The sequence below is a fragment of the Cottoperca gobio genome, chromosome 17, assembly GCF_900634415.1.
Source record: "Cottoperca gobio chromosome 17, fCotGob3.1, whole genome shotgun sequence".
NCBI classification, from domain to species: Eukaryota; Metazoa; Chordata; class Actinopteri; order Perciformes; family Bovichtidae; genus Cottoperca; species Cottoperca gobio.
This window is the reverse complement of record NC_041371.1, coordinates 21,407,189-21,548,691: the sequence shown is the minus strand read 5'-3', so window position 1 is coordinate 21,548,691 and position 141,503 is coordinate 21,407,189. Positions and strand designations below refer to the sequence as shown.

At 40.6% G+C, this 141,503-nt stretch overlaps 12 protein-coding genes across 19 annotated transcripts in view; 9 read left to right on the top strand and 3 right to left on the bottom strand.

Annotated features, from left to right (window-relative positions):
* The window catches only part of LOC115023091 (mitochondrial fission factor homolog A-like), a 5,492-nt gene extending 2,074 nt beyond the window's left edge, over nt 1-3,418 (top strand). Inside the window, exons 6-7 of the mRNA XM_029454244.1 lie at nt 586-661; nt 1,261-3,418. Coding sequence (XP_029310104.1) covers nt 586-661; nt 1,261-1,392 — 208 coding nt within the window. The 3' untranslated portion in view covers nt 1,393-3,418. The remainder of the gene's footprint in view (nt 1-585; nt 662-1,260) is intronic.
* A 46-nt stretch (nt 3,419-3,464) lies between these two features.
* LOC115022616 (probable flap endonuclease 1 homolog) lies at nt 3,465-13,318 on the top strand. Its single transcript, XM_029453663.1, has 11 exons — nt 3,465-3,749; nt 4,384-4,450; nt 4,905-5,007; nt 5,184-5,238; nt 6,300-6,361; nt 6,477-6,613; nt 7,245-7,305; nt 7,420-7,551; nt 7,652-7,797; nt 7,877-8,021; nt 12,328-13,318. Exons 1-11 carry the CDS (start codon nt 3,668-3,670, stop codon nt 12,382-12,384), a joined length of 1,047 nt encoding a protein of 348 aa, XP_029309523.1. The 5' UTR covers nt 3,465-3,667; the 3' UTR covers nt 12,385-13,318.
* Nucleotides 13,319-13,500: 182 nt separating this feature from the next.
* agfg1b (ArfGAP with FG repeats 1b) lies at nt 13,501-23,080 on the top strand. 3 transcript variants are annotated; one of them, XM_029454199.1, is made up of 12 exons: nt 13,501-13,814; nt 15,336-15,429; nt 15,709-15,824; nt 16,427-16,565; nt 17,859-18,015; nt 18,201-18,308; nt 18,793-18,937; nt 19,331-19,410; nt 19,531-19,623; nt 19,834-19,992; nt 21,266-21,360; nt 21,552-23,080. In XM_029454199.1, the coding sequence occupies exons 1-12, from the start codon at nt 13,648-13,650 to the stop codon at nt 21,606-21,608; spliced, it is 1,410 nt and encodes a 469-aa protein (XP_029310059.1). In that variant the 5' UTR covers nt 13,501-13,647; the 3' UTR covers nt 21,609-23,080. The 3 variants fall into 3 exon arrangements, with proteins under 3 accessions (XP_029310059.1, XP_029310060.1, XP_029310061.1); XM_029454201.1 differs by lacking the exon at nt 13,501-13,814 and adding an exon at nt 13,870-14,018; XM_029454200.1 differs by lacking the exon at nt 18,201-18,308.
* A 455-nt stretch (nt 23,081-23,535) lies between these two features.
* fbxo36b (F-box protein 36b) lies at nt 23,536-26,902 on the top strand. Its single transcript, XM_029453899.1, has 4 exons — nt 23,536-23,634; nt 24,476-24,584; nt 25,206-25,378; nt 26,082-26,902. The coding sequence occupies exons 1-4, from the start codon at nt 23,539-23,541 to the stop codon at nt 26,586-26,588; spliced, it is 885 nt and encodes a 294-aa protein (XP_029309759.1). The 5' UTR covers nt 23,536-23,538; the 3' UTR covers nt 26,589-26,902.
* A 6,269-nt stretch (nt 26,903-33,171) lies between these two features.
* On the top strand, nt 33,172-38,918 carry grk7a (G protein-coupled receptor kinase 7a). 2 transcript variants are annotated; one of them, XM_029453762.1, is made up of 4 exons: nt 33,172-33,768; nt 35,123-35,578; nt 37,882-38,162; nt 38,579-38,918. In XM_029453762.1, the coding sequence occupies exons 1-4, from the start codon at nt 33,172-33,174 to the stop codon at nt 38,916-38,918; spliced, it is 1,674 nt and encodes a 557-aa protein (XP_029309622.1). The 2 variants fall into 2 exon arrangements, with proteins under 2 accessions (XP_029309622.1, XP_029309623.1); XM_029453763.1 differs by having other exon boundaries at nt 37,882-38,169; nt 38,592-38,918.
* A 9,190-nt stretch (nt 38,919-48,108) lies between these two features.
* Nucleotides 48,109-52,769, bottom strand: atp1b3a (ATPase Na+/K+ transporting subunit beta 3a). The gene is made up of 7 exons (XM_029453071.1): nt 52,658-52,769; nt 51,342-51,470; nt 50,951-51,049; nt 50,601-50,794; nt 50,362-50,412; nt 49,717-49,803; nt 48,109-49,628 (listed from the first exon to the last, which is right to left on the bottom strand). Exons 1-7 carry the CDS (start codon nt 52,767-52,769, stop codon nt 49,461-49,463), a joined length of 840 nt encoding a protein of 279 aa, XP_029308931.1. The 3' UTR covers nt 48,109-49,460.
* Nucleotides 52,770-55,937: 3,168 nt separating this feature from the next.
* On the bottom strand, nt 55,938-67,525 carry gk5 (glycerol kinase 5). Of its 3 annotated transcripts, none has more exons than XM_029453068.1 (17): nt 67,395-67,525; nt 65,752-66,044; nt 65,230-65,341; nt 64,559-64,634; nt 64,353-64,446; nt 63,732-63,863; nt 63,463-63,538; nt 63,099-63,160; nt 62,938-63,011; nt 62,303-62,363; nt 61,501-61,627; nt 61,189-61,293; nt 61,009-61,103; nt 60,078-60,181; nt 59,924-59,983; nt 59,170-59,303; nt 55,938-58,168 (listed from the first exon to the last, which is right to left on the bottom strand). In XM_029453068.1, exons 2-17 carry the CDS (start codon nt 65,875-65,877, stop codon nt 57,999-58,001), a joined length of 1,608 nt encoding a protein of 535 aa, XP_029308928.1. In that variant the 5' UTR covers nt 65,878-66,044; nt 67,395-67,525; the 3' UTR covers nt 55,938-57,998. The 3 variants fall into 3 exon arrangements, with proteins under 3 accessions (XP_029308928.1, XP_029308930.1, XP_029308929.1); XM_029453070.1 differs by having other exon boundaries at nt 65,230-65,323; XM_029453069.1 differs by lacking the exon at nt 67,395-67,525 and adding an exon at nt 66,356-66,460.
* Nucleotides 67,494-76,148, top strand: LOC115022164 (nucleolin-like). Of its 2 annotated transcripts, none has more exons than XM_029453067.1 (15): nt 67,494-67,651; nt 67,991-68,099; nt 68,174-68,260; nt 69,432-69,527; nt 69,605-69,706; nt 70,451-70,522; nt 70,593-70,716; nt 70,842-71,008; nt 71,268-71,397; nt 71,564-71,724; nt 72,189-72,318; nt 72,414-72,529; nt 72,682-72,808; nt 72,915-73,126; nt 75,752-76,148. In XM_029453067.1, the coding sequence occupies exons 1-15, from the start codon at nt 67,637-67,639 to the stop codon at nt 75,874-75,876; spliced, it is 1,773 nt and encodes a 590-aa protein (XP_029308927.1). In that variant the 5' UTR covers nt 67,494-67,636; the 3' UTR covers nt 75,877-76,148. The 2 variants fall into 2 exon arrangements, with proteins under 2 accessions (XP_029308927.1, XP_029308926.1); XM_029453066.1 differs by having other exon boundaries at nt 69,429-69,527.
* Nucleotides 76,149-76,538: 390 nt separating this feature from the next.
* LOC115022998 (probable cation-transporting ATPase 13A3) lies at nt 76,539-100,029 on the top strand. Of its 2 annotated transcripts, XM_029454133.1 has the most exons (33): nt 76,539-76,706; nt 79,906-79,975; nt 80,839-81,012; nt 82,046-82,219; nt 82,382-82,452; nt 83,173-83,256; nt 83,397-83,466; nt 83,549-83,683; nt 84,215-84,287; nt 84,511-84,642; nt 84,839-85,006; nt 85,182-85,339; nt 85,475-85,663; nt 88,277-88,338; nt 89,133-89,283; nt 89,565-89,687; nt 89,816-89,833; nt 90,423-90,573; nt 91,361-91,481; nt 92,202-92,326; nt 92,478-92,641; nt 93,272-93,382; nt 93,936-94,015; nt 94,155-94,197; nt 94,747-94,856; nt 95,032-95,128; nt 95,429-95,501; nt 95,611-95,788; nt 96,086-96,267; nt 96,556-96,644; nt 97,121-97,201; nt 97,444-97,539; nt 98,046-100,029. In XM_029454133.1, exons 2-33 carry the CDS (start codon nt 79,925-79,927, stop codon nt 98,226-98,228), a joined length of 3,717 nt encoding a protein of 1,238 aa, XP_029309993.1. In that variant the 5' UTR covers nt 76,539-76,706; nt 79,906-79,924; the 3' UTR covers nt 98,229-100,029. The 2 variants fall into 2 exon arrangements, with proteins under 2 accessions (XP_029309993.1, XP_029309994.1); XM_029454134.1 differs by lacking the exon at nt 97,444-97,539.
* Nucleotides 100,030-109,969: 9,940 nt separating this feature from the next.
* Nucleotides 109,970-111,952, top strand: LOC115022696 (transcription factor HES-1-B-like). The gene is made up of 4 exons (XM_029453772.1): nt 109,970-110,188; nt 110,282-110,377; nt 110,476-110,563; nt 111,259-111,952. The coding sequence occupies exons 1-4, from the start codon at nt 110,081-110,083 to the stop codon at nt 111,708-111,710; spliced, it is 744 nt and encodes a 247-aa protein (XP_029309632.1). The 5' UTR covers nt 109,970-110,080; the 3' UTR covers nt 111,711-111,952.
* An 11,202-nt stretch (nt 111,953-123,154) lies between these two features.
* LOC115022428 (carboxypeptidase N subunit 2) lies at nt 123,155-124,711 on the bottom strand. Its single transcript, XM_029453404.1, has one exon. The coding sequence runs from the start codon at nt 124,709-124,711 to the stop codon at nt 123,155-123,157; it is 1,557 nt and encodes a 518-aa protein (XP_029309264.1).
* Nucleotides 124,712-126,404: 1,693 nt separating this feature from the next.
* On the top strand, nt 126,405-129,495 carry cldn1 (claudin 1). Its single transcript, XM_029453907.1, has 4 exons — nt 126,405-126,627; nt 127,624-127,788; nt 128,024-128,108; nt 129,336-129,495. The coding sequence occupies exons 1-4, from the start codon at nt 126,405-126,407 to the stop codon at nt 129,493-129,495; spliced, it is 633 nt and encodes a 210-aa protein (XP_029309767.1).
* Nucleotides 129,496-141,503: the final 12,008 nt, after the last annotated feature.

Below are 141,503 nucleotides of genomic sequence, written 5' to 3'. Positions count from 1 at the left end.
TTTAAGATCTATTTGAGAGCGCACACACAGTCCTGACAATTGTGCTACAATGCAAACACGTGGTGGTTTGTGGGGCAGGTCCGGGTGCTGGATTTACCCGTATTCTGGTTGGATATTAAACAACATTGATAGGCTTTTGAATGTGAACATATCAGAATTGGCATATTTCAATATGTTTGGCCGAATGGTTTTGTTTGAAGTGTAACTGCAGGAGCTTACCTTGTGACGGTTCACACAGCTCGTTCTAATTTCGGACATCATGTGGATGGGCAGGTGCGCGCTGGTCGGCTTTGACTCGGTTATCTTTTGAATATAGAATATTTAGGCTAAAAATAACTCGATATGTTGCAAATAGCTCTTTATAATAGTTCTCTGTGAGCCAGAAGCGCTGTGTTAGTGGAGGTACCTGAAGTTGTCGGGGTTACGAATGTGACGCGTGTCTTTGTCATCAGCATTCTGGTGCAGCAACCTTATTTGTGTTGGGAACTGTGTTCCCATTCAGGATGGTCTCTTTAGCTGTGCAGACTCATTTTAAATATGTCCCTGTTGTAATCATTCTAAATTGAGATATTTTGAACTCCACAGGACACATCTGGAGCTGGCCCTGGATATAAACCCTGATGAGTCGGGCTTAGTGGACGCCTCCTCACTAAGACGACAGGTAATATGTCTCACACGCCTACATGACTTCCTGTGAGACTGATAAGTGATTCATATGCTTCTCCACTGCTCTGGTACATAATCTGCCTGTTGTGAAGTGAGTGAGCATTTTCTCCTATTTTTAGGTTTACAGTTTACAACTGATATGGTACAGTGAAGGCATGCTGACACATGTTTCCCCTATCAGGCTGCTCACAAAGGATGCTTGCAAAGCAGCCAGTGATGAGATACAACTGGCATTTCTAGCTACTCGGATGTAAACAAACTAAAAGAGATCCAAGTACTAATTACATCTACATTACATTTTTAAACTAATTGTATTGTTCACCTGTTGGTGCTGTAGTTTTGTGGCTTTATGTAACTTTAGATGTGTTGTTATTTCAAAACACACAATCTCATGAAAAATCAAAAGGAAGGTTCCTCGTGTCTGATGTTGATGTGGTCACTTATGTTCTGCTTTTGACATCGTATTGTATGCTTTAAACTGAAATTGAAAACCAAATAGTGGCAATCCTCTGTGTAACCGTACCCAGGCGCAGCACAAGTAGTGTTCTCACCTTTTTGTTGAAGTGAAGAATAAATGTTCTTGTGGTCCTTCAGATTGTGAAGTTGAACCGGCGTCTGCAGCTGCTGGAGGAAGAAAACAAAGAACGCTCCAAGCGAGAGGTGATCCTGTATTCTGCCACGGTGGCATTCTGGCTCATTAACACCTGGATCTGGTTCCGTCGCTAAGATTGGACAAGACTCAGTCTCCCAAAACACTGGAAGCCAAAGCAATTCCTTGTTAAAGGTGCAACCATTGAATTACAGTACGAGTCTTTACCACAGGACACTACAACTACATTAACAAATGTCCTCCACCACAATCCTTCTGCAGCTAATTCGGGATTTCACTTGCAAATTTCAAACATGGACCCTAGACAGTAAAACATAACAAAAGTTTACAAACCACTAGAGCTGGAGCTAAACCTAAAGTTAGCATATCTCACATGCAAATATTTATGTATGTATTTAATTACTGCATAAACTGGCAAACAAGAAGCCAGACAAAGCACAATGACACTACAGCTGGATGTTAGCAACTGCTTGGATGTGGTGAGCTGAGGGTAGCTATGTTGCAACCACGACCAACACTAGTTACCTTACTGGGCTAAAACTAGCTACGACAGGTTCCTGTCCGACTAATATAATGTCAACTCTGAATCAGTGTTGAGGTTTGAGTCTGAGGCTTTCTCCGCCTCAAACACTGCACTGATGTTCCCTGGTGTCAGCTGTACCCAATAGTTTGAAGCTTCATTCATTAATGTTGACATTCAAATTCTAAATCAAAACATTAAACAGACATTAAAGACAATACTTTGGACTTTGAGAATATTATTCTGATACTTTATAGACCAAACGACTAATCTGGAAAATAATTGTTAGGAGTTTCCCTAATTTGTAGAAATTGGATTCCGGTGGTGGCTGTGAAGGATTGTTTCCCAATCGTGTGATCCAAATATTTCTAATAACTCCAGCGACACAAAGGGAGGCGCCCATCAGGATTATCAGGGCGGTCAAGCAGCATAAATTACATTTATACAAGTTTCCCTTTTTTAGGGTGCCTGACTGCATCATTAAATATGGTGACAGACATTCGTTACAGCCTTGCACTTGTGCGTAGGGGAAACCAAGTGTGGTACAGATAATATACATCTGTACTATCTCTATCTCTATCTCTATCTATATCTATATCTATATATATATAGATATATATATATATACACATACATACATACATACATACATACATACATACATACATACATACATACATACATACATACATACATACATACATACATGTGGACCAAAGCAAGGAGTGCCTGGCAAAATGACAAAGCCTCACTGATGCATTATAGTTATTTTGTGCAAATACTACTGATTGCACCTTTTTAAGCTTGATATATATTTTGCACAGCCACAACAGATGTTACAAGGATGCCTAGCATCATTCATCTTTGAGAGAGTAAACTAAATGTGTAAACTGTACTTTTTTTAGCTTCAGGAGAAGAACGAGGGGGAAACAAGGATTTACTTAAGCGACAGATGTTTTGGGAACTAGTTACAGGACTAAGCCTCAGACCTGACCGGTCTGTTTGAAATTAAGGTTCATCCGTTTTGTCAAAAAATTCTCAAAGTGTCAAAGTAAGATGACTAAATCTAGAGATGCCATAACATTTTCCCTGGAGGTCCTTAGAATACTGAACCCAAAACATTTGTGTACATTACTCAAACAAGCTATTGTTGTAAATGTTGTAGTTCGTCCTGGATGTTTTTTTTGTTTCAACACAAATACTAAGGCCAGGGTACTAAGGGTACTAAGGGTATTATCTGTGCAGTGATGTTTCTCCATGCAGTTTCAGGTTGTTGTTTTTTGAGAATTTGACCACTCTTATTTTTCCACCAAGTTACCTACAAGACTAAAAGCATGGAGTATGTGGTTTCATTCATCATACAGTGTGATGTAAATCTTAGAACTACTGTCTGTATGATCGTGTGTAATAGATGGCTGTGTATATAAAATAAGTTTCAATAAAGAAATGAGTATGTATTTCATGGAGGTTTATTTATCCCATGCAATGTAGAGGCACCAACAACATGTTGTGTTCCTGTTAAGCATATTACTTCAGTTAAATATTTCACTTCCTTTGTAATATATGCATACATTCATTGTTTGTTAATATTTTTGCTGCAATAAATGATGGATGTTAATTTCCTCCAGAGCCATGTTTGTTTGTTTCTTAGCAATGCTGACCCCTAGTGCCCTGCTGTGTGCAACACGGGGAAGATGTTCCAGGGATTTTAACCGGACATCGCTGTAGTTTAAGTAAAACTCCGTCGTCTATTAGTACGACCAACGATCCTCAACAAACGGGAATTAATTTGGATCAAACTCAACCCTCACAGTTTGTCTCGTCGTCTACGGGAGTGTTGATCAAACCGCAGCAGTGGTGCTCTCTACACAATGGGCATCACCAAACTGTCCGATCTGATCCGGATGAGTGCTCCCGGTGCTGTTTCTCATAAGGACATCAGCGACTACACGGGTAATGACCTGATCCCCATCTCTTTGTTTACTAGCACGGTCAATCTTTGTCGTATCAAACGGCGATTGATAACAAAGCTAACATTAGCCTGACCTGACTAGTTAGCTTAGCTACATAGCAGTCTGCCACACAACACCTCTTAAAAGTAACATTACATCACAACATGTCCGTCGCGATATGAAATGACTGCTAATGTATATGACTGCATCAGATCAAGTCATATCTGTGTATGTAAATGTATAACACTGATAAGAGCCATTCTGCATAATGAATACTTTTACTAATTTTCCTGACAATACTTAGGTACTTTATATATTTTAGTTAATGATACAAGATCTTTTGAATACTTAAGTAATCTGACAACCATAAACCACTGCCATATAAAGTAAGTACAATGACATTGTTTGTATTGTTATTTGAATGAATATGAATACTTTCATCGGAAATATAGTGAAATAAATGTGTTAGACAGAAGTAACAGTATATCATGGAATAAGTCCTGTACTTTACTAAATACAGCAGTGAAGTCTGACCTCTTGGTAAAAGGGCATGATAACAAGACAAACCCGTTCTAACTAAATGTACATTGTAGTGTAATGTGCTGCTGATGCTGGTGCTGTGTTACATCCCACAGGGAAAGTAATCGCACTGGATACCTCCATTGTTATGAACCAGTTCCGTGCAGTGACGCCTGCACTAAGGTGAGCTCCTTAATGCTGAAATGGAGGAACAGTCTACTTTATCTGACAAGCAAATTGTATATATTGATTCTCCATTTACATCCCAGTTTATCGAGTGTCCAGAACATTAGAAATACCTGTGAGAAGCAAGGCTCTCCAATATAGTAGCTCTGCAATAACATTGCTTACTCTAAATATACTGCACTTTAGGTGTTTGTTGACTTAATTTGTACTTTTTTTAGGTTGCAATTTGTCGTGGTTTCTAGTATCTTTATCATCTCATTTGCATTTGAGGAAAAATATTAGAAACATCTTATGAAAATTTGCAATCCAACACAACACCACAAACTACAGCCATAGCGTTGACTCAACACCTCTCCGACACTCTCAGCAAAAGTTACAAATAATATGTTTAACAATGTGCAGGTTTTTAAAACATTTTTTGTGTGAAATGTCCTTTATTTCCTGTCTGTAGCCCTCTGACGGGTCTCTTCTTCCGCACGCTAACCTTCCTGGAACATGACATAAAGCCAGTCTTTGTGTTTGACGGGAAGCCTCCCGAGGAAAAGAAAGCTGTTGTAAGGGACACCTTTGTTTCTTTTCACACAACTTGATACTAAACATATCCTCCTTACATGTGTTGATTGAAGAAAATATTTAAAACAAGGAAGTGAATACAATGGACCAGCTAACAGCTGTTGTGTGATACAGATGACTCTCACAGGGCTAATCGAAACTCCTGTCTTTCCTGCAGCTTGAGAAGCGAGCTGAAACAGCTGGTTGGAGCTCCACCAACTGCACAGGCACAGGTACATCTGCACAGAGGGAGAACCACACACACACACGCACACACACACAGGTACATCTGCACAGAGTGAGAGCCACACACACACACACACACACACACACGCACACAGGTACATCTGCACAGAGTGAGAGCCACACACACACACACACACACACACGTACATCTGCACAGAGTGAGAGCCACACACACACACACACACACACATACATCTGCACAGAGTGAGAGCCACACACACACACACACACACACGTACATCTGCACAGAGTGAGAGAGACACACACACACGCACACAGGTACATCTGCACAGAGTGAGAGCCACACACACACACACACACACACACATACATACACACACACACACACACACGTACATCTGCACAAAGTGAGAACCACACACACACACACAGGTACATCTGCACTGAGTGAGACACACACACACACACACACACACACACACACAGAAAACTTAAGGCATTTACTGCATTGAAAGATTTTACAGGTGTAAAACTTTACAGTTTCCATGGAGACCCTTTGTTTGCTTGCACTTGCGCTTGTGATACCTGTTATCGTCTCACAAAGTGAAAAACCTTTAGATAGCAAAAAGAAATGGCAGAAGACAAGAAAACCAAATTTGTCTCGAACTAATCATACATTGAAGGTTAGATCTGTTGTGTAAAATCAATTGCTCATCGTTAAGCGTATCCTTTTGGTTCTCTCAGTTGCAGAACACACTTCTCAGGATGCGTTTATTTTCTGCATTTAATCACCATAAACTCGGCCATGTTCCAACGTAGATGGAAGTTTTTCCTTATTTTGGTTTCTTAGGTCTTTAGTGCAATGGTTTTACTAACTTTCAGGGATTCCTTAAGTATAAATTCAAGATAAGGAGAAATCCATAAATACTTAAGTGAACACTTTAAGGAAACCTTACGGAGTAGAAATCTTAACTCACTAGTGTTCTGTGCAGCCGGCCCCTGGTTTTGAAGTTCTTAGTTATAGAATTCATTACATTCTGGAGAAATATACACCTCAAGTGAACCTTTACTCTTGTGCTCCATGCAGCATCATCCCAGACCAGAGACTGTCTCCAGCTCCTGAAGCTTCTGGGTGTACCTGTCATCCAGGTATGACCTGCTAAACATATTTGTTCATACTTCTCTCTTTGTCGCTTCCTTTCTTCCCTCACTTAATGCATTTAAATATTTCTCTCCCTCTCTTTCACTCTGTCTTGTGCTCCAGGCTCCAGGGGATGCTGAGGCGCTGTGTGCCCGGCTGGTGAGGGAGGGGGCTGTGGACGCTGTAGCATCAGAGGACATGGACACACTGCCGTTTGGAGCCAATATTCTCATTCGCCAGCTGAACGCCAAGAGGGACAGGTGAGAACTGTGCAAATCATGTGTAGCTTAAAGGATTGTACTAGTGTTTTCTGTTCAACCCATTCCTTAGTATAATACACATTCATGCTGGCAAGTTTCCAAAGTATTCCGTAGATATTTACGCCGTTAAATGCATTTGCCTTACATGCTTTGTATGCTCAGATATATTTTTGCTAAAGTTACGCTCTTCTTCTAAAGTTTTCTGGTTCTGGTGCATTTAAGTTCTCTTCAGAACCTCTGACGTTTAAGACTTTAGAGAACAGCTATGGATTCATTGTAGCTTTTGACATAAAGTGTCTTAAGCTGCTGTCTGTGAATCCTGTTGTCAGACATCATCCTGTCATCGTGTTTTCTTCTGTTGTGGGTAGTTCCACATGTTTGTCATGTTGAGCTGCGGCTTAAAGGGATCGTTTGGATGTCTTGAAGTGGGGTTGTACGAGGTACTTATCCAGAGTCAGTGTATTAGCTGCTGTAGATGATGGTCGTCATGCCCCCATCGATGCCAAATCCATCACTTTAACTGAAGGTGGGACTGACTTCTGAACTGATCTAATCTTCTTCTTCTTCTTCTTCTTCTTCTTCTTCTTCTTCTTCTTCTTCTTCTTCTTCTTCTTCTTCTTCTTCTTCACAGTGAAGTCGTTGAATATTCTTTACCTAAGCTGTTAGAGAATCTTCAAATTAGCCACGAGGAGGTGAGACTGAAACTTTAAAGACGTCTTTGAAAGTATAGAATGTCATCATTTGTACCGCTGAAATAAAACAATAAGTCCTCTAACTTTTCTGCTTCTGTATTTTTCCTCCACCAGTTTGTCGACATGTGTATTCTGTTGGGCTGTGACTACTGTGACAAGATAGCGGGTTTGGGTCCTAAGAGAGCTCTGACTCTGATCCAGAAGCACCGTACTATTGAGAATGTGGTTTTGCATATCAACAGACAGGTACTAGCTGGACAACTAGTAGTCTTTGTTTTTCATTCTGTATGTTGCTTTACAAAAAGGTGTAAGATCTGATAAGACACTCATATCTGCTGCCCTTCAGACCCATCCTGTGCCACATTTCTGGAAGTACAAAGAAGCACGAAAGATATTCTTGGATGCATCACAAACAGTGGCTCCTGAACTCACCTGGACTGAGCCAGATGAAGAAGCCTTGGTTAGGCTCCTCTGCCACGTCAAATACGTTAAGTACGTCGCTTTCATTTCACATGCTTCTCCATCTCTTTCAAAGACAGTTATGACTATATACGTGTCCATATGTTTCTAGGGAGGACAGGGTCCGTCGTCGAATGGAGAAGTTCCGTCAGACACGAGAAAGCAAGCGGGAGGAGAGGGAAAAGGAGAGGGCAGCAGGATGTAGCAAGCAGACTCGCATGGAGGACTTCTTTAGAGTTACCAGAAAGAGGGAGCAGGTAATCATAACACAACAATCTTTTACAAAATACATTTAACATTTATGATTTAATTAACTTAAAGGAGCAGTGTGTAGTATTTAGAGGGCTCTATAAGCAGAAATGGAATAGAATATTCTAACTATGTTTTCATTGGTGTATATATATATATATATATATATAATATATATGTATATTATATATGTATATGTATATATGTATATGTATATATATATATATATGTATGTTTTATATATATATATATATATATATATATATATATAGAGAGAGAGATAGAGGTATGGATATAGAGAGATAGGGAGAGATAGAGATAGACTAGAGACGAGAGATAGAGAGAGAGATGAGGGAACGACATAGATAAGAGAGAGAGAAGAGGAGAGAGAGGAGGTAAATAGAGAGATAGGGAGGGGAGGAGAGGAGAGAGGGAGAGAGAGAGAGAGAGAGAGAGAGAGAGAGAGAGGAGAGGGAGAGAGAGAGGGAGAGAATGGAGAGCAGAGAGTGGCGGAGGGAGGATAGAGAGGGGAGAGAGAGGGAGGGAGAGAGGATGATAGAAGAGAGACGAGAGATGGAGGAGAGAGAGAGGAGAGATTAGAGAGAGATGGGAGGTAGAGAGAGAGAGAGATGATGGAGGTGGAGAGAGGGGAGAAGGGAGAGAGAGAGAGGAGGGAGGAGCGAAGAGAGGAGAGAAGCGGGGGATGGAGAGGGAGCGGAGAGAGGGAGGGAGGAGAGAGAGAAGAAGAGGAATGGAGTGGGTATACAGACAACATATGAGAGTGGTACACAGAGAGAGGATAGCGAGATAGAATTAAGGACGTATGTATGGATCCATTACCACATATATGAGAACAGAAGAGATGCGAGAGAGAAGAGGGAGTAGAAGAGAGAGAGATAGAGAGAAACGGCGAGGAGAGCAGGACAGAGGAGGTGCGAGAGAGATGAGAGAGGACCAGACAGGGAGAAGGGAGGGAAGAGAGGACCGACAGGGAGAAGAGAGAGAGAGGGACATAACAGAGAGAGAGCGAGAGAGACAGGACAGGAGAGAGAGAGACAGAACAAGAGATAGGTGAGAGAACAGATCAGAGAGACAGACAGGAGAAGTAGAGAGGAGTAGAGAGATAGAGAGAGATGAGACAGTACTGAGAGAGAGAGGAAGGAGAGGGGAGAAGAAGAGAGCGGACAGGACTAGAGAGCGCGGAGAGAGGAGAGACATAGAGTAGAGGAAGGGAGGAGAGAAGAGACCGAGAGGGAGAGAGAGAGAGAGAGAAGGAGAGAGAGAGAGAGATAGAGGAGAGAGAAAAGGAGGAGAGAGATAGAGGAGAGAGAGAGGAGAGGACAGGAGAGATGGAAGAGGGGAGGAGGAGGAGAGGAGAGAGAGAGGGAGAGGAGAGGAGGAGAGAGAGAGAGAGAGAGAGGGAGAAGGAGAGAGAAGAGAAGGAGAGGATGAGAGAAACATGAGAGGGGGACAACAGAGAGAGCGGACAGAGGACGAGGAAGAGCGAGCGATGAGAGACACGAGAGAGGACAGAGGACAGGAGAGAGAGAGGAGGTGACAGCAGAGAGAACAATATGAGTATATATATAATACAGAGATATTATATATATGGATATGGAAGATATATTGTTATTATAATATGTATATAGGTATAATAGATAGATTTATTGATTATGGTATGTATTATTACTGGTAGTGATATATAGATAGATAGTAGAGATGGGGATATAGGACAGGTAGATATATTATATAGATAGAGTAGTAGTTAGATATGTAGAGGTATATAGAGATATAGACACATAGAGGTATGAGAGATGATATATATAGATAGAGAGTGGAGATAGGGAGAATAGAGAAGAGAGGTATAGAAGAGAGATAGAGGGAGAGGGGAGTGCAGATACAGAGAGAGAGAAGAGGGAAGAGAGAGAGAGGGAGGAGGAGAGAGAGAGGAGATAGGAGATGAGCGAGCGTGGGGAGAGCTAGAGAGAAGAGAGAGAGAGAGTAGAAGGATGAGAGAGAGAGAGGAGATGGAGCAGAGAGATGGAGCGAGAGAGAGGAAGCGGGAGATAGGGGGAGAGAGAGAGGAGAGGCGAGAGAGAGAGGAAGAGAGAGAGAGATGAGGGGAGGGGGAGAGAGGAGTAGAGAGAGAGGAGGGAGGAGCTATTATATGGGATATGGAGGGTATATGATAGATATCTAATATATATATATATATTATAGACTAGATAGAATATATATATATGTGGTATATTATATATATATATATATAATGAGATGGTATGGTATATATATATATATATATATATATATGATTAGATAATATAGATATATGTATATGTATATTTATGAGATCTATACATATTATGGTGTTATATATATATATGTGGTATATGTATATATATATAGGATATATAGAGATGTGTATATATATATATGGATAAGGTATATGTTATATTGATAGATCTAGTAGATATATATTATATGGTAGATGGATATATATATAGAATATATGTTAGTATGTATATATATATATAGAGGTTGTAGTGTATAATAGATATATGTGTAGAATGAGATAGGATAGATATCTATATATAAGATATATATATTTAATATATATGTATAGATATATATATATATATATATATTAGGTCAAGGGGGGGGGAGGACAGGGGGGGGAAAGTGGGAATCTAGAGAGAGGGAGATAGAAGAGAGAGAGAGAGATAGAGAGAGAGAGATAGAGAGAGAGAGAGATGATAGAGAGAAGGATAGAGGGTAAGAGAGAGAGAGAGAGATAAGAGTAAGAGAGATGGAGTATCTCTATAGATAGAGAGATGGATAGGAATAGATAGAGGAGAGGTAGAGAGCGAGAGAGTAGTAGAGAGCAAGAAGGAGGAGCAAGATGAGAGAGAGGGAGTGAGCGAGAGAGAGAGAGGGAGTAGAGAGAGGAGAAGCGAGAGAGAGATAAGAGAGAGAGAGAGAAGAGATGTACGATATATATATTAGATATGTATATTATATATAGAGATCTTATATATTTATATATATAATAGTATATTGGATATGGGTATATAATCTATGTATATGTAGATATAATATATATGGATAATATATAGGTTATCTATATGATATATTATATATATATATATTATAATATATATAATATGTGTATATATATATATATATATATATATATATTATATATATATATATATATATATTCCACTTTTAAAATGTCTAAAAACAACTTGACCTATGTATTTTATGTTGTTGAGTTGTGTAATTACATTATCCAAATGTTTCCAACAATTTTCAACCTAGAGAAATCTGTCATTTTAATCAAGGTAACCTTGGTCGCCTGTAATGACGTCGTATCTCCTTTGCACATGCGTCAGCGTTGTGGTTCTCAGGAATTTACTTTTTATCCAGTTTTAAGCCACATTGTAAAACTGCTTTATTCAGTGTTTCTAGTTGTTTCGATTACTGTGTCCGTTTGTTCTGGCTCCTGGTAAAAACCTCCTGAACAATAAAAGAAACCTAACCGGGAGAAGCTGACTGTAATGACTGCAATGGTGGTGAAGACAACACCGTTTTAAAAAAAAGTCTTAAATTGAGTTGAAGGCATGTAATTGTTATTAAAATGCCTTAAATAAATATTAAAAAATCTGTTAAATTATCATTTTCTGACATTGCAATTTAAAATCTCAAAATAATTGGTAATGTTTAAAAATAATAATAATTTAACCGAATGCCTCTCACATTAACGTCATGCAGATCAGGATAGCGGAACCAACAACACTCATAATATAACACCGGTATTTTCCATGTGTTCCACTCTACTGTTCAATTTCCTTCAACATATGAAGTAGATCATTTAACTTTTAACTGGACCAAGAAACTCATGTTTTATTTACAATACACATTTGGGCAAAATTGTCCCAAACTCTAATTAATAGATTGTTTTCTTCAATTTTGGTTATTGTAATGTTGGTCTTAAATTACGAGTGGCATTAAAAAAAGTCTTAAATCTAATTCTTAAACTTGTCTTAAGCTATAGGAAGCTCCTATGATCCCACGCTACTTCATGACGCCACCAAACTCCGTGTTTTGTATTGTTTGGATGAGAGACCCCTAGTGGCAGAGAATTACATATTGTGCGTTTAAAAACGATTTTAAAATTACCTTTGAAATGTTTGGATCAATCATAGTTTCTACTCCAGTCAAGCGGTCAGTAATGACCTGAATAAAAATCACTATTCATCTTCTGTATTTCCAAATGTGGTGTGTTGACACACAGTTCTCTCTTTCTTCCTCCAGCCCGTGGAAGTTGCAGACTCTGTAAGCAGCAACAGAAAGAGACCAAAGTCAAAATAAGGCTGCCACAATCTCCCACTTGCTGCTTCCACCATTCCACTGTCCAAGTTTGAAGATGTTATCAACGATGTCTGCCTGTCCAGTTATCTCAAACAATTCTGAAAAAAATTAAACAGACAAATCTGTGATTCCGATCATGAATCTGTGCCAAAAGATGATTTTGTTAAACAAGCCATCATGCTATATTCCTGTGCTGATAAGAAAGCATCTAGCATCTTCAACATCCATGTCAGTGACTTAATGGTATTCCATGTCTTTTGATTTTACGTTACACTTGTACACTAATAATTGACAAACTTCAACAGTTTCAGAGGCAGCAGCTTTACATGTTGAATCGTGGTTTTTCAAAGGGAGAAGACTGCGCTTCCAAGTGCCTTCTAATCTAATCACCTGCCGAATTTAGAAGAAGCCAAAACAGGCGTCTTTCAAAACACTGACTAAGTCTTTGTCTCTGCATGGGAGGAGCACTTCCCCCCACTGACAATACAATAATCTGATCTTGTCTTAACAGCCGTGTGCGCAACAAGGCAGTTCACTGAGCAGTTCTTCAGTGTATCCAGCAGTTTCCTGCATAGCTACCAAGAGAAGTCGAGCAGGCGGTGGATGGCTAAGAAAGAGAACAGTGTGATCACTGTCAGGGAGACCTTCCCCTAAGCCAACACTGCAGACAGGGGATGTCTCATCACCAGATAGTCAATGAGCACCTGTTGTGTAAAGGGTGCCAAGACAGAGACCAAAGACTTGAATTTTAAAACATTGCAAGTGGTAACATGTGCAAAAAGAGATAGTGAGATGTTTAAATCCATATGAAGAAAAGTTTGTATTATTTTGAAAAAACGTTAAATACATTATGCACTTGATGTTTTCTATGTTTTCTATGTAATGCTGTTTGCCTTTTTATTTTTATTTTGTATTAAAATAATGTTGAAGTATATTTGTTTGCGTGATGTTCTTAAGTGTGATTGGGAAGATTTGATGGCAGAATCTTTTCTATATTTTTTTTCAATGAAATATTTCCGAGTAACTTTTAATCAAAACACAAGGCAACATTCCAAACCAACAGATGGCGCCTGTGCGTGTGAAGCCGGTCTGTCTCACACTTTTTGTTTCGCTTAGAAGAAGTAGTTTGTCAGTCGCCCAGTCTCCGGCCAGACCTCTCAGAAAGGTGTCTGCCGCGACAAGTCTCCCCTGAAGACACCCGCCCTTTCCCGGGTCCCTTGACCAAACTTCCTCCCCGGTGATACCAGCCCGTTGTTTTCAACCATGGCGACGAGTGCGAAGCGAAAGCAAGAGGAGACTCATCTGAAGATGCTCCGGGAAATGACTAGCCTGCCCGCGAATAGGAAATGCTTCGACTGCGACCAACGCGGCCCGACCTATGTCAACATGACAGTGGGCTCCTTCGTCTGTACCACCTGCTCTGGCATCTTGTGAGTTTCCTTTTGGGAAAAAGTATTGTTTTTTATTGTTTACAGTGTCCACCAGGGCAAGGACAAGACGCCGCAGTCCGTCATGGATTTGTCCGGTCCACAACTGACTCGGCGGTACCGTTAGCTCGTTAGCTAGCGTTAAAGTCAGGACAGGCACGTCGGTTCTGCCCGCGGCCGTTGGGTTGGACTTGGTGGTGTCGGCAGGTTTGTTTGTAGCTTTACTTCAGTGTGATAAGAAGTGGTGTTATGCGTACATGTAGGTAGAGTGTGAGGGTGCTTTCAGTAACTTAATGCCTGTGTGGTCAAGGTTAGCACGCCCAACGGAACTGTTCATATATACAGTCAAATGTTTGACCATCTTGTTTAAAAACAGAACGACACAGAGGAAACTATGCCACACACACACACACACACACACACACACACACACACACACACACACACACACACACACACACACACACACACACACACACACTAGATAAGAAGGAGCAGGGTGGGTCTCTCAACTTCGGAAGTAGTTGAAAGATGAAGTATGAGCTGCTGTCTGATGAAACGTATTCCTCAGCAACGTTATGAAATCATAACCAACCAGATTTATGCAATATCTTAACTGCTCACTCCCTTTAGTCCCTTTAGAGGCAGACATGTCTGCTTATCTTGGGATTGGTCAGTGGCTGTTACATGTGTTTGTCTTATTAGGGAAGGTGTTGCTGTATGTAAAATATTTGCACTTTAAGAGTGTGTGTGCGTGTGTTTGTTGTATTCTGTAATGGTATGCATGATGCTGCCATCAAAAGCCTTCATGGTGGTGATGGTTGGATGTGTTTTGGTCTGAATAGACCATAGAACCGACATCCCTTATAGCAAACACTAGCCCAGGTTTCACAATAAAAGTCATCTAGCGTTGCATTAGGCCTCTTGGTGTCCTTCGTCGCTGCTGTCTTACACAGACAGACATCTCTTTTAACTTGCTTTTAACTTACTAATACTCACACTTAATAGTAGGGTTTCTGTTTTCTGAAATATCATAATTACCTTCACTTTGATTTAATGTTTAAAACAATGAAACATGAAGAAATGTATTTGGGGCAACAGGTTATACTGACACTATAAAGATGTATTGGTGTGTTGGTTGGCTATACTAATAACAGTGATCACTCTTGGCCATTTCTAATAAGGTCATTTCTAATGCAATTAAATCAATCACATATTTCTGAATTGACTTGTGCCCTTTATTTTGATGTTGGTAATTAATGTGCAATTCCTTGAGATTGGAACCAAAACCTCAAAGTCTTAAAATGTGTTTAAGTAGCACTAAAGGCCTAACTGTGAGACTGATATTGTGTCTGTCTGTCAAATGTTCATTCTTGCACTCAGAACTCATACATGGAGATAGAAGATCTATAAATGCATCTTTGGTTGGGCTTTTTGTTTTCTCGTCTCATGTCACATGAACAGCATTGGGTTGCATCCTGCTTCTCTTGTTCTTAAGCTAACATATACCTCCTCCACCCACAGGCGAGGACTGAACCCCCCACACAGAGTGAAGTCCATCTCTATGACCACATTCACACATCAGGAAATTGAGTTCCTACAGAAACACAGCAATGAGGTATTGTGCACACTTTACAACTCGGGACTCAGCAGCATATTTCACAATGTTAAACAGTATTTTTATAGTCATTCTGGCTTTGATTAAGAAGCATCTTGGCATTTTTCTGAACCCTGCATAGTCAACTTTATTGGCATTCCTCTCTCTCCACTTTTTTCTCCCATTTCTGGTCATCCCCTCCCCCTTCCCTTTACTTTCTCTCACCTCTCTCCCGGCTTTGCCACCACCCCCACCCCAATCCCCTCCTTACTCTCCTCATTCCTCTGCCCCCCCCTGAAGGTCTGTAAACACATCTGGTTGGGCCTCTATGACGACAGGACATTAGTTGTTCCAGATTTCCGAGAACCACAGAAAGTAAAAGAGTTCCTTCAAGAAAAATATGAAAAGAAAAGATGGTAACATAAACTTATTTATTTATTTATTTGCTGTTTGTTTGTTTGATACGTTTTTAGGAAGAGTTGTTTGGATGTACGTTGTATAAATGGAGAATTGGTTAAATAAAGCAATATTTAGTATTGGGTGCATACATACAGCTTAAAATCATGTACTTGGAAAGGTAGTAAATGATAAAGTGAGTGCTTAAAAATGTAAAGTTCTGCAGGTCATTGAGTAATGCTGGCTTTTTACTATCAACTGTGATGCAAGGGAAAAGAGTGCTGACAGTTGAGTGCTGCCTCTGCAGTGATGGATTTGGTTAACCATATGTTTTAGTTTGATAGCATGCACTTTATTGTCTACGACATTCTCTGTCCATGTGTCACTTTCATCTATTACTGCATTGTTGGTGGAAAGAGAGCAACTTTTAAACACTTTGCTTTATGCAGGACGGCCTCATTTCTACTTATCTTTATCCAAATCAGCTCAATCAAATGAACAATTACCCATTTGTTGTACTCGCATAGTGATGGGATCAGTTTTAGAAATTCATCAGTTTTTTCCCTTTAAAAAAAAAGAAAAATCTCTACATTTGTGTTGGTGTTCTCCTCTGGATGCTTAGGTATGTCCCTCCAGACCAGGCACGGGCCGTAGCAAGTGTCCAGGCCTCTGTGTCTGGCTCCTCAGCCAGCAGCACTGGCAGTACCCCAGAAGTCCAACCCCTCAAGACCCTGCAGCTCAACAAGACCCCACTGCGCCAGGTAACAGAATGTACACTGAGGGGCAAATTGACAAAAGGATTGCCCGGCTTTTGCAACCACGACATCTGCGCAAATAATACAAAAATAAACCGTGGAAAGCCCCTTTCTAAATGAACAGAAAACCCACTACCACCCACTAAAATCTTGCTTTTGTCTTTAGTGGGAAAGGTCACTGTCAGAATTCATCCGCGGGACAAATGACTCTGCAGTTGTCACGGTATTTATTGTCTCCAGCTCTGATCGGCAGTGATGCAAACATGACACCCGGGTGCACACGCTCCTTTTAGCCCCTTTTCCTGTGACACGCATTGAAGTGAATATAATAAATCAAAATCAAAAGGGATTTGGACAATTATTATAATTAATTATTGTACAAAACATACAATTAACATCGTCTCCTCAAAGCCTCCACACTCCATTGACAGAAACAGTGATTTACTGATCATCGCTGAATTTGAAAGAGAGACTGAATAAGTAACAGATGAAAAACCAAGTAACCAGCGTTGTTTACTAACCCTGCGTTCCAGGGCGTCCTCGATCTTGAATGTGACACACCAAAAAAAGCCCAGAAATACATACTCGTCTAATTCTAGGACTCATTCCTGCACCACTCAATTTGCACATGTTTTAAAATGAGGTAATTTGCATATATTTGACGCAAATATGAAACCTTTCAATGCAAATGAGCCCTTATTGAAAAAACAGGATAGAGAACATGCAGTTACAGTGAAATTATTAGCCTCTTCAGACAGCTGGGGGTAACATTTCTAAGGGGTTTATAAAGCTCCTAAATACATGTCATTTTTGAAAATACATGAGGGAAAAATAAAGTTTTTATACAGCCTAGACAAATGATTTCTTCCCTCATTTCCCAAACCCTGGGCTTACATTTTCCCCTTTCCTCTGCTTTCCTCTCTTCCTTCGGGAGGTTTGTATGGAAGTGGCACTCCTGACAAGACCTCTGGCTCAAGCTGACTCGTGTCCATCTCAATTCACACGCGGCGGTCATACTTTGCCACATGGATCATTGCACTCAGACGAAAAAAAAAAGGGCAAATTGCACTCAGCTGCAGAACTTTACTTGGTGTGTTTTGCACTGTAATATCATTAGCGCAAAAGTCTTTTGAGAATCAGACCGGGCAGAGAGCGAGTGCAAATGATGCGCAATTCATGATGCTATCAGCGGCCGCAATCCATTCTTTGTGAATTTGCCCCTCAGACTCTAGTTGCCCTTGTCTTTTGGAATTTGGTTAGAGAAAAGTTTTAACTCTTATTTCTTCGGCTAATGCCCAGTCTCCGGGGCGAGGTCGTTCCCACGCTCACATCGCTGCTCAGGAGAAGAAGTTTGACTTGCTCTCTGACCTGGGAGGAGACATCTTTGCTGCTCCACCCACTCAAACGTCCAACTCTACCAACTTTGCCAACTTTGCACATTTTCCAAGCCAGTCCGGTAAGATCGCTTCTCATAAAGGCTCCAAAAGGTCCAACATTTCACTCCGACACTGGATTCAGATTAATACAGATATTATGCCGTGTGTAGCCTTTGGTTTGTCACCATCCCATGCATTGCCCTGCCATTGGTTTTTGTTTCCACATTCATTGTATGTGTTAATTTTCCCTTGTGTATGGCTGCAGCACCTCAGGGTAATTCAGACACCAACTTTGCCAACTTTGATGCATTTGGAAACACTGCAATTCCATCCCATCTGAGCACGTCACCCCCCTCAAAGTCCTTTTCATCAGGTACCCCCCTCACCACCATTGTCTTTCCCCCCCTATTCACACACTCACCCTCATCTCAGTATTTTTCTTATTAATTTCTTACCCACTGTGTCCACTGGGTGAGTCCTTTCTGTATCCAGCAATGCTCTATAGATGTTGAGAGCATGTGCATCACATCACTACTGTTGGAAACTTAATGGTAGCATATTTCTGCATTAGATTTGAAAGGTTTTTAAACAAATGCTCAGCGCAGTGAACACTTAAGACATGTTAAGCTGTCAGCGATGTTGGGAACACACCTCTACATTCTTTCGATTTCAAATGAATTTGACAAGTAGTGTGAACGGAGGCACCCAGTGTACATTTAGCCTAAAACCTGTTACAAGATATAACACTTTCACCCTAATCATTTAGCTAATCATTTTGTTCTTATTATTTGAGTGTGTAAGTGCATGCGGTACTTAAACTTTGAATATATTTTTTTCTCTCCACAATTTGTTAAAAGGGGGAGGTGTGCCAATTCCGTCGATGTCTAATGCCGTCCCCACACAGTCCCACCACGGGAGCCGCAGAGAGGATCGCTATGCTGCTCTGGCTGAGTTGGACAACGAGCTCAGCTCCTCTGTTACCTCAGGCAGCAATGTGCCAGGGTGAGAGAGAGACACACACACACACACACACACACACACAGTAATATTGTAACTTTCTACACAGGGTGCCTCTGCACTCTAATAATAATAACTTTATTTCTATAGCACCCATTAAAAAGAAAACAAACTAAGACGACATCACATAAAAGCAAGTCTATAAAAATGGGCTTTAAGAAGTGATTTAAAAGAGGTTTGATTTTGCGTCGGTGTGAGAGCATTGGTTTAATTCTGGAAATGGTTCTTACTAGAAGGAAGCAGAACTCCTTTTTACAGCTTAAAAATAAAATCTGGCAAAATGTTTACAGTATCAGTGACTCAGTTCTAGTTTAATTGATGCCTACTGCACGTGTTAAACGGATGTAAAAACATTTAAGGTTCGCATTTTCTTTACAGGAATTTATTTGGGCCAGTGCTTGGTTCATCTCCAGCCCAGAATCCACCTGTGTTACCCAGCATGCAGCCTGGCTTTGGAGGTGGTAATAGTGATTACTACTACAGTTATGCATACAGAATGAAAATACATTTTTAGAGCTGTGCAATTTTGCACGTAGCTTGAAGACTCATTTTGCCACTTCCTTGTGCATTTCATGCAGCTGTCCCATCCACAAATCCTTTCGTTGCCGCAGCCGTTGCCCCAGAGATGGCCACCAACCCTTTCCAGACCAATGGCAGAGCTCCAGCTGCAGGTGTGTGTGCACTTTTAAAGTTCAGAGTATTTGACAAGACACATTTCTTTTTATTAGACTGTGTTACTTTGATGTAACCCAGTTACATTGCCATGTAGCTTTGTACCTTTTGCCATATTATCTAGAATTTACTCCTCCTTGTGTGTGTGTCTGTGTGTTGTTGGGTGTGCGTGTGCATTCGTGTACACACATGCTGCGTGTGTCTCGTAGCCTCGTTTGGCACTGGCTCTATGAGCATGCCCGCCGGCTTTGGGAATGCATCTTCCTATTGCCTTCCGACCAGTTTCAGCGGAAACTTCCAGCAGCAATTCCCTGGCCAGGCTCCCATCCCTTACCCTCAACCTGGGGCCTACCACCCTCAGTCTAATGGTTAGTGGCCTCCCACATCCCTCTGTCCTCTCACCCCGTTCCACCTGTGCAGTACCTGTCACTGATTTAGGTCATATGCACCATTTTCCTTGGCTTGTTATCTTTATCTACACGATGGCCATCTGCATTGGGAATTGTGTTTAAGTCATGCTTCAGCAAATTCAAAGTGTGACTTGTCAGGGCAGCGACTGCACAGTGATAAAAGGCTGCATTTAGGGTACAAAGCTTTAGGTTTCTGCTCTGGACCAGAAACACAATGAACTAAAGCTTTGTTCACACCTGAATGCAAACTGACTCACTGGGCTTGGCTCTATTTCTTTCCCTCCCTTTTACTGTCTTACTTCCTTTATAATGTGTGTGTGTGTGTGTGTGTGTGTGTGTGTGTGTGTGTGTGTGTGTGTGTGTGTGTGTGTGTGTGTGTGTGTGTGTGTGTGTGTGTGTGTGTGTGTGTGTGTGTGTGTGTGTGTGTGTGAGTGAGTGAGTGAGTGATATAGCCTGACCTGTTGATATAACAGTTGCACTTAAATATTGTTACACATTGCTTAAAGGGTAACTTAGATATTTTTCAAGCTGGACCCTATTTTCCCATGTTTGTGTTTAAGATACTAATGGGGAGAACAACTACTACTGAGAGCTCTGCAGCTGTGATCCTATCAGTTCAGCAGGTCAGTGTACGTCCACTAAAAGAGCTTGTTGCGTGTTCTTGCCACTGACAGACTCAGATTGTTATTACAAGAGTCTGAAGACATTATGGAAAGAGCCCTACACAGAAATGAAACGTTTTTCTTTCACTTGATGCTCTGTCCGTTATCGTGTCTAACCAGGTCTCTCTGAAGGAGAAGTTCTGAAATCAGATAAATATTCAGACATGACATTGAAAATGTTTTAGATAAAACAGAGCGACACTTTCTGTACTCCAACACAACAACCTGACAGCACCCGCCCTCCTGTCTCCAACTGTCACTCACGTTTCCACCGTTGTCTTCCAGAAGTCACGTGACACGATAACAAACAGAGCATCAAGTGAAAGAAAAACGTTTCATTTCTGTGTAGGGCTCTTTCCATAATGTCTTCAGACTCTTGTAATAACAATCTGAGTCTGTCAGTGGCAAGAACACGCAACAAGCTCTTTTAGTGGACGTACACTGACCTGCTGAATTGCCCTGAGTGATTCCATTGCAGAAATAGGGGGAAAATAGGCCCCAGATTGAAAAATATGGAAGTTACCCTTTAACTGCTGGAGAGTGCTGACCCAACCTGTTATCACCCCCAGGCCCTGCATTCCCAGTCTACGGTCAGAACAAGCCCTCCATGACGCACTTTGGGCAGCCCATGGCTGGCCCTGGCATGTCCAATAACCCTTTCATGGTGAGCACGCATTGACTTTTGTTTCCCCAACTTTTTAGGTTAAAGAAGGAAATAAACGCAGTTTAGGAAAACAATTGTACTGGTCGATTTAACTGAAAACATTGCTCTGTATAACATTTAATTTGAACGGAAAACTGTCTCAGAATGTTTTCTGTTGGCGTTTTTAAATCTGACTCCCTCTCTTATTTCAGGCGGGAGCCCCAGCCGGGTCATTCCCTTCAGGGGGTTCAACCAACCCTTTCCTGTAGCACAACTTCCAGTCTTTGCCACCAGAGGGCAGCATGCATCACATATTCAAAGCATCATTCCGTCATGCGAGTAGTGGCAGTACATTCTTTTAAAAGACTTACGTTTTGTTTTTTGTTTTTTTTTCATAAAAAAAAAGTTTACAACACTATGAAGGAGTACAAAGGACTATATTGAAGACTAAGGAACTGTTATGGGAGAAAATGTACTGTTTGGACTATATACAATACATTATATGCTTTTTTTTATTTTTTTTATGACTGTAAGCTCTGTGCATATCATCATTTGTAATCACAATTAAGTACATGTTATGTATAACAAGGACTGAGTTAACATGGGTGAGTATACACATACCTTCTGCGGAAAAAAACTCACTACAAACTATCTCCGTAGGTAAGGGTATAGACTTTAAGATTATCAACAGGGGTCCATCCAAATCCACGATCTCTGGTTTAGAGAAACCATGATGATGCAGGTATTTCATTTTAAAAAGGGATTTCTTTTTTTTTATTTGACCATAATTGCAACTATACTGGCACTAAGGTGCAAAATGTCCTTTATTAATTTACAAGTTGCCTATAACCTAAAACAACCAAACCCACATCTTTTTAAGTTAGAGTAACATCCTAAGCAGAGGAATGGGATGCATAATTTATCCTTTCATTAATTTTGCCAATATTTGTGAAATTGTAGAGAAAGAAAAAGGTTTGGGCTTTTTTTGGTTTGAAACCAAGTGCAGCTCCTTGCATATGAGGCCAGCACAGACTTCAGATGTTTTAGCCCACCAGGTAAAGGGACAAGGAATGTCTACTAGAGCACAAACGGAGGTGAAAGATGAGAAGGGCAGGATTTAAGATGATTATTTGTATGTCCTGTTACCCAACATAATCTATAAATATTGTTAAAATAGTTAAATATACTCTTAATTAACCTCTCCTGCTCCTGATATTCACTATTTTTCATGAATATGGTAAAGACAAAAGGAAAAACTGTTAAGTAAACTTCATGTGGGTGTGACCCAAGTTGGGTTGCGTCAAAACAAGTGAAGTAGTTATTCACATGGTTGTTGGGTGACTGGTCCTCTTGACAGGGAATGACAGTTTTACCAGACCTTGCCTGAACAAAACAAATGTACAACATTTAAAAATATATATATTTATGAAATGTTAGTTATGTTTTATTCACTACACTCCCTTGACATCTGTCTTCTTTGCCTTTTGAAGAACAGGAAGAGGAGAAATATTGATCTCCCTTCAGTTTGCTTTAAATTAAGGCAGGAGAAAAGCACGGATTCATTTAGGGATTATTACATTGCTTGATCAGCCTGGGACTCTGGAGTACTAGTGTCTCAATTGTGCCACCAATGACTAACAATGAATTTGACAATGTTTTTCTTGTCTTTACAAGAATAGGTAAGTAAATGTGTACATATATAAATATATGTATAAATAAATTAAAAGATTTTTAACTACAATTTTGACTCTTTATTACTAAATCCTTAGATTATCCATCAGACCGGTGACTGAATGCAGCTCACACATACTCAGCTGTGCAGTTAATCCTACCTATGTGAAGGTTATAATAGTGATTTTATTTAGTTGAAGCTAATATCTTGTTCATTTAATATATTTCAAGGAGAGTAGGCTGATTCTTGAAACCTCTCTCAGTACAACACTAACAAAGTAAGCCTCAAAGATGAACATGAGGTTGAATAAACACCAACACTAAGCACTATAATCCTCATGGAGGTAGGCATGTTTGCATGGCTGTTGTATTAGAGTTATAGCAAACTGTAGATAAGAAACGGTAAATGTGGTTTGTGGGTGCATATATTCATTATAATCCATATTTGTGTACTTTCCATTTGGTTAAAACAACACTTACCGTCCAACTGAAAAAGCACGGTTGCCATGACAACACATACACTTCGACATGGCCTACCTGTTAGCAGAGCCGTTGTTTGAGACGTCCGGGCGAGGTCCTTCACCCAATAAGAATTTTTATTATTTTGCAATCACCAAGTCAGGTGTAAGTATTGATATTTTTGATGTATTATTACTCTGGGTACAGACTACACGTGTTTGCTCTCTAATACGCAGGGTGCGGGTTAGTAGGCTAGTCGTCATTTCTCTGGGCGTTGCTAGCATGTTGCCGTCGCATTAACGGTGACGTTAGCTAGCCAACAGAAAGTGTTTAACTCTTGTACTAAAGGAAACACTTTCAACAAAGATTTGGATAGAATAACCATGGTTACATTGAATTGGTATGACATACTTTAGGAAAGTATCTAACAGTAGGTCCTATTTCTTTGACATGTTTAGATCACAGGAAGAATCCCACTTCAAAGTCAGGATTCTTTTTTAATCATGAAAAATATGAGAATATTTTTTAACATTGCATATTTGCCTGTTTTGAGATCAAATACTTGATTGGGCTCCTTGTAGTTAATAAAATATAGCAATTTTCTTAGATTTAGTCTTAGGGCACATGTGACTACTGTTCTTTCTATTTAGGAAACAGTAGTCTCATGTGCCTAAAGACTAGTATGATAACAAAAACTCACTTTTCAGCCAAACGCTTTGACCTATTTTGAACACGTATTCAGATGTGTGCTTAGGCAAGCCCAGAGAATACTTCCAAAATAAATAAAAAATGACAGTTGCAGGCACATGGGGTAACATGAGATTTATAACCAATGAGTTCACTGTGGGGGATGTACTGTACATCCCCCACAGTCACAGTTCCCTTTTCTTTGTTATATGTAAGTAACTATATTATAGTGTCAAGGGTTAAACAAAAAAGACACTCAAGAAGGAAGCTTGTTGTTAAAATATTTAACACCAGTGATCCTTTGAATGGTCACTTCCAGGTGATATGGAGATGGTGGAAGATATCTCTGAGGACTGTAGACAGGTACTCCAAGCCTGGGGAGCTGAAGGAGTCTCACCAGGACTTCTTGGATGACAACTGGCTGCAGAGTAAGGACATTATTATTTAGGACTGGGTAGCACGTTAACCTCTCAACTGTTTGGTTTGCATTTGCATCAATTACACCTTTCCTTTCCCTGCTACGGCATGCCAACATGTCTATGAACTGTAAATTGTGAGTTTGTTTGGTTCCACATTGGTATATAGTAGGGGTTCCTAAAACATAAACTACTCACTCCAGTCAAAACTGCATGAGTACCCTAAGAAAAAAGAAGAAGCTGTTAACAGTTGGTGGTCCTCCATAGTGGCTTTGTGCCAGTAATGTCCACAGGTTTGTGTCTGTTTTGCAAAGTGATGTTGTACAGAGGATATGTATACTATTTTGCAAATTTTGCTTAAACAAATGAAATGTTTTAGATACTAATATCCAGCTCCCGTGGAGAGGTATGCACCATCAAGGCTTTATTAAGCTTAGGCTTTAATTAACCGAGAAGATTACATAAAGCATCCTTTTTTAGCATGTTCTGTCTACAGTAGACCTGTACATAAATGCATTATACAGTGCTTCAGGTATTTATCACTATATATTCAGATTGTGCCTTGTGAATATTGAATATGAGGACAAATTGAATGAATATGGCTGACAGTTAAAGTTATGGGCTTCTTCCCAGGTGAGGTCAGTATGGTTTTCGGTCGTCGAATCTTGCAGTACACCAAGGCTTTGTGCCAAGGCCATTATGATTATCTGGAGCACCTGTCTGACACCTTACTTCTGCGGATTATAAATTATCTAGAACTAGAGGATGTTGGTCAGCTTGGACGAACGTCATGCAGGTTCAGGCAGGTGAGTTTCAGAGACACACAAAGAAAGATGCCATAAGAAATATTAACTCTGTAAAGGCCCTGTCACACATATCCGACAGAAACGTATGCCGGCGCATACGGAAATTTGTCAGAGTCCAAATACGTCCAACTTTTCATCGGATCGAATACCCAGCGAATGTATAAGATATACAAAAATATAACGTATACAAAATATCTGCAACGTTTTAAATAAGTAAGTGATACGCTATCAATAGGTTTGACATACGTATAATAATTAGTTATGTATTCGTTATGTATACGTCAGCTACAACACCGCTGTGGAAAAGTTGGACGTATTTGGACTCTGACACATTTTGAGCTACTTTTCATATACGTCATGTTTCTGCCATACGGAGCTGTGTGACAGGGCCGTATGTCTGTTGTGTTGGGCGTAACGTCTGCGTCCTTCAAACGATCACAACATACCCTTCAGTTATATCAACGTATTGCCGATATTTCGTATGCGCCGACATACGTTTCTGTCATACGGATATGTGTGACAGGACCTTAATTTAAGGTTTCACCATTACACAATTTGTCTTAAATGCATCATTATAAATAATCAGTTATTATATCAAAAGTAAGTATTCTTGTTTTAATAAATTGAAAATTATGTAAATGCAAGAAAATGAGCTCTTATGTTTATTGTAATATTCTTTAATCTCATCACTTCTGCTCGTCAGCTATGTGGGTCAGAGGAGTTTTGGGAGCAGGCAGTGCAGCAGCGCTGCAACACAGTGTCAGCCGAGGTAGCATCTCTGGCGGCCGAGGTGGGCTGGCGCAGCATCTTCTTCACTAGCAAACTACAGCTGCAGAAGATGATCAGCCGCAGGAGGCTGAAGGCCAAAGAGCAACAAGAAGGACGAGTATCTGGCCCAGATACAAAGGCAGAGGAATCTCCTGATGAAAGCTCAGAGACATACCAGACATTTGATTGTGAGGAGGAATCTCACTCTTGCATTATCCCAGATCTAAGCCTTGGCACTGATTCTGGCTTTGACACCAGCTCTTGCTGTGATGTTGACCCTAAGTCTGAACCAGAGGCTGGCTCTTATTCCAGTGTGCCTGTACCTAGCCAACTGTTTGAGGACACAGGAAAACACTGTGTTGGGGAAACACCTGTGCTGAACAGTGCACTGAACAACAGCAGAGGAGACTGCAGTGCAGAGCCAGACAACACAATGAGTTAATCCTTTTGTCAAATATTGCAGATATGCCATTTAAACACATTCTCATCTTAAAAGGAGCTGTGTATTGATTATTTTAAAATATTTTATTTGTCAAATGTAAATATTTTTTTACGTTTGAAATTATTATTGAGCTGTATGTATTTACAGGATATAGTTTGTTTGTCCATTGTGCCATCACATTTTTGACCTAACAGACATTAACAACCCCAACAAAAAATACAACAGGACATTGTAGATCATTCTAATTGTTCATTGTAATATACAAGTTGTTATATACAATATTGTAAGTTTTTTAGATTTCGTATAAATGTAATATGTAATTCAGCTGTCTGGCGTGTCATTCATGAACTCATTCTGAGGGAAACCTCAGTGACTCCTTAACGATGACACTCAACTTTACTTGAGGGGACTCACACAGGGTAAGTAATGGTAAATAACTTTGTTATAATGCTAAGGAAGTAATTAATATGACACTTATTTTAAGTGGGTGGCTGAATACTTGGTCATTGGTATCTAGCAGTCTTTTCATATAACATTATCTTGACTCAGACTTATTCAGGAACTTCTTTTTATTGATGCCAGTTCATTCCTGACTTGTTCTTTTACTAGTTACTCATTCCTGAGTAACTAGTCAGGATTTTGTGTTTGTTACTATTAAGTTTGACCCTTTTACTTATACATCTTTCTATTTTAATGTTGGTTACCCAGGTCAGCGTTGTATTCTTAACACGGAGGAGCTGCTCCAGCGCCGGTGAGATTGTGATGTAATAGCAGCCGGAGGTACCAGCTACCCAAGCTCCGTCATAACTGCTTTAATACGGAGCAGTAACTCTTTGAGACAGAAAAAAAAAAAAAAAAAAAAAAAAAAAAAAAAAAAAATATATATATATATATATATATATATATATTTTAAGTTCTGCTTTTAAGTAAAAAACAAAAACAAATCTAAAATTAAGATAAACAAAATGTTCAGAACTGTTACAAAAATGTGTCTTCAAGGTGGACAAAAAGGAACATTTGATTTGTGTTAATAAAAACACACATAACTGTAGTTTCTATTTGCAAGCAGGCTATATAGGGGACAAGGTCAAATTAATCAGTTACAGTTATATCATGATCTGGATTCCGAGACAAATAAGATAATGAATGTAAGTATGATAGGATTAAGAGTGCAGTGCACACAGAACAAAAATAGTCCACCTAGGGAGAACAAGCTGCTAGTGCTAAAGGCCCTGTCACACATATCTGTATGACAGAAACGTATGATGGCGCATATGAAAACTTGTCAGAGTCCAAATACGTCCAACCTTTCATCGGATCGGAAAAGTGAACATATACAGATACGCATGTCTAACCTATTGATAGAGCATCACTTACTTATACAAAATGTATCAGACGAATACCCAACGAATGCATAACGTATATACAAATATGCCGTATACAAATTATCGGCAACACGCTGGTGTACGTTGATATAAAGTAAGGTATAAGTAGTATTCGTTAAGAGCTCACTGTGTTACACTGGGGTACGATATTGAACGCAAGACAAGAGTACATTCTGTTCTCCAGCATCAGCATGACGTGAACCAAATGGCACTTTTCCAGCTCCGTTGTCCAGACGCTCTGATACGTTTTAAATAAGTAAGTGATACGCTATCAATAGGTTTCACATACGTATAATAATTTGTTATGTATTCGTTATGTATACGTCAGCTACAACACCGCTGTGGAAAAGTTGGACGTATTTGGACTCTGACACATTTTGAGCTACTTTTCATATACGTCATATGTTTCTGCCATACGGGTCTTAATGGTCCATCCTGTGCTCAGCTCATAGTGACATCAAGAGTATCTTTCCCTCTGCCTTCATGTGTGTGTTGCTGTGCTTTATGTCGGTATGCTCTAAGGGTAAAAGCAGGATTTATTAAAGACAAAAAAACTGTCTGACTCTGACAGTTCCCCTAAAACATTATCTCAGAATTAGCAAGGTCTTTTAGGCAGCACACTGCGAGTTTGAAAGACAGTTTGAGCAGGGATTAGTCAGACATGAGTAGCAGCCACCTGTGCTAGGGCCTGCACTGCACTGTATCCCCTTAAAGGGACATTTCACCATTAATTCTGATTGTATGCAGTCTACGCTGGTGACTCTTAGAATTCTTTCAGTGTGTGTGTGTGTGTGTGTGTGTGTGTGTGTGTGTGTGTCCGCCCTATGCAAGCAGCGGAGGAGAGAATGTGAATGCGCAGTAGCCAGCAGACACTGAAACGTGCACATAAATTGGAGAAATAACATAAGTTTAATTTAATTTAATTTAAGTTTAGTTTATTTAATAGAAGAGCACATGTTCAATGTGAAAAGTGAGTTGTGAGTAAAGCATTTTATAAATCACCCCCCCCCCCAAGACCATGGCAGACACTGAACCACTGAAGCATATCTGTAAAGTTTAGGAGTTCCTCAAAGTGCTTCTTCTACCTCTGGAAAAATATCCCAGGGGGAGCAGTTTCTTCCTTTCGGCGCCCCATTAGATCAGCCCCCCAGCCCGCATGAGCAGCCACTGAACTGCTGTGGTTTGTACCCATGTGATGTCCACACAGACGACATTGCTGCTGCGCTGCTCCTGCCAGCCCTCAACAGATCCTTTTCATCGTCTACTTTTATTAAGGATCCTGTGAGTCACATGAAAAAAATAGGCGACACAAAGTTAAAACGTTTTTTAAAGTTATGTAGTTCCCAGTTTGGCTGGAATATTTGTGTTATGTCAGATCACAAATGTTGTGGCACCTTTATGTTAGTTCATGTTAGAGTTAACCTACATTAACCTACATAATGGGGCAGGCTAGTCCTCCCAAAACACATTTAGAACTATACCTCCTTTTCATTCCTATTTGGAGCCAATAAACACATCCCTTTTTTAAAACTCAAGATATGTTCCCTTCTTCAATACAGTATGATGTTAATTTGTTAAATTATGGTCCCATTTAGAGAGAGAGACCACCAACAAACTGAAATGATGATTCAGCCCATAGGCCTGGGCCAGCCCTGGAGACAATCACTACTCCTTCACCTTACATTACACACTGTGTCTGGCTCAGTTGTGAGGCAATATTTATGCAGCATAATCATTTATATATTTAGATGGCTCCAGGTTTATTTTCATATCTGTAGGAAAATGTATTGCTTATATGCATAGTAAGATATTGGTGTTGTAGTTCATGCGGTTGTCTTGTATTTACATTTATGGTTATTTAATTCCCTCTCTCTTAATGCTGATTGAGAGAGAACAGAAACTGTGAGACACATTGCAGTTGTGTAGGCACGACACCACACAGTGTTTTAGTTGGTTCTATGCACTTGTTTGGTCCTGTTTGTTGTATTCTCACCTTCTATTCCCACTGCTCTGCTGAGTATACTTTCCCTCCAACAACTCTTTTTGTGGAAAACTTGAGAGGCCATAAGAGGATGGAGACAGACCAGGTAAACACCACGTAGTAAATCAAGTGGGGAATAGGATGAGTCTGCTCTGCCCATCTTAACCTTTCTTCAGTCTTCAGTCCGGGCTAATCCTCCCAAGGTTAAAGAAGCAAAGTTAGAAAAGTAAGCACCTGTTCTCAATTTCTCAATAATTCTCTTAATCTCCCTTGTCGCCACTGTATCACTTAATACTATTTTACTTTTTACAACAGTTTGTTTAAGCCTTGTTCCACCCACAATGACAGTTACGTGGGTCAGCAGGGATCCCATAAGTGACGCGTGAGCTCTCGTTTTACCGCTCTCTGCTTTCACTGACGTGGTAAAAGACAAAATCTATGACCTCTTTTCATCTACTCAGGAGACTTATGTGCTTTACTCACACTATGATCCATTTACAACATGATTGACATTTGACATGTTTGATGTTTATGGCAGGACTCTCTAACTGGCAAGGCCCCTCTTTCTCTATAAACTTTAGAATCTCAATTGGTACACTTTGGTGAAATATTAGTAAGTAATATGTAAGTTCATTTACGATATTCTTCCTCGTTGTAGCCGGTCACTGTTTTTTTCTAACCTGTTGGGACAAATCCAACCAAAATCAAAATTTTGCTGAGGATATTGGGATCTAATTTAGTTGATTGCTGTTATTCTTTTTATTTCTTAAAACATTGACCCACTTCCAATCTGGTTGTCCCGTCTTCCCAGAATTTAAGTCAAAAGGTCTGAGTCTGGAGCTCTCTGACAGCAAGCAAAGCCCTTGATCTAGTGCTGGGCACTGAAAGCTTGAGACCATTTGAGAAAGGATTAGCTAATATAATCCAAGCTTTATCATACTGAATTAGCCTACCTCCCAATTGCTGTAGCATAGGGTTACTGCCAACAGCAACAAAGGAAGTAAAGTGCCATTTCATCATATTACATGTAAAAAGGAAGACCACCTGTGTGGTTTGAGTAAAGTGCTGTGAAATACAAATGTAATGCAATTATGTATATGTGTGTGTGTGTGTGTGTGTGTGTGTGTGTGTGTGTGTGTGTGTGTGTGTGTGTGTGTGTGCAGTCTAATACCACAATTGGTAGTGTGAAGTGTTTGCCTGAAATCTTTTGGCTCTCCTGTGTGTGTAGTATCACTGTTAGGAATCAGGTGTACTACAGAGGTCCTCGTTTTAACCTCCGTTCTGTCACATGATTGAGGTCATACTCCTCAGGCTTTTTATAAACCAGAGAGTAGAAAGAGGCTCTGATGCCACATTGACCTGATCCTCTGAGTCTCTGTGTTAACTCTTACTTTAACGCCCTACACTGTTACATGGCATTTTAAAGATGTGTACTGTAGGAAAAGGGGAAATGATCGACCTGTGGTTATTTGGGTACGCTAAGTAAATTGTTTTTTCTATTTTTCTTTTGACAATTTTGTGCTGCTGTTCAATGGCTGAAAGAAGCAGAATAACCTAATGTCATTTCATTATTTACACTTCAGCGTACACTTCCAACACAATGTTTAACACTGAATATAAGATACAATGTGAAACAACATGATACACCTGAGTGGAAAAGAGCAGGGAGTATAAAAAACAATAAATGGTCCACCACATATGGTCAGCCAATGCTTCATCTTTTTTTTTTTTTACAACATTTAAAAGTTTAATAACGTACAGCAGAGATCTTCACTTCCACATGGTGATAGCTCTAATCCACATTTGACATGTTAAATTGTGCAGTTCAATGATGGTCACATTACACATATGGCCTGACTAAATGTGCTCTTTAAATACTCAAAGTCTGAGGCATCTGTATGCATCCAAATGAGTATTTACAGTTCACTCTACAGTGGTTCATATTGCATGTACATTTTTTAAGTTATAGTTTTGGGCTTTTCATGCCTTTGTGATAGTGAAGTGCAGATCGTGAAAGGGGGAGAGACAGAAGGGGAACGACATACAGTATATGGCCGCAGGTCGGACCAGTGGCCGCTGTGGCAAGCACTCAGCCTTTATATATGGGGCGCCTGTGCTACCGGGTGAGCTACCAGGACGCCCCACATTGCATGTACATTTTGTTTGAACAGGACATAGTAATAATTGTAATAACGTTAGGGAGAATTTCTGAAATGTTCAAAGTAGTTGGGGCTTAGGAGGTAGATCAGTCGTCCTACTAATTGGAAAATCGGTGGTTGGATCCCTCCACAAGTTGAAGTGTCCTTGGGCAAGATGGCATTTTAAATGTCTGAAAAATGGAATGTGAACGTTTATCGCTTCTGATGAGCATGCGGCCGCTTGTACCAATGTGTGGGGGAATGGGTGAATGCTGTGTTGTAAAGAGCTTTGAGCGGTCGCTAAGAATAGATTTGGTTATCGTAAGGTGGTGGTCACTGATTAATGAGGTTAAATGATGAGAATGAAAGAGCAGACGGATTAGGAATAAGCTCTCTGAAGTACCGGCTCTGTTGAGACTGGGAGGAGGAAAGTGAAGAAGATGAGAATGCCATATCGTATACTCTAACTATATTGACCGTGTCAGTGAAAACATTTCATCACTATTCTGCTCAAGGCTCCAAATATAATTTTATTATCTATTCAGATGCTACAATATCATAAGCAAAGGCCCAACTACAGTGTTGCTCCAGTTTCTCAACACTCATAAGAGGACCCTCCAAAAGTTACTATGACGGTTGTTAAAGGTGTCTTGCTCTTTCCAGAACATTTTCTGCTTATTTTACTGTCTCTCACCATCAAACGCATCGTCAAAGAAGCCTTTGGACCACTTTTAGAGACTACTGAACACCACAAACAAATATAGAGGGCTACAAAGCCTCTTAGGACAGAGCCCGCTTACGATTCCCTTTCCGTGCACAGCATCCTTGAATAGTCCACACAAAGATCCTTAAGCCAAAATCCCTCCCTGGTATTTAATTCTAAATGAGTAATTACTGGGTGTGTCAGTGTGTCTTAGGTTTGCAGGTATACTTGGTGAAGGAGCTCATTTGCTCGCTGACTTTGGAGCGAACTGCAGTCTCACACAGACGCACACATTCTGAACGACGCTGAGGGTAACCGTGGGAAGCCACTGAACAACCCAGTCACTTAGGGGGAAAGACCACATACAGCCGACAAGATGTGTGACATGGGGGGACTGGATAACCTGGTGGCCAACACGGCCTACCTAAAAGCCCAGGGTGGGGATGACAAAGAGATGAAAAAGCGCCGTCGCAGCTTGGCTCTTCCCAATCCTGAACAATGTAATGCAATGCGAGTCTCCCTTGACAAGGACTTTACATCGGTTTGTGAAAAGCAGCCTATTGGCAAAAAGTTTTTTCGTGAATTCCTGGCAAATACTGCTGAATTTAAGCTTGCTGCTGATTTCCTGGATGAGCTGTATGACTGGGATCTGGCTGAAGGTGCACTAAAAGAAAAGTCACGGAAAAGCATCCTCACCAAGTATTGTAAGGCTGATTCCAAGAGTTTCCTGACCTTTCTTACCGGGGAGCCTGCTGAAAAATGCAAGTCTGTGACAGATGCCACATTTGAGGAGGTGATGAAAAGCAAAGTCCAGGACGGTGTAAGAGCATTTCTGCAAAACAAACCCTTCACAGATTACCAGGCCAGTCCATTATTTGATAAATTCCTCCAATGGAAAGAGTATGAGAAACAGCCCATCTCTGACAAATACTTCTATGAGTTCAGAACTCTTGGCAAAGGAGGCTTTGGAGAGGTGAGCATGCAAACACTTCTACGTATTATTTGATAAAAGTCTGTTGAAATATGTGTTTTGGCAAATCATTTATCTTTTAACACTGTTCTTAGTTGCAGGATTGTGTTATACATACCATGATATTCTGTGTAATATATGCAAAACAGTGAAGAAGAAAACATGCATTCAACATGTTTTGGAATTGGAGCTACAGTAGAGTACGATGTGCAGTGTCAGTGTTGTTCCATTCTTAAGCTATAGAAGTGTATTTGCTTTGAAGCATAAGAAAGGATATTGTAGGGCAAGAGATTATACCTTACATAATCATGAGGATTTACCTTGTCGCAAGGTGACCATGAAGTCATGTGACATACAGGAAAACCTCTTCAAGTTTAGAAAAATCCTGTTTATATAAAGTAACGAAGCCACAATGCAGGAAGTAGTGGTCTTGCTTTGATGGAACTAGCATAGTTCAAATACTTATCAATAACTTATTGTCTTATTGAGATCAAGATCTCTGTCTCAATTCAGACATGAAGATGACAGAAGATCATATATAAAAGTCAGCAACTAACAATATTAAATCATTCAACAGAAAATTGAATCAAGCGCGTCTGTTTTAAAAGACAAAGTGCTGTGTAAATATATAACTGAGCAGTAACTGTGCACATTGTAGGGAAATAAAACAGCGTAGTAATCATTAACAAACGTTTGGATTGATGGGAGATCAGAGGGACAGACATTAGAGGACCCAGAATCTACCCTCCAGGAACCTCAAGTCAAGCTCTTAGCAACAAGCTTGAGTATGCAACCCAGTATAAGGCACCTTAAGGAGATTAATACTATTATAGATGTGTGGAAAGCGGTTGAGACATCGAAAAATGATAATGTTTATGGTTTTTTTTTTAACAGTATATTGTTCATTAAAATGACTGTGCTACTTTAGAGCTTTCATAATGCACAATGTTTTTATTTATTTGCTGACGTAACTTACTCAGCAGTGCAATGCAGTGGATAAACCTGATCCTCTGCTTACAGGGAATGAATGATACCAGAAGTAAAGGTTGAGTTAAGGGTTGACAAGGGTCAAGCTTGGTTTGCTTCTTGAACCCATTTTATTTAAGTCCTACCAGTGATTCTATATCAGTGCTATGCGGCATTATTTGTGATAATATCATGAAATATGTGATAATTCAGTAATTATTCTAGTTTATTTAGGGAGCTGTCATTCCCACTCGCCTTTAAAACAGAGGACAAGCAGCAGTCTTCTCATCCGTTTGCGCTGCCTTTCTGTGGAACTAATTCCTCAAAAGAGAACTTGTTGGATATTGATAATAGAAACGTCCTTTTTAACAAATAATCTGTTTTTCTCCAGGTGTGCGCTGTTCAGGTGAAGAACACAGGCCAGATGTATGCCTGCAAGAAGTTGTGTAAAAGGCGACTGAAGAAAAAGGGTGGTGAGAAGATGGCCCTGTTAGAGAAGAAGATCCTAGAGAAGGTTAACAGCCTGTTTCTGGTCAACTTGGGCTACGCCTATGACACCAAGACCCACCTGTGCCTTGTCATGACCCTGATGAATGGAGGAGACCTCAGGTACCACATTTACAACATAGGCTATGATGGCAAGGGTGTGGACAAGGGCATCGAGATGAAGCGCATCATCCACTACACGGCGCAAATCACCACCGGTATTATGCATCTGCACGAAATGAATATCATATACCGTGACATGAAGCCGGAGAACGTGTTGCTGGATAGCCAAGGCCAGTGCCGACTTTCAGATTTGGGTCTGGCCATAGAGATTGTTCCAGAGAAGACTGTCACCCAGATGGTGAGTACAGACAACCGTGATATTCTGGTTGAATTCCAGTTAGGAGAATTGTATAAAAAGATGCACTAAGTACACCAAGGTGCACTCTCAAAGCCATTAGGATGCTAACATAAGAGGACCTAGCTGGATGATGTCAGCAATGGGAATCATAAGGAAATATTTTACATTATAGTAAAAGATGTCTACCCTAAACGGCCATTTCATCTATTATTCAAAGTCTTTGAAGTTGCATACATCAAAGGGCGGGCAAGGACTCTCCCTGGATTCTGTTACGTGTATCAGATCTTTAATTCAACAAGACTTTAGTGGAGTCATCTTCTGCATGAATGGAGCTTAAGACAACACACGCTCACACACAAACAGAAATAATATACAAAGAAACCACTGGTTGGTGGGATCTACAGCCCCTCCCTCTCTTTGCCCATCTGAAGTTGAGGTTGGAGCTCAAAACTGAACTCAGGCTTGGACAGGCTTGCTAGGGTTTTCACTTTAAATCCGGACAGGGATTACCGGATTTCTTAAAGATCTGTGCAATGAGTCTCTGAATCCTTTTTATAACTCTTTCGATCCTTTAGCTGTCAGATTATAGCCTGGCCATTTATAGGCCACCATTTATATAGGGGTTATGTTTTAGACCTCTGAGGTTCAACGCTTGTTAAAGTAGCAGTCGAAACATATAAGAGGGCTTCCCTCACCAACTTGGTTACAGAGATTGAGTTATTTCTGCAAAGGTGTTACCTTGACTCAGCTGCGATGCAGTTTCTTACCATGACACTTCACATCAATGAGTTCAATTTGATGTTCCACCACATCAGCTGCACAGGAGTTCTTGCTTCTCACTGAGGATCACTCCACAATGTGCAAAAGAAAGGGTTGACTTTGACAGTACATCACGATCAGATCAATCACCAAGCTTTAAAAACCAGTCAGATGTATTATACACATGGGGCATGACCAAATATTACTTCTCCCAGTTTTGTTTCATAATACCTACAATATTTTACACCTAGCCTGCACTAACCTAAGGATGACCTGAAAAAAAGATGAAGAATTTTGCAACATGGTTCCGTCAGGACTTACTTGCGGTAGCAAAGAGTAAGCTCTCGGCTCCATGAAAGTCCAGTAAGCTCATTATCCAGTACTCTGATGCTCCTCAACCAGCCAAAGTGACTGGGCTAACCTCCCACAGGCAAGGCTGGCTTTGGTCCCCTAATCTTCTTAGTGGGAATTACACAAGTCTGTCCCTGATTACATTGACAGATCCAGGTAAAAACCGAATATGTTTAGACATATTAGTTAGCAAACAAGTTGACTTAACATGGCTGCAAATAAAATCAGATTATTCTTGGTGATAATTCTGTCACCTTTGTAATCATAAGAGTTTTGCCCCTTTGACTGACCAGAGTGTTCAGATGAACAGAACATAGTTACAGAAAGCCACCAGGAAAAGTTCAAAGCAACGCAGAAGTTTAATAGATGAGGTGACATGGACTTTAAAGTGTTGCATGCAAACCTGCTTACGATTGGTCAATGGAGGTGTACTATCACGTCTTCACTAATCAGTCAGACGGGTCAGTTCTTCTTGTTTAAGTAGATCTTGAAGTACCACGTGTGTTTAGTGATCACAATCTGTCATGCAAAAAGAAAAAGAAAAGATGTAAGAACTTGTCGTGTGCTGCTCTGTCTAAGGCCAACAGTCGTCATAATGCCAACGCAGCACTTCACCTGTAACCTATGGATCTCCTATAAAAATATTTATCCATGAGAGGATTCCTCAGGACTTACTTGCAGTAGTAAAGGGTGAGCTCTAGGCTCTATGCCAGTTTGGTGTGTGTGTGTGTGTTTGTGTTCTTTAATTATACATTAGATGCATGGCTATGATCTTGCATATTTCCGGCTACAGCATCCAGAAATGGCCAGGATTTATTTAAGAGGTTGGACAACTCAGTCAATGTATAGACGCACACAACTCTTGACAGTTAGTAGGCTTAGCATTAGGATTATGGCTGTGGTGAGGTCATACAGGTAGAGGGAGGGAAGGGGAGCAGAGAGGGAAAGGTGAAAGTTACACAGAGGGACAGAAAGAGATGACGAGAGTAAAGCTTTTCGTAACCCAGGCAATTGAACTATGTAACAGTTGTCCATGGGAAGTATGAAGGAAGTCTTAAAGTTGTTCTTTACCAGTCTGTCTTTCCACAAGCCCTCTCTATCTCATAATAAACACATTGCTTTCTAACAAGTTAAAAACGTATTAAAAGGATGTACAGATGCACCTCATATTCAATATTCTCTCTCTCCTCCAGGCTGGTACTGGAGCATACATGGCCCCTGAGCTCCTGACCAAAACTCCCTACAGGACATCAGTGGACTGGTGGGCCCTGGGCTGCAGTATCTACGAGATGGTTGCTGGCTACACACCTTTCAAAGGCCCCGACAGCAAGAAGGAGAAGGTGGAGAAGGAGGAGGTACAACGCCGCATCCAAAGCGAGGAACCAAAGTGGGAGCACAAGTGCTTTGATGCTCCCACCAAGGACATCATCCAGCAGTTCCTCAAGAAGAAAATTGAGGAGCGCCTGGGCATAAAGTATGATGTTCTTTAAACTATAAGCAAGCCACCTGCTACGTGAGTGTGTGTGTGTGTGTGTGTGTGTGTGTGTGTGTGTGTGTGTGTGTGTGTGTGTGTGTGTGTGTGTGTGTGTCTGCACACAAGGGTCAATTTTTGTAATTTTATTTTTTTCAGAAATCAGTTCCACATATAATTTGGGATTTAAATGTTTGAAGTCGATGTAATGGATGTCAGGAAACTGAGATTGGAATAACCAGCTTGCTAAGAATGAACTGATTGAGTAAGGGCAACAGAAAGCTGAGAAAAGCGGTCCTGTCTAAATGCTGTCTCGACATTCGCTAGATTGTTATGAATGTGTTGTGTTGCATGAACCTGTGCAGCCACTTTGTTCTTGTTTCATTAAGTCTGAAAGTATATTTTTATCTCCTTATTAGGAACAACATGGAGGATCCAAGGAAGCACGAATGGTTCAACAAAATCAACTTCCCCCGTCTGGAGGCCGGGCTGGTGGACCCTCCATGGGTGCCCAAGCCCAACGTCGTCTACGCTAAGGACACCGACGACATCGCTGAGTTCTCTGAGATTAAGGGCATCGTGTTTGACGTCAATGACGATAAATTCTTCAAGGAGTTTAGCACAGGCGCCGTACCGATTCAGTGGCAGCAAGAGATGATTGAGACCGGACTGTTTGACGAGCTCAACGATCCCAACAGGAAAGCGGGTGCAGGAGATCCTGATGACGAGAAGAAGTCAGGCACGTGTATATTGCTGTGATGGATCACCAAAGAGTTGTGCGTCTTTGTTGAGAAAGATGTACCACCCATTTCTTTTAAGGAAGCTCAATGTTTAGAGACACACTGCTTTCCAGGCAAGGTTCGGTGAAATATGGAGGATGTGCTGACGTGTATTGAGCATCATCTCTGTGGTTCACAGCTTCTCTCGCAAATATCTAATGATGTAGACTTGCAACCACGTTGACTGCTAGGAGTACATTTTACAACCTTTTTATCAAGGACAATAGTGTTATAATAGTAAGTTAAAGGCCTTTGTGCCATAATGTTCCAATATGAAGAAACTGTCTAAATCAAAACTGTCTGAGAAACATTTTCTAACAGAGTTTGCAGTAGAATTACCTGCTGAAGCAATGCTGTTGCTTTCAACATTAAGCTTTAAACTAATTTGAACAGCCATGTAGAAATGTATTTTAGCATATTCTAGCGGCTTGTGTAAAGGTTACAGCATTTCATAGCACTCCCCCCCCCCTCTTATGTTCTTTATTGATGCCGCCATACGGTGACACTGTTACGACAGTGAAAAGTGCTTTCCAAGCACATGTGGCAGAGATAGTGCTAGTGTTTAATATTATATACGTTGTGATCCTAAACCTCATAATCAAGGATGATCACTGCATTTACATCAAGGTGGTTTTCCTTCCACACCAACATTTTAGTTTTATAAAAACTCTTTAAAGCAATTGTATGTATTGTATATAAAATGTCTATGCACAGGGAGAAAGGCAAAGATGTAAGTTATCTAAACTGTAGGATTTATTCTAAAGAAGATGATACTGAACACCTCTTCACTGAGTCGCTCTACTGTTGGTGCTATGAGGCTCAACTTAGTGAGAAATGGGGACTGTTAGCCCTGAGATGCTGGGAAAGCTGAGTGCAGGAGGGAAGTGTAGAGCAGTTGGACAACACGTTCCTGTACCAGGAATGTGCAGGTTGCCCTGTCCAGGGCCCTGGAACACTGTGACACTTCAGGGTAGAGCTGCAACGATAAGTCGATCGAAAGAAAAATAATGGCCAACTATTTTGATAATGGAGAGTTGCAGCGCTAGTTCAGGGCTCTTCTCTTAGTATGAGTGTGAATCACTCAAATTAGACGGATCCTGAAAAAGACTTGGGATCATTAAGCTGAGTAGAGACTTGGGTTAGTTTACTTGTCTCAGGGTAATTATTTGCATACGTTTTTAAATTTTCAGATCGAGAGGTGAGTTTTTACAGTTAATGTTAATAGATATAAATATATATATGATACATGTACTTGTAAATATAACATGAGAGGAATTGCAACTATAGGTATGTAAGATGTAAAGCAGAACATTCTTTGAATCCTGAATCATTTGAATAAAATAAAATATATGTCTTTTAATATGTGTGTTTTCTGTGATTAAGAGTATACATGTGTTTATCTCACTACGTTTGTTGTATCTACGTCTACCACCAGTGTCAGAGAACGTACAAAAGTGTGCCCACATGTTCTCTGTGCTTTATATAACCACAGAGAAAGAGTAGCTGAGGGCTCTGGAGTAAAACCTAAAAATACCAACTGCATTAATCCCTTTCAGGATGCTGACTACAGCCAGGCTGTCCTCGAGGCTGCCGCAAATTGGCATGTTCAACCCTTAGCTGATAAGGCGATAACCAATGTTATCCTTGCGCCTTCTTTGCTTAAATCAGCTGCAAATCCCCTCAGGTACTCAGTGTTACTGACAGTGACGGCTCTGAGCAGAAATCTGAGCTGCAGTGCTGCTGAGCTGAGAAACCTTATTTCAACACATTTTCACATTTCATGGTTTCTTTTAAAGAAAGAATCCTGTATGAATGAAATGAAAGTGCAATTCTAAAAATCAGCCAATTGCTTATTGAACGCTGAAAAGTTAAAAATGAGCCAATTTATTGTTTTTCTTTGGTAAAGCTTTAAAAAATCAGAATCAGAATCAGAAACGGGTTTATTGCCATGAATTTGCTTTGGTTTGTATTGTATTGGTAAGAAACATAAATATAACAATAATACAAACATATAATAAAAATATGAAGAAATACCATAGCAAATATGTACAAGAAATAAAAATATGAACTAGAAGAAAAATAAAATAAGAATTTGAAAGAATACACTAACACATATGTACAAGAAGCATAAATATAGAATAGAAGAAAAATACAATAAAAATATAAAATAATACTATGAAGAATATGATTTAGAAGTGGCAGTTTTGCACAGAAATGTTTAAGGACTGAGCAAAGGTTCACATTATGAACTATGAAAAGAATATGCAATGCACAGAGATATAGTCCCAAAGATGTGCGTTAATGTCGCACACATAGTAAGGTGTGAAGATATTATTGTAACGTGTAGTGTCGTAGTTCAGTTTAGTAATAATAATAATAATGAAAAAACATTTACTCATAAAACACAGATACACTATGAGAGATCTTTCCAACTCAGACTCTCAGTTCTAAGTAGTTCCAACATCTACGACGTTTCACAAATACTTTTCTTCCGCCATAAGCCCAAAAAATAGATGAAAGCATCTGTTTGGTGTTTTCTTTTGTCACTTGTGTACAGCGTTCTCACTCGAGGACAGTGAGAGTTGAAGAGACTCTGAGGTGCTGCAGCTAAACCCCGAGAGATTCTCTGACATGCAGCAGGACTCTGGTACAGAGCAGACGCACTGCTGCTGCTGCCTCCGGGCGCGGGGGGAGCTGGATAGATTGAGGTGCTGTGAAATGAAAGCAGACAGGTGTGATCAGACTTCTCTTCATACTGACCTGATGTGTTCTGACTTCTCCTGTCAAAGTAGTCTCTGTGTTGCACAGGGACAACCATTCAGTGATGAGGCTATGGTCTGTGATTCAGTGAATGACCAAATCATTTAAAGCACAACTAGACATGCAGGCGAGCGGTGCTGGGAGAAGTCAACATTACCACACTGTAGAAATAATCTGTAACAAGTCCTGCATTCACAATCTTACTTAAATATAAGTACAAAGATATACTTAAAGTACCAAAAGTATTATGCACAACGGAACAGTTCAGAATAATGTATATAATCTTAAGGGATTATAATTATTGATGCATTAATGTGTTTACTGTAGTACTGTAGCTGGTAAAGGTGGAGCTGAGTAGCATAACCTATAAAAATATATTATCATTTATTATCCATCCATCCATCCATCGTCTACCGCTTATCCGGGATCGGGTCGCGGAGGCAGCAGCTCCAGTAAGGAACCCCAATCTTCCCTTCTCCGGGCCACATCCTCCAGCTCCGACTGGGGGATCCTGAGGCGTTCCCAGGCCAGTGAGGAGATATAATCTCTCCACCGTGTCCTGGGTCTTCCCCGGGGTCTCCTCCCAGCTGGACGTGCCTGGAACACCTCCCTAGGGAGGCGCCCAGGTGGCATCCTTACTAGATGCCCGAACCACCTCAACTGGTTCCTTTCAACGTAAAGGAGCAGCGGCTCTACTCCGAGTCTCTCACGGATGGCTGAGCTTCTCACCCTATCTCTAAGGGAGACGCCAGCCACCCGTCTGAGAAAACCCATTTTCGGCCGCTTGTACCCGTGATCTCGTTCTTTCGGTCATGACTCAGCCTTCATGACCATAGGTGAGGGTAGGAACGAAGATCGACCGGTAGATTGAGAGCTTTGCCTTCTGGCTCAGCTCTCTTTTCGTCACAACGGTGCGGTAAAGTGACTGTAATACCGTCCCCGCTGCTCCGATTCTCCGGCCAATCTCTCGCTCCATTGTCCCCTCACTCGCGAACAAGACCCCGAGGTACTTGAACTCCTTCACTTGGGGTAATGGCTCATTCCCTACCCGGAGTAGGCAATCCACCGGTTTCCTGCTGAGAGCCATGGCCTCAGATTTGGAGGTGCTGATCCTCATCCCAACCGCTTCACACTCGGCTGCGAACCGATCCAGTGACTGTTGAAGGTCACAGACCGATGATGCCATAAGGACCACATCATCTGCAAAGAGCAGCGATGAGATCCTCAGGTCACCGAACTGCAACCCCTCTCCTCCACGACTACGCCTCGATATCCTATCCATGAAAATCACGAACAGGATTGGTGATAAAGCGCAGCCCTGGCGGAGGCCAACATTCACGGGAAACGAGTCCGACTTACTGCCGAGTATCCGGACACAACTCTCGCTTTGGGCGTACAGGGATTGGATGGCCCTCAAAAGTGACCCCCTCACCCCATACTCCCGCAGCACCTCCCACCCGGGGGACCCGGTCATACGCCTTCTCCAGATCCACAAAACACATGTAGACCGGATGGGCGTACTCCCAGGCCCCCTCCAGGATCTTTGCGAGAGTGAAGAGTTGGTCCGTTGTTCCACGACCAGGACGGAATCCGCATTGTTCCTCTTCAATCAGAGGTTCGACTACCGGCCGAACCCTCCTTTCCAGTACCTTGGAGTAGACTTTACCAGGGAGGCTGAGAAGTGTGATACCCCTGTAGTTGGCACACACTCTCTGGTCCCCCTTTTTAAATAAGGGAACCACCACCCCGGTCTGCCAACCCCTAGGCACTGTCCCAGACTTCCACGCAATGTTGACGAGGCGTGTCAACCAAGACAGCCCCTCAACACCCAAAGCCTTCAGCATTTCTGGACGGATCTCATCAACCCCTGCGGCTTTGCCACTGTGGAGTTGTTTGACTACCTCAGTGACTTCCATCAGGGAAATTGACGATGATCCCCCATCAGCTTCCAGCTCTGCCTCTAACCATAGAGGGCGTGTTAGTCGGATTCAGGAGTTCCTCAAAGTGCTCCTTCCACCGGCCGATAAACTTCTCAGTTGAAGTCAGCAGGGTCCCACCCTTGCTGTACACAGCTTGGATGGTTCCTCGCTTCCCCCTCCTGAGGTGCCGGATGGTTTTCCAGAAGCACCTTGGTGCCGATCGAAAGTCCTTCTCCATAGCTTCTCCGAACTTCTCCCACACCCGCTGCTTTGCCTCTGACACGGCAGAAGCTGCCGCCCTTCTAGTCCTTCGATACCCTGCAACTGTTTCCGGAGTCCTCCCGGATAACATAACCCGGAAGGACTCCTTCTTCAGTCGGACGGCTTCCCTGACCACCGGGGTCCACCACGGTGTTCGAGGGTTACCGCCCCTTGAGGCACCTAAGACCTTGAGACCACAGCTCATCACCGCAGCTTCAGCAATAGAGGTTTTGAACATCGCCCACTCAGGTTCAATGCCCCCAACCTCCACAGGGATGGCTGAAAAGCTCCGCCGGAGGTGTGAGTTAAAGATCCCCAGGACAGGGGCTTCCTCCAGACGTTCCCAGTTCACCCGCACTACCCGTTTGGGTTTACCAGGTCTGTCCAGAGTCTTCCCCCACCCCTTGATCCAACTCACCACCAGATGGTGATCAGTCGACAGCTCCGCCCCTCTCTTCACCCGAGTGTCCAAAACATGCGGCCTCATGTCAGATGATACGATTACGAAATCGATCATTGACCTTTGGCCTAGGGTGCTCTGGTACCACGTGCACTTATGAGCATCCTTATGTTCGAACATGGTGTTTGTTATGGCCATTCCATGGCTAGCACAGAAGTCCAACAACAAACGACCGTTCGGGTTTAGATCAGGGAGGCCCTTCCTCCCAATCACGCCTCTCCAGGTGTCTCCATCGTTTCCCACGTGTGCGTTGAAGTCTCCCAGCAAGACTACGGAGTCTCCTACTGGAGCCCCCTGCAGGGCTCCATTCAGGGTCTCCAAGAAGGCCGAATACTCAGAACTGCGGTTTGGGGCATAGGCACAAACAACAGTCAGAGTTTTTCCCCCCCATAACCCGAAGGCGTAGGGAGGCGACCCTCTCGTCCACCGGGATAAACTCCAACGTAGCGGCGCTCAGCCGGGGGCTAGTGAGTATCCCCACCCCGGCCCGACGCCTCACACCTTGGGCAACTCCGGAGAAGAATAGAGTCCAACCCCTATCCAGGAGTACGGTTCCAGAGCCAAGACTGTGCGTGGAGGTAAGCCCCACCAGATCCAACTGGTAGCGATCCACCTCCCGCACTAGTTCCGGCTCCTTCCCCCACAGAGAGGTGACGTTCCACGTCCCCAGAGCCAGCCTCTGCTGCCCGGGTCTGGTCCGCCGAGGTCCCTGACCATCACTGCCACCCATGTGACAGCACACCCGACCCCAGCGGTTTTTCCCATGAGTGGTGGGCCCACAGGATGGATGGATGGGAGGCACCACGTAGCTTCTTCGGGCTGTGCCCGACCGGGCTCCGTGGCAAACCCGGCCACCAGGCGCTCGCTGTCGGGCCCTCCCTCTGGGCCTGGCTCCAGACGGGGGCCGCGGGCTTCCTCCGGGCAGGGTCTCTCCTTTCCTTTCCCTTTCTTTCATGAAGTCGTTTTTGAACCATTCTTAGTCTGGCCCCTCACCTGAGACCAATTTGCCTTGGGAGACCCTACCAGGAGCACTAGGCTCCAGACAACACAGCTCTCAGGTTCATAGGGACACACAAACCTCTCCACCACGATAAGGTGATGGTTCCCAGAGATCATTTATTAATTGATTATATTTTGTATTAATAAACCAAATCTGCAAAGTAAAGTTATTAAATTAATGTAGTGGAGGAGAAGTATAATGTTACATACATGACATGGAATTACTCAAGTAAAGTACAAGTACCTCTGTATTTAGGTGCAGTACTTAAGTAAATGTCCTTAGTTACATTCCACCACTGTGGGTGAGTGGACCGGGGTCCATTCAACTGAGAACCAAAGGCTCACTGATCCCGTCCATGGGAAAAAGAACTTTTCCCCACTAAGATCCTGTCCCAGGGGCTGTCAGCTGATATTATGGAAACAAGTGAAACGTTTAATTATGTGGATTATGTAAATATTGATTCATGTAATCAGTAAAGCCTCAGTAACCTCCTCAGCGGCTCTGCTGCAGCGCCACGGTGTGCGCTCTCTGGCTCTCTCGTGTGGCTGCAGACACAGTGGCACCCGTCTGCTCTCCCTCTACTGTCAAACTACTTTTAATACACATTCTTGTGTTATGTAATTCTATTTTACATACATTCAACAATTATTTCCAGCAGTGTACAGTAACAAAGAAATGTCACTCAAATACAAGATTTTGAGGTACTTGTATTCCACTTGATATTTTCATTAGATGCTACTTCATACTTCTACTCAATAACAATATCGTGCTTTTATTTACGTACTTTCTTATTTATTATGATTACTCTAGCATTATACTCTAATTTATGATGTATACAAATGTTTACATATTTCTTATTTCTATTTTTCCATATGTATTGTTGTTATATCTTGTTGTTTTATAATGTAGTACAATGCACATATTTCTATTTTTCTTACTTATATATTTATTTTAAAATGGAGCCACTGGAACTCAACCCAATTTCCCCCCCGGGTGATCAATAAAGTATTTCTGATTCTGATTTATCACACAGCTATTACTAGGTTTTACATTCACATACATTCACATACATTCACATACATTCACATACATTCACATACATTCACATACAGAAACATACAGAAACATACATTCACATACAGAAACATACAGAAACATACATTCACATACATTCACATACATTCACATACAGAAACATACAGAAACATACATTCACATACAGAAACATACAGAAACATACATTCACATACATTCACATACATTCACATACAGAAACATACAGAAACATACATTCACATACATTCACATACATTCACATACATTCACATACATTCACATACATACAGAAACATACATTCACATACATTCACATACATTCACATACATTCACATACATACAGAAACATACAGAAACATACATTCACATACATTCACATACATTCACATACAGAAACATACATTCACATACAGAAACATATATTCACATACATTCACATACATTCACATATATTCACATACATTCACATACATACAGAAACATACATTCACATACATTCACATACATTCACATACAGAAACATACATTCACATACAGAAACATATATTCACATACATTCACATACATTCACATACATTCACATACATTCACATACATTCACATACATTCACATACAGAAACATACAGAAACATACATTCACATACATTCACATACAGAAACATACATTCACATACATTCACATACAGAAACATACATTCACATACATTCACATACAGAAACATACAGAAACATACAGAAACATACATTCACATACAGAAACATACATTCACATACATTCACATACATTCACATACAGAAACATACAGAAACATACATTCACAACAGAAACATACAGAAACATACGTACATGCATTAGAGAGGAAGTCAGTTCTGGTTTGGGCCTCGTGTCAAATTTCAGAGTTGTGAGCAGTTGGACCTTCTTCTCTAAACTTCTCACATGGTTTCATGTAAATAACAGTTTGAGGCCCAAAGAGGTAAAATAACATCTCACAAGAAAGATGAGAGAAAAAGTCCAAAAACTGGATACACATTAGTGTAGCAGATTTTTTAGTTTTCACCCCCCTTGAATCCTCGCCTGACCGCACAGATTTATCTTGTGACCCCTCTGAATGACCTCACTGTTTATAAAGGAGTGATGCATCAGTATTATTACTCTAATAATGTAATGTGTCTCTTATAAAAGCCTGCTTTAATTGGAAAGTTTACCCTGATTTAATCTGAGCCGCCTGTTTATTTTAAGGTTTTTTCATTTCTTGTTCATTATTTTATGAATTGTATCATTTGGTCTTTTATTTGATTTGTCTCTGTGGGAAGCAATTTGTTTTAGTAAGTGCTCTATAAATAAATTGTATTATTATTTTTATATATCAGACAATTAATTTGAGGTTTTCTGATATTTTATGTTTAAATATGCAAATGAGGCATTATCTTATTAAATATGTGCTCATTTGTGGAACAGAAATCTGAACATTTAATAAAGCCAGGTTCAAAACTTTGTTTAATTGTGTGACATATCCAGTTCATTACTTACAGTAAGAAAATACTTTTTTGTATTACAAGTTTTCTAAAATGTTGTGTTTAAATATCCAAATGAATCATTATGTTACGCTAACTTTTGCTGAATTTAGGAGAAAATTTACACACTCAAACAGATAAAGTTTCCTGAAATGTCAAAAGCTACAAAAAAATAAAGAAATACACAGGAGAAAATGTTTTTTCTTCAAAATCACTTTTATTCCACAATTTATATCATCAGGTCTTAAGGCACCCTGAAGAGATGTCACAAGTTGGTCTTTCAAATGCGGGTTCCTTTTAAGACTGTGTAAACATAGCTTTGAATAAGATAATTTCCTGTAAATCTTTGCTTAAATTATTTCTTTACAGTGCACAGACATTGTGTTTTGTGACAAAAATACAGTGTGAATTAAGTAAATATGGTAGATAGTATGTGTATATATATACATTGAAGAGTAATAGATTGGCAGACAATCAGATCAACAGGCTGAAGAAGAGAGAAACTAACAAACAATCTTTGAGACCCAGATAGATATACAGATCACGTAAAGATATACAGTACATAGTTACAGTGAACTTTCCTCTCCGCCTTAAAAGCAAGTTCTTTTTTACACTGTACCTTCGTGTGTGTGTGTGTGTGTGTGTTTGTGTGTGTGTGTGTCGCCTCAGCCACCATCACCACGCAGCACCCGGCGAGGTGGAGCGAGACGACTTATCGTCGAGGGCTCACCCACATGTTGGCTATTGCAGTGGAGAGGTGAGTAAACAGGAAGACGGGCAGACAGACAGACGGACATGCAGACAGACGGACAGACAGCACAAGACTGGGTCGTGGCTACGCGGGCCACAACACGAAGATCTATCTATAACTCCCTAAATATGGTAAGGATCACAATGTATTTATATGTAGAAAGGGACTTTGTAATTGGCATTTCATATACAGGGATACAGTGGCTATACTTGATTATCAAGGTACGTTTCCTATGACGTCTTTGTGATGTGATGATGTGAAATACTCTGGAGATCTTCTATTTTCTCAATTACACTATACAGCAAGATAAAAATCCTCTCAACACCAGTGACACTGCAGTCGTTCATACAGTTTGGAGAGATGAGAACAACACTCTCTTCCTGACAGCAGAAAGATCTAAAAAAAAACATTAAAAAAAAAATATATGTTGTATCAGAAATTACACAACGGCTCCAAATAGCTTGGTTGCAATGGCTATAAGTTATCTAATCACATCAATACTAAAAATAATAAAGCGAGTGAAGAATGAACAGTGCAACAGGTGAATGATGGATGGATGGGGTCAGGAGCAGAGCCTGTGTCTTTGACCTTTGAGGAGATCATGAAGGAAAGAAGGGTCAGAATGTCAGCAAAGCAACATTCAATATCTGTATCTTCTACATCAAACTGTTGGGCCACATCCCTAAATGGCGTCTTTGTGACGTATTTGAACCTTCCTTCCTTTTTGTTATTTTTATTTTTCAAACTTAAATCCTTAGCAAACGTGGGCAGCCTCTGCATCGGGTTTCTGCTTCTCCATTACTCCACCACCTTGATCCGGAAGGTGACGCGACCCAGGAACTTATCCCTCTCGTCGTTGTTGCGGAGGTCAGAGCCCTCCACCCTGCACTCCACCGGCAGCTCTTTGTTGTAGTCCTCCTTGGTGAGCAGCAGCTTCACAGCCACCAGGGGCTGCACGTAAGTCTCCTGCGTCAGCAAAGAGACAGCCGTCTGTCAATAACACATCGAGGAGACGGTGTTAGTAGCATGGATCTGACTGGGGATAAATACTTACATGGGCTTTCTTGCCATAGTAGGGGAAATACATCTTGTCAATGCGCCCCTCACTGGGGAAATACTGCATTTGAACAGGGTTTTCTTTCTGCACGGAAGAACAGGAGTTAGTCATGATGTGAACTTAACATAACATGCATCTTATTATGTTAAATTAATAGCAAATGACACGTTTTTCCAAGATCACGCGACAGGACTTGAAAAAAAGGAGAAGCAATGGCCCTGTGTTTGTTAGTGACGAGATTTAAATGAAGTAGAAAACATGACGTGTTCTGCGTTAATCTGAAAAAGTACATTTGTGGCTGGAAATGGCGCCTATTGGATTAAAAATGACTTGAGAATGGCACTAGGATGGGTTTAGAGAGGCACCTGCATAATGACTTGTTACATAATCATAAAATGTGTTAACACCTCTACTCGCCTTATCCTCATAATTTACATATTATCTTACCCTAAAGCCGTCAGTGACAGCATGCAGAAAGAAATCGGACACAAAACAAACAAAAAGAAGGAAAAAATGAAAGATCAACACAAAGAAAATATTGACACTGTTTATGGTCATCAGGGCTTTTTCTTAAATGAAAGAAATGAAAAAAACCACAGACAAGAACAACACGTAGAGTAACGTGTGGAGGACAGTGTTTACTTTTACTGTGCAGTTGATGTAGGGATCCCCACGAGGCTTCAGGCCAATGATCTAGGAAGCCAAACAAGAGAAGTTGAGTGTGTGGAACCAAAATCAGAAATTAATCGTTTATTGTGGTCAGCAGGCGAGAACATGGATGGAGATTAGAAGCTGTGGGAGGGAATAAATGGTTAGAAGACAGAAGACAAAATTGTACATTTGTACATTTTCAGTGATTTTCAACTGAGTGAAAGTGTTACCCTGTTCAATTTCAGCAGCACGCAGGGTTTCCCTTCAGAATATCCAAAGCTGGTGTCGGAGAGGCCGGAGCACAGACTCAGGAAGCCCCTCTTGAAGCGGCAAGCTTTCTTTGACATGTTTTCGGTGTCGTCCTGCAGAAAATAGTCTCCTCGGGTGCAGTCCTCGTTCTTCTCCTGCTCGGAATCATTATAGCCTGTTAGAGAGAGGGGAACGGAGACGGGATCAGGTAAATGGGATGAATAATTGGAAATGGATCCGGCTGAAGGAGAGTGGGATTTGTTTCATTGCAGGCGACTTTGGATCTGTGTTATTATTTATTTCTTGGTGGATCAGGGAGAAGTGCACTTACTTCGCAGGAAGGTGTCCAGAGTCTTGACATACTCTGCATACTTTGGCGGGTCAGATTTGTTGAATGACATATCCAGTGAATTTGGTTGAACCACCAAACCTGCAACGAAGACACAAAGTAACATAAACATAGAGTCAGACAGGAGAAACACACTCAGCCATCGTCTGCGGTTTGTCTCCAATTACAGCTGGACAGAAAGCATTCTCTGATCCAAACAAGCTCCACTGCTGAGATCGCACAGGAAGAGACAGAAACAGATCGATACAAAAAGCAGCTGTAATGCAGCCCATTATTGTGACAGCATCTCATTGGTGTGAGTATGAATAATGTATTCAGAAAGAAATGCTTCCAGTTAGTTTCTCCTCTGTGCTGTTTGTTGAGAGACACCAACCTGGAAAGGGGACGCGGTCTTGGTACTTCGGCACGTAGTCATCCAGAGTGAGCAGCATCACCCACATGGTCAGCGCGAACATGCCAGCCAAGAAACAGTAGAAGACCAGGTAGAAAAGCAGGATGAGGGCTGGAGGAAGGTAAGAGGAATAGAATAGAAAGGAGACATAATGAGGGAAAGAGACAGAGTGGGGTCATGTATAATTCACTTTGAGCTTTAACCACACACAAGATTGGACAAATCTGATTCTCCTCACATGCGGGGCTGAAGGAAATTGTCATTTGACAATCCCTTTGAGAGAAACCATTTTGGATCAAGGGGGGAAATTCTACTTGCTGCTAATAATTTAGAGGCCATTCTTCCCTTAAATCGCATAATATTTAGGGTGACGCTGCAGTACTGGAAGCCTCAATTATGCACAATGCAGAGGGGGTGGGGGTGGTGGGGTGGCGGGGTGGGGGTTGGGGTAGGAGCCACAGTTGTGGAAACATCTGACTCAAAATGGTTCACCACCATCCAGCTTGCACAGCACGGATGCCCTCTAAGTGGGACAAAAAAGAAAAAAAAGGATGGACCCCTCAGCTTCCTGCTGTACATCCCCCCTTCCTCTCATTCCTCTCCAACAGTATCCCATAATGCACCTGCCTGGTGCGTGAAAGGGAGAGAAAGAGGAGAGAGGGAATCCCATTTGACCTTGACAGGCATGCTAATGTGGGCGGCCATGCAACTGCAATAGAGCATCCCACTGCACAGCAGCACAGGGGCCCAAGCAGCCTGACGCCCGCTAGCCTATCGGAGCTGGCTGCTGGAGGGAGGGAGCTGTGTTACTACCTCACTCTGGAATCATTACATAAAACGTATGGCCTGATCAGCTATGGATACAGCCCAGGAATGCTGTAGCACACTCCTCACATGTGATTAGGTAATGAGAGGGTTTAACAGCTGTCAATCCTGATAATCCAATTAATGCAGAGGATAAATATTAATATGAAAAAATAATCTCTGCTGTTGTGATTGATTATCACCTGGTGGGTTATTGTGCAGCAGAGAGAGCCTGGTGCACACCTTTGATAGCATCATACGTCTTGGTACAGGCTTCTCCTCTACACCTTCATGTAGGCCTATGATGGCTCCTCCGCTAATCCAATATCTATATGGCATCATTTTAATTCATTAATGCACAGGAATATTGAGTAGGCTATTTAATCATGAGGCGCACATCTTTTAATGCTTTGAAAATGTGAAGATGGAGGTTATTGTTGAAGCCCCGTATTATTCGCATGAATAATGAACTGCTGTGTAACGGGGAGCCTTACCCCAGCTGCTGGCTGTACGACCCATCACCTCCCCGGTCCTCGGGTTGTAGAAGGAGTCCTTCCAGCTGGACGTCACCTCCTTGTTGACCGCTTTATCCTCGGTGCTCGCCATGGTGAGGATTTTTCTTGGTCCAAAAAAATGAGTGGTTTTTCTTCTTAAAAATGCAGGAAAAAATGGGCAGCGGGCGATGTAATGGGGAGAAGAAGCCGGCGAGGCGGCGGTGAGTGAGAGTGGGCGGTGTAGAGAGATAGAGAGGGGGAGAGCTGAAGGAGAGATGCTCTGGTGGTGGAAGAAAAAAACGAGAAGGGGAAGGTGAGGAAAGAGAGAGAGAGAGAGAGAGAGAGAGAGAAGAACAAAATCAGTGACGTCCACGCAAGCCCCGTCGTGGCAGCTGATGCAGTGCGACCAGATGGATGTACATTGGCTAATGACGGAGAGACTCACGGTGCGCACCGTTACGCGCAAACATTATAAATAGAGCGCACAGCATCTTTTTAATCATCAATTATATTATAATGGCTACACGCGTTTGAATTGGCTGGAATCTCAATTGTATATTAACAGGCTGAGGGATCCTTCAGCAAACGCAAGATAAACGCAAAGAAGAGGTGTCATCAGTGTGAAAGCACACACACACACACACACACACACACACACACACACACACACACACACACACACACACAGTATATATACACACAAACATATATACACACACATATACAGTATATATATATATATATATATATATATATATATATATATATACATACACACACACATATATATATACAGACAGTATATATATATATATTTATTTATTTATATACACACACACACACAGTACATACATGCCAGTGATCAGCACATTTGAAGCCCATGAGGAGGCTACTTGTGACTGACTGGTTGAGCATAGATATTTGGAGCATTTGCCAATCCCTGTTGCTATGGCAATTGAAACTAGAATGTGTGTGGGAGTGAGCGAGAGAGAAAGAGAGAGAGTGAGAGAGAATGACTTCTTTCATCTAGTAACATTCCAAAAATAAGATTGTTGGATTGTTATCAGGTTCTCCCAAAAAGTTGCTTCAGACTCTTCAGTTGATCCAAAATGCAGCGGCATGTGTATTGACAAGAACAAGGAAACGGGATCATATTACTCCTGTATTAGCTGCTCTGCACTGGCTCCCAGTAAAATACAGAATAGAATTCAAAATCCTTCTCCTGACTTACAAATCAATTAATGGTCAGGGTCCAGCATATCTTAAAGATCTCATAGTACCTTATAAACCAACAAGAGCATTGCGCTCCCAGACTGCAGGGTTACTTGTGGTTCCTAGAGTCTCTAAGAGTACAATGGGAGCCAGAGCCTTCAGCTATCAAGCTCCTCTCCAGTGGATCCAGCTTCCAGTTTGTGTTTGGGAGGCAGACACACTCTCCACATTTAAGTGCAGGCTAAAGACTTTCCTTTTTGATAAAGCTTATAGTTAGGGCTGGCTCAGGTTTGCCCTGGATCAGCCCCTAGTTATGCTGCTATAGGCTTAGACTGCCGGGGGACACCTCCCTGCTCTCTTCCTTCTCTTCCTCTCTCCTCCCCTCCCTCTCTCTTCCTTCTCTTCCTCTCTCCTCCCCTCCCTCTCCCCTCCTCTCCCTCTCTCTCTGTATGTATTTATATAAATGTATGTTACTAACTCACCATCCGGGGTATCATCCCCAGAGTGTCTGTCTCTCATGTGGCAGGTTGCCACTGATAAAGTTTACGTCAGGATCATGAATCGTGACAGCGCCTGCTGACCTGGTCCTGCTGGACACCGGGAAGCCTTATTGACATTTTCCTGGATTTATCCATACTTTCTATTTCTTTTTTTTCCAACACAACATAATTTCTGTCAAATGTTGTATTTGTACTATGTTGTTTATCCTGTACACACGACATCTATTGCACGTCTGTCCGTCCTGGGAGAGGAATCCCTCCTCAGTTGCTCTTCCTGAGGTTTCTTCCATGTTTCCCCCTTTAATTTTGGGGTTTCTTTTAGGAAGTTTTTCCTTGTGCGATGCGAGGGTCTAAGGACAGAGGGTGTCGTATCCTGTACAGTCTGTAAAGCACACTGAGACAAATGTATCATTTGTGATATTGGGCTATACAAATACATTTGATTTGATTTGATTTGATTTGACTGTAAACAGATGTGTCACAGTTAACAGAACATTTCCCCCCACCAAGTAAGGCAATGGTGCTATTTTGGTTCTGTCGTTTTATATCTACAATCTAATAAATGAGCTTCACAAGTATCATTTGATTCAAGTGTCTCGTGCCAATGACTGAAATAAACTGAGCTGAGAGAAGGAGTTAGATGCTCAGGCAGCAGGGCGAGAGGCTGAGACACTGTCAACAGAAGAAAAAAAGGGACAAGAGCTTAACTTCCAACCCCGACACTCCAGCGAACAATCCCAGTGTGTCACAGCGAGTGAGGGAAGAGAAGAGGGAGTTATATAATGACCCTTGATGCAGGGTTCAGCTCATATGGGGGAGGGGGACTGGAGTAGTGGTCGCATTGCATCCAGTTCCTGCTGTCAGATTGAATTTGTTGCAAGGCAGGGTCCACCACAACTCATACAATGCGGCACCAAGGCACAATACCAGCACGCACACACACACACACACACATTTTACTGATTAGTGTGAGAGCCGGCAGCACTGATTCATGGGCTAGTCCTGTCTGTCTCACTTACTCTGGCACATTTTATCTGTGAAGGCATCTCAATGCAAGCCAAGCACACTAGAAAACAACTGCCCATGTTTGGGTGAGAAAGCTGAGATTGACAGCTGGAGTAGAGGAAGTGTTTGCACGAAGGGAAGCAGGGGTGATGCAGAAAAGCTATACTTTATGTTTCTGTGCGATGTACACACAACTTCCGCTCTTCCTCTGAGGGGATGAGCGCACAATCCTCCCATTGTTTACAAAAACCCCCTTTCTGTGCACTCAATTAGCGCCCCCTTCACCATACCAGCACCATGAGCAGGGAAACACACCCCATTTGTTCTCAGTCCCTCCATCGGCAAGCTACCATAGCAACCCTCACTGTGAGGTAGGTCACATCAATGGGAAGCGATCCCCGACTCTCATCCAACAGCCTGTGTTTCTGATCATTCCCCGTGGGACAAGACAATTTCCCCAGAGTCCATGTGGAGGTAAAACCTTTTAGGCAGCATCTGCTCGCTCACCATGTCGGTGACACAGACTGTACGCATGACACACTCAAATCACCACAAACAGCTGCTCATCATTTAAAAATGTTTAATACTACAAAGTACTTCAATTTCAGTAACAAAATTCATGATCATACAAATGTACCATTTGTTATTCACCAGCAGCTTGGGATGACATGTGCCATTTAAGAACTAAAGGAAGTGTGAGCAATGTCCTTTCGATCTGAGGTGTTCATTTTTGCATTGTGCATAGTATCACTTGAATCACACAACAATATTACATTATTGGGAAAGGCAAACACATTTAACAATACCCAGCAAGTAGAATACACCAAGAATAAGATTCAGTTTACATTTAAGTAATTAGTTAGCATTTTTATAATAACACAACTAGAATGTGTAACTTTGTCATCAGAGTTCATCAAGTTAAAGACTTGAGTCAAAACATTATCATGACATCATGGCTGTTCCCCGTGGAGCAATGCAACATTAAACACAAACTAATACCTGAAACAATGACTACAAAACAATGACTGACAAGAAATACACATTTGTATGCATCCTAATTGTGTTTTATGCCACTCAGTTAATGTTGAGATCCCAGATCAATTTGTTCCTAAACAACAGAGCATGCTCCTGAATTTGGGATTAATGTGTGAGCCGACATACAACACTTCCAATGGAGATGCGAGTTGCATCAAAGAGGTCATATTTCAACAACATCATCTTCACATGAATAATTGTTTGCAGTTTGAAGATAAGTTCAAGTACTGTGTAAAGCTTGCAGCTAGAATAGAGGATGATTAAAGTGAAGCTGCTCCTGATTTCCAAAAGGCAACATGTGGATCTTTTCTCTACAGGATTAACATTTCTTTACAAGACAAAGCAGCACAAGTATTTTCATTGTCGATTAATCTCTTGAAAATGGTGGAAAATGTGTTTCCCAAAGCCCAAGATGTCAAAAATCTTGTTTTGTCCACAACTGAAAGATAGTTTACTGTCATAGAGGAGCAAAGAAACCAGGAAATACTCGTGTTTAAGACGCTGGAATCTTCACTTCTTCTTTCCTAGCAGAAATGACTCAAACGAATGAACTATGACCTTTGCAGCTCTGAGTAAAGGCTGCTACGTTAGGAAGAAACAGGTTTGTTAAAAAGGCAATTACCAAACACAAGGGTCAGTTTTTTATTTCCCCCTCAGAGGATCATGTGAAATCAATGATTTCAATCTTTCATCATCATCATCATCATCATGTGGCATGTTGTTGCTATGGCGGTGGAGGAATTAAAAAGCTGTAAAGCCAGTCACCAGCGCCCCCATGTGGGAACATGTACACATATTATCCCAGCTGTATAAAATACTGCAATATGAAGAGGCACCAGTGGCTTGAGATGAGGAATGAATAAGAGGATAAGGTTGTTGTGGTGTGAAGAAGAAATGCAGTAAAAAGGTTTAGTAAACGTTTGGACAGTTAAAGGCTGTGAAGGTGTCTGACAGCGCCGTGGCCCACATCAGACCTTTCCCACAATCCTGCTGTCAACCACAGAGATCAGTGCTGCACAATTACGTCAGAGAGGATGACCTTTAGATTTGCTTCATTTTACAGTAGGAAAGAAGGCAGTCATCTCCCTGGAAACACTGGGAAGTGTCTGCTGTTAAAGGTTGTGCAGAACAGCAAGTCACCATCACCAAAACATTTCTTTGCATCATTCAAGAGTAGAGGCCTTTACACTCCCAGGGTTTTCTTTGCACATCTGTTGTTTTTGTCACGAACACTTTTACACAGAATGAATATTACTCAGCAAAAAAGAGACAAAATATATTTTGCAATGAGGTACATTTGTCAGAGTAATGGCATCAAGCAATCCCGTTATGCGGAATAGGTTGAGTGCATTTATAAAACAACATCTTATCTTTCACAATAAAAGCACCAGACAATTAATATTAGCAGGCAAGTAGTCTCTATCATTTATTCATTGCGCCCCCGCTGCGTGAAGGCCTCTACCCTTAATTAGATTGAGAAACAGCTGATGGTTGCTGTGTCTTAAAAGTGTTATTTTGTTTGCTTTTATGGGGACTAAAATATCATGTCTCTATCTTCCTACTTGGTCTCCTTCTGTGTGCACCCGGTGTCAAGGTTTGTACCAATTCATGGATCGCTTGAGAGCCCTCTCCCAGCTCTGGAGGACAGAGATGTATTTCCGACTCGGGCTGCATCCACCGCCCTTGGGTGCCCATTGGGGCAAGAACTCATCGTCCGTTCTCTGCAGCTTCTTCAGCTCTTCTCTGCTCCTCCAGAAGCCTGCAGTGGCAGAGGGACACTTAGGTACAACGACATTAACGCAAACCCTGGAAAGAAATGTATAACAGAGGAAGTCCTTTGAATGCAGAATGTGGCGGTGTGAGATACAAATGAGTCGATGCTTTAAAGAGGAGAGAACGTTCCCACACAGGGGCTCTGCACAGCGGTTCTATAAGAAGCTTGGTAGATTATTTTACCAGCTTACAAACGTTCCCTCCTGAAAAGAAAAGCAATATATGTAATTATACAATGTTTGTATCCATTCTCATGAATACTCAACTTTCTTTACTTACAAGACCATCTCCCTTATTTCTGCTACGTATATGTCCGACTGTGCTTTACTTGCCTTATATGGAATCTGTGTCATTGTGTTAAACCTTTAAGGTCGGGGCAGGAGGGGGTGGGAGGTGGGGAGGGATGCTTCAGTTGTAACATTGTATGTCTGTTCCCACACACACTGCTAATCAATGTCTGAAAGTGGTGCAGATTTTATTTTATTTGACATATCCTCGACACTATTAGCTGCTGATCCACTAACAACAGATGACTCTCATAATTATTCAGCCATGGACACCGCCTGCTTCTGGCCTGTTATAAAACAACAAGAACAAATTCATCTTCTGAGTTTGATTTGATTACGCACTGACTAATTACATAATGTGAATAATTAAATAGTAAACCGGTTACATAACAGAGAGCAGCATTTCAGTTGCCTTTTTCTGCCAGTGCCGGGAATAAAAATAGGACTTTTGAAATGCAACTCAATGTCATGACCAAGTGTGGAGATATTTATAGCAGAAAATAAAGCACACTGAAGGTAAAGAGTCAAATTGAAGCGTCTGTGTCTCACTGCTTGACAAAGCGGCTTCTCTTCTTCTTCTTCTTCTTCTTCTTTGTGCTGAGCAGCCTCTCTAAGACATGCAGCTTCACATGGCAATGTTTCCAATTTGAAAAGCACACAGCATAATATATATGTTGTGTGTGAGTGTGTGTCTGCATACCCACTCCAAGTCCAGCGACAAAAGCAGCCCCTAAACACGACATTTCATAGCGCTGGGGTCTGGCTAACTTTCTGCCAAACAGATCTGCAGTCAGCTGCATGACGAAGTCGTTGGAGGAAACACCGCCGTCCACCCTGAGACAGAGAGAACGTTAGCACACTCAATTACACTGCAACTCACTTTACTGTAACAGTATCAGAAGTATACACCTCTAATGCATTGGCAATAAAATCTGGACTGCATTAGTAGATGCAGAGTACACAACAGTCCACTCTGTTACGCCCAGTTTGCTGGCTAAAATCCTACAATCAGATATTACACTGTAATCGATGATACCAAAGGGTTGAGAGACGACTACAGGAGCTGAACTGTTGAGTCTTTTCACCTGCACATAGGCCCGTCACAATAGTTACGTTATCCACTTATCATACGATACATGGACATGAATAATAATAATCAGCAGTTTTCCCTTCCACCATAAGACCAAGACATTGTGGAGACATTGCACATTGAACAAACCCGAGAGCCCATTTTATTTATTTAGGATATTTTCTAATGTGCAGCGAGCTCACATTACTACAGACCTGCCAATCAGTCTCATATACTATATTGGCAGTTCAATACACACACACACACACACACACACACACACACACACACACACACACACACACACACACACACACACACACACACACACACACACACACACACACACACACACACACACACACACACACACACACACACACACCTGATCTTTGTGATGGGAATGTGAGTTTCTCTCAGCATGATCTCATATAGCTGCTTGCTTCTGCAAAGAATAAGAAAAGTCGATATCAGTGAGCATGAATGAGAAAGAAAGGTAACAAATGTCAAACAGAAACTCTCTCTTCAGAGTGACGCACCTGAAGGCGACAGACTCCAGAATGGCACGCACCAGATGACTTTTAGTGGTAGAAGGTTTGAGGCCCATGAGGGAGGCGCACGCCGTGGGATCATTCAGAGGAGCCTTTGGATGAATAAATACACAAACGTGTCAAACGTCTATCAGTGAAAAACAGACACGGCAAAAAAGAAAAGAAAGAAGGGGTCGCTCAATCAAAACAATAACAAAAGACGGAGTTTGGTGGGATCATTGGACTTTGTCATTGCAGGCAGCTTCCTTCAGTGTTCAGGAGGTTTGTACCGGGAGCAGAATCCACAGAGGACTGATCCAAAACAAATATACCCGCTGATTAAAACTGGTAGAAACACTGAATAAAGCACTTTCACAATACAAATCACTGGTTCTCTGACGCTAATGTTTGCTCAGCTTGTTTCTCTGATAACTATATTTAGATATCCAAAGACTAAAGTCCTTCATCCGTTTAAAATGCAAAGTTAAAAACGTGGATAGAAAATATATTTAGGTTTTACATTTAGTACACAACTCAACAACATATATACATGTTACGTAATATACCTTGAAACTCGCAGCTATACTGTTTTACATGGTCACTGTGTGCATCTCTTGATTATTCAACCTTTAGAAAACATTGGATTTTATAATCACATGCAAATAAACTATGAACATTCAGGACACACACTTACAAAGGCCAGTTCACAACGGAGGGCAGAGGGAAAAAAGAAAACACACAACCATGTTACACAGAGACAAAATAAAAAAACTAAGAAATAAATCCATGCCTGTACTGGTTCAAATGTGTTGCAGTGAATACACGCATTGTTTTGCTTTGGGTGAATATGGCTGAAATGTGTACATATCTGTATATAAAAGTACATACATTGTTCTTTGCATTGCACACACTGACATGCACATTGTACACAATAATCTACCTGCAGGCCACTGAAGGAAGGAACAAAACACACTCCATCCGAGTCGCTGACACTGTAAGCCATGTCGCTGGTCTGCTGGACGTCAGAGAAGAGATCTGCAACAACACGCACAGGTTTAAAGGAGTCCAGCATTGGGTTTCATATAACCTTAGGAAACCTTTCATACCACTCATTGCTCACCCAGATCCTGAGCCCATTGGATGGCGGTGCCCGTGTCTGCTGAACTGCCCTCTGCCAGATACACCAGCTCTGAGCCAATCTTCCAACCCACCAGAGGATACAGACCTACGGAGAACAAACACGGCCTTGTAATGCACCTGAAGGACAAATCTGTCAATCTGTGAGTAAAAGCGGTAAAAACACAGTAAACTAAGTCTTTTTGCAGGCCACTAACAACGCCCTCAACGAGTGTTTAACTTGCTTTGCACAGTGACGCTCCTCTAGATCACCAGGACCCATTAATAACCCTCATGTGTGATTATTTTGCTTTACCTGCTGAGGACGTGTGAGGTTTGCTTCCAGTGTGGATGTCCATGAAGGTGCCGGTTCCCATGGTGATCTTGACATCACCAACTTCAAAGCAGCACTCTCCAAACATGGCTGCCTGCTGGTCGGCCATCTTGGCAGAGAGACAGAGGAAGTAATTTGTATGTTGTGAAAACTAAACAGATTTATTAATAATAATAATAATAATAATAATAATAATAATAATAATAATAATAATAATAATAATAATAATAATACATTTTATTTATCAAGCGCTTTTAAAAAGATACTCAAAGACGCTTTACAGGTACATATAACATTTTAAATTACATTAAGAAAAACAGGACATCAACATTTTAAATACATAGAAGTAATTACACATTAAAAGCAGATCTGAAGAGGTGAGTTCTGATTTGAGATTTGAACATGGAGAGATCGGTACAGTCACGGATGTGTTTGGGGAGTGAGTTCCAGAGGGAGGGGGCGGCGATGGAGAAGGCTCGATGATTTAGTTTCATCTGAGCGACACTGGAAACGTCTAAAACACCTGCGATGTGTAATAACTGAGAGGAAGAGCCTGTGTGACCTAAAGGTTCAATACCTCGTTATTCAAAGCATCTCCACCAGAATACAGTTAGGTTATCCTGCAGTCAGACGTCTCGTACCGATAATTAACTAAAGAACTCGGCTTAATTTAATTTTTACAACATAATGGCGGTGACCTCAACCTGGACACGCTGACATAAATTGAATCAAAAGGTTGCGATCAATATTATTTTCATTACAGTGTGTGACCTTGACAACTCACCACTGACATGATTGGAATGGACACTCCGAAGAAGGACGGGTCTGTGGATCCAAAGTAATGGCTGGTGTATCACGAGGGAGAGAGCAGAGACAATACATCATCTCACACTGTTCCTCCACCAACACTACATCAGCGTAATGATTACAAATAACATATCACAACCACACTTGCTTATGCTCTTTGGGAAATCTGCAGTACATGTATTTAGTATATTATGTGAACTAGACGGGAATGTGCTTTTATCAGGGTCTTTACTCCAATGACATAAACTAATCTGACATTTTCAAAGCAGCTTAAAAATAAACTGGTGTTTCATATATAATGTGACTGAAACATGAGTTATATAATCAATTAAGCACCTATTTCTTTGTGCTTGTGACTGCTTAATATGAAACAATATGTATATGTGATGGGACCCCATGTCACAGGCTGCATGTGTGTGAGCAGTTCAACTGAAGAAGAAGATTTAGTAAAGGAAAAGACAAGAATAACAAAACATTGGCTATCTGCCAAATTGTTATTTTAAACATGGGTATCGGCCCAAAATTGAACAATCATACATAAAATGTATGCTTCTACAATAAACGACTTTCACCGGGACACGATCCAATTGTTAGATGGAATTGTTGACTCACTCAGTATTTTCTACTTTGGGGAAAATAGAGAGAGGCACAGAAACAAGATGGCTGAGAAATCCACTCCAACACATCTGTGAACACATGATAAATGATATGAATAAAAGACACGAGACAGAGATAGACAGAGATAAACAGTAATAAACATGACTTCACCACACCTGATAGGAGTCGAAGAATCCTGTTGAACTGGCATTAGAGTAATCTGTGGCATGGACCTGCCCTGAAACAGATTTGATGACATAAATCGCACATCACAACATCTCTTTACAAAAAAGTACAAAAAAACCCAAACTTGTATGGGCTCTGGGGCAGTTCTCCTCTCCCATAGGAGTTAGCTCAATGTCAGCCAATCAGTGAAGCAATAGGATTAGGAACAAGGAATATCGTGTTGAGGTCTTAAAATCCTGTTGAGTCAGGGTGAAATGCAAACCACTGGACAAATGATATATTACTGCACTGTTCACAAAAGAAATGGTGAGAAACGGCATCACATGAGCTTCACATACTAAATGCCACACCAACCTTTCGTGAGTTTGAACAGCAGCCAGGTGTCGATTGTTCCAAAGCAGCAGTTGCCTTCAGCTACCGCTTGACAAACCTGGAAGAAGAAAGAAACATGATGAGGCTGAAAAAAGAAGTGAACAAGTGAGGAGTGTTCTGATAATACAATACATCCTCTCCCTGTTTTGTATAATAAAGCCTTTAACACAAACATCCTGGAATGCCTGCTCTAGGTTTGAGTTTCTGTCAGTTAACTGCTTTAAATGTGAGCCCTGTACACGCACACACACCTGCTTGTAGTGTGTTAGGACCCAGACGAGGCGGAAGGTGACATGTTGAGTGGTGAAGACGATAAGACTCGCTGCTAGCATCCGCTTCTGCCCGGTCAGGAAGTAGAGCACCTTCATCACGCCATGGATTGCCTACAGTTGTCGTAAAATCAATGAAAGCCGTACTTTACCGATGGGACATGATATTCAGCACTGATCCAGCCGTTGCTCGTCAAACTACATTTTCTTTTATTTCATCTCTTGTCTCTTAAAAGGTACAACTACATACTTCCCCCTCACCTACAATATAGAGCTATTTAATAATGTAGATAGTTGTGTTGTGAGCTGCAGAGTGTTGGAGATATCAGCTGTAGAGATGTCTGTCTTCTCTCTAATATAATGGAACTAGATGCTCTCTGCTTGTGGAGCTCAAAGAGCCAACAAATACATTTAACTCAACAGCAAAGTTTCTTTCCAGAAACCATGACCTGGTTACACAAGATAATCCACAGAGCTGGTTGTGAGCAGGTTCATGAGGGAAAATATGCATTTTTATTTTTGGGGTGAACTGTCCCTTTAACTTCAAAACACATTTACTAAAAGTGCATGACAGGCAGAGATGAAAAGCAGTGAAAGACTCACTGTCATTGTGCAGGATGTGTTCCAGGACTTGACCAATTCTGCAGATCTCCGATCCTGCCAGCTGATGAAGTTATGGAAAGGAGTCCCAGTTCTCCTGTCAAAGAGAAAGAGAGGAAGAGGTGTGCTACAACACTTCTCTCTGTTCGCCTAAAAGTGAAAAGGGCTTTTTTGGAAGTAATTTGATTCATTCATTCTTGATCATTTACCTGTCCCATGTTGTGAAGGTGCCTCGTTGAGTAGCGATGCCCAGGGAGTTTATCTGACACATTTGTACTCCTGCATCTATATCATGAGTACAGCAGCGCAGGCACCCACATTAAAAGAGATTTTCTAAATAGTGACTCTCACATAGTGTATGCTTTTTAAGGATAGAAACAAATGCACCATGTAAATCAATGTAGTTTTCTGTGTTAACAAAGCCAAATAATCACTTCAGTCTGGTCAGCTGTTCAGATAGGCAAGAAATAGTTTCATTGAACCAAAGTGTTTCTTATGTGTTGTGAGAAAAACAGCCTTTTACATGTCAATATGTAATCCAATCAAACAACAGCACAGGATTCAGCCCCGAGATAAACACTGTCTTTGACAGATTCTTAATTAATACGGGTATGACGGCGCGCTTATTAAGGGTGTTATTTATTGCACTGAACAGTAGCCAGAGAACCAGCTGCTCAGTTTGTTTGTCAGCCTTTAGCTGTATTTGCTTTCTTTGTAAGAGAAAAGAAGAAGTGCATTTTAACATGAATTGCGTTCAGTAACAGTATTTCATCAAACATGCATTTGTCAAAAGGTTGTGCTGATATAAACATGTAAAGTTAATCAAATCCAGTCTAACACCTTAGTATGGCTGTATCAACAGGACACGATGCAACTGTACCTTGCACAGCTCCCTTGACCACAGTGATAAATCCTTCCCATAGTGCATCTGGGTCCATTTCCACATATCCTACCTCTGGGTACGAGGGAACAATCTGAATCAGAACCAAAATCTGGTGAATTACACAGTAGGTTTTCACGCTTTGGTGTATTGGTGCATAACATAAACATAGTAAGAGAAAATTAAGAGAAAGAAAGTACAAAAAAAATCAATAACCATAAATATAGAGCAGAAAAAAATTACAATAAACATACTATGAGATATGTACAATATATCTGAACTAAAATGAAAGAGCCGTGAAGTTTTTAGAAGTGTTAGTTTTGTGCAGACATTTGTATTGTTGAAATATTCAATGTTCAAAAGGTCCATACTGTAACATGGATGAAGTATTACCAAAATAAGACACATAAAGATCAATATAATCTAGTAAATGTGTGTATATGTTGCATAGAGATATTGATGCCAATTGGTGGTGTGCTCAAAAATATTAAGCCAAAAGGACAGAGAGAAGAAGATGAATACCATGGTGGTGCATGATCCTCGGATTTCTGCCTCCTTGTCATAAACATGACACCTGATTGATGTTGTCCCGAAGTCCACCGACAAAATGAAACTTTCCTTCTTAAAACCGTTCCTCTGACTCCCCATTGTAGAAAGTTCTGTGCTAGTATTGCTCAAACTAGTCCCACATCCTCCATGGTCAGCTCATACTCGACTTGTTTACAGCTTGAGAGGATGGACTCACTCGATACCTTATCTGAGTTGTCGTGTTGAGACTGTAACTCGACTACCGGACCGCAGAAGTCCAGTTCTACCTGTTTGAGACAAATTAATAAGTATCGTGTGTACATTCATTATACAGGAAGCAGTGTTTACAATTGATATCTTAGATCTCAGGCTCCCTTTAACAATGCTCATCAAATATGTATAAAACAAGAAACCCTCTCAATTATTATTTTTTTTTTAAAAGGGCATCTAAGACGTATCAGTGTTAGACTGAGTGACTAACACTTAAACTTTCGATCTTTAAGGTAAATACACAGAAACGTCCGAGAGCAAGCTCGCGGACAGAATTAGCGTCTAGATTCCGTCAAGATTTTACACTTTGGCAGTATGAAACGCTTACCTGAAGATAAGCTATTAACTATTTGTACTCGATCATACAAACATTAGGCTACAGTTTATGAAGTGTCTCGCATTTTACGCGAGGAAACACAAGTGACAAGGTCCGGGTTTTTTTCAAAATAAAGTGTTTACACAGGGTAGGCCTATAAACAAAAGCGTATGAAATAAGAATAATTGGATAATATTATAAGGGAGCATGAATGAGCAGACTCTCCTATTTTGTGACGGAAATTATTTTAATCAAATTTAAGTCTTACACTTTTACTTTGAAATGACTTCATGTCTGAAACTTGTGGTGCTTTTAAAACCCCATTGATCTATACATTCTGACACTGGCTCATATATTTATGTTAAGGACACCCCTAAATACAAACCTACACAATATCAAGTCTCCAATTGTTAGGTGAACATGAACTAAAGCATGCTTACTGTACCATTTCTGAGATTTTATTAGTTAAAGTAGCACACGTTGACTTTAAAATTACTGTGAAACTTTGGAGTGCTTTAAATCATTGATCACTAAGTCCTGGCAATGTCTTTGTTTTAAGGACAACACGCACTTAAGACAAACACACTATCAAGCATTTTACTCTACCTTTACTCTCGGCTGTTTCTGTGCATTTACCATAAAGATCGCAATACGCGTGCACTTCAGATTAAGTGTTGGATGATTTGACCACAGAAGTGCGATTGACGGCTAGTTTGACCTCAGTAAAGTAAAGGCTAAAATATACATTAGCATATTTAAAACAGTTAAGAGGCTACTGTTTGGGTTGTAGAAATACAACAACGCTACCAGTTATTCTGCAAGTCAGAGTAATATACAAGGTCATTTTCTATAGTCTTGGGTCTGATGGAGAGGTTACATACATAGCATAGCTGAGGTAGAAGTAGTCCCAAGAGTCTAAACTAACGTTAATTGACTAACGTTACTAAGCTAGCTTTCAGAAAATGAAATTTGATCAGTGAGTTGATTCTAAAATCACTCCCGAATATTCTCTATCGCTGCTAACATCTTTCACCTGCTACACAATATTTACCCAAAATGTACTCGTAGCAGTGATGTCCGTACACTGAACATATGTGTCAGAGGGGTAGAGTCCGAAAGTTGTTGTTGTTGAAACGCACAGCACTGTAGGCACCCGTAGTAAAACATCACGCGCATGTGCAGTGCGTAGTTTGGAACATGTGGATGTTTTTAGCGCAACACACACGTGCATTACCGACGGCTGCAACTACTAGCTGCACCAGCTTCTGACCGTGTAGTGTTGTAACACTAAATATGGCAAAGACAGACGTGAGAATGACTGTATATATGTTAACTATGCTCAAATGTGCACTGATTAGATTGTTTCACGCTAAGCGTTGTTTGGTCTTATTAGCTGGAAGCTAACAGTTGGTTAGCTGGTGTAAATCACGGTGAATTCTACAGACTAGCTGTTTCAAGTGGTTAACTAACGACTAGACATCCTGTCATATTATTTATATATATTTTGTGTGAAACATAATAGAGCTAAAAGTATTGTAACGTTAACTGTATATCACAAGCTCAAGTTGTGTAAGCATTTTTGAGTGAATACAATCACATGTGTGAATGTACACATAACTGACAAGTATGTGTTTGTGTTTTTTCCAGGCTACAGGGGGTAGTAAAAGAGCAGAAGCACAGTCTGAGACCGTCTCTTCAACCAAACAAAAAGTCGGAAAAGATGAAGCTGCTTCCAAGGAGAACCGAGATGAACAAGGTGCTGCAACACACATCACACATGGTGTCTGATTTAAACTCTGAGCTGTGCCATTAACAAAGCTGAATCTTTAGATTCCCAGATGGACGCTGTAATTGAAGTCAATGGAAGTACGTCCACTGTGGCTGTATCCTGGGACAAGAAGAGTGAGGAGGGAGGAGGTGAGGATTCAGAAAAGAGGAGGATAAATCTGATCAATTTATCCTCCATTGCAACATTCAGCATTACATTTGCAGGTGTAATGTTAGTTTTGTGTTTTGAATTTTAAAAGTAATACTAGTTTTGTAAATAGATTTTTTTCCTCTTGTCCAAGGTATCCAGTTATCTTGTTTCTTTCTCCAGATAACTGGATATTTTTTATGTTTCAGATGTAAAAAGCATTATGTCTTCGTATCATTCATATTTACTGAAATAGATATTTATTTCTTACTAAGCATTACGCTATTCTCATTACAAAGGACATTAGAAAACAAAATTCAGCTATTTTCTATATCGTTTCAACAACGACACGGGACAGAGCCACTTTTCTTCGAGATTAACACACTGTCCAGTTTCAACAGTCAAAGGTAAAATACCAGATTCAGATACATCATTATACAGTTTCTCTAAATAAACCAATATTAACACTTTGTCAATAAAAAATAACTCTAATCCCAGAGTTGCAAAACAATGTGCATATATCTTTACACCAGGAACCTAAAGTTTGTTAAACAGGTAAATATTTGCCTCAAGTAACCAAGTCCATAACTGAGCAATACATATCTTCCTACAAGCCTAACATGATTCCCATCCCATGTCTCCCCTTATTTGTGCACATCAGAAAACATATTATGGCGCTGTTTTGCACTCATTCACAAATAGAGATTTTTCTAAAGCCTCTAACCCCGGCAATATAATCAAGTACACGACACACACAAGCCTGAAACGATTAAGAATACATTTGGACTCGTACCTTTCAGATGTTTACCAAACGTTCCTCCCAGAGCTCTGCCTGCTGCTCCAGCAAGAACCTTAACTCCTTTTATGAAATCCATATGTTCATCAATGTAGAAACCAACATACATTACACTTTACCTAGTATAACCATATCCACTATAAACATGCTGAATTACAATATATGTTTAATCCTGCAATGGATGACTCACTTTTCCTAATCAAATGTGTCTTGTCATTTAATTTCAAGGTGTTATGTGAGTTACATTTAAATATGAGTGTTGAGACCAAAAGTGGCCACTCATTAAGTTTTAAAATGACACTCCACCTTGAATGGAGGCTGCAGAAAAAGTGTTGTTACTGGTGTTTAAGTCTAACCCTGACTGTTTTTGCCAGAAGAACCGACTGAGATCATCTCTTCCGCTGAGGCAGTCGACTCCACAGAGGTCGCACCCAGTGAGAGTACAGAGACAAATATGATTCAAGAATCTGGAGGTATTGCAAATACAATGCCACACCAATGTGCCCGAGTTCCATTCTGAGCGGTGCCAGTAACAGAGCTTCCTCTTTAGAATCTCAGATGGACGTTGTTGCAGGAAGTACAGCCGCTGTAACTGTAGCCTGGGAGAAGAAGAATGTGGAGGGAGAGAGCGACGGTGTTAAAAAGACACCAGGTAAGGATGTTGCCAAGATGGGTCTTTAAAAAGAAATGGAAACGCTTTGAAATTTTGTCCTTGAAAATGTGTGAGAACCCTGTCATTTAAAGAGTCTGCACAAGAGGGATCTTTGAATGCACCAGTAAGCCCAGTTATTTATTTAATTAGTTTATTGTTTACATTACAGGTAATTTAGCAGACGCTCTTATCCAGAGCAACTTACATTGAACTAAGTACAGGGACAGAATGTTAAACAGGCTTCCTGTCGTGCTGTCTTGTAATTTAAGTTTGTAGCCTATTACAAACATGATCAGACTGGTGGGCTTCTGGACACATGTCGCCTTCCACGCATCACAGCTCCGTCAGGCCAAAAAGATATTTAAATACTTGTTTTGTGAAATGACACCTTTACGCCTATTTGTTCTTGTGGTTAGGACTCGTGTACGATAATTTCCCTCAAAATATGGTCATTTTAAACCTCTGGCAAGATAATTAACAATTCCTGTCAATCATATTTTTACTTTGTTATATTCTGTTGAAACTTGATCTAAACTGCTGTAAATGCTACTGTAAACATTTTCCATAACTTCTAAAGCAGGACTTACTTGATCTTTGTGAAATTAGTTTCTGAGACGAAGATAAATGTGGGAGATGATTGATATCTTAAATAATTAATAATAAAAAAGCTGTGTAGAACCAAACACTCTTTTACCAAGTGTATGTACTTCTGATCGTCTCCCAAACATTTTCTATCTATTGCAGTAAAAGGGAAACGGGTCGCCGACTCTCCTGTTGATGCCTCCCCATCAAAGAAAACTAAGCTCATCAATGAAGGTATGAACTGAAAATAAGAGTTTGTTCTGTAAGGTGTCGGACGTTATTAAACTGTCTTATTATGTTGCAGGTTTTTGTCTTTTTGTCGGCAATCTGAACAACTCCAAAACATTTGATGAAGTCAAAGATTCGTTAGCAAATTACTTCATGACACAAAGTCTCCTGGTTCAAGACATCAGATTAGACCGGTCCAAGTGAGTATGATGTTTCACTTGAATCTTCTGTCGGGTCCCTTTGGGCAGGAAACCCTCATTGGATGTTGTTTGTGCTGCTACTTCAAATACTGAACTAACTCAAAAGTAATATTTTTCTGTTGTAGAAAACATGCATTTTTAGATCTGGCCTCAGAGATGGACCTTTCCAAAGGCTTGGCGTTAAATGGAGAAATGATCGATGCCAAGCCGTTGAAGATTGCCAAAGCAAAGGTCAAAAGTAACAAGGTGAAGGTGAAGGGGAAGGTTAAAGCTCTGGTGGAGGAGAAGAAAGGTAACTGCTGAATATAATTATTTCACTTTTATGTTACTTGCCATTTTCCATTGCGGTGCAGCGATTGTGCTTGTGTGTTAAACCACAAGAGGGCATTCATTGTTGAGTTTATAAAACTAATGTGCATATGAGTGTGGTTGTTCTTCATTAACGAAAATAATAGATTTATTGGGCCGTTATCTGGGAATGTAAAACACTACAAGGTCCACGCAGGCTGATATAGATTGAATGTCTGACTCGAGGACTGCCCCGTGTTTAGGAGCCAAAGATGGAAAATGTCTGTTTCTGAAGAACGTCCCGTACACTGCAACAAAAGAAGACATCCTGAAAGTCTTCCAAAAGGCCGTCAGCGTTAGGTTTCCTGGTGGAACAGAAGGCCCAAAGACGGGGTGAGAGTGTAAACAAAACAAACCTGCATTAAGATTCACTAAGTTTACAATGCATTGATTATATTTAGTAATGCAATTGTAATGATGATTATTTAAAATGAATGAATATTGCACCTATTGGATATGTGTTATCCTTACTGAAAGGCATTTCCTTATTTTTCAACAGCATTGCCTTTTTGGAGTTCAAAAATAAAAGTACAGCGAAGAAAGTACGGCAGCGAAAACAAGGAGTCAAGGTCCTCGGCCGGATCTTGATTGTGGACAGTGTCGGTGAATCAAATGCGCCAAAAGTCACCAAAGCTAAAGACGTCAAACGCGACACAAAAGGTAAATCACTGGACATTTAGAAACGTGCTTTCGATAGCTGACATGATACTATAGCTATTAACCCTCTGAACCCCGAACAGTTTCACAGCATCTTTTGCTCTGCTCTGTGTCAACAGCCTGCAGAGCTTGTTTTCTCTTCTCTTATCTTTGGCTAAATTTGAAATGAAACGTGTAGAATGAAGTGATTTGTGATGAAATGTCACTATTTTAAGCGTAGATTTGGTTTTGTTTCCTTACAGAAGCGTTTGTCACACATGACCCGTTATAATAATTTATAATAATATAATAATTTCGTTTTTTTTTTACAGTTTCTGGCTTTAATAGATATAGATGTGTTATTTTGGCAATAAAAAATAAAACAAAAAATGCCATGAGGATTCAATTATGTTTGTTCTCTTTTTTTTTTTTTTTATCTGAATATCAGTCAATTAAATCTGGATTTCAATTTCTCTCCTGTCTCACAGCTGCAGCTCCTCCAAATAGCACCTTATTTGTGAGCAATTTGCCTTTCAATCTGAAAGAAAAGAACCTCAAGAATGCCTTTCAGAAAGCCATTAGTATCGACATACCTGAAAGCCTAGGCAAACCCAAAAGGTAAGCACATGTACACTAGCCTACTCTCTATTATTATTATTATTTTCAAATAAAGTATTTGAATATTTTTAATAAACATCTGTAATCCTCTGCAGGTTTGCATTTGTCAAGTTTGCAACTGTGGCAGATGCTGCAAAGGCCTTGCAGTCATCCCAAAACCTGACTATTTTAAAAAGGGAGGTCAAAGTACAGTTCTGCGAAATGCAAGCAGGTATGTGGGATTGTTTGCCATATTATTCATGTAGGTTTTACCTGTTGTCTAATATTTGATAGCAAAACACACATTTCCAGTGTTTCTCAAGTCAGTTTGAGTAATGAGTATTAAAAACGGTGATACCACAAATGTTTTTTCCCCCTCGTAAGACTCATCAAAGACTTTGATCGTGATGGGCCTCGCAGAGAAGACGACTGAAGAGACTCTTAAAAGGGTTTTTGACGGGGCTTTAAGTGCAAGAGTCGCTGTAGATAAAAAGACCGAAGTTTCGAAAGGGTGGGTAAACAAAAGCTTATTTTTTGTCATTGTAACAAGTTTAACATGTTAAATTATTCTGGGGGTCTGCTGCTCACTGACTTGTCTTAAATTAAATGTTTTTCAGGTTTGGCTTTGTGGAGTTTAAAAGTGAAGAGAACTGCAAAGCTGGCAAAGAAGCCATGGAGGACTGCGAGATAGACGGCAGCAAAGTGACTGTGGCTTATGCAAAAGACCAGAGCGCACAGGGTCCAGGACCGCTCGCAAAGCCTCCTGTGGCACCTGTTGGACAGGAGGCTAGCAAGGTTGGGCGGAAAGCAAGAAAAAGAAGCAAAAAAGGTAATATTTGGGTTTAACTGGAAAATCAGTCTCACTGTAGTTATATTGTTCAGAAGAGTCTGACAAGGAGACAAGGAGGGAAATGTGTTTGTTTAATGTTAACTGAATTAAATGGCTAATGTGTAAGAGGATCATCAACTCTGCAGTTCATCATGTGTACAGAGCATCTTTCAGCTCATTTAGTTTTTCTGGCCCTTAACTTTATTGTTATGGTTCAACCTCAGCTCTCGATCCGAGCTCGTTTTCGTCTGCAGCAGGAGGCTGCTCTGATAAACGCCATTTATACTTCCTTTCCAGAATTAAATGGCAGGAAGAACAGTTAGGAAAGAAATAGGTTAATTAGTATTTGTTTATTGAGCTTAAAAATAATTGATAGGCTATATAAAGCTCGACATCAGCATCAAGGCATGTGGATGTATAATACTTTCAGTTTGTGCAGCGGCTGTAGTGACACTACGCTGCCACTATAATCTATGACACGTGAGAGCAGCGCCGAAGTGTTCCACGGAGATCTGCTCTACAAACGTAAAAATAGGCCAGTGTTAATAGGCCTATTACATTTCTTTTTGTGTGCAGTTCTTTTACAGAGAAATTGGTCATAAAATTTATTTTTTATTGAAATGACTTAATGACGGCCAATGAGCGTATTTGCACTTTGGTTTTGAGAGTTTTGGCTGCATTTATTGTGCCAGAATCAGCTGGCGGATGCTTCGTAACTTTATCACGCACATGGCCTACTGTAGTGTGTAGATGTTCACTTCCGTATATTACACACACTGGGTAATAAAGCTGACGTTTCACAGCGCTGTGCTGTGTCCAAAAACTAAACAAACAAACCCAAAACAAAAGCTCACCGTCTTGTTTTGCCTGTGACTCACGCAACCCTACACCGTTTGTGTGCTGCAGGTGTAGCCAGTAAAAAAAAAGCATTCTGCTTCCCATCCGTTAGCGGACATAATGAGCAGAGGGATATAAATATGTATCCATGAATAACAGAAACCCTGATGCATACAAAGGTGTGGTGTGGTGTAGTATATGGTTTGCAATATTCAGCTGTTTGTTTGCTCAAATCTGTCCAATGTTTGATACAGGGAGACGCTAGTCTGTCATCAGTGGGCTGGTTTTATCTGGGGTTTTGTATTTGTGTAGGGTTCCATAAACAGCAAGAGACTGTTACTCTACGCCAGGGGTCAATAACTGGCGGACTGAGTCCGAGTCCGGACCCAGACGCCGACCTATCTGGACCCAGTCCTATAATCAATAAATTATTAAGGGATTTTCAATTTTGACGGGGCGCTTCTATTTTAACCGGCGTAGCTTTTCTCGTTTTTACGGCACTGGTTTAGCGGTTCAGGAAACTCACAGACCAATTACATGCGCGTTAGGCCATCCCACGTGATGCTACTCGGCGCTTGGCGCTCTCCAAGAAGAGAGAAGTCAACAGAGCTTTCAACCCAGAATGGACTCATTCATGTCCATCCTTCCCACTGGAGCACAACACCAGCGTCTCATATGCTCAGAGACCGTGGTGCTCATTAACAGTGGTGATGTGAAACGCCACTATGAGACAAAGCACAACGTCTTTGACCAAACAAACCCTCTCAAGTCTGAACTGAGGGCACAGAAAATAAGCACTCAGAGCCCAATATGATTTTGATTTGTGACAAAATAAAGCAGATAGTCCACCTGTCAGCATCATCAGCCACAGAGAGCAGTTTAACCCAGGATGTGCTAGTCTGGGTTAAACTGTTCAATTGTTAAAATGTGTTGATTTATTCTAACACTGGTTGAGAGTTAAATCAAGATGTGAAACAGTTAAAGAAAAAGGGAAACTCAAGCTGCTGCTACACTTTATTTTATGTTTCTAAGATTAAGCACTTTATTTTAAGATGCACAATTTTTCAAAAACTATTTTATTTATGTTCTCAATTTTATTTTTAAATGCAGCCCAAGAAGAACATTATACATATCTACAGTATCTATCTATCTATCTATCTATCTATCTATCTATCTATCTATCTATCTATCTATCTATCTATCTATCTATCTATCTATCTATCTATCTATCTATCTATCTATCTATCTCTGTCTGTATAGTTCAATGTTAAGTCACAATAAATATTGTCTAAATGTTTTTAAATTGTACTTTCTTTATTAGATTTGACAGTCAGCTGTTGATGACATGCAGACGTTGATACAGCTACTAGACTTCAATATCTCACACTAATTCATAACGCAAGTTAGACATTATGATGCTCCGGACCTTTGCTTGTGGAAATGTTCTCTAACTGGACCTCTTTAGAATTTTAGTTGAATACCCCTGGGCTACACTTTTAGTTTACCGTCTTTATTTTGGTTCTTGACTGGTTTGGTTTGATTATTTTTTTTTAAGTTATAGTTTTCGTGCCTTTATGATAGTGAGAAGTGCAGATTGTGAAAGGGGGAGAGAGAGAGAAGGGGAACGACATACAGCATATGGCCGCAGGTCGGACTCGAACCAGTGGCCGCCGTGGCAAGGACTCAGCCTTTATATATGGGTCGCCTGTGCTACCGGGATGCCCCGGTTTTATGTTTTTTGAGTAAAAATAAAAACGTTATTCTTTTTAATTGTTTCTTTTTATTCAGGTAAAAAAGGTGGAGCTGGCACACCACAGAATGCTGTCAAAGTCGTGGAAGATGCCGTCAAAGTCGTGGAAGATGCCGTCAAAGTCGTGGAAGATGCCGTCAAAGTCGTGGAAAATAAAGTCTAACTTTCCTGGGAAAAGTTATACAGATGTATCTCTCTTGAAAACATGTATGAACTCAAGACTTTTTGAGTTTCTTTGAATGTGTCAGGGTGTGAAAATGTGTTGAGTATTGTTGGTCCTACCTGATTGTAGGACATGTGACACTTTGTAACTTTAGCTGTCATATAGTGTACTTTAAACCATTAACTTCATAACTATTATGAAAAGATATGAAATACCCATTGTCGTTTTGTTGTTAAAAGATGATGTGAAGATAAATATATTTTAAAACCCTACCAGCTGTGTCTTTGAGTGTTGTTGTAACATCTGTGATGAAGACCCAAAAGGTTATCCAAGGACTTGATGAAATCTCAGCCAAGTCACAGACTGTTTCTTCTCTTCCACTGACCTGAAATAACACCAGTCTCCCAGCTAAACATGCCATATCCTCCAACCAATGGGCCGCTAATGACAAAATGTTGCATTATTTGCATGCAGAGAGGCGGTGAAAAGGACGCTGTTGCACATGTGCAGCACTCTCCACCGCTCCTTGAACACGTCGCTGCAGTTCTCCGATTTGTTGGTTGCAACTTGCAGAAATTCAGCCCAAACACGGTGTCCTTTAGTGACCTCACATCCTGTTTTCCCCCACTTCCTTCTGAATGGACCGGTTTGGGACGGTCCGGTCTCAGCGCAGCGTGTGTCAGTGTTGTCTCGGCGCGTGTCCTCAGGCGCATGTTCGATCCACAGTGTCAGGCTGCTGCAGAAGGCACGCGAGCAAACTTTTAATGCAACGGTTTGCTCACCTGACTATGCAACGTCTCGTGCATTGATAGAGAAGAGAAGAGGCGTCGGTAAGTTGGTAATGCGCGTGACTTGGAGCTTATTAACACGGTGTTTATACTCATTTTTATGTTTATATAAAGGTAAAGTTTAAGGTGCTTTATAACAACTCAACGGTAACTTGCGAAACCGTTATACGACTTGGTAACAAATCAGTCAAACTGCGACTGAAAATGGCTCCTCATTCAGTATTTGGTGCTTCAAGTTTCAGTGTGGAAACTGAGTGGGAATGTTTGTTTTCCACTGATAGCAAGCCTCTAACTTGAGCTTTCTCCCTTCTCGCATTTAAAACATGTTGCTCATGGTTTGTCACTTTGAATTATGTTGGGTTAATTGGGATTTGTTGAGCAGAGATGGAAGAAATGTTCTACTACAGTGTATACATACTGTTACAAGTAAAAGTCCTGCCTTTCAAATCTTAATAAGTACAAATGTATTGGCATACAAATGTACTTACAAATATAAAAAAGTAATAGTAGGCTACTCATTTTGCAGAATGGCCCATTTAATCACTTTATTGCTGAGTAGCTTAACTAATTAGTTAGGGCTTTCCTCACCTAAGGCAATTCTTAGTCAACTAACACTCATTCGGTTTTGTTGACTAATTGATTATTTGATTTAATCAACAGATCTGTAAAATTGAGTTTCTACACAAAGAATCCATCAAAACACCACTTTAAGTATTGTGCTCATACATTTAAATAAGTCATTCTGCATGAAAAAAGCATAACAAGTTACTTATCGACTAAAGATTACCGACTTCTGCATTAATAATTAAAAATGCAAGTAACTAAAGCAGTCTTATAAATGTAATGAAGTAAAAAGTACAATGTTTGCCTCTGAGATGTAGTGGAGTATAAGTATAATGTACTGCCAAACTGTACTCTAGTTAAGCGCTTAAGTAAATGTCCTTAGTTACATTCCACCACTGCTTAAAAGTCTATTAGTGTACAGATTAATTCAAATAAACATAAACCATTGAAGTCAGTATTTAGTAGAGGTGTGAGTTGAGTCTATGTAGATAAGTTTGCACATCTGGCATTTCTTATGTGTTGTTTATGAAGTTCTGTCAAGTTGCAATAGGGACCCTGCCACAGTTTCTGGATATGATTGAAATCTGGACTCTTTGGCTGCCCTAGGACTGTAACATAGTTGTTTTGAAGCCAGCCCCGTGTAGCTTTGGCTTTATGTTTGGGGTCTTTGTCCGGCTGGAAAATAAATCTTATCCAAAGTCCTGGTCGGCTTGCAGACTGCAGCAGCGTTTCTAACAGGATTTCTTTCTATTTTGCTGCATTTATTTTACTCTTCTGCCTCCTCAAGCTTTCAGAGAAGCTTCCCCACTGCATAATGCTGCCCCCACCAGCAGCCTTCTCGTGGGGACGGGGCTCTTGGTTTTTAGTAAGATGGAGAAAAAGTTCAGCTTTCGCCTCGTCAGGTCATAGAAGCCACTTATATCTGTCATTGTAGATGTGGTTTGTGTCTTACCTGTACCTAATCTGGATCAATTGGTTTTACCTTTAAAAAAAACATAAAGTTATATATTTTCTGTGAATGAAGTGTCAAAAATATGAATGGAGTGGGGCTGTCACAATACCAGATTTTCACTACACTATCATCATGGCAAAATAATTCACGGTAAAGAGAGAGAAATCAGTCAAATTCATCTTTAACTTAGTTTATTAATTAGTTTATTGGGCACTTTTTTTTGGTACATTTATTACATTCAAAATGGGAGTGAAAGGAGGTGGAAAGGGTCTGTAACCATAACTGTACAGCACAGAACAATTACAACAATTACAACAATTACACTAATATTAATATAATAATTAATATTTTAGAGCACTTTTGAAATCCAAGTTACAAAGTGCTTCACAAAGACAGCAACATAAAAACATAAATCATGTTTAGAAGTAAACAGTTTTGTGTTTAAAAAACAATATCGTGTAGAAAAAGGTAAGAATATGTAACAAAACACATTGTTAAAAGAAATAAAAGACAATTAAAAGGAAATTCAAACTGAAGTTAAATCAGGAATGGCTGAGAAGTGACTTAAAGGAGATTTCCGCTTCAGCACACCTGATTTCCTCGGCAGATGCAAACGCTTTGTCCCCTTTAGTTTTCAGCCAGGCCTCTGGAACAGACAAAAGACCTCTGTCCGAGGATCTCAAAGTACGTACCGGCAGGAGATCAGCGATATATAGCCGGGAGAGAGGCGACAAAGAGCCTTAAAAGTAATCAGGAAAATCTATTCTAAAACCTCCTGGGAGCCAGTGTAAGGATGCCAACACAGGAATGAACAGTGCCGTAAACAATATTATCACTTGTGTGTTATTAACACAATTTCAATGTTGTATTTTTAAATATCACAGTTATTGTCAATACCGGTTTATATCGTCTCCCTTAATCCAGAGTGACATACAATAAATCATGAAGTGTTTGCCAGACAACCTCATGCTGATACCTGATAAGGTCGGCTACAGACAGTGGGTCCAACATTATGTAGGTGTGACTGTTATTCAACATAAACATGTGTATGGTGCAAAGGTTTCCATGCATTACAGCCTTTCCTGCTCTGGATTGTAACTCAACACCACAACACTTTTTTGCACTAATCCTCACATTTGTTCACTCGCTGTCAATAAAGTTGTCAATAGAGTTGTCAGTAAGCCGATGTTGGTGTGTTGTGAGGCTCCCTTAAAATCCTACAGACCAGAGAAGTGAATGCACTTAATACCATCAATGAATTTAACTCACAATGAGGCTGTAATTTAACCTCTTTCTCAGCTAATGTTCCAGGAAAACATAAATCAACAATATCTAGAACAATTAAAAACAAAACACAATGAAAGTATCTTTTTCTTAATATCACCAGAGGCTTTGAACACAAGACAGATAGGAAATATCTTTCTCTCCTTTAGACGGCTAATTATTTACCAAGTAGATAGGGGGTTTAGCCCACTTGTGTTTCCATGTTTAACACTCTACTTCTGTTTGTCTCCTGTGAGGTAAGCTGAAGGACTGCATGAATCCCTGACTTCCTTCCTCTGATTGGGCTTTTATTTGCTCTTAAATTCATAAAACTTGATCTTTTTATTCCCTTGATCGTGATTGAAGCTGCCAATTCTTGGTGACCAGACAGAGTAGAGGACGTTTGTGATAAGAAAGCTTCAACGAGCAAAGAACCCGATCTCTCTTTATTTTTCTTCGCAGTTGTTGCACTTCTGACAGAATGAAGACGAGAGAGGTGAAGATTATAAACCAGCATCTGGAGGATGAAATGGTAAATATCACTACCCGTTTGAATGCTATAATAATCCATGTACTTGTCTTTTCTATTGAACAATGCATCATGATGGCACAAATGTTTGTTTTCTTTAAAGGACACACGTCATTTGCACACGTATTAGAATGAATGTAGCGTTCAATTTGATTTGAATTGTAGGTCTCTGTAATCCCACGAAGAAGTAATTTAAAGAATTTTGTCAAGTCAAAATACGGGACCAGCAGCCGGTTAGCATTTCATTAAGACTGGAAACATGAGAAGAATAGTTGAGTTTCAGTTATAGGTGATCGGCTAAACACCATTAAATTTGAATAAAGTAATTTATGGCAGCTTCAGTGTGTCACCACGAAGTCAAGCTGGTAATCAGTATGTGTCAACTTGAAAGAAAAAGGCCAGAGATATGTATTATTTTTCTTCTTGGCATTAAGACTGATTGTTCAGAGTGTTTAAACAACAAGTTGATATCTGTTACAGAGTTGTTGTTTCGACTTTCAAGTGAATTTTCCCAGTTGGGAACAAATGTAACACAATCTGTGCCAAGACGTTTTAGGAAATGACTTCACTTAATTAATGTTGAACCCTGAATGCTGGCTCACTGTCACACTGTCATGACTTCCCGGGACAGATCGTTAATGTTATAAGTCATCTGCTGTTAAAAAGGTCTGTTAAGAGATGGACAAACAAAATTGTGGGTTTTGGGATTTTTGTAGGTTTTGTTGAAAATACAGAAAAATACCAGCCTCATGTTAAAGGGTCTGACAATCTTTTTTTTAAAGGGCTAATTGTCCCACTTCACAAGCCACAGAGCAGTATTATCATCCTACCCTTCAGTGTGTTAACATGAGTGTCTGCCCGCGCAGGAGGTGTGGGGTTACCAGCCCTGTGTGTGGAAGATGATCCTGGTGGGTGTAGGTGCTGTGTTCTCCGGCGGTCTCCTGCTGCTCCTGCTCTACTGGCTGCCTGAGTGGGGCGTAAAGGGCACCTGCACACACACCTCGATGAGAGACGCACACACACTGCTGCTCAGGACCACGGTAGGAAAGCGGCAGAACCTGCTTTGTTTTTCAAACACTTTACTTATTTTACAACCTTTTCCCTGCCATAGACCCCTTTTCATTTTCATTTGACTTTTTTAGGGCGGACGGGATATTTATGGGGAGATAGCAGGTCAACAGTAAATGCCACATAGAAGTGGTGTACCTCATCTGAAAGCTGGGAACCTGAGCTGCTGCTGTAGTCAGAAATCTGTAAAAAACGTTTAACTTCAATTTCAGTTAGCCTATTATATTGTTGAACGATTAGAGTGTATAAGGGCTTAGCACATTGGAATAGAAGTTTGTATCACACATTTGGTGCAAGATTTAGCCGTTTTTGATTTGATAGAAATTGTCAAAAAATCACTCCAAAATGCCACATGAACACACCAAGACCTCGAGGTCCATAGAATCCTCCATTCATCCATATCATTTCTTTGGACATTTGGAGACATTTTGTCGGTGATTGGATGGCGAGCACTTCTGTTCTGGAAATTGCTCAAAAACACCCTTATTGTCAACAAATCTAGGAAAGCCCGACATCCCCTGAATGCCCTCGGCCACTAGTTTGAGGTTGTTACGTTTCATGAGGTTGTGATTATCCTAGAGCTGAGAGAACAGGTGATTTTATACAGTGAGGTCAAGTTTAAAAAAATGGTCTCACTACACTGAAATGGCTACTATGGGGACTAACGTCATCACACAGGAATAAGTATTGGGCTGATTGGACCTACAAGAGTCTCAGCTGCCTCCATTAGGAGGTTAAAGTAAATTCAGCATTTGTAAATGAGGCATTTGCTGGGTTCCCAAAACAAAGAAACAAACAAAACGTTAGATTTACAATAGCTTTATATGTGTGTGAATCTATTTCTTCTTTCAGACAACTGTGTGTTCACTCTCGTGCTGCTGCTGCTCAAATCATCCTGACACGTGTTACAATCTGTTGGCACACACACAGTGTTACGCTACGAATGATGAATTCAGTGTCGTCTCACAGACAAGAAAAAATGCAATTCTTTATATTGCTAAACAGGATGAGTTCAGACAGTGGTTTCGAGCCAGAGTACACGTGATGTGGGCTCCAGGGAGGAAACCCTTCGACAGCTTGGATCTGCAGTCCACGGCTCAGCTGCCGAATGGAGACTGCGGCATCAGCGCTGTGCACGAGGAGCGCCAAGGGAAATTTGCCCATAGACAGCCTGCTCAGGTGCCTCAGTAGGAAACTGTTTGTTTTTCATCATTTGTTGCTCATCTGAAGCTAATTCCACTTTCATATTCTTTCATAAATCACTGATCTGAGTAATTGTTTGTTTTTTTTTCAAGACAAGTATTAAGTGAAGTAGATCACTGACCTCTTTCCCTCTCTTAGATCCACTACTTCACCCACCACAGCACTAAATACTACTGGAATGATGTGATACAGAACTTTGAGTTGTATAAGTAAGAGTGCCACTGAAACACAATGTGCTTGTATTTGCAAAGAGTTTATTTTTTATTTGCTAAATAAAATAAAAGTACGGAAGAAACCATTTTCAAAGTCTGATCTGTGACTTAAGAACAGGTAGAACAAAGTTTTGCCAGAATCATTTTTCTCTTTTACTTTCATTTCATATGGGAAAATATGGGGAAATTTATTTTTGGGGGGACATTTTCTAGGGCAATAGAATCATTTGTAAATTTAATAATAGCTACACAACAAAAAAGGCACTTAAGATACATTTTGAGTTTAACAATTTCAAGTAATATGGTTATTTGTATGTATATAGTATATTTATGATATAGAATTGGATGCTGTTTATTGAATATTGTAATTATACTGCGATGATTATTCTTAATCAGTCCTATTTACAACATGGGGTGGTGGTGCACACTTGTGGCCTGTAATGAGTATTACAACAACAAACACTTTCACCTGTTTTCTCAGTTTATATTTTCTTTTTTAAAGTAAATAAAATGATTCTGACAAAACCTTTTCTTCACCTGCTCCTCAGTCTCAAACACAGGAGATCAGACTGGATGGATCAGCAGAATTTATTTTCTTGCTTGCCTCTCAGAGCTTCCATATATTTGTCTGTTATTGAATTGTTGGTACAGTTTGCATCATCCACATGCTGATGTGTTGCTCTGCTGAGTAGAAATGAATGTGTGTGACCTTTCTAGAGGCTTGGAGGATTTGAAGGTGAGCTGTGCAAGCATCCAGTCTGACCACAGCTCTGGACTTTCTAAAACACTGCAGGACTACAGGTGCACACATATTTCATCTTTTTCCTAATTTCAAAAACGTTTGAATTGTTCTTAATAGCCATGGATGAAGCATCACAATATGCACTTCCGCACAGGCATGTGATTATATTAAAATGCTTCAATTTTCTTTTCTTTATCAGGAGGTTGTTTTTTGGCGAGAATGAGATTGCTGTAAAAGTGCCGTCTCTATTCAAGCTTCTCATAAAGGAAGTGAGTTAAGATCACGTCTGGCCCTTCATACTGATACCATCAATGCTAATCTTTGACGTGGTTGTTTCTCTTCCTCCACCAGGTCTTGAATCCTTTCTACATCTTTCAGCTCTTCAGTGTTATTCTGTGGAGTGCTGAGGACTACTACTATTATGCTACAGCCATAGTTTTCATGTCTGTGATATCAATAGCTACCTCACTGTACACCATTAAAAAGGTCAGTCATAATATATAACAGGGAATTTCTTAACATTTGCTACAAACATCCACTTGGACTCGAGGGTAATTTGATTAGATTTTGGTAGTTTTTGGCCATAACCCAAGAATTCATAAGATAATTATGACAATTTCACGCAGGATAAAATTATGAAGTATTTACATTTTGGACAGACATGGACATAAACTGTAAATTCACTGGTTGATGGAGGCATACAACCACGAGGCGGTAATTCTAGTTCCGATTATTCCGACACCGCATGAATGCAGCACAAATGCTCCCTGATTCAAATCTGCTCCAAAAATGTAATGGGTTCTTTCTTGGCCCTTCCATCAAGGTTCATGATCATCGGGCCAGTAGATTTTCCGTAATGATGCAGAAAGACAGACAGAAAATCTTAGCCGAAAACATAACCTCCTTGCCGGAAGTACACACAATCCTTCCAGAGCAGTCTATACTCAGTATCTTGTCCATCTGTGTGTTTCCAGAAGTATGTTTCCCACTTGTTTGATACAGTGTCTCTTGTTCCAGCAATACGTGATGCTGCATGACATGGTGGCCACACACAGCGTGGTCCGTGTTTCAGTGTGCAGAGGAAATAAAGGCATGTTTCACTTTCTGGCTATTAGTGAAAAAAGGCTGTCAATCATCCTTCAGGAATGACTGATGTTGATGCCTAATGGGTTGATGGTGTTATAGTGACTCATTTGATTAAGTATTGTGTATTAGTCTTATTATTTTTCTGTCCGTAATAAATGAATCACATCATTGCATCCTTATGATGACCTGCAGAGAGAAACTCTTCTCTTTCCTAATGTTGTTCCCAGATATTGAACAGGCCATGTCAACAGATCTTGTGCCCGGTGATGTTATCATTATTCCAGCGAATGGGATAATAATGCCCTGCGACGCCGTTCTCATCCATGGGACCTGCATCGTAAATGAGAGCATGCTGACAGGTCATATATCCTTTTCTTTTACAAAACAAATCTTAACCCAATGTGTACTTGTTAGCGTTTCCGGAGCTTTTCTCAGCCTCTCAAGGTCTTCATCAGCGGATGGGGTTTTATCAGTTTTCATGGAGTTTTGTGGTCCTCAACACTGCAGCTATTGTTCTGTTTTTGTACTGGAGCATAACTCTCCGTCCATCTTCAGGGGAGAGCGTGCCAGTCACCAAGACAAGTCTGCCTTGTTCAGGCGAGGACGCGGCCTGGAGCTACAAAATCGAGGAGCACAAGAGACACACCCTGTTCTGTGGCACCCATGTTATCCAGACACGCTTCTACGCTGGAGAATTGGTTGAGGCTGTTGTGGTCAGAACAGGTGAGATGGAGGAAAAAACAGCTTCCGCTTCAACAGTGATGAAAAGAAATGAGATAATTTAGCATCAGCTGTAGCGTACGGACTGATCTCCCTCAGGGTTGCACATATTCAGCCTCGGCAAGGGATTACAAGAAGAGGAAAACAATTAAATTCTATTACTTGTGTGTTCCCACAGGCTTCAGTACAGAGAAAGGCCAACTCGTGCGCTCCATCCTCCACCCTAAACCCACAGACTTCAAGCTGTACCGCGACGCTTACCTTTTCTTGTTGTGTCTGGTGGGGGTGGCTGGGATTGGTTTCATCTACACCATCGTCCTCAGTATCATGAACAAGGTAACCTTTATTTCCAAGACATGAAAGGAGAAGTTTAGATTTAAATGTATCCTGTTTCTCATTTCGATTTTAGGATTCTATCACCGTGTAGAAATCCTTGTCAGTCATTGATGTTTCCTCCTCGATCTCATCCAGGTTCCAGCTAAAACCATCATCATCGAATCTCTGGACATCATCACCATCACCGTGCCCCCGGCCTTACCGGCAGCCATGACGGCCGGTATTGTGTACGCACAGCGTCGTTTGAAGCGCGTCGGCATTTTTTGCATCAGTCCTCAGAGGATCAACATGTGTGGTCAGCTGAACCTGGTTTGCTTTGACAAGGTAGTCCAAGCAGCAGTTGTCATTTCTTGCGATGTGATTTTGTTATCTTGTTAAGAATTCAGGAAATGGGCGCCCTGGGAGCTCACCTAGTAGAGAGGGCAGCCCACGCTGAGTCCTCACTGCAGCGGCCTGGGTTCGACATGAATCTGACTTGCGGCTCTTTGCTGCATGTCACCCCCTCTCTCTCCACCTTTCTCTCTGGGTCTGCATCATAGACTATATATAAGAAGTGGACGTAGTCACCGTGACGTCACCCATTGGTTTGTAGACCACTGTTTTGAAGCATTGAGTTTGGCGTTTTGGCCGTCGCCATCTTGGTTTACAGAAGTGACGTGAGAGGGTGGAGCTAAGCACTACCGAACACTGAACAAGACATTTTTAGCTGACCAAAATGTTACAATTAACTTTCATGAACTGAAGACACACTCTTAAAGTTGTAAAACATAACAAAGTCGTGTCATTTTCTCATAGACTTCTATACAATCTGACTTCTTTTTGCAACCAGTGGAGTCGCCCCCTGCTGGATATTAGAGAGAGTGCAGGTTTAAGGCCTTCAGCATCGGCCTCACTTTCAGACCCAGAGGTTGCTGCTTGGTCAGATTTCAGCAGCGATCATTTCTAGGAACCATGCTTAACTTAGACTGAACAGTATACTGCACAGTCCTGACCTAGAATGCAAGAAAATTAGTTATGAAGCGTTCAAACCCACTTCCAGTTCAAGTAGAAGTACAAGCAGAATTAGCAGTTTTATGACCGTCAAAACCACACATTTAAATGGATCCTGATGCCTTGAGGCAGTGCTGTGGATGTACAACAATGCCATTTGGCAACAACATTATGCTTTTAAAATATGTTAATGCTATGGTATCGATTTACTTGGAAGAAATTGTTATCTGTAATTGGAGCGATTATACTGTACAAGGTTATTGTGAAATATCTAAAAGCCATGAAAAAATGTACAGCATTGGAACAAATTGTGCGCTATATTCAATCTACATAAGGACACCCTTTTGATTTCAGACTAATCCAGGAATGCCAGACATTTTCAAGGGAAACCCTAATCACATTTCCACATTGTTTTACATTGAATTATTTTTGGCCTTTTACTGAGCACATGGCTGCCCATAGCTTGAAAGATTCCTTTAATGATATGACCTCACATGGTAAGCATGGAGATAAGTGTGATACTGTTGGTGAAAACAGAAATAAAAGTAGAGCTGGGACGATTACTTGATCGACAAAATTAAATGGGAACACTTTTGGCAACCGCTGAATCGTTAAAGTCACATTGTAAGTTAAATGGGAATATTGTTGGTTTCTTTTGAATTGAAAACGTCAGCTTGGGCTTTGTGGCTGGCATTTGATTCATTGAGAAAACAAACGGACTCATTGATACCAAAATTAATAGCCTCAAATTCAATTTTTGTTTGTGATTCTACAGATGGTCCAACACTTTCATAGCTATAATTCCTTGCTGCTCGAAAGTGTCTTTGAACTCTTTTTTCTTTTCATATTATTTTCGTACATCGTGGATGTCTGTTGATAGAACCATGACTGTACAAAACCAGCAGACAAATGTTTCATTCGGACAGTTTAAGAAGCTCAAGGTTATATAATAATGATAATAATACACTTTATTTATATAGCACTTTTCAAACCAAAGTTACTAAGTGCTTGCAGAAGAAACAATTATAAAAACAATTTCAAAGGGTTTAAAAGTTGAGGAAAGGAGCTACTACATGTAACATTTCCCCATTAAAATGTGTAAAAATGACCTGACCAATATTATGTTGTTGAGTTGTACTTACATTATCCCAAATGTTCTCAAAAATGTTCAAACTAAGAGAAATCTGTCATTTTAATCAAGGTAACCGTTTCATTTGGTCACCTGTAATGGCGACGTATCCCCTTAAATGTCATAAATTGACTTTCTTACAGTTTTAAGACACGTTTTTACTCTACACTATATATTTTAACTAGATAAAGGGTTTTAGCCATCAGGCGTCTAGAACTTAAGTTCTCAGAAACAAACAAGCTGAGCAAAAGTTCTCAGCAGCCGAAGAGCGTTGGAGAAACTTTTTAATTCAGTATTTTAATCACCGTGTCCATTTCTTTTGGAGAGGAGGAGACCTCTTCTCATAATTTGGCTCCCGGTGAAATCCTGCTGAACGATCAGTGTATGGGCGAGCAATAAAGGAATCCTGACCCGGGAGAAGCTGACTGCAATGACGGCAATGGTTGTAAAGACATCAACTCCCATGATCCCACGCTACTACACGACGCCACCAAACTCTGTCTTTTCTTATTGTTTTGATATAGAGACCCTAGTGGCACAAAATGACATATTGTGCGTTTTAATTCTTATTTTTATATATACTTCTCAGAAAGTGTGTGTGCATGTTGTTGCATCAACAGGTCTGTCCTCGGCTCTCTTGGATGTAGATTAAGAGAAGAGGTTAAGAAAGTTCAATGAATGGTTTTACTTTTATGATTTAAAAATAGGACTAAATACTTTTCTGTACCTCGGTGTTGGAATTGATTTCCTGCTCTGATGCATGATTAACACACCTGTGTTGGTGCATCATTAACTGTCTGTCTTTTGTTTTCCTTCAGACTGGTACTCTGACTGAAGATGGTTTGGACCTGTGGGGTGTTCAGACAGCTGTAGATGGCAGGTAAGAGAGCCTCGTGGATTTGTTGACTTTTGCAAACACACCAGTTTCCTCAGAGTAACCACAAAAAGGATGAGCACTAAAAGGATGTGACTGTAACAAATATTGCTGTCGTGCTCTTTAATAATAAATCCAGCTGGATTTAGTTTTCTCTTCGGTATTCTGACACATTACATGCCAAGTAGTTAGAAGTCAAGACTTACGGTTGGCCAATGTGACAATATATACTGTGAGAAAGAAAATATAAATCTATCAACAGTCATCATTTTTCATTACTTCTATACCATCGTAACAACCTCTTTACCAGCTCTGGTTTAGTCAGGCCATGAGAGCGCTGCAGCCGCTGAACAAGCTGCAATGTAATCGCTCCGCACCACCAGTGTACGTCCACTAAAAGAGCTTGTTGCGTGTTCTTGCCACTGACAGACTCAGATTGTTATTACAAGAGTCTGAAGACATTATGGAAAGAGCCCTACACAGAAATGAAACGTTTTTCTTTCACTTGATGCTCTGTCCGTTATCGTGTCTAACCAGGTCTCTCTGAAGGAGAAGTTCTGAAATCAGATAAATATTCAGACATGACATTGAAAAGTGTTGTCCCCATTAGTCAGTTAAACACAAAAACATGGGAAAATAGGGTCCAGGTTGAAAAATACCAAAGTTACCCTTTAAATGAGCAATAACTTTTTCTGTGGAGTTGTTAAGAAAGATAGAATAGTACACATATGGCTTGATATTTAGTTTAGCATCAGCCACTTAATACATTATTATCCTTTTCTCCTCTCTCTATATTACAGTTTTTCTCCCCCAGAGGCTGATGCAGCTGAAGAAAGTCTGGTTAACACTGCGTTTGTGGCCTGCATGGCTACCTGCCACTCACTGACCAAGATAGATGGTGAGCTCGCCGGAGACCCTTTAGACCTCAAGATGTTCAGCGCTACAGGCTGGGTAAGCAAAGCTTTCACCCAACGTGCTTAGTCACTTGCACCACAACAAACTTGTAGCTCTGTACACGAATTATGCAACACCACGCTCTTCGCCTTGGCGGAGCAAGTTCTTCTTGGCTAAAAATGATTAAAGTCTGGTACCATGGATACTCCAGAATGAACAGTAGAATTTGCCTCTTCCTTTCATCAGGAAGCTGGGACTGGTTGATTTAGTTGTCATGCCAAACATGGTGTAATGGAATCTATAAGCTCAACATGCTATTAAGATATCATATGATTTAGATCCTAGAGGAGCCCACAGAGGAAGAGACGGCACTCCACAATCCAATAATGCCCACAGTCGTGCGACCTCCGAAGCACTGCGTCCCTGGAGCCAATCAGAACGATCTACTAACTCAGAACATGGTACAGTGAGCCTCCAAATCATTGTTTTCTAATCACTATATTTGTTTATGGCTGTAAAGATATATATTTATAAGTTTGTGCCTGTTCTCAGAATTACAATAGCATGAAATCCTTCTTTTTCCCCCCAGGAGCTGTCTGAATTATCAGTAAGTCGTTGTATTTTGATGAAAACGCACAATAATCACAAAACATAATGTAAATAGTTCAACATTTTGGAAAATACCCTTATTCAACTTCTTGCCGAGAGTTAAATGAGAGGATTGATACCACTCTCATGTGTGTACGCTAAATATAAAGCTACTGCCAGCAGCTGGTTAGCTTAGCTTAGCATAAAGGCTGGAAACAGGGGAAAACAGCTAGCCTGGATCTGTCCAAAGCTAACTAGATCTGCCTACCAGCCTCTCTAAAGCTCACCAGTTGACACATCATGTACAATCTGTATGAAAACTGAAAAACAACAAGACGTGTCTCATAATGAGACTCCAGGTGCTAATTGGCAGATTTTGTTATTTTTCGACGGAGTCAGGCTAGCTGTTTCCCCTTGTTTCCAGCCTTTATGCTAAGCTAAGCTAACCATCTCCTGGCGGTTGCTTCATATTTAACGTACAGAAACGGGAGAACGATCTTGTTATCTAACACTCGGCTATTCCTTTTAACGTGAAATATAAACAGATTTGAAGTTGTCAGGGTTTCTTTTACTCTGAACATGTATCCAATGTGTCTTTTGCTGCTCAGTCCTGTGAGATCGGTATTGTGCGTCAGTTCCCCTTCTCCTCGACCCTGCAGAGGATGAGTGTAGTGGTCAGGAGGCTGGGGGAAAAACACATGAACGCTTACTTGAAAGGAGCTCCGGAGGTTGTGGCCAGACTCTGCAAACAGCACACAGGTCCGACACTTCTCCTCTATGTTGTGGATTTAACCTGATCGTAATGAATCTAATGAAATCCAATAACGCAATAACTTGACCAATAATGAAATAAAACTTCCTGACTGATATTGTAATAACATTTACATTACCGATAATGTTTGACCTTATTGCAATTTTGGGAATGTATTATGTTTTCAGGTGGGTCTTTCAAAATTGATACACTGTTGACTCATTTCATGGAGATTGAATCGACTGTTTTGCCTTCACTGCGAGCTTGTGTAACGTTAGCCATGTTCTACAGCTTAGTCCTCTCCTGATGGTGTGTGATCTAAGATCCACTCTGCTCTCATGCACCTTCCTTGCACAACGTTCAGTCAGCAGGGTTATGGGCAGGTTCATTTCACATTGATAGATGTTACTTTACTACCACCTGCCATCTGTTGTACACTTCTAATTCTACATGAGCCTCGAGTTTACATCTCCAAACATGGAATCAGTGTCAAATGTTTTCAGTAGGTCAACATGACACTAACAGTATTATACATTTTGTAAACTTGCACATTTCACATTTACAAGAAAACAAATCACTTTTTTACATAATTGGTCAAAATGCTTATATCATTTTTTAATGACCACCTGAAACATATTACATTATTGTTTAAAAGTTTATTTAATAAGATACAAAAAAGAATCAACAATAAATGAAACTTTAATTACAGCCTCTATATCCCTACCCTGTCTATTACACTAATACTGCACTGATCTAAAAAAGGCCAGACTGATACGCCTCTGTCCTTCTCTTCAGTTCCACAGAGCTTCACAGACACTCTGGAGACGTACACTAAGCAGGGCTTCAGGGTTATTGCCCTGGCACATCGACAGCTGGAGTCCAAACTCTCCTGGCACAAAGTTCAGAGCCTCACAAGGTACCCCTCCCGCCACAGATAACACTGTGTATGGAGCTACTGACACAGACCCTGAAACACTGTCAAGTCTTTTGCTGACATGGTTTGTACTTCCCATTTTGACGTATGACGGACTTAGCTCGGCTGATAACTGGACAAACAGAGCAAATGACATAATGTCCCAATATTTGCAGTGTAGCTACAGTAGAGCAGACAATGTTGCACTTATCGAAAACAAGAGCAAATGTCAAGTTGTGATGTCGGTCAAGCTGTTCGCTGGACTCATCATTTTGCACGTACAACAACCTACAGGGAGAAATCCATCACATAAGATGCATTAAAACATCAGTTTTTCCACCAACAGTAGCCTTAACCTGTCATAATGCATCACAGCCACAAGATATGGTACAATCTGAGTTAAAGAGCGTAATTGTAATCATGGACTAGCCCCAATATTCATGAACTATTTGGTTATCATGCTAGATTTACAAGCCGACATGACCATTTCTTTGAAAGCAACACATTCCTTTCTGTTGGTGGGTGTTTAATTGTGATAAATGTAGGAAATAATTAACTAATGTAGAAGTTGCCAAGATAGGTTAGCAGCAAAAATGTAATGTATATATTATCATATATAAAAAAGTGTATTCTTTAAAGGGACGTGAAACATGCATTTTGTACAATATTAGTGAGAAATAAATGGTGTTTGTGGTGGTAATATGTATGATTTGTTGCTTTTAGGGGCCTGATAGAAACCAACATGGAGTTCCTTGGTTTGATCGTCATGCAGAACAAAATCAAAGAGGAGACTGCCGGGGTTTTACGTGAATTACGTCAAGCTAACATTCGCACTTTGATGGTCACGGGTAAATCAGTTTAGTGACTTTATTCACTTGTTCCTTTGTTTGGATGTTATTTCATCATTGCATTAATGCCTCTTATGTAAAGAATACAATCATGAATTTGATCACCAGTACACTCCCTCTTACCTCTTTTCTCTCTTTTCTCCTGTGTTAGGGGACAACATGCTGACGGCGATATCAGTGGCTCGGGACTGTGGGATGGTCCGTGCACATGAGAGGGTCATTATTGCAGATGCTGCACCTCCTAAGGACTTCCACCCTGCTAGTATCACATGGCATTACACTGAAAACCCCGTACAGACCAGCAAGGACAATCAGGTGAGCCAGAAAGCCTCCACTGAGTAATGAATACAAAAACACATAAGTAGCCTTTTACCCTAGAGGATATTTGTATTGCTTATCCGGGGTAGAGACTTTTTGGGCATGCATGGTCTAAAGTGCAGGGCGCAAGTGCATTTAGGGCATGTCCAGAGGACGTGCAAATGCTTACACAACATGGGTGCTGGGCATTAAAATAACAACTGCGTCGGTCATGGCCGTAGTGCTGAGCTGCGTCGGGTGTAAGATAGGGCCCTTAAAGTCAAAACTACTAGGTTTTTTTCCTATAATTGACCTTATCTGGTTTTCCTTTGGCCGGTTAAGATAATGTTCCCACTCTGGTTCAACCACTCTACTAGACCTTAAGTTGAAATAGAATTCTGCCTGAATAAGCTAAAGTAAATGAATAAGCAGTGCAGAGTTTGATGAAACCAGCACCACTGAATGCAATATGGCAGAGCGTGTTATGTGCATTTACACACTTATGATATCCCTCTTACTGCATGTATCACTCAGGTAAGAGTACAGACAGGTGTCTGAGTAAATCTTTCTAAAGTTATTCAAGATAATACAGGTTAGTAGTTTGTTCTGGTGTTCTAATGGTATTGGCTCATCCTCTCTCTCCTGCAGACTGTGGAGATGAACCTGGAGGACGGGATGTATGAGCAAAGCTATCACTTTGCTGTGACTGGCAGAGCCTTCGCTGTTATCACTGAGCACTTCCCTCAACTCATCCAAAAGGTACAGACTCATATTCAGACACATAGACATATCAGGATGTTAAAAAAACAATTGAAAACTAATAGTGATCAATGAAATTATTGTTTAATGGGAATTAAATACAAAGTAACCTTTAATATAAAACTGTTACTCCTCAACTAAATATATTTTATAAAAATAAATAAAAGCTCTTCCTAATCAAAATGTATCAGAAAGAAGTTCTAATCACAATATATCAACTTAAATGATGTGTTGACACTATTATAAAATGAAGTAATAATTACAATTTTGTTTTTTTTAATTCATGAGTAAGAATGTCTCTATTGAAAGTTCATTGTATTTAATTCCCTTGAAATTATATTTTATATTTAATTGATCACTATTAATTTTCAATATATTTGTATAACATCCATCCCTCATACAAACATCTATGTTCAAATTTGTATTATGTTTACTTCAGCTCTAAAGTCATTGTACAGATAAATTGGTGGTTTAGGTTCCTGTTTTACTACACTGTCATCATGTCTTTGGATGTTGCTGTAATACTGTGTATCTCCACACGGGGGCGCTGCAGCTCGTGCTGAAAGCCACTGTGTTTGCACGCATGGCTCCGGACCAGAAGACTCAGCTGGTGGAAGTCCTGCAGAGCATCGAGTGAGTCTCTCATTTGTTTGTGGCTTCAGTTCAAATCTGTTGATGAGCTTAACTTCTATCTGTTGGAGAGCATGTGATAAAATAGATTGGCATGCCCGTTGGCATAATGCAACACCTTCACCAACTGTTTGTCTTCCAGCTACACTGTTGGGATGTGTGGTGATGGTGCGAATGACTGTGGAGTAAGTATGTATTATTTTAATTGAATAGGCACAAATCATAACATAACAATAAACTTTGTCTCATCTCATGCCACACTGATAGCAACTCTGATTGGCTCTCAGGAATACACACACAATAAAATACATGTAACTCAGTGGTCGAAGTGCTCAAATGATTTACTAAAATAAAATCCATTCTCACTCTTCTTACTATTGTTGAAGAAAACCTTTTTGTACGTTTTTCTCCACGGTGAACGAAGAATCAAAAAATAGAGAAAAGTGTAACAATAGCAAACTACATTAAAACATCGATTTACAAACTGAAGTCTATTAAATAGCAAGGTTTCCAAATTCCATGTGTTTGTGAAGTAGTGAGCACAGACCGGATACATGAGGTTATACTGCAGAGGTGTGTGAGAGGTTGTCAATGGATGTTTGGATGTAGTTGTGCTGACTGAAGTATTCCTTAAAATACATGACTATAATAAAGGTGTAGCTTATTAAAACTACAGTCCATCTCTTTTTATTGAAAATATTTGCATGTAAAGTGATTTAAGTTCTCTGTCTCAGGCTTTGAAGAGAGCTCACAGTGGGATCTCTCTGTCTGAGCTGGAGGCTTCTGTTGCTTCACCCTTCACCTCCACCACCTCCAACATCTCCTGTGTCCCAAACCTCATCAGGTAGCAGGTCACGTGATGGAATATCACCAGACTACAGAATTTGACGTTTCAGAAATATACCATATCATCATGTTTCAAATAGTTTAACATGTGTTTTGAAGTGAACTGACCCTTTAAACTGTTTTCTCGTGAGCTTTCTGATTCTGATTCTCTCTCATTGTCTCTACTTCCTGAGGGAGGGCCGAGCTGCCGTCGTAACATCATTCTGCGTGTTCAAGTTCATGGCTCTCTACAGCATCATCCAGTACCTCAGTGTCACCTTGCTCTACTCGGTAAACACACTGCTGTCTCTTATTCTTATACTTCACAATTAGGGATGGGAAGGCTAAGAATGTGTTGATTAAACAGTCCGGTTCTCTGAGTTCCATCACTTGTACGGTTCCTACATGACATACAGAGGGTGGCAGGATAAGGGACAGTGTGAGTGAAGGCTACCAGTAAAACATTTAACGTGACATACTGTGATCACACTGATCTACATCAGAGCTGAAGTCAGTGAGTCCTCTGGATTGAGTGTAGATCCATTACTCTGCTGCTCTGTGACTGTTTCTTTCACGTTTCTGATATTGTAGATTCTCAGCAACCTGGGAGACTTCCAGTTCCTCTTCATTGACATCGCCATCATCCTCATCATTGCCTTCACAAGTGAGGAGCATGAAGACCAAAAATGCTTTTAATTAATGTTTGAGTTCGGGGGGGGGGGGGTTAGATAAAAGCAATCAGATGATTTACACACAGTAACTTCTGTCTTCAGTGAGTCTGAACCCCGCGTGGAAGGAGCTGGTGTGGCGCCGCCCGCCGTCCAGTCTGATCTCCGGCCCGCTGCTGTGCTCGGTTCTGACCCAGATCGTCACCTGCCTGCTCTTCCAGGTCCTGGCTTTCCTCTTAGTACGACAGCAGAGCTGGTATGAGATGTGGACGCCTCAGTCAGAGTGAGTAACACGTCTGAAATGAGATCTTGCTGAAAGATGAATCAGTAAATCAGTGGTTAAAGGCAACAACAAGAGGTTTACGACTGCCTTGTTTCATTCATGTAGTATTTGCCTGTGAAATTGTAGTTATACTGTATACAGTAACACATTACTATGATGTAAGCTGGTCAGTAGACAAAAAGACGAACATCAGTACAGAGTGCAAATGAAAACTCAAAGTGGCACTCTTGGCTTATTTGTTCCTGGTTTATGAATGCAGAACTTTTCTATTAACTATTTGCTTCTCTCCTCCTGTAGTGCCTGTAATGTTTCCCGCTCCGGTCTCTCTCACAGCCTGAATGTAACAAGCCCTCACGACCACAAAAACATCAAGAACTACGAGAACACCACCCTCTTCTACGTCTCTTCCTTCCAGTATTTGGCTGTGGCAATCATTTTCTCCAAGGGGAAGCCCTTCAGACAGCCAAGCTACAAAAACTGTAAGACTTATTAAGTGCTGTTGAAGCACTGATTGATTGTCAGAGTGATGTGTATGGAAAGAGATTATTTTCAGCGCAGAACAAGTAAAAATGTTTTTATATATATATATATATATATATATATATATATATATATATATATATATATATATATATACATACATATATATATATATATATATATAATATATATATATATATATATATAATCAGATTCATCATACTTGCAGGTTAATAAATATCCATTTAATTTGGGGTCACTGAATCTTTGTGATTTTACTTCATCAGGGCCGTTCATGCTGTCCTGCATCGGCCTGTATACCTTTCTCCTCCTCATCATGCTGTATCCTGTTCCTGCCATCGACAGTTTCCTGGAGGTAAAACTTTATTTCTTTGTCATTTTATTGTATATTGTGTTGCACTGGCTGCTCTAAAATAGCTTTTCTAAACAGTGGCCCATTGATGGGCAGCGGAGGTACTGCCAAATGGTTAGATTAAATTAAGAATGACATTCTTTGTTAATTTACAAAGCTTTCACATAAATAAAAAACATTAAATAAAAAAACAGAATTTCAGTGACCAGTTACGTTTGAATATCACTCACCAATCATGACGTCATCAGGTCGAGAAAAACGCTATTAGCTAGCTAACGTTCCCTCAGACATAAAATGGATAGGTTTCTTTAATTAAAAATGTATTAATGGCTGTAGATGTGAACAGCAGAAACAGAAACGTTGACACATTTGAAAGAAGAGTGAAGATGTAACAGCGCCTGGGAAGTTGCATGAAGTTGTTGAGTGTGTGTGTGGTGTTGCATTCAGTACAATCTTCCTGCTGCTCTTCCTCCCCTCAGATCGTGTGTGTTCCCCATGACTGGCGCGTTACCCTCGTCATCATTGTCACAGTGAATGCGGCTGTGTCTTTCATGCTGGAGGTACGCTTTAGAGACATCACACCCTACAAAGCTCTCTGTGACTGATCTCTTTTTTTAATTAGAAAACTGTGATTTGCATGCATTGATTTTTCCTGCTGAATCGGTGCTCAGTAGTGCATCATGACTAATGAATGAAATCAATGAATCTTGTTTTGTATGTTTCTTTTGAGTTATTTCTCTGTGGCTGTAACCCAATCTTCATGACCAGCTTATTCTCAAGTTCCTTCTGAAATCTCCTGTAGATTTTGATCGTTGACATCATCTTGCGGAGGCTAGTTTTCAGAAGCAATCAGAGGGTGAATCGGCCCACAGAGCGCTCCTCTGCTGCCACGCCCCAGGTTGGAAAGCTTTGACTCTAATTCTCTTGTTTCATATTTTCCTCTGATGACCTGCTTCATGCTGTGACTGATTTGTAAAAAATCAATAGAGACTAAATCTAACAGTAACATTATTATTATTCAATAGGTCATCTTTTACTACATGTCATCGGGAAAATAATTTGACCAATTCTGGCACATCTTATGAATCCATCGGTGGCCTTTTCAGGAATGTTAAACACATTGTACAACCACAGATCCTCACTTTGCAGAAACTAGTTACTGCAAAGTGACAGAAAATAATGAATATAGGAAAGCTCTTGATATTAATACAATAAGCAACGACTACATCTTCTGTGTTTCAGATGTAGTCCTTAAGGTTGTCCAACAATACCACTATTTCCTGCAAAAAAAAGATAGTTATGTGCAGGAGGCTTTCGTCACAAAACCACCTGAAGAGGCTCACTCATGCCTTTAGCAGAGATAATAATGCCTAGTTTCTAATGTTCATACATGTTGGTTACCAGGAAGCCCATGACCGCTGGGGTCCGTCCTTCCTCTCCTGGCTGTTCTGTCAGACAAATAAGCCCCCAAGGGTGCTCTACATGCACCTGGCCCTGGAGCTGCAGGACGCCGCCGACTGGCCCCCCAGACCATCCACTGTCACCTACGCCAGCGATCCACAATCCCGCATCTCTGCCCCCCTCTGACACCGACGGGACCGAGCAAACTACTGCACAGACTAAACCTAAAATCTTAGCTTGAGTTGAGCTCAAAGATGTGACAGATGCTGATGATGATGTGTGTCGGACCTGGAGCCTCATGAAGGTGAGGCCTCCTACTGCAAAGACTGACTGACACTGTGAGCTGCTCATACAGAAGGTTCTCTTCCATTTTGATTAACCTCTTCAGAATAGACAAGACTTGTCACACTGCTGAAACTTGAGCCAGAGGCCTCTGTTAAAGAATAGCTCAACATTTTTGGAAAAACGGTACGCTTAATCACTCTCTTGCTGAGACTTAGGCGAGAAGATCGATACCACTCTCATATGTATACTAGGGTTGAGCCATATGTTAAAAACCAACAACCGGTGATTGCCGAAATATTTTTGTATGTGTGTGTGTGTGTGTGTGTGTGTGTGTGTATGTGTGGGCAGCGGCTCTCACTAGCTCTTCGGGGGCAGACCATTAAGTTAGCTGATTAAATGACAAAAAACACCAAAAAACAAACAAACGGGGAAATCGCTAAGGTTTCCTAACACTCACTCATTTCTAAATCTCACTAATTATCACATTTGGTTTATTCAATACTTAAGCTGAAGTTTAAAAACGACACGTTTTATATATGGTTACGTGTCTGTTGGTTACAGGCTAGTTGTTTCCTCTGTTTTCAGTCTCTGTGCTAAGCTAAGCTAAGCTAACTCAATCTAAGCTAACCCGCTGCTGTCTGTAACTTTATATTCACTGAGTGGTATCAATGATCTCTGCCAACTCAGCAAGAAAACTAATCAGCATGTTTCCCGAAATGTGACTGGATGTTTTCCTAACTACATTGTACTTTACTGGCACTGGCGTCCAAATACAACACTGCACCTTGAGAATGGATAGTGTCAGATGAATCGGTTCATTGTTTTGAACAGTTTTTATTATCTGACCCAACATTTTAAATATTTGAACCACGTGGGGTGCATTCTTTGTGACAGATGCTTCACACAGATCCAGTATGCATGTTTGGCTCACTCAGGTCTATTTAAGGCCTAAAAGATTCATCTTTACGCTTCACTGTGAATAAAAACATACAGTCTTCCACTAACATTAGCTGCTGCTAAAAATCTAAAAGTTGTGAAACAGTATTAGGTCGTATGAATTCAAAGAATCATGAGACCCCTGTGCCTTTCTGCAATGTTATAACATAACTGGTACCGTTGTATTTCTATGACAGAAAACATTCCAATGCTGCGTTTCTGTCTTAGAGTTGCTTCAGTTAAAATTCTTCCTGTGGAAGAAAGAAGCAGACATTTCTGTGCCCCTTTTTTAAAATTGTATTGCAGGTGCCACCATGTGTGTGGTTGTGTGAAAGAGAGAGCAAGAGAGTGCGTTAGTTAAAAAGAAGATCAGAAAAAACATTTCTGTCTCATTCTCAAAATATGACTTTCTTTTGTAATTAAATGAAAGATAATGACACCGTTTAACATCACTAAGGTACATGACTGATAATGTTTTAATTAATTAAAGCAAATTAATTAATCGAAACAAATCAATGAGAAACTTGCTGCTGTGACAATTTTATAACAGTTGATTTTAACATTGGATTTTTACATAATATTTTTCTGTAACTGTATATGGTTAAAAATGAAATGAATGTAAAGAATATGAGAATTATTTGCCTAAATTTCCTCTTTAGTACCATACAAAAAAAGCAAATTTCTTTAAGGAAATATGTTTAAAAATAATTGTAATACAGTATTTGTACTTATTTTCTTATTTCAATAAAATGTTTCAGTGTCCGTCAACAAATATCACCGTGTTTGCTCTGTGGAACTTCCATTACATTTCCCAATAAATCTGTATATTAAGCCACTCTTGCGTGCATCGTGGGGGGCTGACCTTGGTCACACTTTTTCAGCCAAGACTTACTGATCAATTATGGGCTTTCCCAGCCTCCTCGCTGCCTGGCATATGGGCGCTTAAAGGCGCGAGAGTGGAGGAGAAAGAGGGGTATCATTTCATGTGGAGATCAGGGCCTATAGGCAGTGAATGGGTGGATTTAGGGGGGACTGTGAATAAGGGAAGGGGGTCCTCGCTTGTACCAAAAAGAAAAGAATCTCCCACAGATCAGGGAAGAGCCTTTTTGGGAATATTCATGATGAGGATGAGGAGGCATCATGAATTCATGTGTGTCTCCCTGACTTGCACGGATCATCTTTTCAGTAAACACTGATGTGTACAGAGCCGGGATGTCTTGCTTTCCATCCGTGTTTGCGATGTAGTTTGGTGGATAGTGTTGCCTCTCCACAAAGCAATATGGGTTTTTGTGTACTCTCTGCTGTATTCCTTTTGTGTCAGTAGAGCAACAGATGGAGAGTGGTGGAGAGACATAAAGAAGCTAAAACACACAGCCTTTCTTCCTCACAGCCAGCTACTCGCTCAAAAAGATTTTCTCAAGCTTGTGCTCAGACGTGTGCTATTTCAAACATTTTGGACTTCATCTCCTTTCTCTTTTACCCATAAGTTGTTTTGTCGGAGTTGTGTACTTTCAAGATTTGGGCCTGTGCACACAGTCTTTGTTTACTGTTTCTTTACTCACTCCCGCAGTGATCAGACCTGCTTAGAATACATTGTAGAGTAACGGCCACTGTTGCACACTTTACTGCATCAAAGTTTCAGGTGCTGTCTCGATGTGTCTGTCAGCACTCACACACACACACACACACACACACACACACACACACACACACACACACACACACACACACACACACACACACTCTTTCACTCTTTCTTTATATCTTCTGCAGCTTCTCTGAAGGTTGTTGGACACTGGTCCTGATTTATAGTCGGGACACAAGGCCAACCTGATGCTCACTTACGGTTGGCCTCATTTTACAGAGGACACAAAGGCACCCACGTCTGGTAAAAGGTCTGTGACCCACCAGACGGTCACAAAGACCTTCTCCTCCCTCCTGTCCCCTAAGCATGGGCTCCTTCCCCGGGACTTCACGGCGTCCCCGTCCCCCTTCCTTTATCAGTATTTCCAGGCCTGAATGGGCTCTGTGGTTGGTCAATAAATTCAGTGATTCAGGGGGTGGACAGTTGCAGCCGTGTTAACGTTTGTTCACAGGCTTGTCGGAGGGACGGGCCCCGCCCCGCGGCTCTTTGTCTCCCGTGGTCCCTCAACAGGTTAGAAGTCAATGGAGGGCCTTGTGCGGAGGTGGCAGGGGCATGGATGGAGCCGCCTCTCACATGGCGTTCACACAGGGGGAGGATGGGCCCGGATCACTGTGACACTTGTTAGCGTGGGGCCACACAGCATTGCCGGGCTGCCTCTCTTGCTCTCCCTCGAGGGCCCGTGCGATATTCAGCACTTTAAACAAACTAATGGTTGAAGCTGCAGGGTTGCAAGATGATCTGCACTCAGAGGCCTGGAGCGACCACACTGAAAAGAAGTGCACAAGTGTATCCTACAATCTCAGTTTACAGATCAGACTCACAATAAAAACGAGGTCAGGTCTTCATTTGGTCCACAATCTGCAGTTTAAATTTATACTAGAATGGCATTATAATACAATTTTGTGGCCCCTGAAGGTGCCACACTACTGCTGAGTTATAGCCGCTTTCTCAGGCTCAGCTGGGCCAAAGCATGGGAACAGCCACACTGGGAGAAAAGAGACACAGAGAGCCATAGATAGAGCAACACACAAACAGAGGAGGGCTTTAGGAGACAGAAAGCAGCGGACAGAAAAAGACGCACAGAGACTGAAGAGGGACTTAGAGCCATGACTGAAGCCTAACTGTCATGAGAAGATGAGAGTTGCCATGGCCACCCAGGAGCCACCCAGCAAGCATGTGAGCAGGGGAGTCTCGGGGGCCAGGGGCCTGGGCCCGGGCCGGTGGATCACATGCACTAACCAGGGATTATGTGCATAAGCGATGAGCACTAAGCCGGCAGGTGAAGAAGGGAGGCCCTGGGACAAGGAGCGCGCCATCCCTCAGGACAGCTCCCCCTGCAAAGAGCAGGGACTTTTTCCCAAGTGAGGCTGATCTCCCGTGTGAAGGGGACTCAGCCAGAGGTCCTCAAGTGCTGAAAGGGCATCCCCCAGGCTGCTTTCACAGCGTAAGTGGCCAAAACGCTGGTCTTGTGAGTCATCTTGAGTGGCAAGAATAGGCCATCTTCACATTCATAAATCCCAATGCAAACACTCATGGATATGGACTAAGCTTGTATAAGGATAAGCACTACATGGCAGTGCATCAGCAGGGCTCTTGTGGAAGCTTTTTGGCTCGCCGCTGATATGAAACAACCGATCCTATACCATCTTTTATCCATCAGAAAGACATAGATCTAATTTAAGCACTATCTAAATTAACTTTACGGTACAAGGAAGAGACCGTTTACTCCACCGTAGTTATAGGATGTATCGGGTGCTCTTGGAAAACAGGGACAAATCCAGGCATTTCAATATGTAAGAACAAGTAACCACAAGGAAATAAATATTAAAAAGCCTTTATAATAGTGACTAAAAACTCAAGAAGTCAACATGTTTTGACTTGTCTTTGTCAGGCTAACAACAAACAGGGTGTGGCTTCACCTTCACCTGATGGGAGACAATCACCTCATCAAAATAATGAAGAAATATTTATTTTAATGACATGAGATGAGATCACACAGAACACATTTGTATATCATACATGGAAATTAACTACCGATATATAAATAAAAGCTGTGAGAAAAACTGGGAAGGCTGATGTGAAGTCGTGGATTAACAGCTGTAATAGTTTGCGAACGGACATTATAACAAATTGTTCCCATAGCAACTTTCATAACTTTCATAAAGTCAGTCTTAATATTAATGCACAACACAGGCTTAATTAAAACTGCTCAATATAGACCAAGACTTTTCTTAAACTACATTTTGCAACTGGCCCCTGGTCTTAATAAAGATTTAGACGTCACATGTTTTCTGGAGAATATATCTTTTTATCTTTTCTCTGTTCTGTGCAGGCTGCCCAGTTTTTCAATTTAAATCTATCTATATATCAATTCCTATTTTCTATGTCTGATATACAACTTGTTATTATCCGACTCGTGTGGTCCCATTGGTTGTTAACATATAAGTGAGGCCACTCCCGTGTTGTCTGCCTGTTATTAGCCCTGATGAAGACATCGGTCGAGAACATGTTGGTTTTTTAATGATTTAGCTCCTATAATAAACGCTTTATAATATTTCCTTCCTTGTGGCCACTTGTTCTTGCATATTGGAGTGCCTGGATCGCTTCCTGTTAAACTTTACAGTATATTTATGGGCCAGAGCCTCGTTTTTCTGCAGGGAATCAATTCTCATAATATCCGTGGCCTTACAGGAATGTGTTTGAACCTTGATGGCACAAAGAAATCACATTCCCATGGTCCACAGAGAGAAAATAACAGTTAACCAACCTCCCCCCAACACCTTTTCAAGACGATAGTATTCCTGAACATATTAACATGTAAATACACTTAGATACTTTGACAATGCACTGAAATGCATATAATCTACATGCTAACTAGTCCTTTAAAGACTTTCCACTGCTGAATGTGGTTTGGGAACACTTTCATGTCTGGGTTTTAAAAATTAAATGTGAGGCCTCTCTTAGAATCTCTTAAAGCGTTTTTCAATTTGATGAGGGATAAGGCGATGACTGGGTTTCTCTTTTCAAAGGGGGAGACCCAGAGTTCAATAAGACTTCAGTCTCATTGCCTTTGCCTCCAAGTTGAAGATCTAAATGCTGGCTTTAAAAAAAAAAAGAAAGAGCCCACCACATTAGGTGACAGATGGCAGGTTGTTATGCTGAAATACCAGTTGCTATGGTCCCCTTTTCCTCCGCAGCTTCTCTTGCCATAGCATCCTCTCATGGTGTACTGACTTGGAATAAGCTGACTTGAAACTACTCAGGTTGTTGTTGACAAACATGAGCCTAGATGAGTCTCCTAATCTCCCGCTTCTTTATCCGCTCTTTATTGCCGTATAAACAGGGCTGAATGCGCTAAAAGAAACTAAACCTCTGTTTTCAGCCTTCTCTTATCTCACGCAGGGTTTAATCTAACGCCCTCTACCCTTTTTACATCTCTGCCTTCGCTAAATTCGACCATATTTTTGATTCAGCACGTCACCATGACAACCAGTTATTTCCCATCCTTGAGTCCCCCCCCCCCCTCCAGCTCCTCTTCTCCATTGATACTGCTACCTCCCCCTTCCCCTTCTTTTTTTTTTTGTCCAAATAAAACAAAGCGCAGAATGAATGCGCTCTGAGGTAGGTAAATGTATTCAGTGACATCAGCCAGGACGAGTCTATTCTGCCGGATTCCTGTACCACTTGTTTCCAGCCTTGTCTGGGGGCCGGACACTCTGTTGGGCCCATTGTCCCACGTGTATTCCACACAGGCCCGCAATTAATGGAGGCCTTGTCTAAGGCTTCTGGAGCAGAAACTGCTGTTGGGGAGGGGGACAAAAGGCAGGCAGAGCCGGGGGCTGGGAGTTGCTATGGGTGGGCCCCCCTTCCCTCTTTAAGGGGGGATTCAAAGGGAGAAGGAGGGACGGAGAGCGAGCGGAGCGCTGGATGAGATGTTTAAGTGATCCCCTCTGTCTGTGCCCTCCCCTCCTGGCCTGAGATGTTTTCATACCAGCAGTTGAAAGGAAAAGCTTCGCAGTATTTGGTGATGAGGATGGTCATTTCACTGCCTGCATGGCGCTGGTGGCTGGGTGGAGGAGAAAGCAGGGGCCACAGCTTTCAGTCCAGGTGGAGATGGGGAGGAGTCTGTGTGGAGACTCTACCCACTGCAAAAAGATTTATCACATTTTATCCTCTCTTTGGATATTTCCTCAATTATACCACACAAGCTGTCAGAGGTGTTTCCACCAGGCCATAAGAGATTCCCAGTTATATGGCTCACCTTATCCATTTATAATAATGACATGAAAGCCGTGGTGTAATGTAACTAAGTACATTTACTCAAGTAATTGAGTATTTCCTTTTTATGCTACTTTATATTTCTATTCCACTACATCTCAGAGGCAAATATTGTTAGAGAATCTTTGTGATAACTGGAGGATGAAATGTTCCTACTTGAAGGAGGTACCACACTGGAGCTGAAGAAATTATCGCAATATTTATACATTTGCAGTATTAGGAACTGGGCGTCTGTTGCGTTCTGTATTACAGTTGTTCTCCATTGTGTACACATAAAGATGGAACTATGCACACAATTCTGAAAACGTGAAGCTAGTGTATTAAAAACAAGGCTGCAGACTGCTGCACTCTTGTTTTCACTCAAATACAAACTCTAAATCAACCAGGACTGAAATCTTAAGGATTGACACTTTAAGCTAAATAAAGCATTTAAATAACCTCTTGGATCTGCTGGAAAATGCAGAGATGCGTGGTTTTCACAGGACCGCAGCGCTACAAACACGTGATGATCTTGTAGAATATGATGCATTGCTGTAGATTAAACTACCAAAAGTATATAAAGGAGTTAACATGAGCACAACCTTAAACATCTACACTATATCTATATCTACAATACCCAACATTCACATTAATGCTACAGTAATATTAAACCAGAAACAACATATATAGTAAAACACTGACAGGGAACATTTTACTGCACAATCAATACTTTTACTTCAAGTACTTTAAATTTATTTTGCTCTTAATACTTAAGCAAGATATGAATGCATGACTTTTACTTGTAGTGGAGTATTTTCAGTACCAGGGTCTGAAATTAAGTTTTTTCCTCACCTGCCACTGCGGCGGGTCGCTGAACATTTGTGCTGAAATCGATGCAGAACTCTTTAGAACGGTAAACAGTTTGTCAGTGGCACAAGACAGAGGAAGTATGGACTGTACGTCAAGTTTATTAGCTCCAGATCACAGCGACAGAGCAGGACTGAGCATTCCCCTCATGAGCAAGCAGTGCGGAGATGAACCAATAATGAATTAATAAATAAAAAGATATTTCTTAATATAAGGAAAACAGATTTGCCTGCCACAGCCAACATGTACCTTGTATTTGGCAGATGGCAGGTGCTAAATTCATTCCCTGATTAGTACTTTTACTTAAGTAAAGGATCTGAATACTTTGTATATGCAGACGATCCTGGTGCCTCATAGGGAGAAAAAAACAAAACATACAAGAGTTCTTAGTTGATGAGTTAAATAGAATAAGGACCTATCTGAGAATAGGCTTCTTTTACACTTAAGACTTTTAGCCTGAGTGTCTCTTGTTTGGATCAAGGTTTAGGCTAAGGAAGGACTTGGACCTGGACATTAAGATCAAAATGTAATTTATGTCTCCGTGCGCCTGTTTCCCCCAACTTGTGTTTTTCAGTCACACGCCAGACCTTGATATCTTTGTAACCCTTCCTTGGCTCTCTGGAGCCTCCCAGGGTTCCCACACTGATACAGATCAGGGCTGCGCTATAAACCTTCGTGTCCACATCACCATCCGCACAATAAAGGCTTGTTTGTGGCAGAGCAGCGAGCGCACTGAAAACAACACTGATAGGATGTCATTTATTGTTGCGTGGCCTCTTCTCCTCTCATCTGCTGTGAGCACAACCTCGGGCTCTTTCAAAAGAGCATCTTGTTAAAACATCCATGAGATTCACTTTATGTGATCCCAGGAGAACAGTTTCCCACTGCATGTTCCCTCCTCTTCTCCTCCTCTTTACGTCCTATTATCAATGAGCAACACCCAAAGTCATAAAGCAAATATCTGCACTGATGGCCACTTATCTGGATTTCATTTGACTTCCTTTGATATAGACTCAGGTCCAGAAGCCGGTGGTGCTTGAAGATGTCTCGCTCACACAGAGAGGAAACCGTGGATGCAAACGCTGACCTGGCTTTTGGGGTCATTTCACCTCTGAGGATTTAGGAGCTTTAGAGAGAGCGTTTGAAGTCTATCAGGGAGGATAGAGGCCTCCGATGATAAACCTGGACCAGACAGAGATGTCTGTCAATACATATATCAGTAAACTATGCAACAAGCCGCCTGTGTGTGTATGACACATTGATGTAGAACACATAGTAGGGGCTAACTTATAATAAATGTTAACGATGCTATTAGACCAGAGGACGTTTTTACGTTCAATAGTCACACTACTACAGCTAATAATGTTCAGAATTAATTTATAATGCATTTTTCACTTTACCTAGCAAAACAATGATCTTCAAAACAGAATGAAAAGCTTTAGACTCAGAAAGCATGGAGAGACAAATAATTTAAAAATGTCGTCTGTTTTGAAAAATCCTACAATGTAAAAGCAAATGATCAGAAAGTGTTTTAAGTTTTTGTCCTCAACAAATCCATTGTCCTCAAAACAAATGTTTTAGTGTGGATGAAAGAAATCTTTTTATGTAACAACCATTAAAAAGCTTTTTCTATATTACATTTATTAGCTATTCAAAATAATTCTTGCTCAGTGTTACGTGCAAAATATTGGGCTTTTTATAAAGTTATGTACTTTACCCTTTGCATACAAGTTAAAAAGCAGCTTATAAATGTCTGTTTGTCGAATCTGGAGGCTGTTTTTGTACAATAATTTACACATTTAGGACCAAAAGAACTGATAAAGTAATAATTCTTAATTAAAATAGTGCTACTATAAGACAAATGAAAAACAAAACAAAAAATATTTTAGTTTCATATTAGATACTCAAACATAATTCCTGCCTCGTGCTGAACCAGAGTAATTAATGCGTCATAAAAGTTTGAATTAAAGCAGTGACATTATTGTTATGAAAATATAACAGATTGAACTTCTTTAATTTGATGAATCTATTCTCTCATTTATGGACTAAAGAAAAACAACTTGATTAGCAAAAGACAATTCAGGTTTGGATTTTTCCCAAAACAAATGCAACTAGTCTTCTTTAAGATTTATCAGATAAACACTTCTCATATCTATAGTGAATCACTAAGGTGACTTTATTATTGTCGGACTTCAGATGCTTTAAAGTAACTCTTTAGTTTTGTGTCCTGCCCCCAACCTGTGATAACAGACCGGAGGTGTCAGAGTTCACGGCAGCGAGAGGACAGCTGAGTGTCACAGATTTTCTTCTTCACTGGACACCAGGCCTGGAGTGTGTCAGAGGATGAAGACTGAAGCACTCAATGACCCCCGAAAAAGTGTGTGTGAGACACACACACACACAGATAAAGGGCCTGTACAATTGGTAGTGAGTAAAGTAAGTTGTCTAGACAGCTTTTAAAATATTCCATTTCAACATAATGGGAAAAGATGTGTTGTTGCAGAAGCAGCACCGTTTTCAGTCCAACTGTGAAACCACATTATGTGATTGTTAATGAACCTCCACATCCATCCGTTAGTTTTAATGTAGGACATGTGGCCGGCACCTTATTCAGAAATTCATTCAACTCATAAACTCTGAGTAAAAGTGACAGAAAATACACGTGCTTCTGTATTTGCTGTCCATTGGAGAGTAAATACACTTATTTGAAAAGATATGCCAACTCATAAAAAAGTACATCAATTATTTGTGATGAGTTGTTTTTGAGGAAAGAAAAGTTAAAACTTGTTTAACCTTTGCAAAGTTGGACAAAGTATTTTTACTCAAGTAAAAGTAGTAATAACACAGTGTATAAATACAAGTAGCTTAAAGTTAAAATGTTACTAAAGTAAAATTACAAAGTACAAAACACACTTTAATTACCAAAAGTAATATACTCATTCTGCACAATGGCCAATTTCATAATAATATATGTTATATTATTAAATTATAATTTGCTTGTGTGCATGAAGGGATCAAATTGTTTTTAAAATTCTATAAAATTACATGATAAATTACTTTTTGATTATATGTAGTATTTTTAATCTGAATCTGAATCTTCAAAATTAGCTATCAAATAAATGTATGGGAGTAAAAAACAATATTTGCCTTAAAACTGTAAAGATGTAGAAGTATAAAGTATCAGGGAATGGATTTACTCAAGAATACAAGTACCTCAAAATTGTACTGAAGTACAGCACTTGAGTAAATGTGCTTATTGTCCTCCACTGACCTGTTGTAGGCTGTTAATAGGTAAATAATAATTGGGCTCCAAAATAATTACCATGTCCATCACAGGGTTTTTGTAAATACAAAGTTAAAACCTGCAATTTGTATTTCTGTGTGACAAAATCAATTAAATCAATGAATGTTTTGTCAGCAGATAACCACCAACTAATGGATTTAACATGGATAAATCTGGTGATGTTGTTGCAGCTGCTGAGAGACCTTTTGTATTCATGCAAAACAAGTGTGCAAAACAGCATATTTCTTATGCGTTATCAACATATTTAATTAATCCACTACTACTATATCAGCATGTATCAGTCTTTCATGAAGCAGGTTATCTCATCTGAGCGTTAACACAGCTGACTTTCTGCAGGAGACCCAGTGTTCCTCATACTCAAGCTGCAGCTCTGTGTAAAATAGTTGTTCAGCATCCTGACAGCTAGCCAATGGGAGCGCCTTGTCGCACGAGCCTGCCGCCTCCGCGGCACCGTGTCCCGCGCGCCCATTGGACGAAGTGATGAAATCCGGGGAACTCGCACACGAGCCGCTCGCGTGCAGGCTCGCGCTCTATAAATAAACCCCGAGGAGCTGGAAACAGGAGCGGACTGGATGTCAGCTTGGCGAAGAGACAGAAGTCACTTGTGACATTTGTCATCAGTAAACTCTGCGGTGTGCCAGGAGAAGGCGGTACTCACTGCACGGGACTGACTTGTTATTGTTGTGCTTCATTCTGTTATTGATAAAGTTTGAGTTTGGAGTGTTTTTAACTGTAAACCTGAAGATGCCTGCCGGTACTTTAGAGAGAACATCTCCATCCGCTGTCGCTGCCACACCGGCAAGCGGGGACTCCACACCGGAAAAACCCCGGAGTCTGACAGAGAACAGAAAGGTATTACAACTGTTTGTTTTGCTTCTGTTTGACAACTTATTTTATTTTGAAACTGTCACCTGAACTGCTTTTTTTTTTTTTTTATATTTCAAGTCCTCAAAACCAATCATGGAAAAGCGGAGACGTGCGCGCATCAACGAGAGTCTGGGTCAGCTGAAGACCCTCATCCTGGACGCACTCAAGAAAGATGTAAGGAGCTGAGCGCTACACCTGTATTCCGAGATGGGTTGAAATTAGGAACCAAATTTGCACATTCAGCGCTAAATTGTCACTTTTTGTCCGTTTAGAGCTCCAGACACTCCAAACTGGAGAAGGCGGACATCCTTGAGATGACTGTGAAGCACCTCAGGAACCTGCAGCGACTTCAGATGACTGGTATGTAACTACCATGATTGGATCACGCTGATGGTGTAGCGTGCAGTAATTCTTGGATGTCTAACTTTAGATGGTAAACATGTTCCCACAGTATCCAATATTTATTGCTCACCCACAGCTGATGAGCTTTCCCTTCAGACTTGTTTTCACAAAGCCTCAACTGAATGAATAAAACATTTTCCACTTTCAAGTTAGCCAATTTGTCAATTATTTAATGATATTCTTTATATTTATAAACTATTCATCTCTAAATATTCTCTATCTCCCTAACTAAGGAGTCATAGGAGTGCCACAAAAAATAACATCTTAAAGATAAAAAAATGTATATGTAGAAATATAAAGACAAATAACAAATATAAAACAAATAAAAGTATAAAAGTAAAAAGTATAAGCATTTTCATTTATTTTTTGTATATATTTCTGTATATATTTTTATAAATATACATTTTGCATATACATTAGGCTACTTTTTTGTATTTATTTATTTTTATGTAATGTCATTTACCAAATGTATCTCTTTATTTTTCCTTATCCTTTTCCCTATTGCTTTTGTAAAAATAATAAATACAATAAATAAATAAATATTTATAAAAAATATATACAAAAATATAAATGTGAAAATATATCAACCTTTTTTTATATAATTCTTCTAATTATATCTTTATTAATGTGTATATTTGTATTTTCCTTTCCAGCTGTTGTGAACCCAGACCCAACTGTCCTCGGTAAATACCGAGCCGGGTTCAGCGAGTGTGTAGGAGAGGTCACCCGTTTCCTGTCCACGTGTGAAGGGGTGAACACAGAGGTGAGGACTCGTCTCCTCAGCCACCTGGCAGCCTGCGTGACACAAATCAACGCGGTGAACTTCTACACGCCTCACCCAGGGGTTCTGGGACTCGGACAGACTGGTACACAGATTCCAGCGGCCTCCGCTCCACAGATGTCTTGCAAAAGTGGCTCAGCGATGCACACCTCCCCCGAGGTGATGAAGCTGTACGGTGGCTTTCAGGTGGTGCCCACACCGGATGGACAGTTCGCTTTTCTTGTTCCCAGCGCAGCTCTCATGCCTCTGGGTTCACAAAACAGTTCTCACATGTCACCTGTTGCACCTCCGGTCACCTCAGACTCTGTGTGGAGACCCTGGTAGGAAATCAGCTCAACTTTTGGGACACAATAAAACATATTTTTGTACATTTTGTAAATGTTTTCAAAACCTACTTGAGAGGGATATATGGACATTAGGAGATACTCTTCGTCTCTTTGCTTGCTGTGATGTTCTCTGTTTTTGATATGGCACATTTGCCTCAGGAGGTCAAGAAAATCCTTGATAAGCTCTTGAAAAAGCACTGTATTTTTTTAGATTAATAAATTGTTTCTAGGATGTTTACTACAATATTTGTTGCTATGGTCTCATTTCTCCTCCCGCAAAAACCCATCAGGTTGTCATGCAGATGTCCATTAATTTAAAGTCAGGTGAGTCTGTGTCACCTTTGAAACATGCGACATTTATACAGTATATATGCAGTAAATATATATATATATATATATATATATATATATATATATATATATATATAGATAAACTTCATCTCATTCTCAATTAACATCCCTTGTACAGCAGCTGTTATATAGTCCCCCTGATCATCCTCTTTTGCAATAGCAGGGAAACCTGCTTTCTGGCTGGAAGTAAATACTTCTGTAATGAGATAAGGAACCTGAGAGGTCGTGTTGAACCCAAGAAGAGAGCTGTCAGTGCAGGGAGGAGGGTCTGTTGACACATGCAGGCGTGCCTGATGGGAAATCATGTTGATATAGATTAGGGCATGAGATAGGGCTAAATGAATATCAGAATAAATACAATACTGGTATAACTCATGGATTAAGTGTGTGATGTTACTTTTTGAGGTGTCTTCCCTGCATTATCTGCCACCAGAAGAGTGATAAGAGCAGACTGTAAATCTGATCTGATTTGATTAAATAAGTGTGTTTTAGAGCTGCAACGATTAGTCGGTCGACAGAAAAATAATCACCAACTATTTTGATAATGAATGAATCGTTAAAGTCATTTATCCTGCAAAAATGGCAGAAAATGCAGTTTTCAGCCCCTCGAATATGGAGATTTCATGCCTTTCTTTGTCTAAATTCATAACAAAAAATGTTGGGTGACAACTGACAAAACAAGATATTTAAAGACATCACCTTGGACTTTGAGAAACTGGGTTGTACACTTTTCACAATTTTCTGACATTCAACGTTTAATCGAGAAAATAATGGTTAGACGCAGCGCTAGTGTGGCTTATCAGCTGCGGGCCTGCAGAGCCTCCAGTCGCTGTCCATTTAGTGGACAGTTGAAGAGCTGACAGTGCCAGCGTGTGTCCTGAGCGTGGTGCTCACACAGCAGGCCACAAGCAGAGCGTGACCAGAGGTCACAGGTGCCCCTCATTCACACTCCGAAGACAACGCAGCTCCAGCAGCATGTTGCCCTAAATCTGGCAACCCATCAACAGACCTGGCAGCCCATCAGCAGAAGACAGGGCCTCCCTTTGACAGCTCTAAACAGTGGCACCTTCAGAGGCATATACACTCACACAATCCATGACCATCGGCTTGTTCCTGCCTTAATATTCATGGGATTGAAAGGATTAGGTCATAACCGAAATAAATGCAGCATAACCATTCTGTTTCTCCAAGAATTGAAAAACAGGTGCGTAAAAGTAAATATTGTTTGTATTAAGGAATAAAAACTAAAATTATTTTTGGCCACACTTTCTATGTCCATTTCTCTAACACATTATACACATATTTATAATGTGTTATACTCTGCTTACAGCACTGTATAACTACAGATATAAGCACTCATTCATAATGATTATTGAAAACAATCACAACACATTATAAAGCATTTTATAAGGTGTTATAATACTTCTATTTGCAATAATCCCTCTTGTAATGCATTATATTGTGATTATAAGTCACTCATGTTGCTTTAACTAAAGGGAACAAAAATCCACACAAAACCTAAAATTAATTTTAACATTATAATGCATTATAAAACAATGATAATGTATTACAACTATGGGAACTATAATACATAATGATCCTCGTCAGTGAGTGACCAGCAATTATGAAGTATTATGATACTTAACATGTGCAATGTGCATTGTGGATATTTGTTGGTGCTTGTAACTATATTTTATGCAGATTATAATGCATTATCAGTATGTTTATAATGCACTATAGACATAGAAAGTGTTACTTTGTTTTTAATTCTGCATTTCAACATAGGAATCCATGTAAATGTGAATTGAATCATCCCTCGGTCACTCTAAAAGTTATTAAATCTCCTTACTTTGTGCAAATGATACAGTCAATTAAGTTTACATCTCTGTTTTGGCAAAGCTGAGAGAAGACTGGCAGTAAGGAGGACTGAAAGACAAAAACAAGAGCTCCCCCTCCTATCAGAGTATCCTTTGAGAACACAAAAACAAAGACGGGCCCCTTTAGAGGCTCAATGGCTCCTCTCCTTGTGACCCTCTCCATCTTCATAAAGGGCCTTCCCCTTGTTTATCCAGGAAGAGGTTTAATGGCTGGGAGGGGGTAGAGGACCATGCTGTCACTTTCACCGTGCTGAAGAAGGCTTATTGTTGCCAGATCCCAAAGGTCCTGCTCTTAAAGGCTGCTAGAGAACTTCTTAAGCCTGGCTGTTCAGATAAGAGGAGCAGTGAAGTGCTGGACAGGTCGCTCCCGTCCACCTATATGTGATGGAGAAAATGGAGGGCTGGTTCAGGACCTTCAACAGATGACTCTTGAGGGAATGTGCGTTGTTTACTGGTGTAGCTCCCGTCCTTCCGTCTTTTGTCTAACCATTTTTTATGCCCTCTCCCTGGCCCTCCCTAATCAAAACCTCACTTGATGCAGTATTTTTCCAAACGTTGTAAAGCACAGAACAGTAAACATGAAGCAGGATTCGCTGTGCTCCATGATTGATGGCCTCCTCTCACAAACACAGTGACAACTGTGACAGGCTCCCCTGACACTCACCGGAAACCCTCACTGCCTCGCCTCCGTGGGGGAATTGGTGTAGTATTGTTCTTAAGGCTGTTATGGTGCCTGATGGGGGTTGAAATAGTTCACATCAAGGCTAATGAATAGATTATGCACTCGATATCAATGGTGAATGAACAATGTTCTTTGTCCCTTCACTCCAATTCATCCCTTTTTGATTTAGCTGGTTGTTTTTGAAAAACTCAACAACAAACTGGTGGAAGTGAAGCTTCCATGGGGGAAGTTAGTAACAACGTGACACGATAACACTGGAAGTGGAACATTTATCACTTTGGACCCACACAGAGTGATCATGGTGTGACTATTAAAGCCGAGTAACTCTGGTTCTACATCACAAGTCATCCCGTCTTCAAAGGGCATGTTGTGTTGAATGTCAGGGGGGGGCATGAGGCCTAGAAGAAGACGATAAAGAAACATTTTCAATGCAGGTGTCCCTTCAAAGTGAGACATCCCATAATACTGATGCTTCAATTACAGCCTTCACTGTTTGGTCTGGCTAGAGTAGACTGACAAACTATGTTGACGTTGCCAGATGTACGATAATTGTTGTATTTGTAAAATAACTTTTCCCTCTGCACGATGTACGCTCAATAATGCCAAAAGTGCCATCATGTAAGATCATTTGAGTATTTTGTGACACTCAAAATGAGTAGTTGCTCTTAGACAACGCTCTCTCATTTTAATTCAGTTCTGGATAGCAAAATATGGATCTTACGTTTGTATTGAGCCGACCTGAGTTTGGAAGAATTGAAAAGAAGCAAAAAGTCTAGTTTATTACAACTTGGGACTTACTTTTGAAATGTGTCCATTGTTTGTATAGATCATAACATAACATTGTACTCACTAAGCTATTTTGCCACATCCCTAAAGTGAAATCCAGTGCTGTAAGAAACACGAGCAGTCAGATAGATTTAGCAGGAAAGTCTCTTTCTCTTTGAGAAAGAGACTTTAAAAATCCCTCCAGTGATGAGGATTCTGCATAGAGAACTATTCCACCCTTAAAGGGTCATTTAGGTATTTTTCAACCTCAATTTCTGAAATTGGTGCAATGTGATCCTATCAGTTCAGCAGGTCAGTGTACGTCCACTAAAAGAGCTTGTTGCGTGTTCTTGTCACTGACAGACTCAGATTGTTATTACAAGAGTCTGAAGACATTATGGAAAGAGCCCTACACAGAAATGAAACGTTTTTCTTTCACTTGATGCTCTGTTTGTTATCGTGTCACGTGACGTCTGGAAGACAACGGTGGAAACGTGAGTGACAGTTGGAGACAGGAGGGCGGGTGCTGTCAGGTTGTTGTGTTGGAGTACAGAAAGTGTCGCTCTGTTTTATCTAAAACATTTTCAATGTCATGTCTGAATATTTATCTGATTTCAGAACTTCTCCAGTGCTCTCAGTAGTAGTTGTTTTGAGCACGTCAAGGCTGTTCTCTTCAAACCTGGAACCGGATCATGACCAGTTTTGGACCTGATGGAAGTGTATTCATAAAATGTTGAAGGATACTGCTTAATATGAAACAATGGCCTCTTCAGAAATTACTTCTGCTGCTGGAAGCTGGAGTGTGGGAGGTATCTTTCCAATTGTTTTGCAGCAACAGGCTGCTAGGTTTTTGCAGACTCTTCAATATTCAATGATGGGCTGCATACATGCATAATACAACCTCTCTAACTGGAGTGCTGGAAACAAAACAAGTATAGACGTTTAAGAGCAGGGTCCACAGGGGCCATGGTTCCTGATTCATCCTCCATAATTGTAATGTGATGATAAGGAGCTTATAGCCTCTTGTTATCCGCCAATAGGGACGGACAAGACAAAAGCCAGTGCACCAGTATGCTAAAAGATTACCATTCTGGTGACATATCTTCGTCCACTTAACACCCACATCAGGTCAGCTGTTCTTAATTTGGTCAGAAAAACCAATTTAGCCTCAACCCGGGGGTCTGGGTGCACTGAGGGGTAAATATTGACCCTTGTGTGTAAGCAAGGCTTTTGAGTGTGTAAAATGGCGTATTTGTGTGTTTGAGATGTTCAGGTCATCGTGTCATGGAGGATGTGTATCACAGCTCATAGGCTGAGAGAGAGGATCTAATAGACACCTGCCCTCATAATAGCAACTGGTGATGGTTATCATTACACGACTGACTGAGCTCATTTAAGTGACGCTGAACAAACTCTCAAAACAATGAGCATGATAATCAAGGAGGTAAATGTTCTATTCATTTCTATGATTGTTGTCCTCAAGACAGACATATGACATATATGACATACGTTGTTACTACAGTATCATATTGTTCATGATCAAACTGATGACACACGCATGAACAGCAAACTGAAGTGAAATGAGTTTACATTTTCAGATCAAAAACTCTCATCTTGAATTCTCGCCCCAGGCACAGAGTCTGAGATGACCTCTACTCTTTGTCCGAGGACTCTGGCCGGCCCCCGCCTCCTCCCTCCTCACGGGTCCGTCTAAACTCTGTGGGAAACCCCCCAGTGCTTTGTGTTGTTTCGGACATTGTGTGTCTCCCCAGATAATGTCTCCGCCCCTCTGGTTCTTTCCTCTCCCATCTGAAGAGCTGCTGCGTGGAGCGTGGAGCGTGGTGTCCGACCAGCGCTGACTGTCCACTGCAGTACAGAGTGATGGGATTTGACTATGGGGGGGTTCAGAGCTGCTTTTCATCGTGCCTCAGGACGCCACTCAGACCCTGCTGCTGTAAGCTTTGCAGGCAGGGAGAGTAATTGGCAGTGATGGATGCTGACAGGTGTTTCGGTATTGAAGATAACTTTATTAACCTCTGAAACTATGCTGTACTAAACAGGGGTTTATTTTTACTAATAAGTTGAGCTTCGTTGCTCAAACCCACACAAATGTAATTTACATTTTACAGGTGATGTTAAATGTTCCAACGACACCAAATTCAACAACCATCATGTTAGCTAAATGAGTATACAATGTGCAGTCTTTTTTGCATATATATTCATAAGATTATGTTACTAGATACAGAATATCCTAAATGCAATATTATCATAAATTCCTGAATTTCTTTTCTTATGTCTGAATTTTAAGGAGGCGATAGATAGAGAGTCAGAGACCATTGCCTGCCGAGGTGATATTTACCTTCACCAAAGACCACAAGAAGGGAAGATGCACATTTGCTTGACACCGGACCACCTGTTTTTGTGCCCCTTCACTTGAAAAGAAAGGAAGTGGATGTTCATTTTGTGTGAAAAATGTTGGAAATGTGCGAACGTGCCCTTAGTTCTGGCCCCTTGGCGACAGCACAGCAAGGTGTGAACACAACATTAACATATTATCACTTTGTAAGTTGATATGCCTAATGTCCAACCCATATATCCCAGAGCAACATTAGCATTCATTTGGAGTCAGGTTTTTGTTGACCTAATGAATGTTAGTCTTGTAGTCACTCAGTTACAGTATTTGAAGAGGTTAACCCTCATTTAACAAAGTTACCTCAAGATGAAGATATTCCTTTAAAGGAGGCTGAAACTCAAACTTGTGTGATTCTGCATTTAAAATGTTGACTGTATTGAGACATTTCTAAGAACAATTACAATGCAAAAAACAGTTTACATCTTTTTATGTATTGATTTGAGTTGCTGTAGTTTTCAAAAAGAGATTTAGAGCTGCAATTCAAAAATCCCCTCACAATATAGTTACAGCAACAGGTAGAAACTTTTCTAATGAGTATTCTAAAGTAACAGATAACCTCACAAACCTTCCTAAATACTTCCACCGATATTTTGTCTGGGACTATGAAACTCTTATTTTCTCCTTTTAGCGCTCCTAAATGATCCATATGAACCCTGAACCTTTCACTGAAGAAAGATATGCATTTAACTACTTCCACTTGTCTTGCTTCTCATTAGCTAACAAACCTGTACGTTATATGTTAAATGTCCTGTTTATACCAGAGTTTTGCTCAAGTGAGGATTACCTCCAACAAACCTTACTTTGGAAGTAAGACAGCCACCACTTTTTGTCATGTGAATTGTGATGTCATTCAACACGGACCGAGGACCCAATCGACCCCCTGACCTTTGACCCTTATTAACCCCGGGTCAGAGTGCTGTATTCAAGCTGTAGCCATCTGTGTGCCTTGCTGTGTCGAGGCTGCCCTCCTCCCTCTCTCTTTATCATCCCTCCCAGTGTTCAGGAGCTTGTGAAACCCCGAGATGACAGGATGGTTCACTCCTATAATCCTGTGTGACAGAAATATATACATGTACCAAGGCAGTGGTGAAGTGTAACTAAACATATCTACTAACAAACTGTACAAGGACACTATTGAGTTACTGGTACTATAATTGAGTATTTCTATTTTATACTACCTAATACTTTAACTCCAGAGAGAGATATTGCACATGTTCCTGCACTACACCTCTATGACAGCTGGTACCAGTAACTGGTAACTTTACAAATCATGATTTTAAAGGGCCTACGAAATGATATTTCGTCAGTGTTATTGGATATGATAGAGGTTGCATATCAATTGTGAAATGTGACATATATATATTTTTAATATTGATGTATTCGTAATAAATCACGATCATAACAGCATAAAAATGACTTCCGCTAACAACAATGGATCGCTGCGCTGAGAGCATCCACTTCGGCAATGTTCGGGCGATGACTTCACAAGTAGAATACAGCCGCCGCCAGTGTTCGTCTGCGTTACAGCCGCCGCCAGTGTTCGTCTGCGTTACAGCCGCCGCCAGTGTTCGTCTGCGTTACAGCCGCTGCCAGTGTTCGTCTGCGTTACAGCCGCCGCCAGTGTTCGTCTGAGTTGAAGCGTCCAGCAAAGACTGTTGTCAATTATTACGAGAAAGAACGGACAACAATCGATCACCAAGGATAATTGTGAAGCGATGTGTTGTATGGGGATGTGGGGCCGTCTCCAAATCTAGCTTTCTGTAGCCAAAAGAGGATAAAGACGAGTGCGTCGATGAAACCGATAATTTGTGGGCAGCACTTTGAGAGATCGTGTTTCGAACAAACTATGCTCGCCAAGGAAATGAGATTCAAAAAGAATTTAAAACGGAACGCAGATGCTGTGCCTACAATACTGCCGAGACCCCAGCCAGCACAAGCCAGCACGCCGACTCAAACACGTCCGCCGGTGCAGAGTCCTCCACCAAAGAGACGACGAAATGCATTCGCCAAAAGGGAGAGAGCAAAGGTAAGCCGTGCTACTTGTTTACTGTATTTATTGTTTCAAGCATAAAGCCATAATCAGTCTAGGCCTACTGTATGTAACGAGTTGACATACAAATGTAAACTGTAATGTAAATGTTTCCTAAATTTCCCTCGGGATGAATAAAGTATCTATCTACACCAGGCCCTAGCCAATATCTGTGTTATTGTTTGTAGTATTAATAACTTTAGCTAATTACACTTCATGAGCTTAATTAAGTATAGATTCAATGTTTATAACAGGCTTCCCCATTTTATTCTGTAGTTTGAGTAAAAGCTTGAGTCTATTTAACGTTTAACGATCACCCTATTATTACAGAGGTATTGAAACATTGGTGAATGAAGCCACTGACAGAACTGAGGATACCTGTATGATCAGTGACCATCTATTGGACATCCACACTGGGGAGGAAGCTGTGTGTACACCAGTAAGTATACAGATTGTACGTCATCTGTACATTACAGTTGTAGTACCAGTAGACCTGCACATGACGTGATAAAAATACAATCACCACATGCATGTACATAATTCATATATTTGTTTAATTTGATATCATTGCTCTCTCAATAAATTCAACCACATCTTTTATTCTGAAAAATTATTATTGAAATATTTATTAGTAAAGTTGTGTTTTGTATATTTCAGAGATGTCAGAAAGAAATTGCTGTGCAGACAGATCCCCCTCCACGGACACACCACAAGTCCATGCAGGCGCGACCACGTGTCAGGTCAGCTGGACTGCAAGTTCCAATCCAAGTTGGTTGTTCCAAAGGTCAGCATCATAATATATATATATATATATATATATATATATATATATATATATATATATATATATATATATATATATATATATATATATATACACACACACATACATACATATTATATATAATGCTTGATTATAAAACATCTTTTTTGTAGAGCATGTTACTGAACTCTTGACCGAGACTCAATGCTTTGTGCCAAGACAATGTTGATGAGGAACCTTTCGAAGTCCCAGCTCCACTCAGCAGTCGGTGGAAGAACCAAACAAGAGGGATGCTGTTGTGCTGTATAGAAGCAGATTCAATCACTGAACTGACATTGTGTTTTGTTATTGACTCTAATAAAGTGCTGATACTTGAACAACGTGTAGTTGTCGGATGGAAACTTAGCACAGATCTTTTGAATGGCACATGATGGCATTCTGTGGTTCTTACCAAGTATTCCCAGCAACATCTCACCAGCTGTATGCCACATAGTGATAAATTCTGTAAAATACAAGATAATACATAATAATACTAATAATAATAATGAGCTTTATTTGTATAGCACCTTTCATACAAGAATTGCAGCCAAACTGCTTCACAGCAAAAACATAACAATTAGTACAAGGACAGAATAAGAGCATCTACAGGACAATAATCACAGTGTAGATGTAAATGAGTCTGAAGTACCATTATAAATATAACAGAATTAAAATTGTATAATAGCTGAATTAAAATAGCAGATAACGCGTTATGGTTATGTCAATGGTATCCTTTTCTTGGCAGCAGCTCTTCAATTGCTTCCATAATTGTTTTCACATGTACACCTAAATGTACAAAAGAAGAGTGATAAGGACATGTACACAATATGTAATATAAGACATCGTAACTTCCATGAACATCTGGTAAGTGTTCCGGCTACTATAGGCAGCCGTGAGACGCTCAGTATACAGACTATACTTTATAAAACAGCGCTGTCCTCCCGGTCTGTTTGTTAGCTCATAGCTAATGCTTTATATACAGCCTCGTAATATATGACGTTTGACATCAGACACAACGATAGAACCTCAACCGCAGAAACTTCGAGAAAGTATCAAGTTATCAAGCTTTACAGACGTCGATGTGTCCAAGTAGAGAAGTAATTGAATATTTAGCTATCGAGCAATTTGCTCTACTAGTCGGGTTCATAACTATTCAAGGAAACCAAGCTATCGACTCGATATAGGATAGCTTGTGCTCTATTTACGATCGAGGATAATGTTACGTTTTATTATGATGTATTTACTATTTATTGGGAAGTTCTATGAACTATAGTCAAATGTATATACCTGTCTGTGTTCTCTTGCTGCAGAGGATCTCCGCCAAATCCAGGATCACCATCATCCGCATGCTCGCTCCCGTCTGTGTCTCCATCTTGAATACTGTGTCTCCAGCTGCTCTGTTTCCACCACGTTAAACTCGCCCGCATGATCTAAATCCACGACACCGGCATCCTCTTCAATAAACTCCTCTTCTTGAAGGTGCAACGAGTCTATTGACGACTCACTGTCATTCGATTCTGTCGAAATATCAGAGCCAGAGTCCGACATCGCCACGTCTGCAATGCCGTCGGTGTATTCAACTGGACTGTGTTCTACTTGTGACGTCAGAACACGATGTAGGCTGTTTCCGGTAGCGGCGATGTCAACATCGGTGGTCGACATACTAAATCGTGATTTATTAAATACTTCGGTCATAGTGTCATAAATAACACATAATTTTACACCACAAATAGCATGTACTATCATCAGTAGAATTTCATGTTTATCATTTGGTAGGCTCTTTAAAGCAATGTGGAGCTCATATGATGCATTGCTATATGTTAAACTACTCGATGAAATATTGTTAGCAAAATTAGCTTTACCTTGACCAACATTCAAATGCTGCATACACATTAATGCGTCAGTAATAATAATCCAATAACATAACATATAACTATATGAAGGACAGGAGCTATTCCGCTTCTACTTGGGGCTGATAGCACTTTTAGTGTTTGAACATTTCGAGGTATGGAAACTTTTACGTGAGTGAAGGATGCCAGAGGGCAGACTTTGTTTCCTGCCTTTTCAAAGTGTCGTGAATGTTTTAAATAAACTAATCATTCGAAGGAGCAAATTAATTTTTATTGACATATTCCATTAGCAGCTGTTCCAAGACTTCTTAAAAACTGCTAAATTCCCATAATAGGACAAACATTCCTTCGTACTCTGCACTTGTTCTCCAGATAATTATTCCGTTTGACAGTGTGAGTGTTCATAAACAATGAAACCAGAAGCATCTCCACTGGACATTCAACATGTTTGCAGATGATTAACATCTTGCAGTTTCTTTCAGCAGTGATCTTAAAAAGCAGTGGGTGAAACTTTGCACTCTGCACTTTGCTTATCATTGAGCAGCGTGCATGTTTGCTGGTTATCAGCTGCTGAGTTACAGGTTTGTTTACAGTATTGACTGTGACATTCAGAACATATAATATGCATAATGAAGCATTTGCACAGAGAACAAAGTCTGATTAAGATGAAAAGCTACTGAAAGGGGATCTCGATCATTGTCTCATTGCTACACTGAGGCTCATTTTTCAAAATATGCTCCGTAATGCTGCCATCAGCCTCGTGAAACTGAACCTTCACTGTTAGTGGAGAGAATGCATCTACTTTACAATTGATGATCACAGTGTCACCGGAAGCTTGTAGGCTACAGCCGCGGAGATCAGGCATGTCATCATCAGACTCCGGACACGCCAGCTGGTCTTTGTTGATGGACATGACCGCTCGTCTTCTCAAAAAGCCGGGGCTTGCGCAGAGCATCCTGTCAAGCATCTCTACGTCTCGGCCGTTTCTCAGCACCCAGTCGTGCAGATACAACATGTGGCAGTCGCATTTCCACGGGTTCCCGTGCAGTCTCACTGTGTGCTGGATGATGAAAGGGTCTAAAAGGCCCAGTGGGAGAGTTTCCAGCTGGTTGTCAGACAGGTAGAGCTGCTGAATTAGTGGCTGGTCCTCAAACAGTTTGGCGTCCACCTTGCTCAGGTTGTTCTTGTTTAGGTGGATCGCTTTGATGCTCGATAGATCATTAAAGATCTTTTCGGGCAGCACGGTGAGCTGGTTTTCAGACAGGTCCACATTCTCCAGGGCTGTAACATTTCTAAATATGCCCTCAGGAAGGTCAGAGAGCTGGTTAGAGGACAAGATAATGTCGGTAAGAGATGTCAAACTGCTCAGAGAGGACAGCTCAGTCAATCTGTTGCCTTTAAGGTTCAGTTCCTTCAAATTTGAGACATCAAATCCAAACACTTCATCGCTGAAGGTTGTGAGGAGGTTTCCACGGAGGTTCAGCACCTTCAGATTGGTCAACACACAGAAGATATGTTCAACGAGTTCTGATATCTTATTTCCCTCCAAGTGAAGCTCTATGAGCTGAGAGATATTGTGGAACGTATCAGATGTAAGATTGCTGATGAGGTTGTTGTTCATTTTCAGGATCTCCAGTCCTGCAGGGCCAGAGAAAGTTTCCCTTTTTACGTCTTCAAGCTTATTTTGGGACAAATCCAGGACTCGCAGATTGTGGAGGTTCAGGAGAAGGAATGCAGGCAGATCTGATATGAGGTTTCCCTTCATCTGCAGAGTTTCAAGCTCTTTAAGAGAGTCAAACATGCCAGGAAGCACGGTCTTGAACATGTTGAAGTTAAGCAGCAGTTTAGTCAGGTTTCCCTGCTTTGAAAAAGTCCCCAGATATAAATGCTCCAGCCAAGGGTTCCCACTGATCTCCAGCTCCTGCAGCTCAGTCAGATTCTCAAAAGCCTGCGAGTGAATACTTCGCAGTACATTACTTATGAAGATGAGCTTGGTGATTTGGGGGCTCTTCTCTAAAGTGTGAGGGTACAGGTACGATACGGCTGATCTAATTACAATAAAGTCTTTGACCTCCCTGGAAATATTTGTGGGTAAAAATGTGATCCGCTCATCAGCACACAGTATTTGGACTGAAGTAAAACATTGGCAGTTGTATGGACAAGTTTGAGTGTTGACTTTGTGACAGAGAAGCAGCACCAGGAACAGGATCTGGCTCAAATCTTTGTCCATTTTTCACTGTCAAAACATGAAGAAAGTTTCTATGAATCTACAGGAAATCAAAGTCAATGTTGTTTTGATATATGTGCTGTTTGTTCACAAAAAGAAGAACGAGTGTTTTTCTATTTAAATAAATGAAATCCAACATACCTCCGTGTTACAGGGAGCCCAGAGCATTGAAACAAATTTCCCTGCCGATCTACAAACACAAAGTGCAAACGACAACAGGTCTGAACCTTTGGTCAGCAGCCAGCTCCTGTCATGGTTTCCTTTGCTCTCTACAAACAAAAAGTTGACAATTCTGTAATTCAGCAAATCAGCTTATAGAGCAGAAACTAGTTGACTTTGATTGGTTGCTATAATAATCATGTAGAAAAAAAGCGGAGGATTTTTGTCTTTTTTATGTTAGTTTCAGAGTTCTGTCCGAGATGAGTCACTGTTTACCAAAACAAAACAAATAGATCGGAGAGGAAATGCTTTCATCACTCTTTACAGTTTAACACATTTTCCAGAAATAACAAAGACTACTATTACTACTGCTACCACTGGTAATAGTCATATCTTTTGTAAAATAAAATAAATAAATATATATATATGCCTCAAAAGATTTTCAGGTAAATAACCTGGTTAAAACAGCAGGGCAGAATATTTACACAGATTATAACATGCACATACGGTGCTGCACAATACCACAGCAGCCAAAAGGCTGAGAGGGCATTGGAGAGCTGATCATATACAATTATTAATAAAACAAGTTTCTTTGTGGCGCCTGGTGTCATGGCATTGTTTCTTTTTTTTTTATTCCAAGCCCAGGATGCGTACTTCTTATAAAATATTAGATAGATTATTTTTATTTCTCATTATTTAAAGTATATAATAATAGAAGATATATTACTAATCATCTGCCCACTTTTTGTATACATTGCAAGTCCATAATAACACCTTTATAGTATTATTTTATTACTTTATTATTTGCTGCTATCACTGACAGTAATACATTTGTATATTTCATGCTCTGCTTGGAGTATAAACTCCTGATTGTGTATGTCTTATTATTTGATATTTATTTATTTGTGTTTCTTTTTGTCACATTTGTATTGTCTAATTATCTTGTTATTTTTGTTAAAAACAATTATCCGATTGTGCCTATATTATATTGAACTATTGTCATTGAAGACACCTTTGTAAACCAGATGGTACATCTCAAGGCATAATTCCTAATAAAGAGTTTCCGACAATATTTTGCTACACTTGTCTCACTGTGTTTGTTCCAGCAGACATGACTGATGAACAAGTTGTAGCAACATCACACAGATACTATAGAAGCCTGGAGTACTATTTTCATGTGTGTCTATTGTCTGTGTTGTTTGAATAATGTGTGTCACGATGGACACCTTGTCTTTTTACTGCAAACCAAATCTACCTACGTACAAATAAAACAACCTGAACGTGAACGGGAGGTTTTAGGATTAGGATCAGAGTCAGTGCAGGAGACCATGACCTCCACTAGGTGTCATCCTGCTCCTCCTGGCCTCAGGCGCAGGTGATGCGTTCCTGGATCCTCCCTCTCCTCTGAGGTGTTCTCTGAGGATGCACAGGTAGACAGCACTGAGTGGGATCACATCCAAGGAACTATACCAAGAAACCTTTGGGAACTTTTAAATCTTTTTCCACTTTCATCATTTTCAGTTTCTGACGTCAAACGATGGCCAATGCAGGTATTCAGCTTCTGGGCTTCACGCTGGCCTTCCTGGGCTTCATCGGCTCGATAGCATCCACAGCCATGGTGGAATGGAAAGCTTCGTCGTATTCAGGAGACAACATCATCACAGCTCAGGCCATGTTTGAAGGGCTGTGGAAGACCTGTGTATCCCAGAGCACCGGCCAAGTTCAGTGTAAAGTGTATGATTCACTTCTCCAACTACCAGGTAATGTTGTTGTACATGTCATGTTTTCATTACACAGCATAGTGAGATTATAGTACAGTACAGTATACTATGTCCTAAATCAATTTCTTCTTCTACAAAAATATAGGTGTGGGAAAGAAATGGGTCATATTATAAGGAATGGTGCCTTTCTCAAACAATATTAGATTTTTTTCCCAATAATGATTTTATGAACATGAAATTATGAATTTATGAAATGCCCCAATTTGAGAACTTTAAGATTAATGGTAAAACAGGAATGTGTACATTTCTCTGGTCATTTAAAGTTTAAGAAAGCCTTCTCCTCTCCCTGTGAAGCCGCTAGCGTGCAGAGACATGTCAGTGACATACCAGCAGCGGGCCGATCAAAAAGACACTTCTTCTTCTTTGACATTGATTCAAAAGGAATAGACAATGTGGATGGTGTTGGACAAATGTTAATGCATCTGTGTAAATGGATTTTTATTTTCTATATAATAAAAGGCTTGTACGAGGTTCATCAGAAAGGAATGTTTCGAGTACCTCAGCTGGATGTGACTTCTTCACTCCCGCCTGTTCTGTGCCTGTTGTACACAAGAGGAAGAACACTGAGATTCAATAAAGAGACTTTTTAACCTCAGGCTTTATTTGAGATATAATAGAAATAGAGGTAATCACTGTTTGCAATTAAGATTAATTTGCAGTTAGAAAACAAAGAGTAGGGATGACCCAGGGGGGGAAATCCTAATGAGATTTAAAAACAAGTCAACAGGAAGTACACTGAGCTACTTCACTTTACAAGGTCCAGAAGAGGATTAAAGTCACATTTGAAAAAGTAGTTTGAGTTTAAAGATAGAACTCAAATACGTTTTTAAAACAAATTCTGATTTTAAATATTTCACCAGTGGCGATATATAAATGATATAATGATATAAATAAATATATAAAACTTTAGAAAGCCGTGACATTGAATGAAACCTGCTTACATCAAGCGACCCTGTGCCGTGTCTTTGTCTGCAGGGATTGTGCAGGGCACCCGAGGGCTGATGCTGTGCTCCATCATGCTGTGCATCATTTCTATCTTGGTGGCCGTGGTGGGAATGAGGTGCACCACCTGTATGATAGATCAACCGGAGCAGAAGGACAAAGTGGCTCTAGCTGGAGGGGTTATCTTCATTATTGCTGGTCAGAGTCCACTCAGTTCAGACACACACATGCAATGAATATACACACAGCTTGAACACACTGCTGGAGGGACAGTTTCTGACCTAAAGAAGTTGCCCCACGCTACTCTGCGTCTATTTCACCACGAAATGACCACACATCTTTAACATGATTTGGCTTGTAGTGAAGTTAAATACATAACAGATGATGCAGTCCTGCAATCATATAAATAGTTTTTCTGCACATGTGTTTTCAGGTCTGCTTGCTCTGGTGGGAACGTCTTGGTATGGCCACAGAATAGCCAAGGACTTCTACAACCCATTCACCCCGACTAACTCCAGGTGAGGTCGTCCTTCTCTGCCCCTTTAAGCAAAGTATCAGGCCTCACTGTGGCTGTGTTATGACACAGAAGATGGACACTTGCAAACAAACTGTCTTTTATTACGCTTCTGTGCACCTGCCACTCCAAGTTAGCAATCATTAGTACACACTTAAAGGAATAGTTTGTATTTTCCGTGATGGAATAAGTGCTCATATTTAAAATAAATGTAATTCCTTACTTCCCTCAAGATTTTACTTAAGTAAAAGCTACAATCAGTACAAAATAAATAGTATTAAAAGTAAAAGCTATTGCTGGGACCTACTAACTAACTATTTTGGATACTTCAATGTATAGCACAGCATCATATTTCATACATTGATCTTATATATGTTTTGTAAAATCTAAATCTGGAAAATAACTATATGCATCAAATAAATGTCGTAGAATAAAAAGTAGGCCTACTCTATTTGCATCAGAAATGTAATGGGCAACAAAAGGCTATATAGCCTGTAGTAGCGTATAGAGTAGAATACAATGGAAACACTCAAATAAAGTACAAGTACCACAGAGACAACTTGTACTTTAATACAATACTTGACTAAATGTACTTAAGTTATTTTTTACCCCTGGATATTTTAGAAAATACACAATAAATATGAAGCTACAGCCAGCAGCCGGTTAGCTTAGCTGAGCATAAAAACAACATAGAAGTAGGCTAGCCTGGAGTCGTTACCGTTAAGATGGAGGGCAACTAGCGTGGACTCCATGAAGTCACTGCAGCCTGTCGAGAAAAGGTCCAGCACATAACCCCACGTATTGTTTTTACACTACTATTTTTTTGGACAGAGCCAGGAGATCTGTGTCCAGTCTTTATGCTAAGCTAAGCTACCTGGCTGCTTGCGTTAGCTTCATATTTAGCGTATACAGACTTGAGAGTGGTATCATTCTTCTTATCTAACTCTCAACAATAAAAGCAAGCAGAACTCCAAACATTTTAACTATTCTTTTAATTTTAAGCATACTCTTTCACGTTCCTGTAATCAACTTTACAATAACGGTTTGAAACCACATGTTGTGATGTTTAAATGTTATTGCTGTGAATCAGATCTAATTGAATATAATAAAATCAGCATGTATTTAGATTTGTAAAGCTGGTATATTTGTAAAAACACAACAACAAAAACTTTATTTATCTGTCTTTTCCAAATGTCCACATAAGTATCAGTGTGATGTGAATCATTCGCAGGTATGAGTTTGGAAGCGCCCTGTTTGTTGGATGGGGAGCTGCCTGTCTGATCATCATAGGAGGGAGCTTCCTCTGCTGCAACTGCTCCAGCAAGGACTCAGGGAAATCCCCGCGCTTCCCAGCGTCCCACTCCTCAGGCCAAGGCAAGGACTACGTTTAGGACAATCCCTCCACCCAGCCTCCACTCAAGGAACAAGGCTGCAGGGAATTGTCTTCTGTACTTCATTCAGATTTTTTTTTTTATGTTTTTGAACGTGTATATTTGTAGGTGTTAGATTTGGAGTATGTTAATATTTGTTGAGAAATACACTCCATGCAGCCTACAGAAAGCCACACTATAAATGTTTGGCCTCTCAACTTCTACAGATTAACCATGGACATTAATATTAAAGATGACAACATTAGTATACATGTGCTGAGGGTGTGATAGTTTTACTTTTATTTGTTTGGAATCTTGCCATAATTATTTCATATCATATACAATAAAATCCTTGTTACTTTCCTAGTATTGTTTCCTAATATGCATTTTTTTATTGGGTTTTCGGGTTTTGTTTTGTTTGTTTTGTAGCCCAACACAAGGCTGGTGTTTAAATCCCATATAAGCCCAAAACCAACAATGTGTTAGTGTCTCTTGATACTTTTGATCTCAACCATAAGCCTTCCTTCCACGCTATATCTTTAGAAAAGGTCACAAATACATAAACTAATTTAAAAAGGGATCAGTTATTTCCTAAATCTGCAAATATCCAAAACTAAAGTAAAAACTGAGGAGACATGGCTGATATGAGACCTGAGTTAAGATAGTCCTATGGCAAGAGTGTGTGTGTGGGGGAGGGAGTAAGAAAGTCCCCCGCCCACTTCCCCCATGCATCCCAAAGTGATGCATTACAGCAGCCCCCATACTACACATCTCCACTCTGTAGAAAAGTGACAGCAAACAGGATATAGATGTCTGTTTAACGCTCCAACATAACCATTCAACTTTTCTCAAAAAGGTAATTAAGGACTTTAGAGGGAAGATATTTAGGTTTAGAGAAGAGAATGAAAAGTTAAGTCTGTGAAACCTTTTTAAAAAAGTTTTCATTGTCCACATGTCGCAGTGAGTGCTGCAGAAATGTGTTGCCTCAGGGAAGACAAAACTAACCCCAACATCATGTGAAAGGAGGCCGGGGAGCGGCTCCTGACAGGCATACCTCAGACCAGCGGCTCCTGTCCCAACATGCCTCTTCACCCTGAAGTCATCAGACTTTAAGGAAACCACATTCCAAATCATTTTACCCACCACACACGGGTAACTCACACTGTGTGCTTCTCTATACGGAAGAATTAAAGAGCATTTTAACTCACCAGCACACACACAATATACTGTTTTATGTACTGAACACACAGTGGCCACTTCCAACACAGTGCAGTGATTCTGCAGCAGGGAGCGCCACCACCTGGTCGTACTCCAGTCTGCTGCTCAAACGGGCCCCTGGGCACTGACATGCAAAAGGCCCCACCAACCCTCCTACTACACAGGAGCGAGACACACACACTTTATGGTTGTTTGGCCTCTTTTTGTTGTTGTTTTGTGTGTCTTTGCAGTTGTTACATACCTCTCTGTGGTTGTGTGTCTCTTTGTAAGTGTTCTGGTCTTTTTGTGGTTATTTTCTGTCCGTGGTTGTTTTGCCCCTTTCTGTAGTTGGACTGAGTCTATTTGTCGACATTGTGTCTCTTTGTGGTTTATTTTTTCACTTATATTTTGGGTCCCTTCTTGGTTGCTATGTGCCCCTTTTTCAGGTAAAGGCCAGAGGGGCCCCCGACACTGGCCCCTGTGCCCGGTAGGCCCGTTAATCCATCCATGCTAGAGAGCTGCACTTGTAAAAACAAACAGAAAAGCTGGATGTCTGACAATAAACAAAGTTTAAGTTGAACTTGTTTATCCAAAATAAATCAACCCAAAAAGACAAAGAAAATAAAAGAGGAAGGAAAACTAGGAGGCCGACATGCAGCAAAGGTCTCCTTCTGGACTCAAACCAGGGTTAGTTTCAGTTACAGCGTCTCGAAGCAGCAGGAGGATGATCCTCCATAACACATTCTGTACAACAGTTTATAATCATCTAGAAAACCTGCATTAAAAAGTACTTGGTAGCTCACGGTGAGTCTTGATTTTAAGATATTATTGATAACATGTATTTGATTGATTGTTTTAAGAATTTGATAGTTTTATTTTACTTATTGTATTTAATACTTCTCATATGTAGCTCCTTTGCTCAGTGTTTCAAAGCTTTAAAACATAAAATCTGCCATTTCTATCTTGTAAAGCACTTTGTAACTTTGTTTTGCTATATACATTTTTCTTTTTTCATTGTTATAACTTAGACATATTTGCATGTTATGTGCCACAAAAAAAAAATCCTGATTCCAAAATGCAAGAAGCACAGATTGAACCAAAGATTGCATTCCTTCATAAGCACGATAACATACAGATATAATAGAAACTCACGTTGGAGCAGATTCAAAGGTCAGGAAAAGTATTTCTTTAAGATATGTTTTCACATTAAATATACTTCATCATAATATTATTCATATCTGAAGGTGTATTTAATCGAAGCGTGAACCCTGACGGACTTCCTGACGCATTTCTGTGGGATTGTAGCACATGCACTTGATCCCATTGACATTCTCACATCCAGAGTAACACATGAATGAATGTTGAATTTCATTTCCTGAGAAGTTACAGAAAATATAGTAAGTATGAATGAATCATCAAAACCTTCTTCTGTTACAGCAGCTTTTCAAATCCAACTTCCTTCATTTGGGGAGCAAAATACGAGAAGTGAAAGTGCAAAGTTCAGGTCCTGCGGCTGTCGTGTGGTAATGGGAAGATACACATTTATTTGTCATTTGGATGAACATCAAAAGTACAGTTATGAATGTCCTGATGGGACAGATTGATACAAGTTATTCATCAATACATACATAAAGAGAAATACAATCTGGGTGAATTGGAAAGTCTTGGATGACGGATCCAAATATTTCAAACTACAAGCTACAATATAAAGATGTGATTCAAAATGTTAAACAATGTTATGTCTTAATCCATTATCCTTCCATTCTATGAGAAAGAATAAAGTATCTGCTGTAACGTAAAGTCCTGAACGTATTGTGAAATATGCAAAAACAAACGTGAACAGTGATCAGTACGGCCACTAGAGGTCAACAGAGGACAGGTTTTGGCTTGATTTCCAACACCTGACATGAAACTAACTAGAGATCAAAGCAAGAATACTAATACAATATGTGATGTAATGTCTACATTAAGGTAAACACTGTTATTAACACCATCAATGACCTCCGACAAGTTAATGTGGGGTTTGTTCCGAGATGTTAATACAACATGAATACATCTAATAACATTTTCACCACATAAATAACTAAAAGGATACTTTGTGATATGAAATTAATTTATCAATGCAACAATCAAAAATGTCCAAATACACTTCTAATTCTACATGAGCCTCGAGTTTACATCTCCCAACATGAAATCAGTGTCAAATGTTTTCAGTCGGTCAACATGACACTAACAGTATTATACATTTTGTAAACTTGCACATTTCCAAGAAAAAGTGATCATATCTTCAGTTTATTCTTTTTTATTTTTTTTAATGACCACCTGAAAAATATTACATTATCGGTTTAAATGTTATTACAATACCAGTCAGGACATTTGAGTTATTAGTTAAGTTATTACATTATAAGGTTATATTACATTTTTGATCAGGTTAATTCTGTTACACTTTCTGGCAAAGATTACATTAATGGCTGCTACACATCTTACATATAAATGTTTAGGATTGTGGGAATAGTTGAAAGGAGCAGATTTCCATCAAGGGGTGGCTGTGGACTGTACAGGTCCCTGGGAGTTCACCTGGATAATAAACTGGACCGGGCCAAGAACACCGAGGCTGTGCACCAGAAGGGCCGGAGCCAACTCTACTTCCTGCGGAGGCTCCGGTCTTTCAATGTCTGCAGTGTCATGCTGTGAATGTTCTACCTGTCTGTGGTAACAAGTGCCATCTTCTTTGCGGTCGTGTGCTGGGGCAGCAGGTTGAGGACAGTCGACACCATCAGTATCAATAAGATCATCAGGAAGGCGGGCTCTGTCCTGGGGAGTGGAGCTTGATTTGTTGGTGGTGGTGTCAGAGAGGAGGATGCTGTGCAAGCTGTGAGCATCTTGGACACTGACTCACCCTCTCCACCATGTGCTGTCCTCATACAGGACCTTCAGCAACAGACTTATACCCCCAAGATGAAACTACAGTACAGCAGCTCATCCGTTTAAACACAATCGGATATCAATACACTAAATCCACACACTGAACACTCAAACAAGTAGCTCATTAGTTAATCATGCACACTGCCCAAATGGTGTGCAGTGTGCCGCGAGTCAAATCCCTGTGTGCCGTGGGATTTTGAAACAATTAGGCCTATTGTATTCTCTCCTTACCTTTCCTCCGCTGTGTCTCTGATTAAGTGTGTACGCTCGCCCTCGTGTGTGTGTGTGTGTTTGTGTGTGTGTGTAGGTTCTGAAGCGGAGCTCCGCCCTTCACGAAGCAGAGTAGAGAATGTAAATACGCAAAGCAACTGAAACGTGCACATAAATGTTCAATGTGAAAAGTGAGTTGTGAATATATATAAAAAATAAAGTCTTGAATTTCAGGGTTTTCAGTCTTGAATCGGTACTTTGTCCTACACACTTATTTCACAATGTAGAAACAATAGGTCTTATATGCTTTGGCCTAAATATAAATAAAACAATCATTTAAAAAAAAGAAATATGTCAAAGCGAACCTGGTTTTAACCATCTGCACATGGTGGGAAATATTAGAGTGTGACACATCAAAGGCTCTCTGCTAGTGTGGAGGAGAACAGCTTCTTACAAGGACTAAATAAATGTCCACAGAGTGATAACAGTGACACTATGTGTTATAGAGGGGATTCACACAGGTGTGCCTTGACATTTTGGCTTGGTCTTTGGTGTGCCTTGGCCACAGACAGTTTGGGAACCCCTGGAGTAGGACTAGACATGTCCAAAAAAACAAAAGACATTAAGCAGCTACTTTGATGTTTCGCCACATGCAAAAATAAACAGCAAACCAAGCCGGAGCAGAAGAAAATATTTTTTTCTGACAAGTGGCTCCAAGACGTGCCATGGCTGGATGCTAATGATGAACGCAGCGAAATGTTGTGCAAAATATGCCTCTCGCATCCACAGCAGACAAAACAGGTGCATTATATAAAAGGCTCAAATCATTTCAACCACATTTTGTTTGAAAAACATGAAAATAGCACGGAGCACGTTAATGAGGCACAAGCTATTGCTAATAAACAAGCTCGTAAAGAAGAACTATCCAGCCACCCACTTGCTAGCTAGCGATACAAGCTCAATGAAGAACAACTGCAAGTCCTGTATAATATTTTTCTCCTTTCATAAAGCTGAACATGGATGTCCCATGTCTTCCTGTGCTGAGGATATTCCTGTAAGCGGCTAGGAGTAAATCTCGGAGGAGCATATCACTCACGTGAAGCGGGAACACGGATAATGCAGATCATCACGCAAACTATCAGTGGGGAGTTGAGACTCAAGTTGCAGTCTGCTGAAATCTGGGGGCTGCTTTTAGATGGATCTGAGGACATCACAAAAACCGAGCAGGAGATCGTTTAGATCGTGTCCAGCAACGGAAAGTTTACTTCGAACTTTCTTGGACTGATTGAACTTGGTGCTGACTGAACCGCGCACGCCATAACAGACGGATTTGTGAAGCTTTTCCAGGAGGCAGGCTTGGATGACTGGAGGACAAAGTTGGTCGCCGTGTGCACAGACGGGGCTGTTAACGTCGGTACGTGCAACGGAATTGTGCCAAAACTACGCCAACTGTGCATACCAAACACTGTCTCCTGGTACTCATCTGAGTAACTCACTAAGATGTTATGTACACCCCTGTGCATATCAGTACTTCAGCAAGCTAACTTAAGTCTAGAGTACATTTCTATAAAAGGTAAATAGGTTGGTTAACATGTTAAACATATACACAATTAGTATAAGTAAAACAAGTTGATTGGTAAAAATATTAAACTCAAGTGAGTAATAGAAGTAGAAACCTGTAAGCATGTGTACTACATACAACAAGGGGAACCCATACTGTGTGGACAACACACCCAGCAAGTGGTGGTGTCAACACCATCGTACATGCTTTACTGTAGCCACACATGTACATCTCTAAATATATATCTATAGGCAATAGGTTGATATAAATTAAGGGTAAGTTGTGATCGTTTGAAGGACGCAGACGATACGCCCAACACGCCAGACACACAGTTCCGTATGGCAGAAAATTGGCTCAAAATGTGTCAGAGTCCAAATACGTCCAACTTTTCCACAGCGGTGTTGTAGCTGCAGTGTTTCCCCTAGATTTACTGCTTTGGAGGGGCGCTCACCGTGCGTGCACGGCGCGGTTTCTATTTAGTTCTCCCCTCTCCTTTCTTCCGCTCTGTAGGTGTGTGCGTCAGCTGCGAAGCCCCGCCCTTCGTAAAAACAGAGAGAATGTGAATGCGCAAAATAGACAGTACAAATTGAAACGTGCACATAAATTAGATCAATAGCATAAGTGTTTAGTTTATTTACCGTAATTTCCGGACTATAAGCCGCGACTTTTTCCCCATTTTTCGACCCTGCGGCTTATATAACGGTGCGGCTTATCTATGGATTTTTACAGCTAACGGCCACTAGGGGAATTCCTAAATCTATGAATTTTACAGGTTACAGTCCACCGGATGCCGGGAAAAAGCGCGCAAAAGTAGAGAGTGGTACGAGAGACAGACGGACATTACGAGAGCGAGACAGTTTGTGAGACACCGTCATTATGGAAAAAAAACGTAGAAATGCATATGATGCAGCTTTTAAGTTAAAGGCAGTACATCTGGCAGTAAACGAAGGAAATAGAGCTGCTGCACGTACCCTTGGCATCGATGAGGCAATGGTGAGACGTTGGAGACGCCAGCGGGAAGAACTGTCTCAATGCAAAAAGTCAAAAAAAGCTTTCAGAGGTAACAAAAGCAGATGGCCCGAACTTGAAGACTTTCTTGAAGATTGGGTGAACACACAGAGAACAGACGGCCGAGGTGTTTCCACCGTGCAGATCCGACTGAATGCCAAAACAGTCGCCACCGAAATGAAAATTGAAAATTTTAGTGGTGGACCATTCTGGTGTTTCCGATTTATGAGGCGAAAGGGACTGTCCATCAGGGCGCGGACGACTGTGTGTCAGCAATTCCCTCCCGACTACCAGGAAAAATTAACAAACTTCGGCGAATTCACACAAAGAAAGATAAAGGAATATTCCATCGGACCGGACCAGATCATAAATATGGATGAAGTGCCTTTGAAGTTTGACCTGCCTCTCACTAGGACCGTTAACAAGAAAGGTGAGTCGTCCATCACGTTGAGAACCACTGGCCACGAGAGAACGAATTTCACTTGTGTTCTTGGCTGCACAGCATCTGGATTAAAGTTTCCGCCAATGGTGATTTTTAAGCGGATTACAATGCCAAAAGAAAAGATCCCAAACGGCATATCCTTTAAAGTTAACAAGAAAGGGTGGATGCTGGAAAGCGTAATGAAGGAGTGGCTGAATGAGTGCTACGTCAAGCGCCCTGGAGGATACTTTCGCCAAGAAAAAGCTTTGCTCGTTTTGGACAGCATGAGGGCCCATATAACGGATTCAGTTAAAGCAGCCATCAAGAGCACAAACTCCATTCCAGTTGTGATTCCTGGGGGCACAACGAAGCATCTGCAGCCACTCGACATCAGTGTCAATCGTACGTTCAAAGTGGCACTACGCGCTCAGTGGGAGGCGTGGATGACTAGTGGCGATAAATCATTCACCAAAACTGGTCGCATGCGAAAAGCAACTTTCGCTCAAGTTTGCGAGTGGATCCTGACAGCGTGGAGGAGTATTAAAACATCCACGATCACCAACGGGTTCCGAAAGGCTGGAATGCTGCGTGATGAAGAGGAGGACGCCGCCACAGCTGAGGCATTTCAGAGGCTGTTCGATTCCGACAGTGACGAAGAGGAGTTCGTTGATTTTGAGAGCGACATCGAAAGAGAGAGGAGAGTGGCTGACGAAGCCACCCTGAGCCTGTTCGTTTCCGACACTGAAGATGAGGACTTTGGTGGTTTTAGTACACAGGAAGAAGACGAAGATGAGAATTAATGAATCCCCTCTGTGCACGAACCCTTACATATGTTAATAAAATATTAAAAAAACCTGCGGCTTATAGTCCAGTGCGTCTTATATATGTACATGTAACCGATGTATAAATGATAACATGTTTTATATTTCACAAACATCTAATTGTTCATATTTTGTTGTAATAATACTCCTTTTTTTAAATTTATTATTATTATTTATTATTATTTTGTTAAATATGCTTTTATGTTGATACTCCTGAAACCGGCACTTTCTGGGGGTTCGCACCACTTTTTCGGGAGACGGAAAGAAGGATACGCTGAAGAGAGGTGTGGATGTCCAAAAACCCCGACTGTGGAGTTACCGTATGATGATGACTTCCATGTGTTTCTTCTGTTTCAACGGTAATTTATGGACAAATGAAGGAAAACACCAACGGTCAGAGACAATAAATGCTGATTGAACAGGCAGAAGTTCTCCATCGTTATTTCCTGGTTCTACACAACACAACGCAGAGTCGATCGTGGTGTCAGCTACAGACCGGCTACATACACATCAGTCAATTTAGCGTCTGCGGCTTAAAGTCAGGTGCGGCTTATAGTCCGAAAATTACGGTAATAAAAGAGCACCTGTGAGTGTGAAAAGTGAGTTGTGAATAATGAAAATGTATTTATTTTATTCGAGAGAAAAATAAAAAATAAAAACACCTTGAATTTCAGGCAGCGCAGCGCCCTGCCAAGACAATGGTAGGGGAAACACTGAGCTGACGTATACATAACGAATACATAACAAATTATTATACGTATGTCAAACATATTGACAGCATATCACTTACTTATTTAAAACGTATCAGAGCTGGAAAAGTGCCATCTGGTTCACGTCATGCTGATGCTGGAGAACGGCTAACATGCTGAACGCTAGCTGTACTGTAGAAACACGTTTAATAAGTTACTCCGTCGTCAGGCATCATCTTAACATAGGGTAGGAATAGGTTATCCACTCGTTATCAATAAATAGGCTGTAGGATTCACCGTCAGCCGACGTAGCCTATATCTAATGTTCCTCTAACGTAGTCACGTAGGTATTCACGTAGGTATTCACGTAGGTAAATACAGTACCTACGTATTCCGTATTCACGTATTTGTCTAACGAAACGTAACTTATGTGTAACGTCTGCATATCTTATGAAGCACACGTTGGGTACATCCGGTAATTTTGAACATGCTCAAAACATCATTGTTCAACAACGCACCCCAGCGTAACACAGTGAGCTCTTAACGAATACTACTTATACCTTACCTTATATCAACGTACACCAGCGTGTTGCCGATATTTTGTATACGCCATATTTTTGTATTGTGCATTTGTTGGGTATTCGTCTGATACATTTTGTATAAGTAAGTGATGCTCTATCAATAGGTTAGACATGCGTATCTGTATATGTTCACTTTTCCGATCCGATGAAAAGTTGAACGTATTTGGACTCTGACAAATATTGGTATGCGCCGGCATACGTTTGTCATACAGATATGTGTGACAGGGCCTTAAAGATGAAAAAGTGTATTTGTTAGCAAATAATTGTCAAAAGTTGATTATATGTTCTCTCTGTATTTATGGTTATAGAAGTTTGTCTTACAGTTTTTGTATAAGCCAAGGACAATTTGGTCATTAATATTTTGATGAAAAAGATGACTGCAAGTTTGTATTTATGTTGATATATCGATTACAGATCAGTTTCTTTAATTTCATTGCAATCCATCAAATAGTTCCCGATATTTCATTAAAACCCCAAAACACCGCATTGTGGCACTAGGGGGTAGAGTGATGGGATCACCAAAGCCAGTAAATAACTTACAAATGACCAAAGCAATATAAAACGATTACAAAGACACGCAAAGCAACTGCAAAAAAACACAAAACAAAAAATAAAAGGAGCAAAACCGCCACGAAACATATAAACATGGAGTACATACAGCAGTTTTAAAGTGTATTGCCTTATATGGTAAATATGGAATTCTATGATCACCCATTCCTAAATGTTAAGTGATGTCATATAAAGAATTGTCTCAGATACAATAAATAACAGAGAATTGTTTATTCCCTACAAACCTGCTGAATAGAGTGCATTAGAAAGTATACACAGAGAGAGAAAGTATACCAACAATGAAGGAAAGGATGATTGTAAGCCAGCACCTCCTTGCGGAAATGGAGCTGGCGTATAGCTTGAGGAAACTGACCCTGGAGGAGAGGAGACCAGAGGTCAGAAAACAAATGTATGTTGAGCTGAGAGAGATGGAGTTGAAGCGTAGACAGAAAGTCGCTCTGGAGACCCTGCAGCAATGCAAAAGGGACAGAGAGGAGGAAGAACAAGAAGCAGAAAGGGCACTGCAGGAAAGCATGGAGATGGCGAGGAGGCAGGAGTTTCAGCTCAACTTGTACAACTTGTTAGCCTTGTCTTTGCTTTGCATCTTCTTGTGATGCTGGAGGCATTTTATCTCGAGAGAATGTTGCTTCCTGCACCACCTTGATTATGGTCAGCTCCACTTCTTTCCTCTCTTCTAAGCTGGTAGCTTCACAGGACCTTGGCTTGAGACCTTTGATTTCCTTTGCAAGGCGCTTGAGTCTGGCAATAACTTGTGAAAACGATTTAACACAGACCTAACAACCGTTGCCTGGGTGTCATGAAGCTGGGCCTTCTTAAGCTCTGGTCCACTACTCACGATCTCTCCCACCTTGACTTCTTGACATAGTGCACTTCGCTTGTGAGGTTTGAAGAACAGTGTTTCCCCTACCATTGCCTTGGCAGGGCGCAGTTTCGCGAACGGCAGGGCTCTGCTCGCTCCCGACACGTGCGCACAGTCAGAGACAGAGCGGAGGAAAGTGTAAAAAAGTAAAAAAATCCAACAAATTATAAATGGAGCAACGTCGACCACAACGTTTGGACACACAGGCGAAAATATCCACGTTTTTTTAAACGTACACAGCCTGAATCAACCACCAGTGATGCTAATATTAGCTCTGCTACTCAGAACAGCCAGAGTGCTAGCAGCTCTTCTGCTAGTCCTGAACACAACTCTCCTGATGAAACCCCCCTGAAAAGCAGCACAGGTCTGGTCACAGGGTGACGAAGAAGAAGAAATACTCATCCTGGCTCTACAAAACTGATCTGGGTAAATAAATAAATACCTAAATACACCAATTAATAAAGCAATAAAATACAGTGTATAGAGAATGAATGGGGAATTATTTCAGTTTTCTTTTTTGGTTTTAGGAATGTTCTGCCGGATATGTAGGCAACACAAACGGGGGTTGTGAGAGGAAGGCAGACCCGGGTCATTATAGAGTCACCCTGCCAGTCCTACAGAAAGGACAAACTTGATCAACACATGGCATCTGACCATCACCAAATAGCATGTCAGTGCAAGTCACGTTTGACAACATTGTAGAAATTATATATTTTATTTAAAATATAATTTTTATCAATAACATGTTGTGCTCCTTGATAATGATTTTCATTTCATTTCAGGCAAAACCGTCCTTGTCATGTTCCTGGCAATCAAAGAGCAGGTTATTTAATAACCCAAATCAGCTGCAATATTTTAACTTCATGGATAGCCAAAGCCGACAACACTCCAGCCAAGTCCGTTCTCTGTGTAAAGGGCTGGTTTTCTTCACCAGGCACCACTTCTCTTGGGACGAGGGCTTGAGGACAGTTGTAGCCAATTAGCAGGGCAACATCACAGCTTTGCTGAAGAGCGATCTCATCTGCGATGTGTTCAAGATGGGGCCATGTCTTCGCAGTCTCTGGTGTGGGAATATGGTCTCTATTTGCAGGGCTGAATTCTCTTGAGTAGGTTACTGGCAGAGGTATTATCCTGTCTGAGTAGAATCCTCTCACTTGGAGACCAGTTAGCTTCTTACATGACACAAC

Bases quoted from the DNA above. Each gene is read 5' to 3' on its own strand.
- LOC115022998 (XM_029454133.1), top strand. From the start codon at position 79,925: ATGAAGACGAGAGAGGTGAAGATTATAAACCAGCATCTGGAGGATGAA. The intron at 83,467-83,548 runs GTGAGTTAAGAT...TTCCTCCACCAG, and splicing joins TCAAGCTTCTCATAAAGGAA to GTCTTGAATCCTTTCTACAT. The intron at 94,016-94,154 runs GTGAGTCTCTCA...TTTGTCTTCCAG, and splicing joins GAAGTCCTGCAGAGCATCGA to CTACACTGTTGGGATGTGTG.
- LOC115022616 (XM_029453663.1), top strand. From the start codon at position 3,668: ATGGGCATCACCAAACTGTCCGATCTGATCCGGATGAGTGCTCCCGGT. The intron at 3,750-4,383 runs GTAATGACCTGA...TACATCCCACAG, and splicing joins GGACATCAGCGACTACACGG to GGAAAGTAATCGCACTGGAT. The intron at 8,022-12,327 runs GTAATCATAACA...TTCTTCCTCCAG, and splicing joins TTACCAGAAAGAGGGAGCAG to CCCGTGGAAGTTGCAGACTC.
- atp1b3a (XM_029453071.1), bottom strand. From the start codon at position 52,769: ATGGCGAGCACCGAGGATAAAGCGGTCAACAAGGAGGTGACGTCCAGC. The intron at 50,795-50,950 runs GTAAGTGCACTT...TCTCTCTAACAG, and splicing joins TCTGGACACCTTCCTGCGAA to GCTATAATGATTCCGAGCAG. The intron at 49,804-50,361 runs GTAAACACTGTC...TCTTCCGTGCAG, and splicing joins ACATCAACTGCACAGTAAAA to AAAGAAAACCCTGTTCAAAT.
- fbxo36b (XM_029453899.1), top strand. From the start codon at position 23,539: ATGGCCTACCTGTTAGCAGAGCCGTTGTTTGAGACGTCCGGGCGAGGT. The intron at 23,635-24,475 runs GTAAGTATTGAT...GGTCACTTCCAG, and splicing joins TTGCAATCACCAAGTCAGGT to GTGATATGGAGATGGTGGAA. The intron at 25,379-26,081 runs GTGAGTTTCAGA...TCTGCTCGTCAG, and splicing joins CGTCATGCAGGTTCAGGCAG to CTATGTGGGTCAGAGGAGTT.
- cldn1 (XM_029453907.1), top strand. From the start codon at position 126,405: ATGGCCAATGCAGGTATTCAGCTTCTGGGCTTCACGCTGGCCTTCCTG. The intron at 126,628-127,623 runs GTAATGTTGTTG...CTTTGTCTGCAG, and splicing joins TTCACTTCTCCAACTACCAG to GGATTGTGCAGGGCACCCGA. The intron at 127,789-128,023 runs GTCAGAGTCCAC...ATGTGTTTTCAG, and splicing joins GGTTATCTTCATTATTGCTG to GTCTGCTTGCTCTGGTGGGA.
- LOC115022428 (XM_029453404.1), bottom strand. From the start codon at position 124,711: ATGGACAAAGATTTGAGCCAGATCCTGTTCCTGGTGCTGCTTCTCTGT.
- agfg1b (XM_029454199.1), top strand. From the start codon at position 13,648: ATGGCGACGAGTGCGAAGCGAAAGCAAGAGGAGACTCATCTGAAGATG. The intron at 18,016-18,200 runs GTAAGATCGCTT...GTATGGCTGCAG, and splicing joins ACATTTTCCAAGCCAGTCCG to CACCTCAGGGTAATTCAGAC. The intron at 19,624-19,833 runs GTGTGTGTGCAC...TGTGTCTCGTAG, and splicing joins TGGCAGAGCTCCAGCTGCAG to CCTCGTTTGGCACTGGCTCT.
- LOC115022164 (XM_029453066.1), top strand. The intron at 69,528-69,604 runs GTATTGCAAATA...CTTCCTCTTTAG, and splicing joins TATGATTCAAGAATCTGGAG to AATCTCAGATGGACGTTGTT. The intron at 69,707-70,450 runs GTAAGGATGTTG...TATCTATTGCAG, and splicing joins CGGTGTTAAAAAGACACCAG to TAAAAGGGAAACGGGTCGCC.
- grk7a (XM_029453762.1), top strand. From the start codon at position 33,172: ATGTGTGACATGGGGGGACTGGATAACCTGGTGGCCAACACGGCCTAC. The intron at 35,579-37,881 runs GTGAGTACAGAC...TCTCTCCTCCAG, and splicing joins AGAAGACTGTCACCCAGATG to GCTGGTACTGGAGCATACAT. The intron at 38,163-38,578 runs GTATGATGTTCT...TCTCCTTATTAG, and splicing joins GAGGAGCGCCTGGGCATAAA to GAACAACATGGAGGATCCAA.
- LOC115022696 (XM_029453772.1), top strand. From the start codon at position 110,081: ATGCCTGCCGGTACTTTAGAGAGAACATCTCCATCCGCTGTCGCTGCC. The intron at 110,378-110,475 runs GTAAGGAGCTGA...TTGTCCGTTTAG, and splicing joins TGGACGCACTCAAGAAAGAT to AGCTCCAGACACTCCAAACT. The intron at 110,564-111,258 runs GTATGTAACTAC...TTTCCTTTCCAG, and splicing joins GCAGCGACTTCAGATGACTG to CTGTTGTGAACCCAGACCCA.
- gk5 (XM_029453068.1), bottom strand. From the start codon at position 65,877: ATGGGGAGTCAGAGGAACGGTTTTAAGAAGGAAAGTTTCATTTTGTCG. The intron at 65,342-65,751 runs GTATTCATCTTC...GTAATTCACCAG, and splicing joins GAGGATCATGCACCACCATG to ATTTTGGTTCTGATTCAGAT. The intron at 63,864-64,352 runs GTGAGTCTTTCA...CGACAACTGTAG, and splicing joins ACACATCCTGCACAATGACA to GCAATCCATGGCGTGATGAA.